This window comes from Megascapheus bottae, chromosome 12, assembly GCF_031878675.1.
Source record: "Megascapheus bottae isolate mThoBot1 chromosome 12, mThoBot2.hap1, whole genome shotgun sequence".
Taxonomy (NCBI): domain Eukaryota; kingdom Metazoa; phylum Chordata; class Mammalia; order Rodentia; family Geomyidae; genus Megascapheus; species Megascapheus bottae.
In genome coordinates, this window is record NC_143520.1 from 46,826,464 (window position 1) to 46,944,887 (window position 118,424).

General features: G+C 40.5%; 2 protein-coding genes, 1 long non-coding RNA gene and 2 pseudogenes across 5 annotated transcripts; 3 read left to right on the plus strand and 2 right to left on the minus strand.

The window, feature by feature from the left end:
• Window positions 1–620: 620 nt before the first annotated feature.
• LOC150056484 (uncharacterized) lies at window positions 621–56,480 on the minus strand. The gene is made up of 3 exons (XR_016537266.1): window positions 56,340–56,480; window positions 4,692–4,722; window positions 621–911 (listed from the first exon to the last, which is right to left on the minus strand). It is a non-coding gene; the product is annotated as an uncharacterized LOC150056484 (long non-coding RNA).
• LOC150056485 (protein arginine N-methyltransferase 7 pseudogene) lies at window positions 52,893–54,727 on the plus strand (annotated as a pseudogene).
• A 1-nt stretch (window position 56,481) lies between the features above and the next one.
• On the plus strand, window positions 56,482–71,952 carry Ddx18 (DEAD-box helicase 18). 2 transcript variants are annotated; one of them, XM_090342927.1, is made up of 14 exons: window positions 56,482–56,682; window positions 58,098–58,385; window positions 60,867–60,992; window positions 62,315–62,450; window positions 62,615–62,715; window positions 62,820–63,019; window positions 63,103–63,217; window positions 64,622–64,761; window positions 65,259–65,420; window positions 65,613–65,765; window positions 66,627–66,740; window positions 68,144–68,200; window positions 68,521–68,698; window positions 70,163–71,952. In XM_090342927.1, the coding sequence occupies exons 1-14, from the start codon at window positions 56,586–56,588 to the stop codon at window positions 70,303–70,305; spliced, it is 2,010 nt and encodes a 669-aa protein (XP_090199053.1). In that variant the 5' UTR covers window positions 56,482–56,585; the 3' UTR covers window positions 70,306–71,952. The 2 variants fall into 2 exon arrangements, with proteins under 2 accessions (XP_090199053.1, XP_090199054.1); XM_090342928.1 differs by having other exon boundaries at window positions 65,613–65,760; window positions 66,622–66,740.
• Window positions 71,953–94,016: 22,064 nt separating this feature from the next.
• LOC150056487 (5-hydroxytryptamine receptor 5B) lies at window positions 94,017–113,216 on the plus strand. 2 transcript variants are annotated; one of them, XM_090342459.1, is made up of 3 exons: window positions 94,017–94,781; window positions 100,717–100,725; window positions 112,117–113,216. In XM_090342459.1, the coding sequence occupies exons 1-3, from the start codon at window positions 94,017–94,019 to the stop codon at window positions 112,447–112,449; spliced, it is 1,107 nt and encodes a 368-aa protein (XP_090198585.1). In that variant the 3' UTR covers window positions 112,450–113,216. The 2 variants fall into 2 exon arrangements, with proteins under 2 accessions (XP_090198585.1, XP_090198586.1); XM_090342460.1 differs by lacking the exon at window positions 100,717–100,725.
• Window positions 109,497–110,074, minus strand: LOC150056488 (proteasome activator complex subunit 3 pseudogene; annotated as a pseudogene).
• Window positions 113,217–118,424: the final 5,208 nt, after the last annotated feature.

A 118,424-nucleotide genomic window follows, 5' to 3' on the forward strand; every position in this document is an offset into this window, starting at 1 on the left:
GCAAAAAGTAGGCTCTACAAATAAAGTGACCTAGGGTATGGTATCAAGGTGTTGGTTGGGGGGTATTGGGAATGTCTGCACGCTCTGTAGGGGCAATAGCAGCTGAGATGGAGTAAACAGAACCAAGATTGCACTTCCTTTGAGGTTAGCCTTCTGAAGCAATTCTTAAGCTGGATTCTTGAACCCCCTGGTTAAATTCATGACAAAAGTGGGTCTCACTTTTCAAAACCAGCTGGAAGAAAGCGTGTCTTTTTGGAAAGTAAAGTACTCAGTGGTGTTATTTGGAGGATAAATGGCTGGTACTGTAAGAATTGTTTTCTGGTCTTCCAAAGCTATGAGACATAACTCGTCAGCAGTAAAGATTGTTAATAGGAATTTGTCCATTGAAAACATATGTCCAGATAGTGGTCTGTGTGCTAGTATAATGGATAGCAGGCCCCAGAAGAAATAAGTCTCGTTCAGATAGAATCCTGCAGGAAACTTATCTTCACTCAAGGAACCAAAACCATCACTATAAAAAATCAGGCAACAACCACCTGAATGTAGCCAGATATAATACCTGGAGATCCTCATTGATAACTGGTATTAAAAGTCTAGAAAAGAATTTATTGAGTGGCTGGTCCAACACTATGGTGAAAACATATAATTTAGTATACACGTAAATATTTAATGGACCACAACAAAGAATGTGCTCTGAAACCATCTTCTTTCTTCCCAAGGAAACTAGCAAGAATATTGACACATAGGAGTCACTCTGTAATAACTTTCCCAATGTTTAACAAAACTCAATGTAGCCAAAGGAAAAGTTCTAGTGTTCACCATATTGTTCCAGGGCCTGGGGAACTTTTTGTGGTCCCAAGTTGACCAATCCATATTTTCATTGTCACAGCCAGCTTCTTGCTTTTGATTATCTGTGAGGAAACATGAGCCATTTTGAGAACTTGTTTAAACCTGTTCAAAATTACCAATACCTATGTCATATGCCTGCAAAATGTTTAGAAGCAAACTTCCCCTATTTGTTTCTTGATCGGAGGAGTGACTGCACAATATCACGGCTTTCTCTCTTTCTCTCTTCACTACATAATTGAATCTTTCCTCAAATATGTATTTTTGTCTGAATGTCAGCTTCCCTAAATGCTATGGTAGACTTAGGGGTTCTTTTCGTTTGGAATTCATCATAAAGCTGTCATTCCAGTGTGAAGAGCAGCAATCATTCTAATGCTGTGGTGCTAGACATCTTGCTTTTCTCCAAAAGAAAAAAAAATCTTGGCCTGGACTGAGTCATCACTTCATATTCAATAACTATGTGAGTTCAGAGCCAGCAAGTTGTCAGGCAGCTTTTACAAACCTACTTCTACCATGAGAACACTGTTAAAGGGGAATTAAATTAAATAAATAATAGTTAACATTTCCAATTTGGGTTTGAAAAATAAGAAAGTATTCAAAGGCAGGGCAATAAAGAAAACAGTACAAAATAACATACCAATAACTTCTTATAGTCCCTGTATATGGTAAGCAGAGGAAAGAATTAATAAGGTCAAAAATAAAAATTTTGCCAAGTGTGGTGGCTCACACCTGTAATCCTAACTACTCAGGAGGCTAGGATCTGAGGACTGCAGTTCAAAGCCAGCCTGGGCACTAAAGATGGAGAGACTCATCTCCAATTAACCACTGGAAAAGCTGAAGTGGTGCTGTGGCTCAAGGGGTAAGGCAGTAGCCTTGAATTGAAGAGCTCAAGGACAGCGCCCAGGCCCAGAGTTCAAGTCCCACCACTGACAAAATAAATTAAAAATTTTTTAATTTAAAATTTTACACAAAAAATATATGATATACAAAACGACTTAAGGAATTAAACTGAACTAGAACAAAATAAAGACAGGGGAAAATGTATAAACTTTTGGAATTGATAAGTTAGGTGGGAAATGTCCCTTATTCTGTCATTCAGCAATGAAAACTGATGATATTCAATTATTTGTACCACATCAAAATAATTTCACTTTAGAAAATGCTTAGAGTCTCAACGGAACATAGGCCCAATAGTCTCCCTCATTTGTCATAATCAGTAGGAACCTTGGGCTCTCGTGGCAGAGATTTACAACAGAACAAAATCTAGAGACATAAGGCCAAATAGTATGACACTAAATGTAAGGACCTCCAGGATAAGGAAACAAAAGCCAAATAATGAGTGATTGTTGTCCTTAATGTACTATGTTATCTCTCATCTCTTTTGCTATGCCTTGGTTATCTCATATTGTTACAATATTTCACCTTATTATTTGATATATTTTATATGTGCTTAATTGGTTATTTGAAAATGGATAGGGAAGGGGGAAAATCAAGATGAGCGGGGGGAGGGAAATGGAGACCATATCATGAGAAAGGGTATCAATGTTTGCGAAGTAATGCACATTCTATCTGCTGAATATAATGTAATCCTTCTATTAATTACAAAAAGGAAAAGAAAAGACAATACTTAGAGTTTAATCTGGCCACCTTTTCCTATAAATCTCTATAGTGATCAATGATGAACATCCAACAATCTCCAAATGGCTAGCACCTCACTCAAATCAACAGGGTGTTACTCAGATTTTATCTGAGTAGAAACTTTAAGAATGTAAAGCAGGCTTTTTGCATTCACACATAATCTTCTATACCAAACATGCAATATGGAGTGCTAGGACAGTAATGAGCTAAGGGCCTTCTATCAGCTTGACCAGAAACTAAATGATCCACTGATGTCAGGCCTCTTGTCTTCTATAGACCTAGGGTTCCTTCTGATAAAATGAGACAAATTCAACTAGATCAGGGGTTGGTAAACAATAGCCAACAATGAGTCCTCCATCTGCTCTATAAATAAAATTTTATTAGAACACAGCCATGAGGATTTATTTACATATTGTCTATAGCTGCTATCTAGCTGTAATACCACTGTTGAATAGTTTCAAGAATGGCCATCTGGCCTTCAAAGCCTGAAACATTTACCATCTGCCCCGGTGAGGAAATAAAAATGTTACTAATCCATGAACTAGGTGATATATATTTTTTCCTTCTAAGTATTAACTTATATGAGTCCAGTTAACCAAAAAGAATGAGCTTATAAATAATAAGGCAGGATTCCTGCTAAGTTGATAGCAGAAAACTTGACCCAATAAGTTTAAGTAGAATTTGCAAAAGGTTATTTGCTTCTATAAACCCAAAACTCTATAGATAAAATTAACTGAATTTTGGTTTTACAGAGCCCTTTTTGATAGCTTCATCCTAAAACTCTCAGAATTGTGCCCAACACATTTATCCAATCGTCCAGAAACAAGGACATACTAAATCCACTACCACAACGATGTTCATTGCAGCACTATTTACCATAGTGAAGATATAGAACCAACCCAGATGCCCCTCAGTTGATGATTAGATCAACAAGATGTGGTATTTATACACAATGGATTTCTATGCTGCCATCAGAAAAAACGTCATCGCCCCATTTGTAAGGGAATGGAAAGACTTTGAAAAAATCATACTAAGTGAAGTAAGCCAGACTCAAAGGAACATAGGCTCAATGGTTTCCCTCATTTGTCATAATTAGTGTAAACCTTGGACTCTCCTAGCAGAGGATTACAATAGGGCAAAACCTAGATACATAAGACCATATAGGATGAGGCTTAACAAAAGCACCTCCAGGATATAGAAACAAGAGAATTGGGCCCAACAGTTCATATTTCCATTGACATATGTCTAATCAAGATTATAAAAACAATACGCAGAGTCCCTTGTGTCCTCATCAACAAGGGTTTGGCCTCTGCCTAAATGAATCACCATGGCCATAAAGACAGAATGCACTGATTGACTTATGTGAAAGATCCTATTACCTAGATAGGATTTGTTTCTTCACAGTACTTGACTAAAAATGAGTATTGAGACACTGTTGTCACATTTGTGCTGAAAAGCTACATGCTTTTCCTATTGTAGCGCAATAATCTTTCAGGCCATGAGAAAGTTCCTTTGAAACAGCCAGAATTGCATATAATGTATAATGGATAGTCATTGCAAAAAAGGAGCAGGTGCTAGAGAAAGTAAGGAATATGGGAAGTTAAAATATCAGTAACCACACACTAAAATTTTAAATTCATGATGAGGGCCAATAGTAGGTCAATGAAATGACAAAACTTCTTTATTATCTTAATCATTTTAAGTTCAGCAGGGATTTGTGAGCAAGATTCATGAAGAAGATTTAAAATTTCATGGTGAATTTATCCCCATCACACATTTCTTCTGAAGAATACTTATTCCTGTTGCTCATTAATAAGTAGTCTTGTGACATGTGGAAAGCATGGATTCTAAGTAGGCTAGTAAGGAAGGCTCCCCAGAGGTGTAAGCAATATTTGGTTTGCTGATGAGGATTTTATGTCGGCTCTGTCTACTCCCAAGGGCAGCTCTGCTTGCCAGTCATGAAGTTAAATACTAACCCACAGGAAGGCTGTGGTCAAGTAGCCCCTCTGCTTCCTGACAATCCAGGGCCCAGAGCAATGGTTTTTAAATCATGCTTTACTGAACAAAAAGGTACCTCTCTCTATTAACTAACAGGAGTTTTGAAATCCACTCCAAAGGAAAAATGATTTGTAGTGAGAAACAGTGAAATCAGTAATTCCATTTTCATTTGTTTTCAATTAGAAGTCCTCTATAAAATTATAACCTACCTCTAGACTCCACTTTTCCACAGAATTCATTCTGTACAGAAGAAAGAGGAAAGAAAGGGATTCACATTCAGAATTTATCACTGGGCATAGGGAACTTTACATATGCAAGTAGTCTCTTTTGAATCTCATGAAAATCCTGAGATGAGTCTTATATCCACTTATCATAGATTTAGTCAACAATGGCCAAACTATTCTCAATTAAACAAATATGTGCTTAATTGGTATATCCTTTGGTCCATCCTCATCTGACTTCCAAGCTCTTTCTCTTTAGTATGCTGCCTCCCACTAGTTTCTTTTCCTATTGCAAATAAGAAAAAACAGTTTGGCTCTGCCTTCTTATGTTTTGATTTATTTCTTATTTTAAGGGTGATATACAGAGAGGTTACAGTTACATGAGTAAAGTAATGAATACATTTCTTTTTTTGTTTCATGCCAGATACTCTTTTTTTTCCTTTTTTCCATATATTTTTATTGTAATTAATAGAAGGGTTACATTATATTTGCCAGATAGAAGGTGCATTAATTCACATACATTGATACCCTTTCTCATGTCTTGGTCCCCATTTCCCTCCTCCCCACCCCCACTCCTCATCTTGTTTCCCCCCTTCCCTATCCAATTTCAAATAACCAAATACAAATGTATCAGATAATAAAGTGAGATACTGTAACAATATGAGATAACCAAGGGACAGCAAAAGAGATGAGAGATAACATAGTACATTAAGGACAACAATCACTCATTATATGGCTTTTGTTTCTATATCCTAGAGGTCCTTTCATTTAGTATCATACTATATAGCCTTATGTATCTAGGTTTTGCTCTATTGCAGATCTCTGCTAGTAGAGCCCAAGGTTTCTACTGATTATGACAAATGAGAGAAACCATTGAGCCTATGTTTCTTTGAGTCTGGCTTATTTCACTTAATCTGAGTTTTTCTAAGTCTTTCCATTTCCTAACAAATGGGGCAATGTCATTCTTTCTGACAGCAGCATAGAATTCCAATGTGTACAAATACCACATCTTGTTGATCCACTCAACTGAGGGACATCTGGGTTGGTTCCATATCTTTGCTATGGTAAATAGTACTGCAATGAATGCATTTCTTTTGGAACAGTGTTACTCCTTCCCTTGTTTTCTCCCATTTTCCCTCTTCCTCGACTCCCCTCCCCCCTCCAAGTTGTAAAGTTCATTTCCAATATAGCCTAGTGAGTATTGATTGCTGTTGCATTGGTTCACCCTTGTCCTATTCCCTTCCCCAAATCAGACAAACCTATATTCAAGACAAAGCATGCCAAAAATTAAAACCAGTGACCACAGGGAATAAACCAATGGGGGGGAAAGAGAAAAAAGAAATAACTGCAAATAGTATACAGACAGACAGACAGACAGACAGACACACACACACACACACACACACACACACACACACACACACCCCTCTTATTTCTATATCATGGAGTTCATTTCAGTTAGCACCATTTGTACATAGCTATTGAGCTACTGTGATCCTCTGCTAGAACTATTGTAGGCATATACTTTATTATGAATAAAGGAAATCATGTAACCTATGATTCTTCAGGTATGGCTTACTTCACTTAATATGACTTTTTTCGAAGTCTTTCCATTTCCTTATGAATGGGACAATATCATTCTTTCTGATGGAAGCACAGAACTTCATTGTGTACTTATTACACTTGTTCTTGATCCATTCACCTACTGAGGGGCATCTGGTCATCTTAAATAAACAGTTATAAAATTCAAATGGGGAGAATGATGGAAAGGATGACATTGATCAAGATTGTACTCATAAACTGACATGTTAAATTGAAACCCCTCTTGTACCACTCCTTAAAGATAATAAAAACAAAGAAATAAAATAATGCCAATGATAAATATAAAAATTAAATTAACTTTTTTATATATTTTATTGTGTTTAATAAAAGGGTTACATGATATTTGCCAGATAGCAGGTGCATTAATTCACATACATTGATACCCTTCCACATGTCTTGGTCCCCATTACCCTCCCTCCTACCCCCTCTCTTGGTTTTCCCCCCTTCCCTGTCCAATTTCAAGTAATCAAATACAAATGTATCCAATATATCAGATAACAAAGTGAGATATTGTGACAATATGGGATAACAAAGGAACAGCAAAAGAGATGAGAGATAACATAGCACCTTAAGGACAGCAATCATTCAAAAAATTAAATTAACTTTTTAATTAATTAAATTTCAAAAAAAAGAATGTTAGCCACCTGCCTGTGGAGAGACTAAAGGGACTCAAAATTTCCCCTAACTCTGGGAGAAGATTAAAACAGCCTACTTTTCTCAAACTAAAATACAAAATTAACCTGAACACTTTAAAAGACATGAGGAAAGTTTAGTTTTCTAGGTAAGTGTCAAAGGAGACTAGAAGGTCTCTAGCTCTGAACCTTTCTACCATCACTATGAGAAGGAATATCTTTTATTCCTTCCAAATAGAACAGAAAAACTCTGTAGAAAGGAAGTGAGGGTTTCATTTTAAGGACAGAACAAAACACTGAGAAAAGAATATTAATTGATTGGTGTTGTTTAAAAGCAGTACATAACTTGTATGGTCTTTCTGTTCTGATTTACACAATAACCTTTTTTCTCCTCCATAATAAAATTCGCAAACAACAAAGACATCTGTTTATTGGTCTCCTGTTGCCTATTTGCATTCATTAGGCATCTGGGTGGGGGTAGTGGAAACTTCTAATTGCCCTGTAACTAAAACCCCTCCACTGGCTGAACACCTGATTCTAGTTCCCCTGTTGTAGCCATAGGGGCCCCTTACTGAGCTGTAATTAAAACCAGTATCCTTGGGTGATGCTCAAGTATTAATGATAATACCCATTTCCAGAGAGAATCACCCCAGTAGCAAAGTGGATGCCAGAAAATCTGGAAAATACATCCTTGTGTCTTTTATCCATGGCCCTTGGGATGAGGCTATAAAGGACATATCCTTAGTGGCCTGAACCCTGAGACTCTGAATGTGAGGTTCTTAATCTGGTTCTTAATCTCCTAAAATTGTGTACTTGAACAGGGCCGGGGTGATTCTGTCTGGAAAGGGGGATTATCAAGAAGGAAAGCATTCTATTATAAATTGAAAGAGTAAAGATCTGGAACACAGGTACTCATCTACTGCTGCTGGGGTTTTTTCTCCTTTTGAAAGTTTTAAAACATTTACCCCAGCCTAAAGATATATGATATTTTTTCCAGTCTGGGCTTTTAGCTTAGGGCCTGACCACTGTCCTTAGGCTTTCTCAAGGCTAGAGCTCTACTACTTGAGCCACGGCACCACTTCTGACTTTTCTATGTATGTGGTAGTGAGGAATCAAACCCAGTTCTTCATGCATGCTAGGCAAGCACTCTACCACTAGGCCAAACTCCCAGCCCCAAGATATATGATTTTGATGACAGAAAATTCACTTGATGACAATGGTGTTGTGATGGTCCCTTACCAGACCTCAAAGTGCCGTAGCTGCTCAAAATTGAAGAATACATGGTTTCTTCATGTCAAACTAGAAGTGCTTAGGAACTACTAAAATTCAGCCCAAACAGGAGCTATGATCTAGAAGTCTCGATGGAACCTCTTACTGAAGTAAACAATGAAAACATGATACCGTTGAGAGATGACAATATTCAGAACTAAACAAGCCTAGGTCTCAATTTGGACTTTTAGTAGCCGACTAGCTTGAGACCTCTGGTCTCAACTCTACTACTCAGTTTTTCTAATAAAGATGAAAGTCATTGCACTTAATTTATAGTATCCATACTTAGTGTATCAATAAATAGCTTCTGTTTTCCCTTTTGGTTTTGTTGCTGTTTAGAGAGAACAGAAGATAAGACAAAATCCCACTAGTGAGAAACTAATTCTGGCAGAACTGTATCTTTGGAAGTAAGAACATACAGTCTCTTTACAAAGGAAAAAAATGTCCTGCTTAGTATCTGTCTTATTCAGCTACCCATTCTGCCCTCTGGACTCGAAATGTGTCATAGATAGCCCTGAAAGGTGTCAAGGTCTTTCCAAGTCTGCCCATGATGTAAATTCACTGATCACAGAAAAAAATGGTTAATAAACCAATTAAAGATTTTAGAATTCAAGAACATTTGGAAAGCCAGACTCTAATTGAATGCTCACCAATCAGAGACTATCTTGACAATTCTCTAAAGTCTTTCAAGCCCCTTAAAGCCCTGACAAAAAATTAAGTGCTAGTGGATGGTCTCCCACAGCTGAAAGGTATAAGTGCACAGCCAATGCCAATTCTGCCACAGACTTTCCTGTCATTGACAGGAAAACCTGGTAATTCACTGTAAGTCATGACTGCATCATCATCTATTTTGTTGGTTATCATGGGATAGGTTGAGAAGGGATATGCATGCTTGAGTGGGGTCAAGTCTGAAATAGGGAGAACATAAGGATCCTCCTGCAAAATGAAAGATCTGGATTACCCACTATACACCAGGTGTGGAATGTTGGCTTCTTGGGCTAAAAATGTGGAGGAAGATGAACAGGGGGAGGTATTTTTCAAGAAAACAAAAAAAATATTGAGGACAGACTTTACACAAGTCACATTCATTCCTAACAATGGAACTAGAAGCCTGATCTGGAAATATTGTGATTCCAAGTTAAATAACTCATTATGTTCTCAGGTATATAGCAAATATGGTTTTATAGCTGGAATTGGATTTGAGAAACATATTGCTCTGTTTTTATACCATATAACTGGGTTAGATACTAGTAACAGACTATGCAAGTCCTAGGAAAAGGATATAACTTGGTCTGACAAGGAAATTTGAAGATTTTATTTCTGCCCATCCTTTGGTTGCTGCTGAGATAATCAGAACCAAAGTTGGCAAGAGTTTTGTACAAGGCACGAAGTTCAGCCAAGACCCAGTGTATTCACATTTGTTTTCATAGCTACCCAAGAGGCTGAGATTTGAGGATCACTATTCACAGCCAGCCTAGGCAGAAAAACCCAGGAGACTCATCTCCAATTACCCAGTAAAAACTCAAAAATGAATATATGGCTTAAATAGTAGAGTGCCAGTCTTGAGCAAAAACCAGCCAAGTGAAAGCTCAAGAGCCAAAGTTCATACCCAAGTACTACTACTTCTCGCCCCTTCTTGACCAGAGAAAAGCCATCTTCAATTTCTCTCTCTCTCTCTCTGTGTGTGTCTCTCTCTCCCTCTCTCTTTCTGTGTTGCCAATCCAGGGGCTTGAACTCAGCCTGAGAGCTGTCCCTGAGCCTCTTTATATTCAAGGGGAGTACTCTACCACTTGGAGCCACAGCACCACCTCAGAATTTTTCTGTAGTTTATTATAGATAAGAGTCTTCTAGATTTTCTTGCCAATGCTGACTTCGAACCAGTTCTCAAATCTTAGACCCTAGATAGTTAGGATTACAAGCCTAAACCACCAACACCTACCTGTCATCCTCAATTTCTAGAAGAGAAGGCGGTCCAGCCAATGCTGCTTCCCATCCACAGCCACTCCTCTTTCCATCTCCTCCCTGATCATCCTCCTCCCCACACACGAGTTGCCCATCTTCATACAGTGATCCAAGAAAAATCCTAATCTTTCTAAGGGCAATTCATTTAGAACCATTTGTGAGTGTGGAAACCGCATCCCTTCTTAGGATATAACTCTACCCACTGTTAGCAGAGTTTCCATGTCTGTTAAAACAAGATGCTTGCTGCTATGTACCATTTTATAGAGTATTCACTGCAGATCTCCTTGACTTAAGATGGGGTCACAACCTAATACATTCTTTGCAGATTGAAAATACTGTAAGTCAAACATATCCCTGGTAGACTTATTCTGTAAGACAGTCTAGCTCAGCAGCAGAGTGCACACTATTTTGAAGTGGCTGACAGGGACTTAAGGCTTTTGCCATTGCCCCATATCATTACAAAGTATCATGCACATGTTAGTAGCATGAGGGAAAAAAATCAAAACTCAAAAGTTCAAGATTTGAAGTAGAATTTCTACTAAACGCATCTCATTTTAATACATTGTAAAGTGAAACACTAAGTTGAGTCATCGTGAGTCAGAAGCCACCTGTAGAAAGGTACTTTGCTATGAAGTATACCTTTGTGCATACAAAGCCTGCACAATGTGAAAGTCTAGCTTGCAACTGTGCACAGAGACTGAAAGCAGGGAGCAAACAACAAGGAACCAAGATGCAAACTAAAATGTGGTAGAAAATGTTGTGGATGCTAACTTCTCTAACTTTCTCCAGAAACACACTCATTGTACAAGGCTACCCCATGGGATCCATTTCCAGATTTGAATTATGCACCTCACAGTTTTCCATGAGATATATTTATGGAGAATTCAGACCATAAGGCTCCAGTGTGCCTATGAGAAATTACTGAAGCCTTCTTTCTCTTAATCGTTTAGAATATCTAGGATCTTAGGATGAGAAGGAAACAACCACATAGAAGTCACATGCAAATGCCAACTTTGCACTGAAGCCAAAGACAAGCTGCCTGCATGGCTCAAGGATAAAGAAAATACTAGAGGTATTGTAGTCCGACAATTGCTCCTAAAGTAGCATCAACACAGCTCTAAAGCCATGCAGTTGGCGTCATTTCCTGAGTGATCTTTGGCAGAGGGTTAAGGAACCCAGTTCTGTGGACTGGGATGATAAAAAAAAAAAAAAGAGATTATTTGAATGTTTGAAGGAGGGTAAGTTGCAAAGCCAACGTACATTCAAATGCACAGGCTTTTGCAGAGCGGGAGATGGGATGGAACACAGGAAAACTAGCAAGAAGAGAGGAGACAAAAGATACTTGCACTGTCACTGGACTGAGACCTATCAGGGAAATGTTCTGGTAAATATCTCATGGTGACAATCTGCCCTGATGAAATGGGGTTTTCATGATTTGAGCCATCATCTACACAGATCACACTCTACATAGCTCACCAGGGCCCTTTTACAACAAGAACAGCACACACTCTGTGTGTACTTCACTCCAAACCTCTCTGCCCCATTGTTCTACAATGTGCCAACCTTGTTGCTCAGCATACTCCTCCTGTTATCAGGCTTCACATGTTGCTTGCTTCTCAGTGCTGTAACATTGGTTGTACTGACCCTGATAATCTGTAACTCAGACTTTATTGCTTCCTCAGCTCAACTATCCTTTCTGGAACTCTTGTGGACTAGGTTATTCTCACAGCTGACCCACCCCAATCTGGAAGTGATGAGCAGGTAGCTCTGGGTGTATGGATTAATCCTTTTAACTGTCTAGTTCCAAGGACTTACTGCGAGATGCACATAAATATACATTATACATTCTTCTGCATGAGAATTTTAATATCTTTTATGCTAGCCCTGGGACATGAATTCAGGGTCTTGATATTGTCCCTGAGTATTTTTTGCTCAGGGCTAATGTTCTAACAGTTGAGCCACAACTCTACTTTTTTGTGGTTAATTGGGGAGAAGAGTCTTATACTTTCTTGCCTGGGTTGCCTTCACACCACAATCCTCAGATCTCAGCCTCCTAAGGCTGAGGTTACACTCATGAGCCACCAGTCACCAGCTGGGAAGTAATGTTTCAGTAGCGTTTAGAAGAAACAAAATATAAATCCCATACGGCAGCGCCCATAGAGACAGACGAAATGATTCTAATGGATGGAAATATTGCCAGGTCTCTATGTGGAACAAGCCAGACCTTCTCTACTTTCATGGATTATTTTTAAATAATATCAACAAGGAATATTTTGTTTTCTAGGAAAGGCATCATGTTACTAACCATCACTGCTTTTGTGTTTAGCGTTCTTATCTTCCCTGGTAGAATTAGGGGGAAAAATAAGGCAGTGGAAAAGAGCAATTACTTTGTTCACTAAGTGTTTTTTGTTGTTGTTTTTGTTTGGCCAGTCCTGGGGCTTGATCTCAGGGTTGTCTGAGCACTGTCCTTGAACACTATTGGCTTGAGGATAGCACTCTGCCACTTGAGCCACAGTGCCACTTCCAGCTTTTTCTGTGTATGTGGTACCTAGGACTAAACCTAGGACTTCATGCATGCTAGGTGAGCATGCTATCACTAGGCTATGCTCCTTGCCCCACTACATAATTTTTTCTTAAGGAATAAAGAAAAAAAGAAAAGGAAAAGGATAGGGGCTTAAAGTGGAGAGTAAATCAGTAAGCTACAGGACCACTTCAGCAGTCTATCTGATCCAAAGATGCATTCCCTTACTCACTGTCTCTACTAACTCTGATTTTATTTGTGAAAGAAGGAAGAGGAAGAGAAAGAGGAAGTAAGAAAAAGTTGTCAACTAGAGCTAAGTCCAAGTGACAGTAAAGCCCAGAAGCAAATGGACTATTTACAACTGGTTAATTGAGAAACACACAGATGGAGACCTAATTAGAAAACAAAAAAAATGGGCCTAGAATGAAAAAGACTGATCTACTTAAGGGAACAGTAAATAAAGGAGAGTGAGAGAAAAACAAAAGGAGAAAAAAATAAGAATAGAAAAGTAAGAAAAGGAAATGTTATCTTAAAAGAAGACCAAGTTAGCGTTCAATGTCCTTAAATCTATAACCTCAATCTCTTTAAATTCCTAATAATTTCTCATTTTTATTCCCAAATGGAATTATTGTGTAAAAGATGTAATTGCTAATAGAATTGCAAAAGTTTCTTTTTTGCCAGTCCTGTGCCTTGAACTCAGGAACTGAGCATTGTCCTTGGGCTTTCTCAAGGCTAGAGCTCTACCACTTGAGCCACAGCACCACTTCCAGCTTTTTCTCTATATATGGTGCCAAGGAATCGAACGTGGTCTTCCGTGCATGCTAGGAAGCACTCTACCACTAGGCCAAACTCCCAGCATGCAAAAGTTTCTTTTTAACGATGGAACAAAGGATGAAAAATACAGCAGTGACACTCACTAAATACTATGTTGAAAATGAACTATACAACTTGTGTATGAGGGAGTTGAGTGGAGAAAACTGGGAATGAGGAAAGAGGTGACACTTAAAAAACAAATGTAATATAATGAGTGATTGTTGGCCTTAATGTACTATGTCATCTCTCATCTCTATTGCTGTCCCTTGGTTATCTCATATGGTTACAGTATTTTACCTTGTTATTTGAAATATTGTATATATGTTTATTTGGTTATGTGAAATAGGATAGGGAACGGGGGTAAACAAGACGAGGGGTGGGGGTGGGGGGAAGGGGGCCAAGACATGAGAAAGGGTATCGATGTATATGAAATAATGCACCTTCTATCTGGTGAATATAATGTAACCCTTCTATTAATTACAATAAAATATATTAAAAAATGAAAAAAGTGGGCTGGGAGTTTGGCCTAGTGGTAGAGTGTTTGCCTAGCATGCACAAAGACCTAGGTTCAATTCCTTGGTACCCACATACATAGAAAAAAGCTGGAATTGGTGCCTGTAGCTCAAGTGGTAGAGCTCTAGCCTTGAGAATGTCCAAGGACAGTACCTAGGCCCTGAGCTCAAGCCAAGGACTGGAAAAAAAATGAAAAAAGTAAGAAAAGGAAATAGAAAAGGATGTAAATGAAGTAAGTTTTGTTAAGTATATAATTCCATTTGATGTTTATTTCCACATAAGGAGCTTGCTGGAGAATTCGTAGGCTACTGATTGTTCATAGCTGAACACAATTTTCTTTGAGTTAATACAAACTTCAGACTACTATAGAAGAGGTAGTATCAGGAGGCTGCCCCCACACACAAGCCAATCAAGTAACTCAGGCTTTCACAGACCAGTGGACTCCATGGAACACCTGTATCTTTGGAGCTGACACAGCATGACCATCATCAAGAACCTAAATGACAAATGATATGATGATTTGATGGTGGGGGGTTCACATGTGTACATTGTTGGTGGAAATGTAAACTAGTACAACCACTATGAAAATAAGGTTGGAAGTTCTACAAAAATAAAAGTAGAACTACCACATGATCCAGTGGTATTCATCCTTGGGCAAATATCCAAAGGAATGAAAATCAAGGTGAATCAGAGGCACTAATTCACAATAGCTAAGCCATGGGAATAGCCCAGATACCCTACAACTGATAGATGAAGAAAATGTGGTATGCACGTTCATGAACAATGAAGTATCCTTCAACCATAAAGAAAAATTAAATCATGCTATTTACGGGTGAATAGACAAAACTAGAGACCACATGTAAATCAAAGCAAGCCAGATTCAGAAATCAAGTGTCATGTGTTTTCTATCTTTCTTAATGTCTTCTCCTCCCTTTTCCTAAATTCTCCGACTTGTTAGTGTGATTGAGGAAAATAGTAATTTATTCCAACAGGTATTAGAAAGGATCAGTCACAATCAAAATCCTAATTTGTTTGATGTTGCTAGTTCCTTTGCAATGTGCATGAAAATGGAGTACTATCTAAAAACATCTGTTTGCACATGCGTAATCAACTTTATTTACTTGAGAGTAACTCAAATATTTACTCTCAATTTATATGAATAATAGAGAATAGTAGGGACTGACGTTACCCAACAATCTATGCGAGAATTATTGATTTGATCAACTATTCTGCATAGACAATTTTGCATCTTACTGCTCTACCCCTAGGAGGATAGGAGACCCACTTGTAGTCAAAGGTTCCAGCAACAGTATGAAAGAATGAGGGAAGAGAGAAGTTCCTTTAGCGAACAGGTCAGATTCTCCAGTCTCCCAGCCTTCAGCAGGACCATTTTCGGGTAGAACCAAGAATTCCAGAAGTACACACAGACACTTTTTTTGGGGGGTGTGGGAGAAGTGGGAGATGTGTGCATGGAGTTGAACTCGGGACCAAGACACTATCCTTAAGCTTTTGTGTTCAAGGCTAGTGCTCTACCATTTGAGTTACAGATGCACTTCCAAGTTTTTGGTGGTTAATTGGAGATAAAAGTCATGTAGACATTCTTGCCTGAGCTGGCTTCAAACAGCAGTTCTTACATCTCAGCCTCCTGACTAGCTAAGATCCCAGGCTGTGCCACCAGTGCCCAGCAAAGTTTTTATTTTTCACCAAGATGTGTCTGGAAAATCTGTCATATGAAACCTAATTTACATATTATTAGTTAGAAATAAGGGAAATAAGAAACTGGAGCCTTGACATTTTTTTTAACCAACAAGTACACAACAAAATCACTCTGTAGACAACAGAAAGTAAAGGCACTGAAAGGTCAATTTTCCATCATCCTAGAAATTTTGTGTATGTGTGTGTGTGTATGTGTGTACACCTATCCTTACTTGTTCCACATATAGTCTCCATGCACCAACAAATGGACCCACATCAGAGGCTCTGCTCCTCACCTAGGAAGCAATAGGACTCCCATTACAGAAGCCAAGATGGCTCCTCACCTGCTTTGCAGGCTTCTGTAGTCATCACCTCTATCTCGTCACAGCTGACTGTCAGGAAAAATCCTATTGATTCATAAATGTCCGCTGTCATACAAAAAAATAAACAGCTACAGGGGGAGAACCACCGGAGGAAAATTAAGCCTCAGAATGTTCCAGGAACTGAAAACACACCTCTTTGGGTTCATCGGAGACAAAAATCTGATGCCAATGAAGTTTTTTTCCTTTGTTTAAGGCTTTTACCAGGGAGATAATTAGCTATGCTGGAAGAATTCTGTATAAGTAGTTAGAGAGACATGAAGAGGGGATCCTTTCAACAGAAGTTTCAAGAAACTCCATCTGTGTATCCCTCCCTTGCCTCTACTCACGCCTGCCTCTAGTAACCATAACACTACTTCACCTTCTCTAAAGTCAACTTCCTTAGAGTCCGCTGGAGAGTAAGTAAAATTATGCAGTGTTTACTTTATTCCTGGCAATCTGTCTTCACATAACATGAATGTGTCAATCAAAAACATGATGTTGTTTGGTTTGTTGTTTTTTTTTAAGGTTCAATAAGAGACTCCAAGTGAGGATCTGACTGTAAAGAAGCCAGGCCAGTTCTGAAACTGGGACCAGAGAGTCCGCATCCCAAATACAAGGTCTAGACGAAAGTTGTCCTTTATTTCCTGAGCCAAGGACTTTTTGTAAAATTTGAATATAACTCTCATTACTGAACCCAGAATGATAAGTGACTCACCTAACAACATAGCGGTGAGGGAAGAGTTTGCTCTGGTTTTCCTCTGTGGTTCAGAACCACCTCTTGAGACAATTATTTCTACCTAGTTTCTCTTTCCTTTTTAAGATAATTTGGTAATCATTTGAGCTGACCTCCTTATAAAACACATGGAAGGGCCGGAAGTTTGGCCTAGTGGTAGAGTGCTTGCCTAGCATGCACAAAGACCCGGGTTTGATTCCTCGGTACCATATATATAGAAAAAAGCCAGAAGTGGGGCTGAGGCTGAAGTGGTAGAGCTGTAGCCTTGAGAAAATCCAAGGACAGTCCTCAGGCCCTGAGCTCAAGCCCAGGACTGGCAAAATAATAAATAAAATAAAAATAAACATCAGAATATTAAAAAAAAAACATGGAACAAAAAAGTCTCTCAACTTGTGTAGATGAGACCCAAGTCCACTGTACCATCATCTGTCGTGCTGTCTACTACAGAGATAGCCATTTCTACCCTCCAGCCTCTCTCTCCTTCCAGAATTTGTCTTTGCATTGCTATTCATATACATGTAGCAGAGCACTGTATAGTCCTGCTTAACAGGATAACCTTTCCATGCGTGGTGTCAGATTCTGTTGGGAAGTTCATTGTTTTCGCTCAACAACATATCCAAGAGATCTTTCTCTGAGAGTCCATCTGGTACTACAGATTCTTTTTTACCACAGTGGTGTGCTCAGTGAAATGGCTGTGTTGTAGACTTCTCTCTGTTGTCGTTAAGTTGTGACTGCTTTTTTGGAGGCATCAGTATCTCCATGACATGTAATGTTTACTCAGACACATTTATGGACCTAAGCTAAGACAAGCATTTGGGAATTATCTGAGAAAGCATCCAAGCAGAGATAGAAGGGGAGCCTATAACCCATTCCAAGGCCCTGGAATTTCTGTCTTAAGATGCCTCATCCTTCTTCCCTTGTGGCTACAAATCAAATTTGTTGCAAGCTGAGAAATTCTACTAAAGGAAAAAATGAGACATATTTCCAGTTAAAATGAAAGACTGCGAACCAAACCACATGTAAGCATGAAATCAAATCTTCCCTGATACAACCAAAGCAATTAGTCCCTGGAGATGGATTATCATGTACATTCAAAACTAACTGGACAGGTTGATATATGTAAAATGTGGGAAATTCAGTGCAAGCAAGGAGATTTGAAATGCAATCAACTGTGTTCATTTTATGTATTTATAATGTATGTATTATTTACATATTTATAATTTTCAAGAAAATACCATTTTCTTTATCTGATCCATAAAGGTGCACAGAGTCTTTAGCTGAGTGTTACCCAACCTATGCAGACAAATAGCATCTACTATGCGAGGCAAGTAATTATATTCATAATCTTTACCCATATAACTCATATTGGATTTAGAAGTTCCAAAGTATTATTGTTTTTGTTTTATCCTCCCTGCTTGCCACCTGCCATGTCTAGGGAGCTTCCACACACTGTACCCAGAGTGCCACCATGCAACACAATCCCTCTCCCCAATGCTAACGTCAGTACCAGCATAGCAGTGCAAACATATTCTATCGTAATGTCTTGTTTGCTATTAAAATTCACTATACGTGCACCCTTTGAGAAGAAATTTTGCATCAGTCCAAGGCTTACTTAGATCAATGATGCCAACAAAGACAAGGCTGAATTCTCTCTAATCTGCCAATTTCTGGAAAATGGCCAGACTCTTCAGACGATCGCATGGAAACTGCCACAGCTTTAAGACTTGTGCCATCCATAACAATGTCCAAAGAAAAATGCAAGAAGGAAAAAAAAAGATAAATGCAAGGGGAGGAGAGTAGGTATTCACTAAACAGGCCTATTCACAAGAGCCCATCTCTTATTTAGAGAGGTAAAATGTTTCCAAAGAGCATCGGCAAATCTTACCTTCTATATCGCTGGCCAGGGCACACCCACTGGCAAAGGCAAAAGTGATAACTTTGACAGTCAGCATCTGTGTCCTGTGGCAAGACACAATGGAGTAATCCCATTGAGCCATCCTGGAGCCAGGAGGGTGGGTGTGGGTAAGTCAGCTAGCACTACACACATTGACAGGCCAAGTGGATTCAGGAAAGAAAAACAAAAACTTAATACACATGGTATTACTACATCTCAAGTTCAATTTTTTTGCAGCTCTACAATGATGCAAAAATAACCAACACTCACTTTGATATTATGGCACTTTGTATTCTGAATTGAGATCTTTCTCCAGGTCAGCAAGACAAGCTTTCTCTGCAGACAGTGAGCAACAGTGAGTGGCAGCTCCCCGTCAGCCACAAGGGAAACACTGCCAATCTATAACGCACTGTGTTGCTAAGCTACAGCATTCAGTAGGCAAGATGTGTTCGACGCATTTCAACGAATGCTCTATTCAACTTGAGGTTGGATTTATTGAGGCAGACCCTTGTTGGAAGTCAGTGATTACATGTATTTGCTCTGCTGGTAACTTTGTGATATTAGTAAGGAATGTCCTTCTTGCTAATACCAAAATTCTTTACCTGCAAAACGAACAGATTGGACTAGACATTGCCTGCCAATGAGTGTTCCAACGCACCATTCCTCACATACATATACATCTCCTCAAATGAGAGCTACCCAAGAAGTCTTTGATCCTCTGCTTTAAAAGAAGGGAAAATTGAACAAGAACATTTTCTACTAGATATTCCTTGCTGATTGTCTTTCTTCTACTATTATTGACATTTAATAACAGCCATTCTGATGCAGTAATGAGGTCTCAAAACCATTCAGCCTGAAACTAAGTCTTCCCGACTATTATTCTAGTGAACAATTTTGAAAAACTCTCGTGTATTTGGGTTGCTAACCAGTGTTTTATTACTCAATTCAAAACAGAGACAATGGAAACAATGCTTTAACATCAGGACTTCTGGCAGTGCAAGAGCACACAAGTGAAATATTTACAGGACCGCATAAGAAGGCTGCTAGCCCCTGCTCTTTGAAGGTTATTGCTGCCAAGGAGGCTGGAGAACAAATTGTAAACTCCAAAACATCTAGGAAAAGCAAAAGGAACACCAATCCACCTGTGGAAAGAAAAATGAAAGCATGGAGGACTAAATCATTTGTCTTTTCTCTTGGAAGACTCAGCTCTAGGCACAGTGGCTACTATAGGTTGGTGCTAGAGGAGTAGGTCATGCGTGCATAAACGAATGAATGAATCAATTGCTTTGTCAGAAAGCTCCATCTAGATGTATACTGGAATGTCCACAGATCATTCATTCTACTTCCTTCTTGCCTCCTCCTTTGACAGTACTTCATCTTGGCAATTACCATTCATCCACCTATCTTCTTTTCTCTTTATGTCCCTCCAACAGCAACTTCTAAAATGCTCAGAGGTAGTAAAAAAAAATTCAATTCTCTGTCCTCTGTCCTCTTTCCACTCACTTCCCAGGCCAGGGGAAATGATAACCAGCCAAGAAAAGCCTCCCTCAACTCTCAGTGACTGTGTCAGCCTTACTCCAGCCACCTACTCTGTTAGAGCCTCTGGCTCTACACTTAATTGAAGATGTAAAATATACACACATTCAACATCTGCCTGGAAGTATAATATTAAACATACTGCTGCCTTCTAGCATTTATCAAAAACTTAGATTTAAAGGAGAGAGAAATGTTTCAGATGCATAAAGACTTATTTTTTCATCTGAATACCCTAATGCCCACTCCTGATTAGGATAGGCCAGTAGAAATTTTAGAATGAATACTTGCTTTTGAACTCTTCTTTCTCTACTGTGCTCCCATAGACAGTTTGCACTGACACAGGTGACATTATCTGTCTATATGAAAAGACACAATGGAACTCCAGGGGTCTAGGACAGGAAAGGTCAAAGTTATTATTCCTCTACACAGTGCACTCAATAAGGAGAGTCCCCAAATGAATGCTGTTCACACTTCAAAATAAATCACACATCTCCTTAAGGGACCCACCAATCAAAAATCCCTTTTCATTTAGTTTCTAGAATATGTACAGGGCAACTTGAGACTCATCTATTATAGAAGTATGAGACTGTATGTATACTCCGCATTTTTAGTCTGGCTCCTTTTTATACATCCATCCAGAATTTTTGCTTCTAGTTTCCATTCTACTTCTGTTTAGATTTTGAAATATTGGATGCATCCTTAGAAATCTTACAAAGCATTTATGCACATGGTAGAGGCATTCATTTGTGGGGGAAATATTATGAAAATCAGTCTTCACCAAATTTTAAAGGGCATTTTGGATGTTAACTGCTTCCTTAAAACGTTCACAAGTGGATTAGTTGGATTAGTTGCTTTTCCCCCCACTGGCATAGAATACCCAGTTTAAAAAAAAATAACTCCTAGCTACTCAGGAGGGTGAGATCTGAGGATCACTTTTCAAAGCCAGCCCAGGCACTAATGTCTGTGAGACTCTTTTCTCCAATTAACAACCAGAAAAGTGGAAGTGGTTCTGTGGTTCAAGGGGTAGAGCAGTAGCCTTGAGCTGAAGAGCTCAGGGACAGCACGCAGGCCCAGAGGTCAAGGCCCATGACCAACAAAAAAAAGTTCATTTTGCTTGAATTTGTTTTGTTTGTGGAAATAGTTTGGATTGTGTGATCTGCAGTATTTCCACCCAACATGGTGGAGAGGGTATAATGGATCCAATGAGCTCATATGACAGCCATATTTCAGAGAGTAAGTAAGGATACCTGTGCCCTGCAAACCATCCCCGTTTCCCCCTTTTCCTCCACCCAGGCACCTAATCTATGGGATATTGTTGCATACTATCAGAGCTGTCATGACTCCGTTTAATCTTTCCCAGAAACACTTGGCAGACACACTCCGAAGTACCTCATTCATTCCCAGTTAACCATCAAGATTCACATCACAGTGTCAAGCTCCAACAATATGTTCTGACAATTTCCCTTAGCAGTAACAACTAACAAATTCTTCCACTTGCAATGATAGTTCAAAGATCTACTGGCAAGGCTGTAGTCAGCAACAACACAGAAATACAACTGATTAGCAGAAAGGATGAAGAGACTACTGATGGATTATCAGTCCAGAAGTACAAGGATGGGGACGAAAGGTTAATTATGTATCTAATGCTTTTACCAAAGACGAGCCCACAAATAATAATGAGCAAGATATAAATACTTCAAAAGTTTGAATAGAGGAATTTTAGGGGCACAGAATGTGAGTTTTTCCCAAGACTAACTGCAAATAACTTCTTCAACAGCACTAAACAACCTGGCACCACTACTTTACTTGATTGGGTGATAGGATTGTCACCTGTATGACTAGGCAAATTTGACACTCTGAAAGAAGATAATGAAAAAAAAAAGAAGAGTTGATACTATATCAGCTGCTGTAAAGACAAATATAGCCTGTAAATGATTGTATGTACCAGTACAAGGGCTTGAATTCAGGGCCTGGGCACTGTCCCTGAGCTTTCTCACTAATTGGAGATAAGATTTTCAGGGACTTTCCTGCCCAGTCTGGCTTTGAACCTCTATCCTCAGATCTCAGCCTCCTAAGTAGCGATGAGTACTGCATGATCCATTTACACCTGGCTCTGTAAGATTTTTTTTAAAGCTAAAACTTCAAAAACCTCAAGGCTGATTATTGAGGACAGGGTCCAACCTGCAATAGATAAAATTCAATTCCTGTATTAAAGGTTGCTAAAATTGCATTCATACTACCAAAGATTCTCATAAGTTTTTATATTCTTATCAAAAATAAAGCCCAAGTCCTGAAAAATTCAAATGATGCCTTCTATTCTGACTTATTTCAACTCAAAATATGTATCTCCTTTATTCACAAATAATTGCAAACACTTCTGAATAGAAGCCAAAAGCCAGGCATTTGGAAATGAGTGATCTAACCTCCAAAAGCAAATAAAATTATTTCCTTTTGCATCCCTTCACTCCCAGCAATTATCTGACTGAATTTTAACCTGCCTCTGATCAGGGAACCATATCTATTTGCCCTAGTTGAACACTACAGTGATTCATATGTATGTATTTTTTTTCCAAGCCTATCTCTGAGTAGCACTTCTTAATTTCCTCGTGCAGATTTCTACTTATCAAATGTGCTGGCCGTGCATTTCAAATGACCCATGTTTTAGTGGTTACTGACCATTATGTCAATAAAGAGGGGAACATCTCCTTGTGTGTGACTCCATGATTTAATCATTATTAATGAGACATTATGCCTTTGTACATTTCTGACAGATGATTAAGTGCACTATAAATGTTTAACATCGGTCTCTGAGGTCTACAATGCCAAACGCCTACTCATGTTTCACACAATCAGAGAAGACAAATTAGATTATGGCAATATGGCAGCATTATTGATTTTTTGTAATATTTACAAACTACAGGTAAAATGTAATATGAAAAAAAGTGTGTGTGCTGACAGCAAGTCCATTTACTTGAAAGTTTTTCCTCAGTTCTCATCTGGAAGCAATTTATCTTGTAGGCAATAGTACTAAAAAAAATCCCTGAGTCAACCCAATTCCTCACTGTAATTTTTTCCAGCAGGATTCCAGGTAGAGCTTCATTCACAGCCCTAGGCTTATGGTTCATGTTTTTTGCCAGTCCTGGGATTGAGCTCAGGGCCTGAGCACTGTCCTTGGACTTTCTCAAGGCTAAAGCTCTACCACTTGAGCTTCAGCACCAGTTCCAGCTTTTTCTATGTATGTGGTACCAAGGAATCGAACCCTGGCCTTCGTGCATGCTACGCAAGCATGCTACCACTAGGCCAAACTCCTGGCCCTCGTGGTTCATTTTCATCCATCCTATGACATAAGAACTTTAGACCATAGATTTATTTGCCCGTAAGAACCTCCTGGAATTTTTTTAAAATAATTTTTTATTGTGATTAATAGAAGGGTTACATTAGATTCACCAGATAGAAGGTGCATTACTTCACAAACATTGATACCCTTTCTCATGACATGGTCCCCATTTCCCTCCCACCCTCCCCCCCGCTTATCTTGATTTCTCCCCTTCCCTATACAATTTCAAATAACCAATTAAGCACATTATAAAATATATCAGATAACAAGGAGAAATATTGTAACAATGTGAGATAACCAAGGGATGGCAAAAGAGATGAGAGATAACATAGTACATTAAACTATGTTGTCTCTCATCTCCTTTGCTATCCCTTGGTTATCTCATATTGATATAGTATCTCACTTTGTTATCTGATATATTGAATTTATTTGTATTTGGATATTTGAAATTTGATAGGGAAGGGGGGAAAACCGAGACGGGAGGGGGGTGTGGGGGGGGAGGGAAATGGGTACCAAGACATGTGAAAGGGTATCAATGTATGTGAATTAATGCACCTTCTATCTGGCAAATATCATGTAACCCTTTTACTAATTACAATGAAAAACAAAAAAGGAAAAAAAAACAAAAACATAGTCACACACACAAAAAAAAAACATAGTACATTAAGGACAACAATCACTCATTACATGGCTTTTGTTTCTTTATCCTGGAGGTCCTTACATTTAGTGTCATACTATTTGGCCTAATGTCTCTAGATTTTGTTCTATTGTAAATCTCTGCTAGGAGAGCCCAAGGTTTCTACTGATTATGACAAATGAGGGAGACTATTGGGCCTATGTTCCTTTGAGTCTGGCTTACTCCACTTAATATGATTTTTTTCTAAGTCTTTCCATTTCCTTACAAATGCCTCCCGGAATTTTTAAATACAGGTTACTAAGTCTCCTACTAGCCCAATTAATCTGGAATATCTGCAGGTAGAAGATACACAGACATCGGTAATTCATTTTTAACTAGTATACTATCTGCTATGCCAGATTTAAAACCTAGCACCAGAAGATGTTTATTAGAGAAATTATGCACAATGTATGTTATATTGCATCTGTAATAAAGTAACTAAGCGAAATGAACGCCAGAATATGGAAACAGAAGCTTGATTATTGTGCTGGTTGTTCTCAACCTACTGTGTGTGTGGTTATTTCGTTCTCTCTCTCTTTCTCTCTCTCTCTCTCTCTCTTTCTCTCTCTCTCTCTCTCTCTCTCTCTCTCTCTCTCTCTCTCTCTCTCTCTCTCTCTCTCTCTCTCTCTCTCTCTCTCTCTCTCTCTCTTTTTGTTTGGTTTGGTTTCTCTCCTTACGATTTATCTCATTTTGTCACTCTATCTGACTTTTGTTACCTGGCATATTACATACACATTTATTCATTTATTTGACATTGAAATAGGGAAGGGAGGGGAAAACAAGATGATTGGGAGGGTGTGGAGAAGGGAATTGGGAGAAAACATCAGAATGTGTATCAATGTTCAAGAAGTAATGTACCTGGTGAATGTAACTGTAACCCCTCTTTTCATCACCCCGACAATAAAATACAATTGAAAAAAAAACCTAGCACAAGAAATTATTTGACATGCCTCCCATCAAGAGATAGAGTGTAGGGCTCTGTGACAATTTGAAAACATTAATATAAAAGTGAAACTATAAACCAGGTGCTAATGGTTCATGCCTATAATTCTAGCTACTCAGGAGGCTGAGAACTGAGGATCACAGTTTGAAGCCAGCCAGGCAGAAAAGTCCCTGTGAGAATTCTATCTTTAATTAACTCCTCAAAACCCAAAGTGGAGCCAAAGTGGAGCTCAAAGAGGTAGAATGCTAACCTTGAGCAAAAAGCTTAGGAACAGACCCCTGGTCCTGAGTTCAAGCCCCGTCTGACAAAAAATATAAATAAATAAAAAGTAAGGCTGTAACTTTATTCAGGTCCAAATAGTAACAATGCACAACTTGTACTTTCTTGATTATTCTTGACTTCTCCCTCTTAAAACCCAGCTACCATATTGTAGGGAAGCCCAAGATATCTATAGGGAGAAATGTTTTCTGAGATTTTCTTGGCAAGGACTTGAGCCCCCTGCTTCACAGACTGGCTAAGCTCTGCATTCCGTTGGAAGATTATCCTGCCAGTCAAGTTGACCCAGCAGACATTAGACAGAACAGAAACATGGTGTTCCTGCCAACCTCTGCTGAGACTTCAGACTCATGGGCAAAATAAATAAGCAGCTGTTTTAAACCAGTGAATATTAATGATGGTTAGGTAATAAGTAGCTGGAACCCAGCTATTGTATTGTGAAATTTTTATTCTTTAGAAAGCTTAATTACAAGCAATCATAGGCTCACACCCACCCACCCCCACAACCTTCCACCTTCTCTTTGACACCAAATATGAAAGGTCCTTCCTTAATATGAGATAGCTCCTCCATGAAGATTTCCCAGTCTGTGTCAGTTGTCTGTAATTTTTCTCATCATTTCAGGTCTTGTTTATCAAGTGAATTAGCCCAATGGTTGCATAAAATTACAAATGTAAAATACTGATTACCAATTTGCATTTGGAAAACAGTCTGATGAATAGGTAATCACAACCCAATAAAGGGTATAAAAGTCTACATGAAATTAATAGAACTGAGACTCAGTGTAGAATAAATGCAATGATGGTGGAGAAATTTTGATGTCAAAGTAGAAGGAAGAGGATTGGATTCCATTGTGAAGGAGAACTCTGCCCACATTGGGCCTTAAAATGTGTATTAATGGGATCTAGGTGTTATAAAATCCTCTGATGAAGATGTCCTTTCTATGTTGCAGTTACTTCTCACTGAATCCTTGCATAGCTTTTCTTCTGAAACAGGGAGACCTGTCTGATGTCTCTTTGCCTTATTATGACAATAGACATAATGGATTAGACTCACACTTGTATGACCCCCCCGGAACCTTAATTATAGATAGACCACAGTATCTGTGGGTTCCACATTGTTGATTCGACAAACCATGGATCAAAAATACTCAAGAAAAAAAAAGTGAACTTGTCCTGAGCATGCACAAGCTATTTTCCTTATCATGAGTCCCTGACCATACAATATTACAAGCATTTTCATAGACTTCATGTTATAATTGATATTATAATTTAAAATATATGGGAGGGTTATGTAGATGCAGATTTTATTCCATTTTATCTAAAGGACTTGAACATCCACAGGTTTGGTATTCATAGGGATCCAGAAGCCACCCCTCAGAGGATATTGAAGGAGGACTGTACTTCCTTAAAGGCCCACCTTCCAGAAACATAGGGGATTCAACTTACGAATGTTTTTTTAGTTAGTTTGTTTTTGGCCAGTCCTGGGGCTTGAATTCCTTGGACTTTCCTCAAGGCTAGAGCTTTATCACTTGAGCCACAGCACCACTTCTAGCTTTTTCTATGTATGGAGTACCAAGGAATTGAATTCGGATCTTTGTACAAGCTAGGCAAGCACTCTACCACTAGGCCAAACTCCCAGCCTCAACTTACAAATCTTGAAAGGAAAAAATTAAGTCTGTAACAGAATGGGAAAGCTTAGGAACATGCAAACGTCCACATGGAACTAACCCTTCCTAGCTGCCCCTAGATGGTCAGATACCCCTTTACTATTACGGCCATCACAATGATAGTATTTGTTGATCAAATAACAAGTGCCTACAATCACTATGGAAAGCAGTGTGGCAGTGCCTCAAAAGGCTAAACATAGAACTCCCCTATGACCCAGCAATTCCACTACTTGGCATTTACCCAACCATCCAGAATCAAGGACATACTAAATCCACTAGCACAACAATGTTCATTGCAGCACTATTCACCATAGCAAAGATATGGAACCAACCTAGATGTCCCTCAGTTGATGAGTGGATCAACAAGTTGTGGTATTTGTACACAATGGAATTCTATGCTGCTGTCAGAAAGAATGACATCGCCCCATTTGTTAGGAAATGGAAAGACTTAGAAAAAATCATATTAAGTGAAGTAAGCCAGACTCAAAGGAACTTAAGCTCAATGGTTTCCCTCATTCGTCATAATCAGTAGAAACCTTGGGCTCTACTAACAGAGATTTGCAATAGAGCAAAATCTTGATACATAAGGACATATAATGTGAAGCTAATTGAAAGGACCTCCAGGTTAGTGAAACAAAAGCCATATAATGAATGATTGTTGTCCTTAATGTACTATGTTGTCTCTCATCTCCTTTGCTGTCCCTTGGTTATCTCATATTGGTATAGTATCTCACTTTGTTATCTGATATATTGAATTTATTTGTATTTGGATATTTGAAATTTGATAGGGAAGGGGGGAAAACCAAGACGGGTGGGGGGTGTGGGGGGGAGGGAAACGGGTATCAAGACATGTAAAAGGGTATCAATGTATGTGAATTAATGCACCTTCTATCTGGCAAATATCATGTAACCCTTTTACTAATTACAATTAAAAAAAAAGTTATGGTAGCCCACCTAAAAAAAAAAAAAAACAAGTGCCTGGTGGTTCAAACTCTTGGATTTGTTATATGAAATAGGCTACATTCTTTACATCTGAGAAAGGAGAACACAGGAGTGTTGTGTAGCCTATCTATGCAGCTGTCTCATAGCTAGTAAATACCAGAACAGAGTATTATGGAACACAAAAATCCTATGCTATGCTTAACAAAGCCATCTATTTCCTTCTTTATATTGAAGGTTTGTCATTGCTGTTGTTATGTTTTCTTAGATTTGTTGTTGATCGATTCTCAAAATCAGGTCCTTCATGATCCTCTTGCTTCAGCCTCCAGAGTGGCAGGATAGGATTATAGATGTGAACCGCCACACCCAGCTCTCTTTCTATCCTTACCTAAGAAGTTATTTGCTAAAAGTAGTCCAGGAAGATAAGATCTCCAGGGTGAGGAATTTGATCAAAAATCAAAGAAAGAGATTTGGGACAAATTGGCCCATCACAATTCTTATTACAGCTGAACTTAGCAGAAAATCCACAGTTGAGAAGAGGATTCAAAGAAAGCCAACTCAACCTTGAACAAGGAAAGAATCTTGATAAGAAGTGAGTTTAAGCACAGGAGATGCTAGTCAGTGGCTGGGTACAGTGAGGCAGAATACTTCCATGTTTATGGCTTTCTTGCTATGCAAATCATCAGGCTTCTTGGAGATCTCAGGCTTTGTGCTTATACACTCTAGTGTTACAAGCAGCAAAGTCCAGGAATTGTTCTAGGACCCAGGGAAGCCATAGTAGTGAGAAAAGTTTCAGACAACACTGGGATCCCAGTGCTTGGAAATCATCCAACTATGTACAGACTTCTGCTTTTACTTGGCACTCAATAACTCTGAAAAAAGCATCCAGACTACCCCTTCTCTCCGGAGTCCTCCTTCATGGTTTCCTCAAAGCAAAGCAAACAGGCATTGTTTTGTGACACCGCCTTTGTTGTTTGTGGGGGGGGGGGGGAGAATGCCATCTATTTCTTTCATGCCACATTCAAATTCCTGATTGTGCTCAGCTAACCAAACACAAAAGTAACTGGACCCTCCTTGCTTTTTGCTTCAATTTTTGTTTTTAAAAAAGCTGCATGCCTTTGAAGTGCAAAAAAAAATGTCTGACTAAACTGATTGGGAAACTTCAAGGACTCTGGCAGAATCGTTGGTCATGGGTTTTCCATTGCAGATGGCAGGTGCTGCTGTATTGATCGTAAATGACCCAGTAGATACTGGATTGTTCAGAAGGTTTATACATCATCTAGGGTTTAAACAGAGCTTAAACGATTTTAACATGCAGTGTTGTATCCCAAAGGAATAAAAGAAAAAGCAGGTATTATGTAATAGAAATAAAACACTCTTATTTGTCAAGAAGCATTTCCAGAGGACAGGAATGGAAGCTCCATTTTCTCCCTGGCCCATGTTATACACTAAGCTCCTCCATATCAATCATCTCCTCCAATCTGGCTTCCCCACTGCTAGCAACAACAGCACAAAAACTGTCTTCTTAATTATTTTAATATTTGAGACTGCTTTTTTTCTATACTTTCCAAAACATTCAGCTGTGTTGGAAACAGTTCAATGTGGCATATAAGTACAAGGAAATTGTAATAATTTGTCACAAATATTTTCCAAAAGAATATGAAACACTGGTATAATTACATAAGCTTTAGTTCAGGGTATTAATTTTCTATTACATAGTTATGGACTTGTCTTTGCATTTTTTTTCTTGATGGAATAAAAGAACAGTTTGTTTTTAAAACCCTCTAAGTTATATTTAAACATGAAATACATGTCCTGACAAACTTGCATTTTCAAGCTCCCAAGTATTATTTTTAAGAAGACAGTTTGCATCCACAGCAGCCTTGTGGTGTATGTCCTAGTTGATAAAGGATTTAATGGTCTGGGGATGTCAGGCAAAGTGCCAGCAGAAAAGTAGCACATGGCCTAAAAAGAGAAGAAATTAGAAAGAAGAGGCAATTAGGTGGGAGGTGGGCAAAAGGAATCCCTTTTTGCTTGATAACTCAGACAAAAAAAACTCTGGGATTCAGCTGGCCAAAAGAATACTAATAACTAAAATCCTCTTTTGTCCATGAAGAAGTCCATCCAGAAACAAGCTTTCTCCCACGACAGAGGACTCAGAAATAACCATGTAGTTGTATAGTCATAATCAGACTTCTTTAACTGAGTAATATTGCCAATGGGGATTGTAAGAAGATTTTGTGGGGGAGGATTGGTGCTTTCTTTGTTTTGTCAGTCATGGGGCTTGAATTCAGGGCCTGGGTGCTGTTCCTGAGCTCTTTTGCTCAAGGCTAGCACTCCAGCACTTTGAACCACAGCACCACTTCTGCTTTTCTGGTGTTTAATTGGAAATAAGAGTTTCATGAACTTTTCTGACTGGTTTGAAACTTGATCCTCAGATTTCAGCCTCCTGAGTAGTTATGGTTACAGGTGTTCATCACTGGTTCCTGGCTCAGACTTTTACTTTTCCAGTAAAGTTTAAATATATATATATATATATATGTTATATATATATATATATGTTATATAGGGCTGGAAGTTTGGCCTAGTGGAAAGAGTGCTTGCTTAGCATGCACAAGGACCCGGGTTTAATTCCTTGGTACCACATACATAGAAAAAGCCGACAATGAGGCTGTGGCTCAAGAGATAGAACATTAGCCTTGAGAAAGCCTAAGGACAGTGCTCAGGCCCCGAATTCAAGCCCCAGGACTGACAATAAATAAATGCATGTATGTATGTATGTATGTATGTATTGGTTATATTACAATAGAGAAGAGGGCACAATTTGAGTGGCATTGAACCCAGCTTTAACCTAGAAAAATGGACAGGTAACTGACTTAAGAATAGATCCCATCAAATTTAATAGATACAGGGAAGCTGTGCACAAACACAACACATCTAAGAACCAAATTTAACCCTAGACTACTACTTTAAGGCTTCTGTCCGATTCTAGGTTACAGAATGGTGGACGTAGAGGATTCCTTGGTGTGTGGAGTACTTCATTTTATGTATCATTTTATATACTTCAATTTATCTATCAACTTGATAGGAAAAACCACAGAGGAAGATTTGGTTAAACATTATACTTGGATGGAACAAAGCCATCTCTGAATGAGGTTGATATCTGCGTCAGTATTCTATATGCTGCGTAAAACAGACTGCCTTCCACAATGTCTCATTTAATGTGCTGAAGTCCTGAATAGAACCAGAAGGATAAGTAAGAAAATTCTGTTTCTCTGTCTACTTGTTTTGAAACTCAAACATAAGTCTACTATAGTCTTCAAACTGACTTGAACTAGAATTTATACTTCACTCCTCTTACATCATCAGCTTGCCAACTGCACATCTTGGAACTTTAGCAGTCTCTCTCTGCATGCAAGCCAATTCTTAATACCATTGTAAATTGAAAGGCATATTAAAATACATTTAATTATGGGTCAGGAGTTTGGCCTAGTGGTTGAGTGCGTGCCTAGTATGCACGAAAACATGCGTTCGATTCCTCAGTACCATATACATAGAAAAAAAAAGCCAGAAGTGGCGCTGAGGCTCAAGTGGCAGAGCTCTAGACTAGAGAAAGTCCAAGGACAGTGCTCAGGCCCTGAGCTCAAGCCCAGGACCAGCAAAAAAAAAAAATACATTTAATTCCCCTAGCCAACAGAGCATTCTAGCTTAGCCTTACCTAATTATACTTAATTAGCTGGTCAAAATCACATAAAACATGGCCTATTTTGTATTACAGTGCTAAATATCTGTAGTGTAATGTTCTTTGCTGAAAACAAAATGTAGTAATGCTTTCAGGTGGGTGTTAGTATGTCTTAGTTAAAACATTGTAAGTTGAATTACTATAAATTAGGGATTGTCTGTATGTACAGACAGGAGTTATATTTTCTCTGTTCCTTTCAAAGTTCCAGAAAGTATAGGGTAAGTCACATAGGGAGTCACTCATTGGACCAGGCTGAATGCTCTATACATGTTACTTTACTTAATCCTCACAAAGTTGATTAAAGTCAAATAGCTAGAACTATAAATGGAAGAGTCAGGAAGAAACCAACACTGCCTTCCAGCAGAACAGATGATCACCCAAGGAACTAAAGTTTCATGTGAGAGGTTTGGGTTTGTTGCTTTGCCCTGTGGGGGTTGAACCCAGTACCTTGAATATGCATACCAAAGATTGAATTACTGAGCCCAATCCGCATCGAGGCAACTTTATCCTTGCCTTGCCAGCTATACATCCACAGTATCATTTAACATCTACTGGCCTGAGAAAAGATAGAAGAGAAGGTAGTGGAGCTTAAGCTTCTTCATTGACTTTAATTAAGCTCACTAGAGAAGGAGATCACAAGGGATTCTTCAGAACTTTCTCAGCTTTATTTATATTATTTTTAATTCCAATGTGACATTAAAAAAATATTTTTCCTCTAATCTATTTTACTAGGACAGGACATTGTCTATTAAGAAACAGTGCCATCTACTGATACATTCTCACTCTCCTTGTGATAAAACAGAAAGAAAATAATCATTGCGTGTGGTTGTTTATGCCTTAATTATGAATGCTCTCCCAGATACAATCCTCCTTCCAAATACCTGTTCTGAGCTTAAAACCATATACATTATGTTCTTTTACAGCCTCAAATGACAAATAGGTTTAGAATTAGACTCAAGCTTCCAAATATGGATCATGAAAAATAAAACTTACAAATTAGGACTTAAAGAGGTAAGACCATGTGAGTGGGAAGCCCTTAGATGTAGAACCAAGAGGCCATGTTGCTTCCTACAGCAGTGACAGCACCTGCTCCCCAGACCCCACTGTGGGGCTTTGTCCCCGGAGTATGCAAAAAGATGGATGGGAGAAACTAAACACATAAAAACAAATTAATGCAGCCTTGGATGCTTGAAACATAATGATCTACAGAAAATAACAATTTGACAGCAAATGGAATTTCCATAGAAAAGAAATAAAAACTGACCCTTCCTTCACAGGCCCCGAGGAATTGCTGATATGGATGTGGAAGGGAATGCCACGAAGCCTCTAGATCAGTGGTCTTCAAGTGTGGCTGCTAGTCAACAGCGTTTGCGTCACTTAGGGCTTGGTGGCAATGAGGAATCCCTCAGCTTCTGCTGTCTCTATATCTGCTGTGAATCAGCATTTCCCATGAGAAAGCTGTCTTGACAAGCTACCTGAGCAATTCTGATGGATGCATACACTTGATAACCACTATTTTAGAAGGTAGTTTAAGGGAATATGTTTTATTATCCAATGAAGAAAAGTCTTCTTAAAATATACCTACTGTAGCTGGGTGCTGGTGGCTCATGGCTGTAATCCTAGTAAGGAGGCCGAGACCTGAGGACCGTGCTTCACAGCCAGCCTGGGCAGGAAAGTCCATAAGATTTTTTCTCCCCAATTAATCACCAAAAAGCCAGAAGTGGAATTATAGCTTCAAGAGGTGGAGAACTAGCCTTAAGCAAAAAAGCTGAGATTTGCATACCAAAGCCCAAGTACCTACACAAAAACAAACAAATAAAAATAACACAACTACAATATAAGAAAAAAATGGCTAAATATAAAGGTGAAACTTTAGTTCATTGAATGAGACCATGAAAGGAACGAAAAAGATAAACCAGAAGAAATTTTCATCATGTAATTTACAAAGACTTATATCTAGACTACATAAAGACTCGTATATCAAAAAGAAAATTAGCCCCAAAGCAAAATAGACAATGTCATCACTTAGATTGGAAATGTCCCCCAAAGACTGTGTTAAAGATTGACTACCAGTCCAAGGCACATTGAGAGATTATAAGGTGTGGTCTAGTGGAAGGAAATTGGAAATCTGTCCTCTCCATATCTTTCTCTTTGCTTCCTGGCTATCATGTGCTTCCCAGGTGAAAGGGTATCAATGTATGTAAATTAATGCACCTTCTATCTGGCAAATATCATGTATCCCTTTTATTAATTACATTAAAAATATCAAAAAAAGAAGTTCAAAGATAATGCCCAGGCCCTGAGTTCAAGACTCAGGACTGGCAAAAGCTAAAAATAAAAAAACAAAGTAAAATTATTATGTATAAAATATCTATCTGCCATTTGAAATTTGATAGGGAAGGGGGGAAAACCAAGAAGGGTGGGGAGTTTGGTGGGGGGGAGGGAAATGGGTACCAAGACATATGAAAGGGTATCAATGTATGTGAATTAATGCACCTTCTATCTGGCAAATATCATGTAACCCTTTTACTAATTACAATAAAAAAATAAAGCTAAAAAAAATATCTATCTGCCACAAATCTTCTGAATAATCTTGGGCAACACTTACAATTTCCTTAAGTTCTACCTATTTAATTATAATGCTCTACTGTTTAACACAGAAGTGGAAAGCACAATGCTTTGGCACATAAAGAAGTATTTACTAAAAAAAAAAAAAAAAAAAAGATGATACTAAGTGATACCGGTCACCAACTGGAAAGGGTAACTGGATAGAGTAACCTTAGAAATCAGAGAAATTAAAATCACAGTGTAATATAATTGTAGAACCACAAGAATATCAAAAGCTTGAAAGGTTGGCAACATTTAAGCACTGATGAGATTGTAGAATGTATATTAGCAATCATTCCCCAAAAGGGTCACATGTTAAATTATTTTGGACCATGCTGTCAAGAACCAAAGCCAAAAGTATTGTGGACATTAATGCTTATGAGACAAGAGATAACTCTTGGCTTTCCCTGACACATGTGTCTGAGAAGGGCCACCTTGGGCAGTGAGCAAACTTTTCCCTTGTAAAAGTGAGCTGGCATAAGGAGAGAGGACACATAAAAAAAGGGGAAGCAGACACCATAGTTTGTTTCCCTCTCTGGTTCAAGAACACTCTGATCTCAGTGTGTCCTTCTGTTTTAAGGAGACTAGCTATCTCAATATGAGCAGCTAACATGACATAGATGCCCTACCTCAGTGCCCCCAGTGTCTGCCACCAACAGAGTACTCCAGGGGGTGATGTGCTTATTCCTCCTGAATAGTGAGGCATGATTGCCATGAGAGAAGTGATGGTGAAGGTGAATGGCCTGACTGGTCTCGGTGGCTTGGAGTCTGGGCACAACTATGGCACATTTACACATCACAGACTGATCCAGAGTTTGCTGAGTACTGATGTAAAGCAAAGGGAACTCTTACACACTATACATAACTACATGTGATATAATATGCTACTTGAGAGACTTAGTATAAATACTGACACAAGGCATATTGAGCAATTCTACTCTTAAGTATGTACCCAAGAGAAATGCATGCACATGTGAGCACAGAAACAAGTACAAGAATGCACAGATGAGATAGCTCATAAAAGCCAAAGTGTGAAAATAACCACAGTATTAAAATGGAAAAAAATAACTGCTGATATAGTCACATAATGAAATCATTTGCAGCAATGAAAATCTGATAATGTTGAGTAAAACGAAAAATAGATATCTGACTCCTACCAATAAATATATATCTAGTTGATGAAATCATTTTTAAAAGCAAGGAATACCATAGAAGCCAGAGTTGAAGTAAATAGATAGCCATGATGACTGGAAGGAGAGATTAGAATGATTCTAAAATGTTGACAGCATCTTATGGATGGTCCTGAATGGCTGTAACACTGGGTTTGTTTGGGAATCAATCAGAGACTGATAAATCACATCCATGGCTCAAAATTCAAATACCACCTATTTTTGTAGATAGTTTTATTGAAACACAGGTGTGTGTTACTTTCTACATGTTCTATGTCTACTTTTATATTAGCAATAGCAGATGTAAGAATATGGTGATAAGAGGAAGAACTGTTTATGCACTGTTGACAAGAATGTAAATTAATGCAGCTACTATGAAAATTAGTTTATGGGAAAAAATCACTTTGGAAATCACTTAAAATAGGACTACCACAGAATCTGGCTGGGTCACTCTTAGATATAGACTCAAGAGAATCAAAGTCAGCATACAATAATTATGCATTCACAATTATGTTTATAGCAGAATTATTCACAATAGCCAAGAATAGAATAAGCCTGGATGCTCATCAATGATAAGTGTGTACACTGATGCATTATTCAGCCAAACAGAAGGACAAAATCATATTATTTGCAGGAAAATAGATGGCCTGGAGATGATCAAGTTAAGCAAAATAAGGCAAGTGTCACATGTTTTCTCTCATGTGTAAAATCAAGATTTTAAAAACAAAAGACATGAGGGCATAAAAAAGACTCTTGTAGAAAAAGAAAGCATCAGAGGAAGTAGATAAGAGAGGGTAATGAGAACACATAAAACTGTGCTATGTGAATATGTGAAAATGTCACAATGCAAGTAATATAGGCTAATAAAAATGGTGCAGAAAATAGCAGAGTTAAACCATTATGACAAAGATCCTATGTCCCAGGAAACCTAATCTATTTGATATTTGTCCTTTATTAAAAAAAAAACATTGCCAACACCCATTATAAATCACCCACAATAAATAAATGTATTTCTACTTTGCATGCTTTTCTGAATGTATGTCACATTTTACAATCCTGACAATGCATATAAAAACATTGAAATTTCACGTTCAGCTCTGCCTCACATGTGGCAATAGATGTTCAGTGCATAAAATTCAAACAACAAAGTCAATTGCTTTTAAGACAATACATAAATTTTACTTTAATTAAATATACTGATTACATAAACAAAATAAACTGTGCTTGCCTTGAGAACTGATTTTACTTCAAGATCCACATCTGCAGGGGAATGATAATCAGCTTTCACTCCAAATACTTCGATGGTATATTTTTAAGATGTTTAAAAGATTGCAGGATGACACTTGAAGGTACTTGGGACAAGTGCCTTGTCAACTGTTGGCACATCTCTATTTGAGTTGCTCTTAGAAGATGGAACCAGAGTCGCCATAAACACAATAAAATTCAACAAAAGAGTCACATTCAACCATGCCCTGCTGATTCATTAATGTGGAGAAGGGAACTTCCCAGAAAACTTCTCTTTCCTTGCATTGAACAACTACCCATTAAAAAAATAAGGGCCGGGAATTTGGCCTAGTGCTTAAAGTGCTTGCCTAGCATGCATGAAGACCCGGGTTCGATTCCTCGGTACCACATACATAGAAAAAAGCCAGAAGTGGTGCTGAGGCTCAAGTGGTAGAGCTCTAGCCTTGAGAAAGTCCAAGGACAGTGCTCAGGCCCTGAGCTCAAGCCCAGAACTTGCAAAAAAAAAAAATAGTTACTTAGAGTCTACATGCCAAAATTCTTCATTTTCACCATTTTAATATATTTTTCAGCCATTTTATCCTTTCCTGTCCTCTAGACTATGGCAAAAATAATCTTTTCTTTATGACTGAGTCTCATTGTAAAACCATAAAGAAGACTAAATTGTTGCTTTGCAAATACATGTTAAACCAGAAGCCCTCTGATAAAATTCTAACAAACAGTATGGAAACAAAGATGAGCTGCAGGCCTGGTGTGACCAGCAGATCATTGAAACCACTGATGCCATAGAGTGAACTGGCAAGGAAGGCCTTGGAGAGAGAGAAGGCTGCTGACTGACACAGTCATCCTACATTATAAATGGAGACTGCCTTGGTCATTAAAAGTGAAATATGCTGCATAGTGTCCTTGTCATTATGAGCCACCACTTCCTCTGTTGTTGGTCTACTTCCTGTGCCTGTGCTTTCTTCCGCCCACCTGTCTGACACTTGTGGCTGACTTCTGGAAAACCAAGTTGCTAGGCTTCCTGGAGGGTGATAAAGTCCAGAATCCGGAGGCTAACAGGGTTTGGAGGCTCTGCTTCACTCAAGGGTGCAGATTTTACTTTCTAAACCTTGAATCATCTTTCTGATCGTCACATCTACTTTTCTGTCTAATTTCCAGATTGCCAAATGTTTACAGAAATCCCCTGGTATCAAGATGAAAACAGAGCAAGACTCCATTTTTCAAGAGAGAGAATTTTTTTAGACTCTCTCAATATAAGAACTGTCTTCACCCTTCACTTTCAAATGCAAATACTTCTATTGACTTTTGTACTTTTACATTTACTTATATAAAATACATACTCAACACATTGTTGAAGTAAACAGTTTACCCTCTCTACCACCTTCCCCCATACATACACTTGAAAATCCTTGCTCTTCATTAAACCAAACAATCTCTGAATTCACCAAGTAGAAAATGTTCTCTACAGAAATAAGCCATTAAATTCAAAGATAATATGCTCCACCCCATTAATGTCAGCCATCTTAGCAAATTTACTTCATTGGCTGACATTATAAGAACATTAGATAAAGGAATATATTAAACGCATTTCTAAGACAGATTTAAGGCATGCATATGCACACATAAGAGCGAGCAAACCACAAAGACACATAAATCAGTTAAATTCAGTGACTAGTTTCAAGAACAAAGTCAATTCAATAACTAATTCTGTTGAGGTATGACTCCAGGGACCTTAAGATAGATATCTTAAAATTAGACTTCACAAGTTTATTTCACATCACAAAAACATTTTATCTATAAATTATGAAACAAGTATGGTGTCACCTGCCTATAATTCCAGCTACTTTGGAGTTAGAGGCAGGGGAATCATTAGTTTGAAGTTGGCAAAATCATTAGTTTAAAGTCAGCTTCTAGGCAATGTTCGGAATTTCATTAGGAAGATTCTATCTCAAAAATAAAAAAAATCTGGAGCTGGGTGCTGTTGGCTCAAGAGTGTAATCCCAGCTACTCTGGAGACTGAGACCTGAAGACCATGGTTCAAAGCCAGCCAGGCCAGGAAGTCCTCATAAGTCTCTAATCTCCAATTAACCACTAGAAAATAGGAAATGTCACTGTAGCTCAAGGAGTAGAGCTCTAGCCTTGAGCTTAAGAGATCAGGGACAGCTCAGGCCCAGATTTCAAGTCCCATGACCAACAAAATAAAATAAAACAAAAATAAAACTTGAGCATTGGTATCTTAATTCTGTAATCCTAGCTCAGAATCTCTGGAGGCTGAGATCTAAGGATTAACTTTCAAAGCCAGCTGGTGCAGAAAAAAGTCCTTGAGACTCTTATCTTCAAGTAACCACCAGAAAATCAGAAGTGGTACTATGGTTCAAAATGGTAGACCGCTAGGCTTGAACATAAAAAGCTCAGGGACAGCACCCAGACCCTGAGTTCAAACCCCATATATGACAATAAATAAATAAACAAATAAATAGAACTAAACGTTTAAAAATAAAAACAAAGGAAGTGGGGCTGTGGTGGTTCAGGCAGTAGAGTATTTGCCTAGTATTCCTAAGGCCCTGCAGAAAACATCATGCACAAAGAAAGGAAAAGGATGACAGGGAAGGGAGGGTGGGGAGAAGGGAGGGAAGAAAACTAGGAGGACTTGGGATCACATTTTTTTCAGTGTAACATGTACACTTATATGTACAATACATCTTGGTCAGAATCCCACCTTCCATCGTTCTCCCCCTCCCACACTTCTCATCAGATTTCCTAATTCCATTTTCACATATGTGTGCTAAGTTCTGTGACTTCATTCGCCCACATTTCTCTTTCCTTTTTTCTACCTCTTCCTCTTAGTCCCAATTCCCACAGTCTCAACATGTTCCTGCTTCCTGACATTTATTTTCCTAAACTGCTAATTGTTCAGTGGTTATACCACAGAACATTACTCCTGCATGTACCTTAGTCGGTTTGGAGATCACATTTTCAGTGGAACTGAATGTAGCTGCTGACTCAATAGGTTTCTGATGCTTGAGTTGCTCCTAACCAAGGTTTATGCTGTTGGACCTTGAAAACAGGGTCAGAGGACTTGTTGGATTCATGATTTAGTAAGTCCTTACTGGAAATATTTTCAGTTTGCCTTTGATTCAAAATAGTAAAAATCTTTCTTTGTTTATTATGTTTAAAATACACTGAGAGCAGGGTGCCAATGGCTCAAACTTGTAATCCTACCTACTCAGGAGGCTGAGATCTGAACACGACAGGACAGCCCAGGCACTAAAGTCCCATGAGACTCTTATGGCAATTAATCACCAGAAAACCAGAAGTGGTGCTCTGGTTCAGGTGGTAGAACACTAGCCTTGATTGGAAGATCTCGGGACAGAACTCAGACCCAGAGTTCAAGACCCACGGCCAACAAATAAATAAATAAATAAATAAATAAATAAATAAATAAAAGAAAATACACTTTGATGACTCACTGCTAGATTCCAAGATTATTTAAGACCTTACCCAGAGAGAGCCAACAAATAAATCCTTCCTAATATGTGAGTAGTAATCATACTTTATGTGTAAAGCTAAATCTACAGAAGTCAATCCAAATATAAGCAAATAAATAGATACTTTATAAATACATAAAACTTTACTTTTAAATGATGTCAATTTCTCCCTGCCAGTTTCATTGTGATAGTTACATATATACATATAATATACTTCGATCAAATTCACAGAACACTGAAAAATATTTTCCTAAAAACTTAAATGACTTGTCCAGATTAATAAAAATGTAGTGATAGCCTGAATATTTATGCTTCCTCAACACTTATGTGTTGAAAGGTAATCTCCAAAATGATGGCATTGAGAAATGACATTTTGAAGGATGATTGCATCACAAGGATGAAATTAGTGCCCTCAATTCTACCCTGTGAGGACACGGCATAAAAGAGCATTCATCTATCACGTCATCTATCCCACAAGACACTAAATCCCTCAGTAATTCCAACTTGGTCTTCCCTGCCTCTAGAAGAGTGTGGCATAAATTATTGATAATAGACTAAGATAAATATGTATTTCTACAAATCATATTCTCTTTAAGCAATGAACAGTTGCCTTATAGGTACTTCAATTAAATAACTTGAAAAGTAACATAAGAGTTGAAGAAAATCTGACAGTCTTTGCATTGCTATGACAAAATACCTAACCAAAACAACTTAAAAGAGGAGCGAATTACTTTGGCTCACAGATGCAATCTGGAGTCCTTGGCTTTACTGATGCTTCTCCTAGAGAGACAGAGTATCTGGTGGTTGGAGTATATGGAAGAGGCTGCTCACCTCATGAAGCCAGGGAGCAAAGATAGGGAGAAGGCCCAACTCTGGGGCTTTGTCCTTTTGTCTCTCTTATTACAGGCCCCCTGGCTATTGGTGATGTCATCCAACGCCAGAGCACGTCTTCCCTCATCAGCTAATCCTCTCTGGGAGCATCTTCAAAGACTCAATCAGGTGTGTACTTTACTAATTTCCTTAGGTATTTATCAATCCAATCAAGCAGACAATCAAGATTAGACCACAAGCTGCACAATGGCTCATGTCTGTAATCCTAGCTACTCAGGAGGCTGAGCTCTGAGGACCAAGGTTCAAAGCCAGCCCAGGCACAAAAGAACCTGAGACCCTTATCTCCAATTAATCTCTAGAAAACAGGAAGTGGGGCTTGGCTCAAGGGTAGGGTGGTAGCCTTGAGCTGAAGAGCTCAGGGACAGTGCCCAGGCCAAGTTCAGGCCCCATGACCCACCAAAAAAAAAAAAAAAAAAAAGATTAGACCAAAAATCCAGCCATACTGGTATACTCCTAGCAACTTGGAAGCAGAAGTAGGAAGAACTCTCTTGAATTTGAAGCCAGTCTAGCTAAAATCGTCCTAAGGACTTGTCTCATAAACTATAGTATAGTAACCTGTCAGAATTAGCTGTCCAATTTTCTTGTTGTTGTTGTTGTTGTTGACCTGAGTGTGGTGCTTTCCTTGTGAACAGGACTACTTGTGTGTGGTGTGCTCCTTTAAAACCTCGGCCCCATAGAAGCTCAGGGTTGCTCTCTATCAGCCCAAAGGTGGAAAGTAGCCACTGAGCTACTATTAAACTGACTCCTAGCTCCATTCACTGAGTGCTGGTGACTCTATTGCTGGGGGATTCAGGGACTCCAAAATGACTGGGATTGAGATATAAAAGCAAAAAGGAGTATATAAAAGCAAAAGGACTGAAGGGGTGACTCAAGTAAGAGAATACTTGCTTAGCATGCTCAAGGCACCAAACCCCTCCTGATCCAAAAAAAAATCACAGAAAAATTCAAATTCATCCTAGAACAATATAAATAGCAACCCACAATAGACTAGAACCAACCTCACAAACTCCAACTCAGTAACAAATTTAAAAAGCAAACTTAAGTCTTTTCTTGTATGCCTTTAAAATTAAGAATGAACGAACCTGATTTTTAATAGTAAATATTAAATTTATATCAAACTTCAGCCCACCATAGTAAGAGGCCATGGAATAAAAGCTTATAAACTCAGATCATGCTATTCCCACAGCTGATGCTATATTCTGGGTGGAAGTGTCCCTGGGAGCAAAACAGACTTTTAATAGGGACAGGCCCTCTCTTTTATTTGTACTAAGGATGTTTTATTAGCGATGCTCACTGACACTGAAAGAGACTACTGTTCTTGAATTAAGACCGAAAAGAAAGGGGAAAAAAAAGAGAAAAGAGAAAGAAAAGGCTTTTAGGGCCCCCTGGTGGTGATTATTAGATCTTGGAAGGAAGATCAAAATGAGCATCAAATCAGTTCATATAGCCAGGGCCCATGTTGTCTCCTTTACTCGATGTTTGACACTTTCCATTTACATAGTTCATCTCTTTCGAGCACAATTGACTCAATCTCTCTTGATTTAGTCTCCTCCAAAAGAAAAAAAATATTTCCTTTTTAAAAAAAATTTATTTTATTGTTGGGGTAATATACAAAAGGGTTACAGTTACATTCTCCAGGTAGTGGGCATATTACTTCTTAAACATTGTCACCCCTTCCCATGATTTTCTCTCACTTTCCCTCTCCCCAACCCCTCCCACTCATCTTGTTCTTCCCTTACTTTCCCATTTTCAAATACACAATAAACATATGCACAATATACCAGGTACCAAAGTCAGATGCAGTAACAATATGAGATAAACTATAAAGGGGAAATAAGAGAAAAGAAATAGTTTCACATAATACATTCAGAACAATGATCAGAAAGATAAACCTCCATTCCATTTGCTGAATTTAAATTAATAAAGAACATTTAGTATCTTAGCACAAGTTACCTTCTGTTCCTAATTTCTCAGCTGAAATAAATTTTTTAAGCTAAAGCCTGCAGGAAAGTCTCTCTCATAGTAGAACATTTTTTCCAGCATGTATGAAGCCCTAAATTCAATTTGCCACTACCACTCTTAAAAAGAGGAAAGGCCTCTTGCTATTTCTCTTTCAAGGTTTTCCTTTCTTGCTTTGTCTGCTTTAAGTAAATAGTCCAGCTCTGTGGCTCACACCTGTAATGCTAGCTACTCAGGAGGCTGAGATCTATGGTTTGTGGTTCAAAATTAACCAAGACAGAAAAGTCTGTGAGCCAGCCAAGGAAAGGAAAGTCTGAGAAACTTTGATTTCCAATTAATGACCAAAAGCCAGAAGTGGAACTGTGGTATAAGTGGTAGAGTGCTAGTTTTGAGCATAAAAGCTCAGGGACAGTGCCTAAGCCCCTGAATTCAAGCCCCAAGATCAGCATGAATGGATGAATGAATGATGCACACACATACATATGTGTGTATATATATATATTTTGCTGGGGTCACGTCTATAATCCTGTAATCCTAGCTAGTGAAGAGGCTGAGATCTGAAGACTTGCTATTTGAAGCCAGGCAGGAAAGTGTCTACTATTTTACTTCCAATTAGCTGCCAAATAAAGCCAGAAGTAGAGCTATGGCTCAAGTAGTATAGTGCTAGTCTTAATCACAAAAGTTCAAGGAGATCAGTAGATGAGTCGATCAAGAAGATGTGGTATTTATACACAATGGAATTCTATGCTGCCATCAGAACGAATGAGATCTACCCCTTTTTAAGGAAATGGAAAGACCTTGAAAAAATAATATTAAGTGAAGTAAGCCAGACCCAAAGTAACATAGGATCAGTGGTTTCCCTCATGTGTAATAATGAATAAAAACCTAGGACTCTCCTAGCAGAGGATTACAATAGCTCAAAACTTACATAGTAAGGCCATATAGGATGAGGCTAAATGAAAAGATCTCCAGGATAAGGAAATAGGAGCTTTATCTCAAGTGATTGTTGTTCTTAATGTACTATGTTACTTCTCTTCTGTTTCCCTTTGGTTAATCTAATATTGCTACAGTATCTGACTTTGTTACCTGGTATATTGTATATATGTTTATTTGTTTATTTGAAATAGGAAAGGGGATGGGAGAAAACAAGATGATTGGGAGGGGTGAGGGAGGGAAATGGGGATAGAAACATGAGAAGAGCATTTGTCATAATTAGTATAAACCTTGGACTCTCTTAGCAGAGGATTACAATAGCTCAAAACCTAGATACATAAGGCCATATAGGATGAGGCTAAATGAAAGGACCTCCAGGATATGGAAACAAGAGCCATATAATATGTGATTGTTGTTCTTAACGTACTATGTTATTTCTCATCTCTTTTTTTATCCCTTGATTATTCTCATGTTGTTACAGTATCTTACTATGTTATCTGGTATATTGCATATATGTTTATTTGTTTGTTTGAAATAGGAAAGGAAAGGGGGAAACAAGATGAGGGGGGAGAAAAATGGGGACAAAAACATGAGAAGGGGTATCAATGTTTATGAAAGAATGTACCTTCTATCTGTAACTCTTCTATTAATTACAATAAAAATTAAACCTAAAAAAACATGAGAAGAAGTATCAGTGTATGAGAAGTAGTGCACCTACTACTTAGTGAATATAACTGTAACACCTCTGTACATTACAATAAAAATTAAATAAAAAGCAAACAACATTGGGGAAAAAAGTTCAGGGGGAGCACTCAGACTCTGAATTCAAGCCCCAGGCCAACACAAAATGAACAAATGAACAAATAATAGAAATTTTCTTAAAGTAACAATGAATATAATTTGACCAAAGTCAAAGATACAGATCTTATACAACACTGTTTTCAGTGTTTCACAGTGCAAACCAAAACTTGGCAGAGATCATTTTTTTTATTTTTTCTGAGCATTAACAAATAATTCCTATTGATGTGAATCTTTTAAATGCTAACATGGTGTTCAAAGTGGTAGATTTATCAGAATAAAAAAGTGTATTGCTGATTTTCACAAGGAATTATGACCTGAAACAGAGATACTTATTGGCTGTATTGTTGTTGAAATTCTCTACCATTCCAAGTAAGGTGGGCCTAACAAACAACCCACTAAATCTACCTGGAAGATAGCTGACCCAGTTATTAGAATCTTTGTGTACTAAAGAATCTGTCCACAGGTGCCCGACCCTATTCTGAGGATTGCAATCCATGAGGGGAAATGGAAAGTGTTTTAAAAAGAAGGAAGTCAGCCTACCTCCAGAGTCTCTGATGTCAGTGTCTTGGCGTGAGGCCAGGACATTGGACTCACGGTACTTTGGAGAAGCTTCCCCAGACATTTCAAGGCTAGGACCAAGGACAGCCCAAGTTAAGCATCACTGCCCAGAAGACGCACTTCATCTCAGCAAGACTTGCTGTTCCTATGACTTCTGATCTCCGCTTTTGTTATTTCACCCATTTGTGATCACATGCAAGAGTGTATTATAACATAATGCAAGAAACATACCATCATGAACTTTGTCCTACCCTAAAAGGTAGGACATTTTAGATCAGGGAAATAGGACCTATTACAATTTTTGAAATTTCATTGTTCAGAAAAATTAGAAAAGCTGAACAGCACGCAAAACTTCTGAGTCATAAAGTTACCAAGTTACAACTTTATTTTTATGTTGCCCAACCATAAGATATCAAAATCGATCGGGGAAGAAGACTCCTTGGCAGTGTCATCCCACACACTGTATGTCTTCAAACATTCTTTATAGTTGGCTCTGTGGAACACATTCTCTCCTTTTCCCAGGGTCCTCTCTGGCTACCTCTCACTAATGGCTCACCAGCAGTGCTCACAGTGTAAGGAGCATCAAAATCAAGAGGTCTCTAAAAATAAAAATGAGTACTAGTTCTTCCACAGAGTCTGTAAGGGATAGTTTATTTGCCACATTTCCTATGCCACCTATCTTTTTTTGTTCATTTTTTTTGCATTAGTTATTTTTCAACTCATGGTTGAAAACTCATGGTTTTCCAGGCATAGCCTGGATCAAGATCCTCCTATGCAAAGCTTCACACAAGCTGGGATCTAGCTTATTAATTGAAATGGAGTTTCATTACTTCCCATCCCTCACCCCAAGTCTGGTTTTTTTTTGTTTTTTTTTTTTTTTTTTGCCAGTCCTGGGCTTGAACTCAGGGCCTGAGCACCGTCCTTGGACTTTCTCAAGGCTAGAGCTCTACCACTTGAGCCTCAGCACCACTTCTGGCTTTTTTCTATGTATGTGGTACCAAGGAATCGAACCCGGGTCTTCATGCATGCTAGGCAAGCACTTTAACCACTAGGCCAAACTCCCGGCCCCCCAAGTCTGGTTTTGAACTGTTATCTCTCAGATCTCTACTTTCACATGTTGCTGAGATTACAAGAGTGATACGCCATCATGGTTGACCCTACTATTATCTTTTTAATAGCATGTTCTTTGCCTCATCTTAATCAGCTTCCAAAATAACTACTTACTTCTTTTTTTCTGAAACTATTATCTGAATGACCTTTTAGTACTTAAGTTTCTGAGACGATCTATAATCAAGAACTATGAGTCATGTGAACTTTTAAAGGATATATTTATCCCTTTCTGAGTCCCGTTAAAAATAGTATGATTTAATACATGATTTTAGTCTGAAAAATCTAGATTCTAGAGTGCTGTACTTGAGCAATTATGGGTGGATTTTTCTCACAGTTGTTAGGAGCAAACTGAACTGGAAACTTTAAAGCCAGAGCCATAATCACTTAGCAAACTTCACATTTCTGGGTGATTTCTGAGCTGAAAGTTACTTCATTAACTGAAAAGAGTGACCTAAATCTGACGGTTTAGCCCATATTTCTTTTTTTGATGTGTGAATCAGTCCCTTACCATGACTTCTTAATATATTTTTATAGCTGATTTTGTATAAAGAATTGAAAACCCTTTTACTAAAGAAAGGGTTCACATACCTCTTGAGAATCTTCACTTTAAAAAAAGAGCTTATTACAGAAAAATCTCCTCACCATATGGAAAATTAGGGTTTTAAAGATCATAAACATGTCTTTCTATAAGTTATGAGCTACAAGCAATGTAAGAGTTTGATTAATCAGATGATTATTTGGTTAACCTTAGTACCCTTGACAGTAAGAAAGAAGGATATGCCATGCTAATGTTACCTCAAGAAGAAAAACATGGCACTTGCTTCTCAACTTGAGCACTTTGTGAGACTTTCTAAATAGATGGTACAGACTGTGTAGAAGTAAAAAGCAAGTCCTTGGTACTTTGTGACTTAAATTCAATGCCTCCAGGAAACTAAAGATACTTCATGATTTCCTTGCCTTTTGGAGAATTCTAAGCCAAGAGATCTGAACTATACTGTGTGACTTGCATGCCTGTATCAGAGGGTATGCTTATAGCCAAAGATTAAAGTATGCTTATTCATTTATTTATTTTCTTTTGAGTACCAACCATGTGCCCAGCACCACAGCATGTACTAGAAAGACAAATGTATTAAGATACATTCCTTGCAGAAGCAGAAACTCAGAGTTCCAAGAGCATACATTTATTGAGCTCTCTGGGCACTTTACACATGGATATGGTTTTCTTTACAACTATAAATTAGGAAAACTGAGGAAGACTTCAATGACAATTGACATTCATTAAGCTTTTTCTGTTGGGCAACATGATTCTGAGCCACATATGTATCTACTCAGTTTGTTCTATCTATGACCCTATGAAACAATTACTAATGTCATCCTCATTTTATGCATAAGGAAAGGGAAGCAAGAGTTAAGTAACTGGCCCCAATTGTGTACAGCCTGGTACAGGTGTTTGCAAGAGACAGGTGTTTGCAAGAGACAGGTGTTTGCAAGAGACTGCATAGGCATTCTTCTTTCATAATCATAGACTTGATTTCCCCAAGATAATGAGTTTAAAGCACTCCAACATAGGTAATTGAGCATGCTTTGTACTAACACAACCATATTCACAGTTCGTGCCTTTCCTTGTCAATATCTATACCCTTGCTGGAAGTGTTTAACTTGTCAATTCATATAGATATTTGCAAAACTAAGCATATGGTAAGGATCCAAGAAACATTAGGTTGTTGGCATTGGATTAAGATTAGGTGGAGCAGAAAAGTGAAATATAACCATAAACGTTGAAAAATAACTATGCATACTGTTCTAGTGACTCTTGCTCCATTTCAATGCCTTAAGTAAGAGTAACTTAGAAGAATATGAACCATCATACAGGATAAAGAGCTGACAAAGCATAGCTAGCATGTTGTCGTTGACCTTTACAATCATACACCTGCATGGCAAGGAGACACAATGAGGTACCAGAGGGGACAGGGGTGTCAATTGGAAGATGCAGGAGAAAAAAGATTACTAATTCTCATCCCCACCTGGTGGGGGCGACGGGCCTGGAGGGCTGGAACGGGGCTGGGTGGACCCTCGTACCTGGCTGAGTTTCCCTGGCCCTCCCGGTGGGCCGGGGGTTGGACCAGGTTTGGAGGTCTGGGGACTTGTGCCTTGTCCTCTGCCATTTGAGTTCCGTGCAGGAGTGGCGTACTGTGCACCTCCCCCCCCCACCCCACCCCCCGTCCCTGTCACCACTCTGGGCTCTCCCATGCATTCAAACTGAGATACCTGCTCTTCCTAGAGACAGGGAGACGCTAGGGAAGGAGAACCTGGAGTCTGGGCCAGGTCTTTGGGGATTAAGTTTTTCATTCACTAAGGAAGGGATTGGAAGCACAAAGGCGGGGCGTGGGCCTTGGGGATCAGTGGTTAATGGGAAGGTGAAGTTCAATGATGCTCTTGATTTTAATCTCCATGTTATTCAACACTTGGTTCTTAAATCAAGAAGCCTGGGACACAGTAGACAGATAATTCTGTCTTTAGTTTACCCTTCAGCTCCTTAAGAAGGAGCAGAGGTGGAGAAAACTAATGACCCATACTAACTGCTTCCATACCATTCTGACATTCTGAAACAGGCATCACCTAAATTGCTTTTGTGTATGTGTGTACATGCACATGCATTCCAGTACTGGGGCTTAAACTCCAGTCCTTCATATTCTTGCCTGAGTTTGGGGTTCAAGGCTGGGGCTCATTTCTAGCTTCTTGATTGGTATCACACCTTTCATCATTCTCCCCATCCCTGAACCTTGCCTGTCCCTCTCGGGACTATATTTAAAGCTTTCTAAGAACTGAGAAGCAAAGAGTAGCAAATCCACAAAAAAATTCAGGTCCACAAGAAGAAAAAGAACCCGGGATTGTGTCAAGCTGCTTATTCTTTATTTGGAAATTAAAAAAAAACAAAGCTTTGAAAAGCCAACTCAGCAAAAAAAAAAAAAAGATTACTAATGCCCATGGAAATTTCTCTGATTTTTTTGTGATAAGACATTATTGGTGCCTCCACAAGTCCATGTCTCCAGTCAAGAAACTGAATAGGAACGGTGATTTTTTTTATAGTGAGAAAATAACCTTTCCACTACTAGAATATGTAGTTTGCATAAGAAGATAAGCTATTTTAACCAACAAAGAAAGCAAACTTGTCTTCCCATGGAAAAATCAAGAAAGGAAATTATTTGTACAGACCTCTAACTATTTAGCACTGCTTCCAGTCCTGCTCACTGCTGGTGATTTTGTTGTTGTTGTCGTAGCTGATTGTGGGGCTTGAATTCACAGCCTGGGTGCTGTCCCTAAGGTTTTTTTTTTTTTTTCCTCAAAGCTAGCACTGTACCACTTTGAGCTACATCTCCACTTCCACTGCTGAGGGAGTTAATTGGAAATAAGTCTCATAGACTTGCCAGCCCAGGCTAACTTTGCACTAGCCTTAGATCACAGCCTCCTGAGTAGCTAGGATTACAGGCAAGAGCCTGTAATAGCTACTCCCACTCCCATGGTATTCTTTGAGATAGAATCTCACTTCCTGCACAGGCATGTGCCTGGGTACAATCCACATATGCCGAGCTTTCCGATAACCAGGCTTATAGTCACACATGAGTATATCCAGCTATTTGTGAAAGGAGGTCTCACAAGCTTCTCACCAGGCCTGAAACTGAGATCACAACAATCCCAGTCTTTCAAGAAGCTAGGATTATAGACATGAATCTCTAGTGCCTAGCACACAATGACTTGTGTTTTCAACTTCTCCCTTCTTACTACAAACCCCCAAAAAACAAGCATAAAAAAAGGAAAAAAAATTTCTCAACTGTCTCAACTGCTCTAGATGGAAGCAGGAAATTTTAATTAAATATACTAGGGACTGATCAGTAGACCAGAAGCTTTAATAGCTAAAGATGACAAGAATTATGAGCTGATGTACATTCAGCCTAATTAACTTTCCCTTCATGGTAGTCAGGGTACTGGGTCCCTTTTTTTTAGTGGATTATTTTCCTTATCTAAAGCCATGTATGTGACACCTACCGATTACCTACCCATCCCCATTTTTTTGTAAACATGTAAGGTGATATAAGGGAATCTCTAAAATCAGCAAATCTAGTGATAATGAAAAAGCCACCATAGAAAACAAATCTTTATTGCCTACCCTCCTCAATTCCCAGCCTCTACTTTGAGAAATATATACTAGATACTTCAAAATTCCTTCTAGCTATGACACTGTGAATCCTTCTAACAGTCATTCTGACTTCCCTAAACAAGATCGTATCCCAAGAGCTTCTATTTGGAAGACAAATCAGACATTCCATCCAACAGGATTATCTCTCACATAAACCAATGAAATCTTCCAAAATTTGGAACAAGATGTTCCCTGCTGTAGTTTGGAGATTCAAAGGAGCTACTCATAAATTTTGTATATTTTGTATCGTGCACAATTGGGCAAGTGAAGATATTCTTTGGGGGCTTTGCCAAATTTCAGTTTGAATCTATAACATGCTCCACAGTCTTAGGCACTAAATGCTTGGTTCCCTTATTATGAGATAGGAGAAACGTCAAGTGGGGCCTTATGTAAGGGTGTTATACCATCTGGAATATGACCTTGAAGAGAAAGAAGACATAGGAACCCTGTGTCTGCCTCTCCCCCACTTTGTTCCCAGCCACTGAGAGGTGAAGAGAATTCTTCTACCATGCATCCCACATCACGATACCCTGCCTTGCCACAGGCCCAAAAGCAACAGATCAACCAACCATGGACTGAAACCAAAATAAACATTTCCTGCTTTCGATCTTTTTATGTTTTTATTATCATTAACTGGTTGAACAAAAGATTTAACATTCAGACCGGGAGCATGGCCTAGTGGTAGAGGGCTTTCCTAGCTTGCATGAAGCCCTGGGTTCAATTCCCTGTTACCACATAAGTAAGGAAATGTCACTGTGACACGAGTGAAAAAGCACTAGTCTTGAGGAAGCCCAAAAGACAGTGGCCATGCCCTGGGTTCAAGCCCCAGGACTGGCACACACACAAAAAAAGATTTAACGTCCGACATGTCAGTTTGTAAATACATTTTGACCAATGTCACCCTTTCGCCTTTTCCCCCATGCCTCCCAACCAACTCTTCCTTTCGATGTTCCTAATTTCACAGGATATACATTGAACATAATTTCATTCTCCCTCACTTCCTCTCTTATCTACCTCACTTCCTTGTAACACTCTCACATATCAGATACCAGCTTCTCAGTATTCATTTTGATGAACTGCAAAATTTTTTTTGTGGGTCATGGAGCTTGAACTCAGCCTGGGCACTGTCCCTGAGCTCTTCAGCTCAAGGCTAGCACCCTACCCCTGCGTTGAGATATTGTCCCTGAGCTCATCAACTCAAAGCTACTATCCTACCCTTGAGCCACTTCCCATTTTCTGCAGGTTAATTAGAGATAAGAGTCTCAGATCTTTTTGTGCCTGGGCTGGCTTTGAACCTTGATCTTCAGATCTCAGCCTCCTGATTAGCTAGGATTACAGGCATGAGCCACCACACTTGGCAGACTGTGAATATTTTTAAGGAAGTACACCATTTGAATTCTGCATACACATACTTTAGTTAATATGTTTGTGTACAATTATATACAACCCCATATATGTTTCCTTGTACATTTATCAAATTAGATTTAACTTCCACATGTAAGAGAAAAAGTGTCCTTTTTCTGTATGGATCTGACTTATGGCACTTAACTTTTTCCAGATTTGTTTGTTTCTTTGCAAAGAATTGTAACATCATTCTTCCTAACGGATAAGTAAAACTGTGTATAGATACCACACATTCTTTATCAATTCACTCACTGAACGGTAGCTAGGCTGCCTCCATACCTTGGCTATGGTGAATAGTACAGCCTTCTGAAAACTTTTCATAGCCCATGGAAAGCCAACACTTCTGTCTTATTAAAATATGTTACAAACCCAGATGGAACTATTTACTGAGTTCCAACTATGTGGTAGGTAGAATTCTGGAACCCAAGGACACTATCTATGCCATGCAGAGTTAAAAAAAAAAAAAAGAATATAACTCCCCTTCCGTGTTCTGCTTCAGCAGCTGGATGCCTGCCCCCACCCCCATGCTGACCTGGGCAAGATGGCCGCAGAGGTGAATAAAGTGGTTCCAGTGGTGAATCTCTGACAATTTAAATTCATCCATTTTTTGGATGAACTGCCAGGGCTGCTTTTCCTTGGACGCTGATTGGTACCACCAAAGTCTGTTTGGGAAGGGAGAAATAATCAACTATGGGGTGTGTGGAGAGGCTAGAAGATGAGCACTATGCCAGGTCATAGGTCATCCTATGCTGACATGCCACATGGAAAAGACAGAAATATATTGTATTACTAGGATATTAGGGTTACTGTGAGCTGAGTGATGGGCAGAGCATGGAAGACCTTGGTTCTTGAGTGATACTGGCACAAGAGTCTTGTCAATACTGGCTGTCACTGCAAGTGCGGTCTTGTGGCAACTTCTATGCTATTGAAGTTTTCAAGCCTATGGCTGATGCTGCTGTGAAGCTTGTAGAGGAAAATGGCCTCACTGATAAGATGAAGGTTATCAACAAACACTCCTCTGAGGTGACTGTTGTGCCAGATGGTGACATTCCGTACTGTGCCACTGTCCTGATCACACAGCTGTTTGACGCTGAACTGACTGGAGTTCAGGAGCACCTCCGACCTTTGATCATGCACACAGACATCTTGTCCAGGAGAACTGTGAAGCTGTGCCTCACAGAGCTAAGGTCTATGACCAACTGGTAAAGTCCAGAAGGACACTGTCATGGAATAAGCTGTCCATATTCAGAACAGTCTCATGGAGTCTCGGGTCCTCACCCTCTGCCCCTCAGAACTGGAGAGGTGTCCTGGTGCACTCTCTGTCTACTCAACATTCAACTGAGCCAAGTGTCACCCTCTGACTTCAGTCTCCCCGGTGATGTGCTGCTACCTATGTTCAGTGTGGATTTCAGCAAGCAACTCAGTCGCTTGTCAGACTGCCACAGCAGGTAGCATGAACCTTTAGCATCTGGTGGAGCTCAAGTCGTTCTCTCTCGGTGGGGCATGGAACTGGATCCTGAGGTGTGTGTAAGTGCACCATGCCCCTCTTCTGATCACAGTCAGATCTGGAGGAACTACTGGATGCAGCATGTGTATTTCCTGCCACAAGAAGAACAACCCATTGTACAGCCTCGCTGTTACCATGATGACTACTGTGTATGATACAGCCCTGAAGAGAATGGGAAAGTGCAGCGAAGGCACCGTGCATGCGACTGCCAGGCTCAGCTGCTATGGAATCTGCCTGCATTTGGAGAGATTAAAGATTGGGGCCGAGCTGATCAGTATGCTCAGGCTTTGAGGACTGAGCTAACCCCAGACAGAGTCTGCCTCTGTGTCAGTGACGGAAGTCTACTCTCCACACTGGCCCGTCACCTTGGGACAGAGCAAGTCTTTCCCATGGAGGGTTCAGCAGCTTCTATAAACAAATGAAAAAGATCTTTGAAGATAATTATTTGTAGGATGTGATTAGTTTCATTGAGAAATGGCCTGAGTTAGTAACTTCTGCAGACTGGGAGGGTAAGAGAGTCTCTCTCCTCTTGAGCCTTCTTCCCTACCAACCTGCCGCCATGGCACGCTTTGTACTCCCTGTATGTCCACACTGCTACGAACAAGCTTCTGGGGCCTCGGCCTACCTCACTGCACATCATGATTGTGGGGGTTCAAGGACCTGTGGTGAATCCAGAGCCTTTGCGGTGCCCGTGAAAGTGTTGTTGTGCACATCATGGATGACTTGATGAAGCACACCTGGATTTCTGGGCAAGCAAGAAGACAGAACCACACCCAGAGTGGGAGTGCCCCACGCACTGTGAGAGTACCCCTGCGGCAGCCTCTCTGGGCCCCATCAGATCTTGACTTTCAATTTGTAAAAGCCTGTTTCCCAGCAGTGTGTGCATACTGAGGGTTTCACAGAGCTGAGGAAACCTGGTAAGAGCAACAGGGCCATTCTATGAATGGAATAGCATCTGCCACTGGACAGCACAGTCAGCACTGGACTGCTGAGGCTGGTAAAAAGACAAGGAGACTCTTTCTGGAACCCTCATTGCAAATAGGCCGTTTACTTGCTTGGCACCACACTGAATCCTGGAGTACCTACTCAGCCAAGCTGTGGAGAAGTCACAAAGGAGTTCAGGCTCACTTACAACCCTGGTCTGATACCCTAACCCCCTAATTGAATGAAGGTTATGGCTGTGAAAAAAAAGGGAGGAAGAACAATATAGAAATCATCATGTTTTAGCTATAAGGATGGTCCAAGCAGCAAGCGGTAAGAAAACTACTTAAGGGAGAATTCATTAAAGCTAAATCTTAATGGACAATGCTGAGGAGGCTTACAGATGAGACAGATCAAATGAAAGGAATGGAGGAAAGGGTATACAAACAATGGAAACCACTTGGGAGCATGAAACAGGAATCCTAAAATCCCATCACATTTTTTTCCTGAGTGACCAAAACATCTCCTAACTGGTCTCAATTTTCTCCTTTGCCAAGTCCACTTAAACACTGGTTATAAATCAGTCCTCCAGGAGCATAATTTGATCGCCTTACTGTCTTCAAGAATCTACATTGTCTCACTTTTCCTCTTTTTCTCTTTCTTCTTTCCCTCTGCTCCCGCACACCTCCATCTTGTGTTGGCCAGCAGTTCGCTCTCCCACAATAAATTAATTTCCATCTGAAAAAAAAATCTACATTTGCCAATTGAAATTGCCACACAGTATCTAAATGGCAGCCTCTTATTGACGGGCCTTAGGATCTATTCCCACAATTACTTATCTTTACTAGAACTCTTCTCAAAAACTGATGATGGATCTATTCTCTTGCTATCAGGAAGAGAATAGATTTATTCTATTCCCCAGCCAAATGCGATTCATTCTTAGGATCCAGTCCATGTGCTATCTTTCTTGTTCTTTCCTTAACTGTTCCAGCTGCCAGAATTGCTGGGAAGTTGGCAAAACAGATTTGGAATTTGATATACCTCATATATGAACGTTAGCCTCATTTAATCCTGCTCTCTTGTCTCTGAGAACCATATCTTCCTTAACTCTAGAAGGATATGTGGAGTGATATGTAATTCCTCTCAAACTGAGTGCCTTATTTCTTTCTGGAAGTTTTTCCTCTTTACTAACATACTTTAATCTCCTTTCTTTCCTCTTCTTGTATTCTATACAGCACCTTGAACGCTAGAAAATTCAAGAGTATCCTCGTTGTGTTTATCAATTGTCCACTTGAAACTCGTGTTGAAATTTTATTCCCAATGTAAGAGTATCTGGAGATGGTGGGACCCTAAAGAGGCGATTGGACCATGAAGGGGGCTTAATATCTTTCTTAAGAGGGTGCGATTTCACCCTCAAGGGAAGAGGCTCAAAACCTCTTTAGTTAACAATGAGGGCGGACTGTTATAAAGTAATGTCATCTCTCCAGTTTCTTCTTTTCAGCATCTACCCTTTTGTCCTTTCATACCCACCCTATTATAACACTGTACAGCTATTATAGCCATGAAACTGTCCAGCCTTCAGAGGCATAAGACAAATGAAACTAATTTTTATGAATTTACAATTCCTGAGTATTTCTTAACTACGTAAAACAAACCAAGACCATTCTCCACGTTTCCTTCTGCCTTAACTCTCATATTCAATTGGTCCCTCAAGGACGGTCATTCATTCTGACCGGGTGAACTTGTGTAGCGACGGACCTCCAAGTCTCCAGGGGGCGCTGCGAGGGTGAGGCTCGAGCCGGCAGCGTCTCGTCGCTAAGGATACCCACGGCGCACGCGCCCGGAAGCATTTCCTCTCCACCGGCCGGAAGGCTCCGGAGATGTGTTTCCGGTTGGCCTAGCTGCGCACGTGTGGTCCTGGTCGGCTCCTGACGCTGAGCGGCGGTGCCAAGGGGCCGCCCGGGCGCGTTTGTGGCAGCATGTCGTACCTGCAGATGAAACTTCTGCGGAAGAAGATCGAGAAGAGAAATCGCAAGTTGCGACAGCGAAACCTAAAGCTGCAGGAAAAGCTTCCAGGTGAGCCGGGCTGAGGAGGCCCCACGCGGGCCGCCAGCCGGGCTGTGCGCCGACCCGCCGGCCACTGGAGTGAGACCGGGCATGCAGCGCGCCGAGGCTGCCGGCCCGGCCCGGCCCGGGGCAGCCCTCGCCGGGTTCTCTCCCATTCCCCTTCAGCCACGTGCTACTTCAGTTCTGCTCGTTTACTTTTCCATCTCTCCATGGTTCTTATACTTTCCTCCCAAATGCGTACGCATTAGTCGTGTGGAGGTGCGTTTTTCGACCCATCTCATCACCGGATGCTTGTGAGGTTGAGTGAAGTTTAACCTTTAAATACGGGCATTCTTTCACTAAAGGTCCTTGACTTCGGTCACAGAATAACAATTTTTGGACAAGTCACTACGGTAAAGAAAACTTGGCAGAGCTTTATGTAGGAAGTAAGCCAGCAGGCAAGCGGGGAAACACTTTAGCAGAGTGTGGGTGCTCTCACAGGGAGATAGAGACACCCAGCTCTTGGGGCTGTTGAGGTATGTAACATGGTAAAGGCAGATCTGGCCTCAGAGTTATGTAAGGATAGGAGCCATGTCTTTTAAGTCTGAATGTGTGCTTGTTGTTCCCAACCTCAAGATGTCAAATTCCTTAAGACTTCTCTGCCGTCCTGCACAGTGACTTAAAAGAGTTTCATGTGTTTGTCACCCTTACCTCGTTAATTTTCTGTGACCCAGAGATTTTTGAAAAGGCTGCCCCTAATGGGAAATGCTGATGGTTTTCAACAGATAGCAATGAATTGAAAGTACGTTTGTGGGCTTGAGAGAGATATTCAAGTTTGCATACATTGATAGTTCGTACAAAGTAGTTGGTATTGGTGTAGATGGAAATAACAATTTGAACAAGAAATAATAAAATTTAATTTTTCTATCCTTTTTTGTGGGGGGTGGGGCCGTCCTGGGCATGGACTCAGGGCCTGAGCACAGTCCTTGGGTTCTTTTTCTCAGGGCTAGAGTTCTATCACTTGAGACTCAGCACCATTTCTGGCCTTTTTTCTATCTATGTGGTACCAAGGAATTGAACCCTGGTCTTAGTGCATGCTAGGCAAGCACTCTACCATTAGGCCAAACTCCCAGCCCCTCTATCCTTTTTTATAAGCAAACAAAGCATGAAACTTTTCTTGCATGTATATAGATGTTGAGACCAATAGATGATTTCATTAACCATTTTCAATTCATGCAGCCTAGGGGAATTAGAGTTGAATGAGAGAGAAGTGGCAGCTTATGTAAAAGAAGTGCTTTGTAACTGCTATGGTGAGACCCCATCTCTTAAGTATCTGACTTCATTGAAGTTTTCCAGTCCCAGACTCTCTGTAATTTTTCGTGTCAGATTCCAGTGCCCCCCAGTCTTCGTTACAGTGTATACATACATGTTTCTGTTTTAAATAGGGGCATCAGATGAGAGCCTGTCCGAAACTCAGAATGAAAATGTGCCTGAACAAACATTGAAAGTTGGAAAAGTTAAAAAAGTTAAGCATTCTGTGAAGGTGGGTTTGTCAGAAGTACAAAATGGAGACATATCAGAAGACATAGTGGAAAATGTAAAAGTAGCTGAAAAACACCCCCAGGAATCTACCACTTCAACCACAGAAGAACTCAAAACACAGTCTCCTAATACAGAATCAAAAAAGAAAAAGAGGAAGAAAAAGATGAAAATGGTGAATGGTTCGGAGCCTGGTACGTACCTTATTTTCTTTTAGCTTCAGCTATTCATTCACAGTTTTAATTCAGCTTTCCCTCTTATTACTGTCATGTGAACATGACAGGTAAGAGCTTTCCCTGTATACTCACAGTACGCCAGAGACTTGCCTGATAGCTAAAAGAAATATTTTGCTGCTGGTGAAAGGGAATTAGTTTTTGTTTTTTTTTTTTTTTTTTCAAAATATTGAGCAGTAGATCATGTTTTTATATTCCTTAAAGAATTTAATACCTAACAGATAGATAAAACTATAGCTGAGAATTTGGCCTCGTGGTAGAGTGCTTGCCTAGAATGCATAAAGACCTGGGTTGGATTCCTGGTTACCACATACATAGAGACAGAAGTGGTGCTGTGGCTCAAGCAGTAGAGCTCGGCTAACTGGACTTTTTTTTTTCTTTTTTTTGATAAATGGGATGTACTGTGGCATTCTATTTTATTTTAACAGTTTTGGTGAATAGTAGTGGGATCTCCCTAGCCTGTTTTGTGTCAGTGAATTTCACTTAATAATTAATTGACCACTTTTGCTCATCTATTTTTTTCTTCTATAATTCTACTGTTTAAAAGCAGACTTCCTTGCAAAGTACCTAAAATAGCATGTAGTTCAAATATTTGGCTTGCATGTACAAGCACAGCTATTCAAAAGCTGTGATCTGAAGATCGTGGTTGGAAGCCAGCCTAGGCAGGAAAACCCATGAGACTCATCTCTAGTTAACCGCCGGAAAGCCAAAAGTGAAGTGGTAGAGTCACAGCTTCGTGCAAAAAAATCTAAGAGACAGTGCCCAGCCCTTGAGTTCACACTCTAGTACCAGTAAAAAAATAACTGTAATAGATGTAAGAAGATTTTGAATAAGCAGAACATTAACTTGTACTGGAGCAGAGTAGTCATAACAAGGAAAGAAGAGGAAGATTATTGAATTTAACAAACTCCAGTAATGGAATTGACTTTTTAATTGAGCTATAGAAGTAGAAGCCTCAAGGTAGAATAGAACAGGAATCAGCAAACTATTTGGCCTTCTACCTGTTTTGTTTTGATTTTAATTTAGATTATGTCAGGGCCTATTAGGTTATGTTTTAATTGCAACAGAAATCACTTGAGGACAGCAAAGCCTCTAATATTCATGATTAATTCTTTATAGAAAGTTTACGTGCCCAAGTTAGAAGATCTAGTTGATACATTCTACTTGAAGTAAAGCATTCATTTAGAAAAAAGCTTTTGGCTTTTCTCAGAAATGTGTGGCTGTTTATGCTGCCTGAAAACTCAATTGTAACTTATAAGAACATCCTTAAATAAAATTTAACATGCCGTGGTAAATCATGAAGCTTAAGAATTAGTTTTGATGTGATTATAATATAATCTTCTAAAAGTAATCGCTCCAAGAGCCTTGTTCTGAGTATGCCCAATGAAGTCACTATCATCACTCACAAAATCTATCTAAAAACATAAGGAAAACAGAAGTCATGATCCAGGGAGACCAGTTGTTGATGATACCCGTGGCTTTTGAATATGCCAGTCTTAAAATCACCCATTTTAGAGCAATATGGGGGGTGTAGGTGGAACAGTAGTTTGGTACCTATGATGAATGCATGTGTGAAAACTAGGGAAGTCTACCTTTCCTCCCTCTCCACCTAAAACCTAGCAACAGTCCAGCTTCTATCACCCAGCTAAGGAATTATGCCCTGGCTTTTAGTCTCTTTGGGAACATAAAGAGACTGACTTTTCTGTTCATCTTTAAAACAAAAGTAGATCTTATAGAAAGTTAATGGCACATGACATGACTTATAAAAGGCCTTTTTAAATAGAATCTTGTAAGTGCCCCTTTTCCCCTATGCTTTTTATAGTCTTCATTATTCAGTGGAACTTACAAGGTTTTTTTGTTTTGTTTTTGTTTTGGCCAGTCCTGGGGTTTGAACTGGGCCCTCCTTTGGCTTTCTCATGGCTAGCACTTTACCACTTAAGCCACAGCACCACTTCTGACTTTTTCTGTGTATATAGTACTAAGGAATCGAACCCAGGGCTTCAAGCATGCTAGGCAAACACTCTACCACAGGGCCACATTCCTGGCCCCTTCAAAAAGATTCTTAAAGAATATTTAAGGGCCAGGAGCATGGTCTAGTAGTAGATTGCTTGCCTAGCATACAGGAAGCTTTGGGTTCAATTCCTGCTGGAAGTAGTGCTGTTGCTCAAGTGATGGGATGCTAGCCTTGGAAAGGCCCCAAGAACAGTGCCCAGGCCCTGAGTTCAAGCCCTGGAGCTAGCGGTGGGAGCTTTGGAAAATATATCTCTAGAGCCAGGAATTTGTACAACATACATAGAAAACCTGAAGTGCTGTGGCTCCAATGGTAGAGTTCTAGCCTTGAGAAAATGCAAGGACAGTACTCAGAGCCTGAGTTCAGTCCCCATGACTGGAGAGAGAGAGAGTTTTTAAGAAAAACTTGCCCTTTTTTTTTTTAAACCAAAGATACTAAAAAGGCAAAGATTGAAGAAGATACCAAGGCTCCTCCTAAAGAAACAGAAGATGAAGCTGAAAAGCCAAACAATAAGGAAGGTGACAAGGAATTGCCCCGCCTGCCTATGGGACTAACAGGTAACTTCTAGGGAGATTTCTGGAGTTGCCTTCTTGGTAATGTCATCACTATCTTCTGCTTTATCTTACTTGGTTCTTTTGTTTCATTGCTTATTTTTCTTTTCTACGCTTTTTCTTTTCTAACACTTTAGTACTTTGATATTTTCGTAGCTTCTACTACCTTTTGTTTCTTTAGTTTATCCTTTTATAAAGAGTTTACAGCTTAATTCACAGTTCCAAAAGGTATACAGTGGTGTATGTGTTATCATAAGGTTAATTTTGGCTTCGGGTAGAATGACTAGGTTCAAGTTTGCCCAGAATTTTCCAAGTATCAGCACTAAAGGTCTTAACCCTAAAATTTACCCCTCCTTAGTATGCCAAGAAGATTGGTTTCTTATCCCTAGGAACATTCTTCTCAAAAAGGACAATCTGAAGTTGCAGTTCAGTCTTCCAGTGCTAGAATGAATCCTGAGTTCATTCTTTAGTACTATTTAAAAAAAAAAATTCAGCCAGAATGTCATTCCTAACTTTCAACTTGCTGTCTTAATAAACTTCCCATTTCCAGTAGAAAATCAAAGTTCAAAGTAGCAGCACAGCCCGAGGCTCACATCTGTAGTCCTAGCTACTTATGAAGCTGAGAACTGAGGATCATTGTTCAAAGCAGGCTCTGACACAAAAGGACTAGAGATTCTTATCTCCAATTAACCTCTAGAAAACAGGAAGTGGGATGTAGTCCAAAGGTAGAATGGTAGCCTTGAGCTGAATAGCACTCAGGCCAAGTTCAGAGTTCAAGCCCCATGACCCACAAAAAAAAAAAAGTAAGCTGGGCACAGTGGCGCAGGCCTGTAATCCTGGCTACTCAGGCTGCTGAGATCTGAGGATCAAAGTTCAAAGCCAGCCCAGGCAAGACAAACCAGAGACTCTTATCTGCAGTTAATCACTAGAAAAGGGGAGGTGGGACTGAGGATCTAGTATTTAGGGCAGTAGCCTTGAGCTGAAGAGCTCAGGGACACCACCCAGGCCCAGGGGTAGGGCAGTAGCCTTGAGCCACCAGCTCTTGGTGGGGGTAGATTTTCAGTGTAAGAAGCCCTTCTACACTTAGCAAAAAGGCCAGGAAACAAGATGAGGGACGGGTGGGGGAAGGGAAATGGGGACCAAGACCTGAGAAAGGGAATCAATGTTTGTGAAGTAATACACCTTCTATCTGGTGAATATAATACAACCTTTCTATTAATTACAATAAAAATATATAGGGGGAAAAAAGCAAAACTAGTTTTGGCAGCTATTAACAGCATTAACTCTAAGAAAATAAGTTTGCTAATGATAAACTGTCTTATTCATAGGTGCCTTTGAGGATACTTCATTTGATTCTCTAAGTCTTCTTGTCAATGAAAATACCTTGAAGGCAATAAAAGAAATGGGTTTTGTACACATGACTGAGATTCAACATAAAAGTATTAAACCACTTCTAGAGGGCAGGTATGATTATTGACCGTAATGTTTAGAAATTAGTATCTTTTCTTTGGAGTAAGAAATTGTAAAGAAAATACCAAAATTGTTTTATTGATTTAACATTGTGTTAACATTTGGTGTTCAGTAAATACTTATGAATGTCTTCCTCTTTTCCCCTTTTGAATGTTTAGGGATCTTTTAGCAGCTGCAAAAACAGGAAGTGGCAAAACCCTGGCATTTCTAATTCCAGCTATTGAGCTCATTGTTAAGTTAAAGTTCATGCCCAGGAATGGTAAGCTTTTGATCTATTCCCACCATTATTTCACTAGACGTTTGTTATAGCTTGTAGGGCCTCCTGGTGACAACCATGTACCTTCTGTCATTTTGGCTTTTTAGGAACAGGAGTCCTAATTCTCTCGCCCACTCGAGAACTGGCCATGCAGACTTTTGGAGTTCTTAAAGAGCTAATGACTCACCATGTTCACACCTATGGGTTGATCATGGGTGGCAGTAACAGATCTGCTGAAGCACAAAAACTGTGCAATGGGATCAACATCATTGTGGCCACACCAGGCCGTCTCCTAGACCATATGCAGGTACAACTCTTACATGGTGCCACTCCTGCTATTGTGGCATATGAAACATAACTTGACAGCTGACTCCTCTTTTCTTTTGTTAGAATACTCCAGGATTTATGTATAAAAATCTACAGTGTCTGGTTATTGATGAGGCCGATCGTATCTTGGATGTTGGATTTGAAGAAGAATTGAAACAGATTATTAAACTTTTGCCAGGTAAGTAGATACAACTATATGTAGCTTGAGAAATTCTTACAGGAAAATAAGTATATTTACTACCTTTTTTTTTTTTTTTTTGCCAGTCCTGGGCTTGAGCTCAGGGCCTGAGCACTGTCCTTGGACTTTCTCAAGGTTAGAGCTCTACCGCTTGAGCCTCAGCACCACTTCCGGCTTTTTTTCTATGTATGTGGTACCGAGGAATCGAACCTGGGTCTTCATGCATGCTAGGCAAGCACTTTAACCACTAGGCCAAACTCCCGGCCCTACTACCAAAATTTTAGGAAGTTGAGCCAGTCATGCTTAGAGGTAATTTAGAATACATTCATCAGATTTATACTGATTTTATAGTTTAGCCATGGATGATAATGCCAGTTAAACAGTATTAAAATGTCTCATTCCCTCCTTTGTTATACTACCTACTGTTACCTTATTGAACATCTTTGAGATGATCATAGTCTTCTCTTCAGTGTTGTATTTGGCTGGCACATCTCCTGGTTATGGTCTTAATGTCATCATTCATAGTAGAGACATGATTGTGTTCATCGTGCTTTATGTTACTATATTCTGTCGACATACATAATTGACCTAATAAGTTGTACATATATAAAATCTTTAAGTTTTAATGCTTTAATGTTCCTTGAAACCATCACGCAACAATATCATGAACATGTCCTTCCCCCTCAGATGTTTCTGCCTCTTCCTCAATGCCATCCTATTTTTTTAAATAGAATGTAGCAGTTCATCCTTTCATCTGTGGATATCTATTCATATGAGAATTTCTGTTGGTACAGTTTGCAACAGTGTTATTTGTCTACAATTTATAAGGGATAGATACATTTTTTGATTAATAATTATCCAGAAGTGGAGGGAAGGGAGAGCTAGTGAAGTTTGTTGTGGTAGTTTGTTTGGGGGTGGGGGATACTGTTCCTGGGGTTTGAATTCAGGGCCTGGGCATGGTTCCTGAGCTTTTTACTCAAGGCTGGTGCTCTATCACGTGATGAACCATGGCTCTACTTCCAGCTTTTGGTGGTTTAATTGGAGGAACTTTGCTGCCCAAGCTGGCATCAAACCTGATCCTCAGATCTCAGCTTCCTGAGTAGCTAGTATTACAGTTGTGAGCCTGCAGTACCTGCCTGGCTAGCTGTGGTAAAGTGTGCTACCAACTATTTGAGTTTTCTTCTTGGGTAAGATTTGGAAATTTGTCTTTGAATGAATTTGCCCTTCAGTGTTCAGTCATCAAACTTACAGATCTATGAAGTTTAACAATATGTTCTTTTTACCCATTTTAATACTTACAGAATCCATAGTGACAGCTCTACTCTTCCTCATATTTTTATTTGGAGTTTTTGTGAATGTGAAACAGTTATGGAGATTTGAGATATTTATGTGTGTCTGTTTCAGTACGCAGACAGACCATGCTCTTTTCTGCCACACAAACTCGAAAAGTTGAAGATTTGGCAAGGATTTCTCTGAAAAAGGAGCCATTGTATGTTGGTGTTGATGATGATAAAGCCAATGCTACAGTGGATGGTCTTGAGCAGGTACTCTCTTATAAATAAAAAAAAAACTTAGAACTGCAAAGATCTTCCCTTGTAATAGTTTAGAAATTATCCATAGAGCTAACACATTAATGAACTTTTAATCAAAGGCAGCAAAAATGAATATTGAGTCCCTTAACTCTTTGTACCATAAACTGAATAGAATAATCAGATCAACTCTTTACTCTTAATACTGCTTGTTACACTAGAAGCATGTTAACACTGACAGTTTTAAGTACAGTTTTAAAAAGTGTTTCTAATCTCTGTAAGGTGCAAGGTATCATAGCTGTGAAAGGTAGGGAGGAGGTGGCAGGTCCAAAGGAGGTTGATGAAAATGAGAGTTACATGTTGGATCTTTGATGAATTCGTTCCTTGTAATTGCATGTTGGTTTAGATTTTAAATGTCATGAGCAAAGTCTTACATTATATCTATGTTAACTACAAGTTGTGTGAATTTATTAAGTTCACTTGAATAATATACTCACTTGGCTCATTTCTAGGGCTATGTTGTTTGTCCATCTGAAAAGAGATTCCTTCTGCTCTTTACATTCCTGAAAAAGAACAGAAAGAAGAAAGTAATGGTTTTCTTTTCATCTTGTAAATCCGTGAAATATCACTATGAGTTGCTGAACTACATTGATTTGCCTGTCTTGGCCATTCATGTAAGTGGTTGCTAGCAGCTTATTAATGTGAGATTGGAAGCATTGCTCTTCTTAAGACTAGTTTTGAGTAGTTTGAACACTGTTGGGAGCCCCTATCTTTATTGTAGTGTTCAACATTTTGGGTGTACTTAGACTTTCTAGAAACAACTCCAAGTTCCAGCTTTAATGGATTTTGTTTCATTTTTAATCTAGGGAAGGCAGAAGCAAAACAAACGTACAACCACATTCTTCCAGTTCTGCAATGCAGATTCAGGAATATTGTTGTGTACAGATGTGGCAGCACGAGGGCTGGACATTCCTGAAGTTGATTGGATTGTTCAATATGATCCTCCAGATGACCCTAAGGTAATTAACATACAGGGAAGTGGGGCATCTTTAGAAGGGCTGTACATGGAATGTGTTTACTGTCCATAGTCTCTGAGAGACTCCTATCTAGGAAGTTTACCCTTGCTGAGCAGCCCTACCACACTTCCCTGGGATTAATAAGTGATTTGGGCTTTGCTGGGCTGAGGGTATGCAGGGAAGATTGACAGGTATCAGAATGTTTTTAAGTGGGTGTTTTAGATCTTTGGAATGGTATATCTAGAGCAGCAGATGCCTGAGAGAATTAATATTTATTTAAGGAATTATATAAAGATTCTGTAGTGTTTGAGTGGAACAAACTTTATTAAGAAATATTTCACAGACAGAACAGTGGGTTATAATGAATAGTTGGTTAGGTCTAAAGCGTATTTTCTTAAACCATTTTTTTTCTTTTTTTTTTTTTTACTTTATTTTTTTTATTGTAATTAGTAAAAGGGTTACATGATATTTGCCAGATAGAAGGTGCATTAATTCACATACATTGATACCCTTTCACATGTCTTGGTACCCATTTCCCTCCCCCCCCCCAACCCCCCTCTTAAACCATTTTTGAAGATGAAATACACTTAATTTATTAGGCCATGGTGTTAATGTAAACACGGCATAACAGCCTCTTCATGGCCTTATCTTTAACCAAGTATTCATGAATAGTGTTTGCAGAGGGTGTGGGTATGTTGGCCTGACTTCATATGGACATAGTGAAAGTTCCAGTCTGTGGGAGGCATGCCTTCTCAGTACAGGACTACTGACATACCTCTTTCTGTCATCCAAAAAACAGCAATGATGCTAACAGGCTCATGTGAGATCCATGCCTAAACCCAGGTTTTTTTTTCTCCACTAAAGGAATACATTCATCGTGTAGGTAGAACAGCCAGAGGCCTAAACGGAAGAGGACATGCTTTGCTTATTTTGCGCCCAGAAGAATTAGGCTTCCTTCGTTACTTGAGGCAATCCAAGGTAAATACATTTGTTTAGAAAATATTAAATTAGAACATGATTGTTCTTGTAGAAATTGGCAGAGAGATCTTAAGTCTGGGAAATGCTGTGAAAAAAATGAAGTTTTATATGCTTTTGGCCAGGGAATATGAGCAGAATCAGCTGCCACATAGTTTAGCTCCCATTTCTGTCTCATTTGTATTTCCTGTGTCCCAGTCTCTTTTCTCCTGTTCCTACAGCCTTGTGTAAACTCTGATCCTTTAGGCTCTCTTTTCCTATTCCTCCATGCCTCCCGTAGTCTTATCTGCTTCTCTTCATTCTGGTATCTGTCGTTCTTACATAAAGCAATGGGAATCTGCATTCACATTTACTACTTTCTTCATTTTTTGTTGCTTCATTTTTTTCTTAACTATATTTCTCCATTAATTCTCCTACCACTGTCTCTTGGGGCAGCTGCTCCTGCCTTCCCCTAGTCTGCCTTGTAGGGAAAGTAGTTATCTTTTTTGCAGGTCCTCCCACTCATTCCCTGAGTAATCTGTCTGGGTTTGACCTTTCTGTCCTCTCATTACAGAATCCATCAAAATAGGCCTCTTAATTGCTAGTCTTTGTGAACTGGTGGCAAAATTTCTTTGCCTTGACACTTGGTCCTTGCCAGCCTCCTTAGCACTCTTGCAGAATATTTCTTCTATCCTGCCTCTTGTTGCCATTCCCAAAGTTTCCCTGCACCCTCTGCACATTTGCTATGGAAGCAACTTTCCTGGTTTTCCAGAGCACTGCTCTCTTCTGGGAGACCCCTCTGATCTCCAACCCTTCACTGCCCCATAGCCAAGGACTCCTGGAATTTGTTGCTACTTTGTTATACCTTCATCAAGAATGAACATCTTATTTCCTCTCTTACCTTCCAGGACCTAGCATAAGTCTTGTATATTTCCAGTTACTTAATATGATACATGATAGCAAGTACTTGCTGGAGCTTGTAGGGGCCTGGGTGTCTCAGGCCCCAGTCAGGGAAGGATGGTGTTGGAAGAGCTGGTGGGCTTCACTAAATGTTCCATATTGCTTCAGCACTCCATATAATCATAGATACCTTAGGGAAAAGGCCTCTGCCAACTTGTTGTCCCTGTTCAGTTTTTCCCCTAGTCTTCCAGGAAGAAAAAAGGCAAGTCCCTACCCGGATTCATGTGTATCCAGCAAGTTTGGAACTTCCTATGACATTGGGAAGCTAAGAGAAAACAGATACTGGTGCCTATCCTGGGGCCCCATGCCTGTGCTCCAGACATGAGTGAGCTATAGTGAAACTACTGCTACCTGGAACCATCCCTTCTCTCACTATTTATAGGATACGGGGCACTTTTATCCATCTCCAGATCTGAGTGTTGGTCATTCTGCTTTACTCGTCTTTAAATACTTGTGTTGTCTTCTAGGTTCCACTAAACGAATTTGACTTTTCCTGGTCGAAAATTTCTGACATTCAGTCTCAGGTATGCTGCTCTTTTTTGGTTACATTTCTGGTAAGAGATAACTTTGTCTCAACACTGTCTTCACTGAGTCTGAATCTTTTCTTTCACAAGGTGGGAACTAGACTGTGAAATACTTAAGGTTCTTTGCTGTGTGATTACTAGGTTGCTTTGTTTTTCTTTTCTTCATCCATGCTTTATATAAATAACTTTGACCTTGGTCTTATTGCTGTGTCAGTTCACAAACTGCCTGGAACAAGTGTAAACAAATGTCTATTGTAGGATTACTTTATTCTGATATTTTATATTTGTTTTATTAAAGTCAATGTCTCTTTCTGTTCCAGCTTGAAAAACTGATTGAAAAGAATTACTTCCTTCATAAGTCAGCCCAGGAAGCATACAAGTCATACATTCGAGCATATGACTCCCATTCTCTGAAACAGATCTTTGATGTTAATAACTTAAATTTGCCTCAGGTTGCTCTGTCATTTGGTTTCAAGGTGCCTCCTTTTGTTGATCTGAGTATCCTTTTGGTTATAATTAAGTCATGCTGGAACTAAGCAAAGTTTTCATGGGGGCATTTTGAGTTTACCAGTGGGTTTGAGTGCTTTGGCTGTCAGTCAGGGGCTCCAATGTTCATCCTGCTGAATGTCTGCCTGTACTAGTTTAGCACATAGGAATACGAGAGGGTGAAAGGAAGTTAATTATTATTACAGGAGTAAGGCAACTTTGGCTTAAAAGCCTCAAAAGGGCAAAGTAGTCCGACCCAGTGAAAGGTAGGGATTGTTGTACATTGCAGACAGAAAGACAGATGAGGAAGTGGCACTGTGGCTTAAGGGGTAGGGTGGTAGGCTTGAGCTGAAGAGCTCAGGGATAGTGCCTAGGCCCAGAGTTTAAGCACCATGGCCAACCAAAAAAAAAAAAAAAAAAAGACTAAGAGATAAAGGATAAAGTTGCAGAACTTGTTGTTGTACATAGTATTTAAAGGAAATCATTAAAGCTGTTCAAAGAGTGTTAAGCCCCTTACAGCCAGTGGAGGGTTGAATCCAAGGAAAAGGCAAGTTTCACAAAAGAAAATGTAAGTTTTATGTTTTGCTCAAGGTAAAAGGCAAGAATACCTCCAGTTGAAATTGTTGCAGTTTATGTGTGCCTATTATCAGCAGAAGAAACAAGTATATCAGATCTTTGTTTAAGTGGTTACACAAGTGAATTTAAATCAACCAGTCATCTTATGGGTGAAATGCACCTTGAGTTAAGATGTTTTTATTGCTATAGTGATAAATTAAGGGAGCAGGGAGACCACATCTGGGGTTACCATCCCCTTTTCCCATTTTTTGAGCCTGTGCTAGGGCTTGAACTCCGAGCCTAGGCACTGTCCCTGAGCTTTCACTCAATGCTAGCTGTCTACCTCTTGAATCACAGCTACATTTCCAGCTTTTTTTTTTTTTTTTTTTTGGTAATTTAGTGGAGGTAAGAGTCTCATATACTTTCCTGCACTGTCTGGCATTGAACTGCGATCCTATCTCAGCCTCCTGAGTAGCTAGGATTACAGACATGAGCCACCAGGGCTTCCCTATTTTAGATGTTGAGTATTGATTGCTGTGAGTACATGTTGAATTGTGTGACAGGAAGACTGGGTCCTTTGCTGCTTAAACATTTCTCATCCAAGTCTGAACAGGAGCAAAAGTCAATGTGGCAGCACTGGGAGTACTTAGAAATGTGGTTGTATTGATCTTCTAGCTCTTTGCTTATACTCCTCTTGAATTTTGCTGTGTGAGATAGATGGTTGCCATGACTGTTGCACCAGGACTTAAGTCTCACCTCATATTAGGCCACTCCTGATGTGCAGAATTGTTGCATAGCCTCTTGCCTCCATGCTGTCAGGGTTTGGGGCAGGCGTGGCCAGGATGCAGTGCAGTTCATGCTGGGTTTCACTGTTGCTGTTTATCCTCTCTGCTGCCTGATTTCCTTAATATTTACCTGCAGACGTGAACAGCAATGAAGGCAAACTTAAGAAGAGAGGAGGTGGCGGTGGATTCGGCTACCAGAAGACCAAGAAAGTCGAGAAGTCTAAAATCTTTAAGCACATTAGCAGGAAGTCTTCAGACAAGAGGCAGTTCTCTCACTGAAGAGTTTCCTTTCACCATCACTAATGGCCCCAAAATGATTCTATTCCATTTTCTTACAAGAGGATTTTTATAGCCTTTAGAATGTTCTTGATCTTCACTTTGATGCTACCATGTTTTGATTTTACATATCCCCTATGCATGTGCATACACAACATGCAAATCATGTCATTGTTTTAATACAACTATTTTTGTAATTTTCTGGTGTGTGAAAAATTAATGGCATGAGTAGCTATGTAAATTTGCTATTTTAGAAAATGGCTCACACTGTAATCCCACCTATTTGGGGAGGCAGAGATTAGGAAGATCAGTTTGATGCCAGCCAGGGCAAAAGACTCCATATCACTTCACCAAGAGTGATGGTACATACTTGTGGTCATAACTAAACAAGAACTGTGACTAGGAAGTTGGGGTCTGAGGCTTACCCCAGACAAATACCAGACCAAACAAAGGTATATAGGGTGTGGCTTGAATGATAAAGTATCTGCATAGCAAACAAAGCTCTTTTCAAACCCCAGTATAGCCAAAAAAGAAAAGGTTCATATATAAAACAGCTGGTAAGGGTTTATTTCTTGAGACAGTCTGTATACAGGCCTGTCTGTGCTCTAGCCTAAAAGAGCAGAGGGCTTAGGGAAGTACCTTTCCCTAAGATGTCCCTTGAGTTGATGGCATCACTATTCCTAACTTAAAAACAATGAAATGAACATGGTAAATTACACAGGATGGTAGCATTCACACACAGTAAGACCAAATACTCTTAGGGAAATAAAACAAAAATGTAATACCTGTTTGCCTCTGATAATATAAAATACTGAAACGAAGTAAAAAATAATGAACTATTTTTTTACTTTTTAAAAATTCTAAGTTACGTGTTGTTACTACATTAATAAAGTCCCTCTGATAGTCAATGCAGAAGGAACAGAATTGAGATTGGGCTTCAGTTTTGAGCTGTGAAAGTATATTCTGTTCTCCATTTGGTAACTTAGAGATCTTTTTAGATACATATTTATATAGAGAGAACAGTAAGGGATATTTATTTTCATTTAGATTGATTGCAAGATACTGTTTTGTGAGGAAAAAATTATGAAATAAATCTGAAATGACGCTTTTGCAGTGGCTGGCAAATGGTCAGAACAAAGGTAGTTGGTGATTTGGTGGGGCAAGCATACTTGATTTTTATGTTGTCTGGTATAAAACCTATAATAATTCAAAAGTAGATTGGCTGGCAGCATTTTGCTGTTGTGTCTTAATATTTATAGACTCCCACTGAGTATAATTACATTGACTATCGAATGTAGAGGAAATAGTTGGATGGAAGGAATTATGGGAAAGAGAATGAACTGGGTTTAACCACCTAGACTTGGGTTTCAAACCTTGACTGCTGAGTACTTCTGGCATTAATGACTACTCAGTACCATTTGTGTCAAATTGTGTTTTAGAAAATATGGGAGGAATAATGACTGGACAGTAGTACTACTACTAGTATGTGACATTTCAGGTGTTTGTATGCACTTGTGTAAGTTTTTGTTTTAACCCAAAGTGAAATCATTCTCTGACACTTAGAACTAGTTTGTTTTCATGTTCAGGTCCTGTCCCAGTCGCCTCACCCCATCCCCACCACCATTAAATTCCCAGTAACCTTGTATTTCATCTGTGACTGCTGTGTTCCATCTTTGCTTGGTTTACAGGATTTGGGTCCTTGCTTTCATGCCAGGCTTGCTCTGCTCTCAACTGACCTCGGTCAACTGATTTGTATAATCAGTTAGTGAAAAAATTTGTCCTCTATTACCTTGGCTTCAGCCTTGCCAGTTCTGCTGGGGTGCAGATGTCAGACTGGAATTGTCCAAGGCATCAGCTTCTGCAAAGTCAGAACACAGCTTCTGTTGGCAGCTTTGGGCAGTTTACAAGTGGGAGCCGGGCACTGATGGCTCATACCTATAATCTTAGCTACTCAAGCTGAGATCTGAGGATCACAATTGAAGGCCAGCCTGGGCAGAAAAGTCCCTGTGAAACTTATCTCCAAACGGTATGCAGAAAAGGCTGGGGCCCAGAAGTGTGTCCTAGTGCTTACCTAGCATGCACAAAGCCCTGGGTTCAGTTTCTCAGTACCACATACACCAAAAAAGCCAGAAGTGGTTCTGTGGCTCAAGTGGTAGAGCACCAATCTTGAGAAAGCCTAAGGACAGTCCCCAGGCTCTGAGTTCAAGCCCCAGAACTGGCAGTAAAAAGCCGGAAATGGCACTGTAAATTAAGTTGTAAAATCTTAGTCTTGAGCACAGGTTCTGCATTCAGGCACTGGGACTAAGAAAAAGTGGAAGCAAAGTAGCTTCATTTAAAATCAGTTTAGTGTAAATTCTGGGTAAGGTTCTTTTTTTTTTCTTTTTGCCAGTCCTGAAGCTTGAACTCAGGGCCTGAGCACTGTCCTTGGGCTCTCTTAAGGCTGGTGCTCTACCACTTGTACCGCAGCACCACTTCCAGCTTTTTCTATGTATGTGGAACCAAGGTCTTAGTGTATGCTAGGCAAGCACTCTACCATTAGGCCAAGGCCAAACTCCTGGCCCCAGGTTATCGAATTTTTTATCGGTACCATTTACCAACTAACCTGGGCTATTTTCATGGATGAAATGAAAATACAGTGGCCTGTTACATAAGGTCACATTCAAATAGGCAAGGTGTTCAGGGCAGTTGGCTGTCAAGTGCATCAGTGACAATCTGGGATTTGAACATCAGACTAGATTTGCAAAGTAGTCTAATTTGTAAATCCCCCAGGGAATTTTCCAATGGATTGGTGTCCTTTTCAAGACTAGACAGTAATCCCAGTGGTCTGCAGTTAAAAGAACCTGTAGGTGGGCACCAGCGGTTCATACCAATAATCCTAACTGCTTCAGAGGCCAAGATATAGAATATGATTTAAAGCCAACTGCATAAATTCCCAGAGCCTCCATTTAAAAAAAAAAAAAAAAACCATCTGTTGAGTGTCAGCAACTATCCCTGATACACAAATGTAGCCAAGTTTCCCACTGCAAGTACCAAGTACTATCCTTCTTAGACTGGTTAAATCTAGAGGATGTTGTCAAACAATTACAGCATGGGTTCCAGGGGACCCTGGTTTGCTTGTGCTTTCTTAGGGAGATGGTAGGCCTTTGGTAGTGTGAGGAATCTCCCAGTGATTCTGGGATACAGCCTCCACTAAACTTCCAGCTTTGATCTCGCTAAGTGAAATGCTCAGCCAGGAGATGGTATTAGTATAGTCATCTACAAACTAAAAAGGCCCTGATGAGACAGTGTGCCCTGGCCTTGTGCAACACTGAAGAGACAACTATGCTTTTGCTTGAATATCTTGTATGGGAAGAAGCACCACAAGCAGTCTTGGCACCTCCCTGAGCCAAGCTTAAGGGTCGCTCAGTGATGTTCCAAGGTCGTCATTTGATGATGAGATGAACCCTATTTCCCTTGACCACATGTCCTTGTCAAGCCATATTCCCCTCTGAGTCTGTGTCCACACTGAGAATTCTGTGAGAGAAGAGTGGACTTACGGTTTTAATGAGATGCTTCCACTATGACATTCAGGCCAACCCCATACCATATGGCCCTGTCCTTTATTCACTGTCATTTTTACCAATTTTACAAGCAAGACTCTGCAGCCATTCAATGTGTTTACAGTTCATTTCTAGCCACTTAGTGTCTTTTTTCTTATACCAACAACCCAATGATCAACTTAGAAGATTTTGTTTTCTTTCCCTGCTTCTTTAGATAAAATACCCAGGTTACTTGCATCCCTGCTCTCTGCCATAGCCTTTTTTGCTCATAAGCTCAAAGAAAGTGATTGGATTCCAATAAAGCAAAAATGTCCCGAAGGTCAGGGGTGGGGATGGAAATAAGGCAAGCTCTCTGCTTCTAGACAGTCACTTAAAGCTGGAGAAGTTTAAAGGCAGGAAGAAAATGGTGCTCCTCAGACTTGGCAAGGAGTGGCAAGGAGAGACTGGGCAGGGCTGAGGGCTCTCTGACCTCAAGGGCCAGCAGTGGTAGGCTCACAGGCAAGCCTGGTAGAATGCACACTGAGGCTTCCTTTTTCCCTTCCTGTTTCTTCAGTAGTAAAAGGAAAGAAAAAAAGAGAAAAGAGGCATGGTATAAGCAAGGATTATATCATGAGCACTTAGAAACAATTTAGTGATATTGCTACCAAGAATGGAGGGCAGGGGAATGAAGCAAGGGGCTAGAGAACATGCTCAAGGTGCCGAGCTGGCAAGTGTGAGGTCTCATGTTCAATCCCTAACATTACCAAAGAAATAAAAGGGAAGTAGGGACATGACTGTTTAGACTTCCTACTCAGCCAAGTGTCAGTAGCACATGCTTTCAGCCAAGAAACCACTCCAAGGCATCCCCAGCAGGGGGCCTCTGAGCTCTGTCTGAGCCCAGCAGTTTGGAGGGGCCAGTTGGTGTTTTTGTGTTTCTGTAAAGACAACACAGCAGTAAGGCTGGTTTTCTTGTGCTTAAAGAGGATAGAAAGGACAGATAAAGGATACACATTAACCAAGCTCCCTTGTACTCAGAGCCCACCCTTGAGAAGATATTGAGAAAGGAGCCCAGCCCCAAGTGGGCAGGCTCAGAGGTAAGCCCTTCTGTAGTGTCACTTCTCCAAGCACCTGAACACCGGAGGTCCTCATCCAGACCACCGGGAGGAAGAAGAAATCTGAGTCCATGAGCCCTAGTAAGTGGCTCCTTCTGGATTCCAGGGCTATTCTGCTCCACCCATAAGCCAGGGCACTCTAACTCCAAGGCCACCTGAGGTGGCTTTTATCTTCCCTTTCTCCTGTATAATGTTTCTTGTGTCCAAGCACTTAAGCAGCAAGTGCTTTAAAAACCTAAGCCTGAATTCAGTGCTAGTAAACAGAGCAAAGACCACGAGGCATGGCTTTTGCCCTACTGCTCTGGTAAAGATAAGTCAGTCAGACTCCATAGCAGCAGTGACGTTGGTCCTTGTAACATAATTGACCCTGGGGTATATGGATGATGCATGCTCCATCCTATAAGCTCACTTTGGAGGAGGGATCTGAGGCAAGTCCAGAGAAAATAAAGAGAAAATAACCATCTCTAAGGACTGAGCTCTCAAGAACAGTTTTGAGAAAGTATGAGCAAGTCCAGTCCTGAAGGATGAATACTGAAACTAACACCAAAGTCTCATGGGGGAGGGAGAAAAGGGATACAAGGACAAGATGTCCAGACTAAATTTGGCCTGAGTGAAACAGGAGGAATAGTTAGTTGGAAAGTCTGAAAACTAGACTCGTGCTGGGTACTGATGGCTCATACCTGTAATCCTAGCTACTCAAGAGGCTGAGAGTGAAAATCACAATTCAAAGACTACCCAGGCAAAAAGCTGGAAGTGGAGCTGTTCCTCAAGTGGTAGAGCACTGGCCTTGAGAGAAAGAAGCTCAGGGGCAGTGCCCAGGCCCGGAGTTCAAGCCCCAGGACCAACACAAATGAAAACTAGAATTAAAAACTGGGTTCAAATCTGCCTGAGTTCTGGCACTGTTACTGACAAGCAAAGACCTTCCCTGAGCCTCATAGTTGCCATTGTAACAGAACCATCATGTTCCACATGGGCTGTGATAGCATTGTGTGAACAGCTAGACACGTCAGAATGTTAGTTATCCAGAGATGAGCATACACTTGAGGAGGCAGGGAAAGGTAGCAGTTGGGAAACATGATGAAAATAAACCAGGTAAAGGAGAAAATGGAGCTTAGGTTGTAGTGGAGAGAAAGGCGATATGGTGTGTGCTGGGAATCACGCTAGTTAGGTTTAAAGTGGCGAGCCACCAGGGTGAGACTTTGTGTAGAAAGCAGGGGCATGGAGAAGGAAAAAAGGAACAGATGGGAAGGACAGGGGAGCCTTGCTACACTCCAGGCTTGGCCAGTGATGCGGTGGTGGAGCTGAGATAGGACCAAGATGACAAGAAGGTGTGATGGCTGCAAATAAGGCTAAAGAAAAAGAAGGTCCTCTGCAAATGCAGTCTGATGTGTGGCATATATTTACCTGCCTGCTGCTTAGCTCACTTGCCCTGTATAACCAAAAAAAAAAAAAAAAACCCACTATCTTACAGGATTATTCTGAGAATGAAATTAACCAAACAAATATAAGGCAGCTTTTACTTAACAAGGATTAAAGCAACCTTGTTCCCTTTATCTCCTGCCCTGAAAATGATGTCTTGTTTTTTTTTAATTATTATTTCATGTGACTGGGCTAAACCACCAAAGCTGTCTAGTTTCTGACTTCTCTAAGTCAGCTTTCCTTTTGATTTCCATGAGCCTTTTCAATTTTTTCCCCTGAGTTAGATAATCATGTTCTGTTACATGCCACCAGGACAATTTAGTTGATGAATTCAGATCAAGTACAGAGAGCTTCATGTCCCTCTACATGTGACAAGACCAGCTTCTGGTTAGCATGGGCATACTTGAGAGCTGTTGGGGGGGCTCTATAGGTAGAATATCGGTCCCCAATAATAGTACATCCTAATTCTCAGAAAACCATGAGTAAATCATGAATAATATATATAGTACATACATACTATAAATATATGTGTAGATGTGATTTAACTGATAAGCTAGAGATGGAAAGGTTTTCTTGAACCATCCATATGCCGCCCACATAAATTTACAAGAGTCCTTATGAAGCTGGAGGGTCAGAATGAGCAAATCTATGACAACGGAAGCAGATCGGCAAAGAAATTTGAAGTTATTGCTCAGCTGCCTTGAAAAATGGAGAAAGAGGCCATGAGCCAAGGAATGCAGATCGTAGAAGCTGGAGCACGAAAGGAAACATTGCCCCCTAGAACCCCCCAGAAGGAGCTTAGTTTTATTGATACTTTGATTTTAGCTCAGGGACACTCAGTTTGGGTTTCTGACTATTGTGTGATAATAAATTTGCTATGTTCTATTTCACTGAGCTTTTGGAAATTTGTTACAGCAGTAATAAGAAACTAGTATAATACCTTTCCCCCATTTCTAGCTGAGGAATCATATGTAACGTCTTTAAAGGACTCATTTGTAATCATTTGTCAGGATTCTTGTCAATTATTTGCAAGAGAGAAGCACAATTGTGGGTATCTTTGCCAATCTCTTGGGGGAGAGAAGCTGTAAAGCCAGGACTTCTGCATTCATCTTTGGGACAGAGTTTCCTAGTCGTGCAAACTTAAAATTCAAGCATTGAAGAATTTCCACAGAACTTGAAAGTTTGGGGTTTTTTTTATTTTTTGAAAGTTTTTTTTTTAAACATAAAACATATATGAAACAAATCAGACATCTGGTACCAGCATTACAGACCGTGTTGTACACCCCAGTGTAGCTAGAATTTGAATTTGCCAACATTCTCTGCTTTAAGAATGTCCTCTGAGGGCTGGTAGCATGGCCTAGTGGTAGCATGCTCGCATAGCATTCACAAAGTCCTGGGTTCAATCCACATACACAGAAAAAGCCAGAAGTTGTGCTGTGGCTCAAGTGGCAGAGCCTTGAATAAAAAGTGTCCAAGGACGGACAATCCCAGGCCCTGATTTCAAGCCCCAGGACTGGTTCAAGCCCCAGGACTGACAAAAAAAAAAAGACTGTCCTCTGATAAATCTAGCTCTTCAAGCGCTTTCTTGCTTTCTATCTACATTAGCAAAACAAAGAGGAGATAATTCCAGCTGATGAAACCTTTTCTCAATTATTCATTAAAAATAGACAGAACACAGCAGTGTACCTACATTTGTGTATCTTTCTTAATTCATTTAAGTGTCTTTCAGTGATGATAAGCAGTAAGAATAAAGAGGGGTTTAGTTCAACTTCTTTTTCTTCAACTCCATGTAACTCCTTTACATGTCAGAATGAGTTACCATGGTAATATTTTCTGAGCAATAAATGTACTGAATTGCACTATTGAAGATGCCCAGGAGAAAAAAATACTAATAACCTGAGAACGTCTAATCATTTTATAGGACCCCAGGGCTACTAAAACAGAAGGATAGATATATTGCTCTGGGTGATCAGAATTTGCTACACCCAATCCCAGCTCACATAAAACAGTGTGGAAAGCAATACACCATCCCTTAATTCCTTTGTCTCCCCATCTCCAAGCCACTATCCAAGCTGCTCAAGTGGCAAGTGATACATGTAGATGAAGGATAAATATCTGAAATGCATATCAAAAGGATTCAGGGATGATGGAAGCAGCCAGGCTGATATCATGTTTAACTATGTCTTAATAGTGGCATGACACTAGACAGCAGCAAAAGCGTAGTTGGCATATGCCTGTAGTCCCAGCTACTCAAGAGGCTGAAATGGGAGTAATGTGAGTTCAAGGCCAGCCTGGACAACATCATAAGGTACCATCTTAGAGAAAAACAAAAGCTAAAATGTTATGAATGAAAGCTCTATTTACTGAAAATAGATATACCATTCTCCAACATTTGTTACTGTCATTTTCTAAATCTACTATAAAGCAATATAATAGTAAAATTAAAATCCTATGGACATTTACAACAAAAATATGTGGTAAGGGGGCCAGGAGTTTGGCCTAGTGGTAGAGTGCTTGCCTAGCATGCACGCAGACCCGGGTTCAATTCCTCAGTACCATATATATAGACAAAAGCTGGAAGTGGTGCTGAGGCTCAAGTGGTAGAGCTCTAGCCTTGAGAAAATCCAAGAACAGTGCTCAGGCGCTGAGCTCAAGTCCAGGACTAGCACACATACACACACACACACACACACACACACACACACACACACACACAAAATATGTGGTAAGCTGAAGGTGCAAATTTGGGTAGGACAAATAATAAGTGGTCACCAGCCCTGCTTGATGTGGGCAATGTACACAATAAAGCCCTGGGAAGACAGCAGCAGCTGGTGTGCCTAAAAACAGGGGACCCCAAGAGTAATTCCCCAGGTGACCACCCGTGAGACCTGTAGCTGAACTGTGGTTTCCCATGCCGAGTGACAGAGAGCCAGGAGCCAATCATAAAATCAACATTTTGAAGGGAGAATAACTTGGATTGGTTTTTTGAGCTGTGATTCATATACTACATATTTTACCCATTTATGGAATATAATTTAACGACTGTCACAGTCACAGAGTTGTATAATCATTATCACAATATTAGGTCATTTTTCACTTATAAGCAAAACTCCCAACCCCTGACACCCATTTGCAGTCACTGTTGTTTCTTGCCAGCTGCCAGTCATTGGCAACCACTAATCTTCTCCCTGCCTTTATAATTGTGCTTGTTCTTGACATTTCATTTAAATAGAATCATAAAATATATCACCTTTTATATTTGGCTTCTTTCATAATGCTCCAATGGTTCATTTATAGACATATATGTATACATATATATCAGTATTTCTTTTTCATAGCTGAGTAATATACCATAATTTGGCTTGCTCTTTTTGGTGTTTTTGTTCATCTGCTGATGGATATTGGTTTCTTTCTATCCTTTTTTTAAAAAAAAATTATAAAGATGATGTACAGAGGTGTTACAGTTACTTAACATTTTTTACATTTCTTTTTGAACAGTGTTACCCCTCCCTCATTTTCTTCCTGACTTCCCACCCCTCCAAAATGTAAAGTCTATTTCCAACACAGTCTCTAGTGAGTTTCACTGTGGCATTGGCTCACCCTTTGTCCAGCCATTTTTGTGATTGTCCTTCTCTTCCCCAAATCAGATAAAGTTAGGTACAAGACTAAGGGTACGGAAATCAGAAACTGTGGTAATAGGGAATGAATTAAAGGAAAGGGGAGAAAAAATTGCAAACAGTGCACTGAAAAATCCTCATTTCCATTTCTTAGAGATCATTTCCATAAGCACCATTTTATATGGTTATATACATTGCTTCTATCTTTGGTTATTCTGAATAAAGCTTTTGTGCACAGTTATGTCCAAATTTTGTTTGGAAATCTGTTTCAAATTTTTTGAATATATGATTAAAAGTAAAAAATTTGGATCATGATAATGCTTTATTTCATTTATTTAAAAGCAGCCAAACAGTTTTCCACTGTAGCTGCATCATTTTACATTATAATTTATTATCTGAAAATCCTAGTTTGTTCCTATCCTTGACAACATTTGTCCTTTTAATTTTTTTATAGTACTGGAATCCTTGTTAGAATAGAGTGGCATCATTTTGTGGGTTTAATTTGCATTTCCCTAATTACTAATAACATTTAACATGTATTTGTATTCTTGTTAGTTTTTTACATATCTTCATTAGAGAAATAACTATTACCAGGCATCAATGGCTCACACCTGTAATCCTAGCTACTCAGGAGGCCGAGATCTGAGGATGTAGTTCAAAGCCAGCCCAGGCACTAAAGTCCATAAGACTCTTATCTCCAATTAACCACCAGACAACCAGAAGTGGTGCTGTGGCTCAAGTGGTAGAACACTAGCCTTGAGCTGAACAGTACAGGGTAAGTGCGCAGGCCCAGAGTTCAAGCTGCACAACCAATGAGAGAGAGAGAGAGAGAGAGAGAGAGAGAGAGAGAGAGAGAGAGAGAGAGAGAGAGAGAGAGAGAGAGAGAGAGAAAGAGAGAGAGAGAGAGAGAGAGATAAGGGAGGGCAGGGGGGAACTTTCTATTCAATTTGGCCTTTAAAAAGTTTTGTTATTGTTGAGCAGAAAGGGAACTTTACATATTTGGGATACTACACTCATCAGGTATATGATTTTTAAATAGTTTTGCCACTTTGTGGGTTCTCTTTTCATTTTCTTTCTTTTTTTTAAGCTTTTACATCAACTTTACTCTCGGAGCTACCTTGCATGAATGAATAAACCCCTAACATTGTCAACTATTGTAGGAATTATATTCCTTCTTGCCTGTACCAAAAACTCATACTCCATCACTTCTGCTTGCACCTGACTCTTTTCACTTTCTTTCTGTTTGTTTGCCAGTCCTGCTGCTTGAACTAAAGGCCTGGGTACTGTCCTGGAACTTTCTCAAGGCTAGCGCTCTACAACTTGAGCCACAACCCCACTTCTGGCTTGTGTTTATATGGTACCAAGGAATCAAACCCAGGATTCTGTGTGTGCTATGTAAGCATTCTAACACTAGGCCACACTCCCAGCCCCTCTTTTCATTTTGTTACTGGTGTCTTTTGATACACAAAACTTTTCATTTGGATCATATCCAGTTTGTCCAGTGTGTGTGTGTGTGTGTGTGTGTGTGTGTGTGTGTGTGTGTGTGTGTGTGTTTGTGCATGCAGATTCTGGGGCTTGATCTCAGGGCCTGGACACTGAGCTTTTGTGTTCATGGCTAGCACCCTACCGCCTGAGTCATAGCTCCAGTTGCAGCTTTTATGTGTGTGTGTGGGGGGGTGCTTAATTGACAATAAGAATCTCACAGCCTTTCTTTCTTGGGCTGGCTTTGAAAAGTGATATTCTGATTTCAGCCTCCTGAGTAATTAGGATTACAGGTGAGAGTCACTGTCACCTGGCCTTTGTCTTATTTAAGAAATCATGTTCAAAGCCAAGATCATAAATCCCTTCCTGTAGGTTATCTTCTAATGTTTAGTCTTGGATAGTTCTTGAATTATTTACGATGAGCTAGGAATTCAACTTCATTCTTCTCCATGTGGGTGGCCAGTTGTTCCACGACCATTTAATGAAGAAGATGAGATGCCCTCCCCCTTCCTCTCCTCCACCCCTCCATTTACCAGTACCTCTGTCTCCAATTCCCATCAGTCACTTACAGACAGCAGTGGGGAATGTAACTACACTGTAGCCACCATGTTGTAAAACAAGTCACCATACTACTTTATAGCAAAGTTATACGCAATTTTTGCTAAGGTAAGTACAACAGGCGTGGTTTTACAACTACTACCATCAAGTATGACATTCATGTCACACAGCCACCACAGTTATTTAATGTCACCTATACCCAGCTAAGAATCATCTTGTCCCTCTTCTTCTCAGTATGTCTAATGCCCCTCACCACTGATAGGTCTCCTTCCAAATACACCTAACCTAGCTTATTCAAACCACATATCTAGCCCTGCTTTGCCCATATAAAGCTCAGTGCTTCATAACCATGGCTATTCATTCTCATGTCACTTAGGCCATTCCTTCTATCTACTGTGCCCTACGTTTTCCTCTTCCTTCCCATTTCCTACCCATGGACACGCCCAATGTCTTCTCTATCACCTCCTGGAAGCCTCCTCTGATTTCTTTCATGTGATTTTTATTTTTCTGTGAATATGTTTTTTTGGATGGCAAATGATGACACTTCATTCGCCACTATCTTGTACTGTTTGAAACCTGTTCTGTGCACTTCAAATTGTGTCTCCTGAATCCATCTCATCGTGGGTGTTCCCAGTCAAATTCCCAGAGTATAGCTACTGAGGATAAGATTAGAATGAAGTGTGTTCATCACTCCATCAAGAGGGAGACAAGCAGAAAGGAGGCCATAGGAGTTGCATGTGGAGAAGCTAAGCATTGACTTTGATCTTTGCCTCTTGCTGCTGGCCTTCTTTCTGCACTCACTCAGAGTTGTTGAATCAAGCCGTGAGTCATCACATCACTGCTAAGTAAGCATATGGAGGTTCTGACAGAAAAGTGGAAACCCTACAAAGAGAACTTGGAATGTCTTCTCTACTCCCTGGAGTTCAAAAAGTAAACTTTCATATAGGAAAAGAATAGAGCACTCAAATAGTATTGTTCAAGGCAAAACTTATCCAAACACTACTTTCTATAAAACCCAGGAAAAAAAAATTCAGACTTGAGAAGAGAAAAAGAATCTGCCTGGAATGTGTTGGAAGTTGAGAGGCAGAGGTGTGGTAATGATTCTCTCCTCCCTCCACAAGACAGCAAATTCCAGAAAAGGGCAGGCTCAGGACAACAGGGCAGAGGGGCCAAACAGCTGGGGTGACCAATGTGACAGGAAAGTAGTATGCCCTGCATCCCCATAGAGCCACTCAGGACATGAGAGAGCTGGAACCTCCAAAGCCTTTCTCTACAGCTCTCAAAGCGGAATTCATTGGAGAAGCTCTCTGGGAAGGGATGAAAGGCTACGGAAATCAGTGCAGCCTCTGCCCCAGAGATCCTGGGACTTGCAATGTTGGGGCTTTCATCTTGAAGTCAGAAGCAAAGAATAAACCCATGCCTCTTTCAATGATGTTATGCTTTTTCTTAAAATTTTATAGCCTCAGCTCACTAACAAGCAACACAATACCATTGGAGAGTCCTTCCTTCCTTCTTTCCTCCCCTCCTTCCTTTTTATTTTTATTGTTTTTGTCCTGGTCCTGGGGCTTGATTCAGGATCTGAGCACTGTCCCTAAGCTTTTATGTTCAACAATAGTGCTCTACCTCTTGAACCACATTTCAGCTTCTGGCTTTTGTGCTGGTTAATTGAAGAAGAGAGTCTCACAGATTTTCTTACTCCCCAAGGCTGGCTTTGAGCTGTGATCTTGAGTGCTTAGTCTCTTGAGTAGCTTTTGGATTTTTGTTATTTAATTGTAGATAAGAGTCTCAGGGCTGGCTCTAAAACTCCATCCTCAGATCAATACTCAGATCCCAAGTAGCTAGTCATTGTCATGAGACACCAGCTCCCTGTGTCTTTCCCTTTTATTTTTTCCCTCCTAGCTACAGAGGGAAAGATTTTTTTTAATTTAATTTAATTTATTTTTTTTTGCCAGCCCTGGGCTTGAGCTCAGGGCCTGAGCACTATCCTTGGACTTTCTCAAGGCTAGAGCTCTACCACTTGAGCCTCAGCACCATTTCTGGCTTTTTTCTATGTATGTGGTACTGAGGAATCGAACCCGGGTCTTCGTGCATGCTAGGCAAGCACTAGGCCAAACTCCTGGCCCCGGGAAAGATTTTTTTTTAAGATTTTATTAACACTGATTTTTACATCATATTTCAAATGTCATGTTTAACAAACAAGTAGTGAAGAAGGGATTCTCTATATACAATCACTGGCACATAGATTTTAGAACATAATTAAAATCAAGCTGAGGGTTTTTTATGTTATAGATACATATCAATCTATATAATAAAACATTATGTCTATAGAGTATATATCCCATCATAGATTTTTTTTCAAGGAGGGAATCTCTATATACAATCTCTGGGACTTAGTTTTTAGAACTTAATCAAAATTAGGCTAAGGGTTTGTATGTCATAGAAACATATTAATTTATGAAATTAAACATTATGTCTATAGAGTCATAGGTTTTTATGTCTATATAGTTGTGTTTATATTTCCATTACCATGTCCATAGCTTTGGGTATGCAGTTATTGAGTCCTCGCTCTTACTCTTTGGATTTAATAGCCACATATTAAAGATACCATGCACCTTCCCATCATAGATTTTTATGTCTATGTACTTATGTTTATATCTCCAAGACCATGTCTATAACCTTGGGTATCCAAATATTGAGTCCTCGCTCTTGTACTATTTGGCTCTAATATCCACATATCAAGGATACCAGGCACCTTTTGCTCCTTTGATCTTGACTTATCTCACTCAACATGATTCCCTCTAGTTTCACCCACTTCCCAGTGAATGTCACCATTTTATCTTGTCTGTTGGCTATGTAGAATTCCATTTTTTTGTATCCATTCATCTGTAGTGGGGCATCTGGGTTGTTTCCATTGCTTGGCTATTGTGCAGAGATGTGTCCTTATCATATTCTGGGTTGTGATGCCAGAGTTAAAGATTTTTTTTTTTGCCAGTCCTGGGCTTGAGCTCAGGGCCTGAGCACTGTCCTTGGACTTTCTCAAGGCTAGAGCTCTACCACTTGAGCCTCAGCACCACTTCCGGCTTTTTCTATATATGTGGTACCAAGGAATCGAACCCGGGTCTTTGTGCATGCTAGGCAAGCACTTTAACCACTAGGCCAAACTCCTGGCCCCAGAGTTAAAGATTTTTATCATCCCTTTTCCAGTTACATATATACTGGATTCTATTTGATATTATCCATGCCTCTATTACTTTCTATTATTTCCTTCCTCCCATTCTCTGTTCACTGGGTGTGTGCAGAGCTTGAACTCAGGGCTTTGATACTGCCCCTTAGCTTTTCATTTTCTTTTCTTTTCTTTTTCTCAAGGCTAGCGTTCTATCACTTGATCCACAGCTCCACTTTTGGCTTTTTGGTGGTTAGTTGTATATAAGAGTTTCAGGGACTTTCTTGTCTAGGCTGGCTTTGAACCAGAATTCTCAGATCTCCGCCTCGTGAATAGCTAGAATTATTGGCATGAACACTGATGCCAGGATTCTTGTTCCATTCTCTCATGCAAACTACATGCTTATATGGAACATATTCAAGAGCACTCACCTTGAAAGGTTATATCTTGATTGCTCTTTATATGCAGTTTATACATCTCTCTGTGTGTCTCTGTCTCTGTCCCTCTCTCTTTGCATGTGTGGTGTGTGTGTGTGTGTGTGTGTGTGTGTGTGTGTGTGTGTGTGTGTGTTGGTATAGGATTTGAACTCAGGGTCTGAGTGCTATCATTTAGGTCTTTTGTTCAAGGCTGGTATTTTATCTCTTGAGCCACAGCTCCACTTCTGGTTTTAGTGGCTACTTGAAGGTAAGATTTTCTTCCTGGGCTGACTTGGAGCTATGATCCTCCTCAGAGCTCAACCTCCTGAGTAGCTATGATTACAGATGGGAATGGTGTCCAGCCCATTCTATAAATCTGTACATGAAATTTATCAAGTATTTCTATCATGCTCTGTTTTTCTAATGTATACTACCTTCAATGATGCCATTTCTCATGCAGTTTGCCATTTCCAAATCATGAGTCATGGAACTTCATGCCGCTATTTTCACTTTTCTCTTTTATTTCTCTGGAGTTAAAAAAAAAATTGCATCTATTGGTCTTTCTGAGGCTGGTGTTGCTCTTAGAAGACCTGGGACTAAATTCCCTCATCCTTGCTCCCAGAGAAAAGCAACTCCAGACAAGATGTGGGATGTAAATTAGCCTCACGGAATGTGAATTACTCTCAGACTTCATTCCAGCTCTCCTTGGCAAAGTTGCCTTCTTTGAGCTGCTTTTACAATGCAGAAAAGGCCATCTGAGACACAGGCGGTGTGTCTCAGCCTGTTCTCCTCACGCCCTCTCACTTCCTGAGTTATATTGCTTCTGTCTCCCCTGTTGATGGGGCAACAGGACCTGTGGTACCAGAGAACAAGGACAATGGAACATCAGACTCTGCAGAGCCCCCAACTGTTATGAAGCACCCTGGGATATATGGCCTTTTGTTCCAGGTCCTGGCAGCAAGTACGTGGTCTTTGCTATTGATGACTCTGGAAGATAGCCAGTTTTGGCCAAGTGTCCTTCACTAGAAGTCTCAAACCCATGTTTACAAGCTGAGGTTAGCAAACAGAAAAACTACCTTAGATCATATTTAGGGAAGCATTAGGGGAGGTGGAGGGGAAGAGGCTCATCTGCTAATTAAAACTCTGAGCTGTGATAAGAAGAACAATTACTCTAAAGCAATATCTCTCCTTACATTCCTGCAAACAAATTAGCTTCTACACCCACACAGTAGGAAAGACAAACACCAATTATTCTGGAATATTTCCTTGGACACATTTTTTTCTTCCCATCTGCATCTGATCAGTTAACATTACTTTGATAGCGGGTTGGAGGTTAGCCCATTGCTTACTTGGAAAAATGATTTTTTACTTAACTTTTATTCTGAAACCCAAATCTACAACACAGCAGTAAGGAAGCTGAGACCAAGCAAGCCCAGAAGAGATTTCCTCCAAGGCAAAACTTCTGTATAGTTGAATTCTAGTAACTGTGTTTATCACATAGGAGAGGAAGGTGCTTTTGAATTGTTAGATTTCAGTAGAAAATAAAATCCAAGAAATTATGGATAAAATAGCTACAGAAGGGCAGATGGTGCTGTGGCATGTGTTAATGTATAGAGGATTTAAAAAAATCCAGCTTTATCTTCAACTTTAGATTATAATGGGGTGCTTGGCTGAGACAAGACCACAGCATACTTTTTTTCTTGCTTGTTTCCAAATTTTTGTGCTTATGTAATCATGTGCGAAGCTGCTATAAACAGTCCTGTACAGGTTTTTTGTGTGGATGTACATTTCTTTCCTTTTGTCTTCACAGATTTTGGAAACCTTGATGAAGACAAGCAGTGGGTGGTGAGGAGATGTAGCTGTTATAAACTTGCAGACAGCTCTTTTGACACTCTGGAGGTAAAAGTCCAATTTATACTTTTCATGGAAGGCAGTTCCTTTGAGCTTTTTGGCTAGGCCAAGAGAAAGCCTCAATGCTGTGTTTCATGCCTGTAATCCTATTTAGGAAGCTGAGATCTGAGGATCATGCTTAAAGCCAGCCCAGGCAGAAAAGACCCTGAGTCTCTTATCTCCAATAAACTACCAAAACAGTTGGAAGTAGAACTCTGGCTCAAGTGATAGAGTGCTAGGCTTCAACATAACAGCTCAGGGACAGCACCCACGCCCGGACTTCCCTCCCACCCCCCAAAAAAATCTCAATGGACAGTAGCATGGTTCTGATGTTCTCCTTGGGGAAACTTCCTGGTAGGGAGGCAGCCAAGGTCATATGAGTTGCTGTGTGGGGTCATGGCACAGGATGGGGTGTGGAACTTGGGGTATGAAGCCAGCCTGGGCTGGGGCTGGGGCTGGGGCTGGGCTGGTGGTAGGAGACTGGCAGTCTGTGGTGGAAGAGGGGGACATGAAGGGGGAGGAGTGTGCTAGCTCCAAAATCCTGATGAGAAGCCTTAATGAAGAGCTGCCTGGGGAGGATGGAGGGACTGTGGCTGGGGTGGAGGGGAGGCCTGAGCTGGGGCTGGTCATGATCTAGCCTGGAAAAAGATAAAGAGGGCAGGCAGGAACAGAAAGAAGAATCAGCCAGAGTCCACTCAAAACATCCATTCCTGGGAAAGAAAGAGGAAGCAGAGGTGGAGGCACCAGAGCGAGGGACAGGCACTGGGCAGACACACTTATGAGCATGCCTGCACGCACATGAGCGCACACACATGCATACACACATTCACACACTTGAACTTGTGTGTGCTTTGTCCCTCCCTCTCTCTCTCTCTCCCCTGCACAGCATGGAGGCAAAATCCAGTAAGACTGAAAGAAGGACAGGAAGGAAAGTGTGAGGAGACACGGCCTCAGAGGAGATGGTTACTAAACGTTGGTCACATGAATGAGCACAAAAGGATGTCCAGAAGAGAAAGTGACAGCCACTGTGTGTCCCATGTAGACTGTGAAGAAGAAAATGGTGATGAAGAGTGTGGTGGGAGGGGGAGTCTGAGGTTTTCCCATGCAGATTGGTGCATTTATGGTAGACAAGTTGCCTCTCCATCATATAAATGACAGGAAAGGCTGAGAGAGGGCAAGAGAGGACCTAGGAGACAACAGGCACACTATAGATGATGGACAGGAAGAACCGCTCTGAGCAATATCAGAAAACAAACCTAGTGGGGCTAGGAGCTTGGCCTAGTTGTAGAGTGCTTGCCTAGCATGCATGAAGACCCAGGTTCAATTCCTGGGTGCCACATACAAAGAAAAGCTGAAAGTTGTGCTGTGGCTCAAGCAGTAGAGAATAGTCCAAGGACAGTGCTCAGGCTCTGAGGTCAAGCCTCAGGACTGACAAACAGACTGGTCAAAGGGCTTTTATGGTTATACACTTAATAAAAACAGTCCATCTTCAAAAAGAAGTCCATCTTCTTCTATACAGAGGCGCGTTGGGCCAGGGCTCATAGCTTGAGAACAGAACATGGGCTAGATCTTGGCTCTGCTCATACTCTACACTCAGTTCTTCTTTGCAGGGGACATTCTGCACAACCAAATGAGAAGGCAGTGTCTGTCTGCTCAGGAAGCACCCAGGATGGATGCAGAGTGGTTTCAGGAGGCTAGACTACAGAAGGCCAGGCCTCATGGAGGATAGTAGACTTCGGGCGAGCATACTGTAAACTATAGGCTTGAATGAAGGAGATTCATGCAAGATGCTGGAGCCAGGGTCTGAAGGATCAAGAGTGGATGGGGGTCTCAATGTGGCCCCTTGCAATCTACAAATGAGAATGGTGCCTGCACAGGTGGCTAGTAAGTTTGAGTGAAAGTATGTGGAAGAAACTATTTAGTTATGTCAAATATTGAGAAATTAAAGCTATGTAAACCCACAAGTCTTTAAAGTAGATCAGAAGAGAACAGTTTGAGGTTTAAACTCAGAATTTGAAAGAATAATGATGCTACCAACACAACCATTTCTTTGAAGTACTATTTACCAGAGCTAAGATATGAAACCAAACCAGGTGCCCCTCAGTAGATGAATGGATCAAGAAAATGTGGTATATATACACAATAGAATTCTAGACTTCCATCAGAAAGAATGGCATTGCCTCATTTGTAAGGAAATGGGAAGACTTGGAAAAAATCATATTAAATGAAGTAAACCAGATTCAAAGGAACATAGGTTGCATGGTCTCCCTCACTTGTAGTAATTAGTATATGTCTAGGGTAGTTCTAGCAGAGGATCACAATAGCTCAATATCTATGTACATATGATCATATAAAATGATGCTAATAGAAACGAACACCAAGATATGGAAACCAAAGGAGCTTTTGTTTTTTCTTAATGTACTGTGCAATGTTATTTCTCTTTTGTTTTGTTTTGTTTCCCTTTGGTTTATCCTCAGTGTCACTGTTTTTGATTTTGATACCCTGTATTTTGTGTCTGTGTTCATATGATTTGGGGAAGGGAAGTGAAATAACAAAATGGAGAGTGAAAGGACAAACTGTGAGCCAATGCAACAGTGATACTCACAAGACACTGTTGGAAATGAACTTTACAACTTGTGGGAGAGGAGAGTCGGGGGGAAGAGAAAGTGAGAGAAAAACAAGGGAGGGGGTAACAATGTTAGAAAAGAAATGTATACATTACTTATGTAACTGTAACCTGGAATACAGTTGTTGGTTATTATTATTATTATTATTATTATTATTATTATTATTATTTTGTTGGTCATGGAGCTTGAACTCAGGGCCTCGGCACTGTTCCTAAGCCTTTCTGTGCTCAAGGCTGGTGCTCTACCACTTGGAGCCACAGCCTCATTTCTGATTTTTGAGTGGTTAATTGATGCTAAGAGTTTCACAGGGACTTTTTTGCCTGGGCTGGCTTTGAAGTATGATTCTCAGATCTTAGCCTCCTGAACTGCTAGGATTACAGGTGTAAGCCATGGGCACCCAACTTAATATATATATATGTAGGTATATATATGTATGTATATATATATGATATGTGTGTGAACTATATGATAAATTACCATAAGGGGATGATCATTATTATTGAACACTTAATAAGCCCTGCTATACTGGCTTTAATTTTAGTTCTATAATATTCACATGGCAAGTAAAATTATCTCGTGTGCGTGTGTGTGTGTGTGTGTGTGTGTGTGTGTGTGTGTATGTGTGTGATTATGGGAGATAAGAATGTCACGAACTTTTCACTGGCTTCAAATGGTGATTCTCAGATCTCAGCCTTCTGAATTGCTAGAATTACAGGTATAGCCACCACCTCCCAGCTTCCGACATTTTTTAAAAGTGCATAATGAAATCAGTCTAAAACTGCACTGCTTCTGTTTGCAGGAGTAGAATAGAAAAAAAAAGAACATAACTGGCCACATGTGTGCCCAGTAGAACCAGTGGGCCCACTCTGACAGAAGACTACAGAAAGGCTATGTAGGCTGCAGCGAGTGGAGTGGCTGGCTGGCTTCCCTTATTCTTTCAGTGACCCTACTCATGGAGCATGGGCAAGATTATCTTGAAGTAGGACTCTCCAGCAATGACCTTCCTCTTCCTTCCATATCTGCACCCAAGCCTGCACTTTTCATTTTTTTGCCATTCCTGGGGCTTGAACTCAGCATCTGGGCACTGTCCTTGGGCTTTTTCAAGACTAGCACTCTACCATTTGAGCCACAGCACCACTTCTAGCTTTTCCTATGTATGTGGTACCAAGGAATTGAACCAGAGCTTTGTGCATATGAGGCAAGCAGTCTATCACTAGTCCACACTCCCAGGCCCGAAGCCCACACTTTCTACACTCTACATACCAGTCACAACAGCCCTCAGCTTACGCAATCAGCACACACACAAGACATAAACACCGATTTGCAAAGGAGTCAAATTAAAACCACTTGGATTTTGTAAGAGTTTTAAGCCTGATGATATGGTTAGAAATGGTATACTGGGGAAAATGGTGGCCATGAAAGCCTTCTTGGAGGAGAAGCTACTGACATTTTCCTAAGGTGTTGAGAAAACTGGAGGATGAAGGGAGGGCTAAATCTCAAGGCTCACTGGCTAAGCTGCAGTGAGCATGAACAGTGGGGATGGAAGTAGGAAATCACACACTCAAGAGTGTAAGTATTCAGGGAGCATGGTTTGATGTTGATCTTGGAGCAGCTGGATTTTAGAAGATTTTTTTAAAAAATTAACACAACAAAAAGAATTCTTGAAAACAAAGGGGAGCCAAGTTCTGGTGTCTCATGGCTGTGATCCTAGATATTCAGGAAGCTGAAATTTGAGGACTGACATTTGAAGCTAGCCTGAGCAGACAAATGCCAGAGATGTTTTATCTGCAATTAACCAACAAAAATCCAGAAATAGAGCTGTGGCTCAAATGCTAGAGCACCGGCCTTGAGTAAAAAAGCAAAGGCATAGTGCCTGGGCTGGGAGTTCAGTCACCAGTAGCAGCATGACAATTAATCACACACACACACACACACACACACACACACACTCACACACACGCACGCAGAAAAAGATTGGAAAAAGAAATAAGGAACAAAAGAGAAGAAATTAAAGATTAGACTTTGAAATACTTTCACAACCATACCCTATTTTTGAACAATCCTGAAAATAAGAGCAAAGATATTAAAATATATAACTGTTCATAGCATACCAGTTAAATGCACAGTGTGCTTTTATTCTCTGCTCTTGCTCCTCTCTATTTAGATTTTTCATGCCTAAAACTAATTTTTTTATTTGGCCAATTTCTCTTGACATTTTCATGTTACTATATATTCTCTTCATAGTTGCACATTTTATTTATAGTGTTTATCACTTGTAGACTTTGGGCGACTCAATCTGAGACAGTTTTCTCAGCTTCAAAAATGGAGATAATTGCAGGGCACTGGTGTTTTTTGACTGATTTGATTATGCAGTTAAAAAAATAAAGTTTAAAGCTGGTGTTAGTGACTTATGCCTGTAATCCTAACAACACAGAAGGCTGAGATCTGACGATTGTTGTTCAAAGCCAGCCTGGGCAGGAAAGTCCATGACACTCTTATCTCCAGTTAATCACACACACACACACACACACACACACACACACACACACTGACACTCTTATCTCCAGTTAATCACACACACACACACACACACACACACACACACACACACGGCCCCAAGAGGAGCTGTGGCTCAAATAGTAGAACATTAGTGCTGAACAACAAAAAAAGCAAACAGGTCAGGGACAGCACTGGAGGCTCTGAGTTCAAGCCTCAGTCAGGATCGGTAGAAAAATAAAAAAAAAATGTCCTTTGTTTTTGTTTGTTGTTTTTGTTTTGGCAGAGGAGGAAAGGACTCTCACCTAAGTCTTTTCTCTCTTTGCTGGAGGGTCTATAAAAATAACGAGTGGACCAAAACAGTCATAACATTCAGTCCATAACTCAAGGGAATGGAATTCCCACTCAAGGGTGGAATTGGGAGAGATGGAGGAGAATGACAGAAGAGGGAACACTGAGCAGAATGCATTGCATTCCAAACTGATATGTTCAATTGAAACTCCTTTGTACAACTACTTCATGATAATTAAAAAATAAACACACACACAAAAAAACAGTTCTTGAAAAGCATATACACCAATAACTACAACCTCAGATTCGAGCATGCCAAAGGCCCTGAATTTTATACCCCCTACAGGCAGAAACAGCACCCATGCCCCCGACTCTCCTGCTCGAACTGGGAAGACTTGTCCTCCGGTGTTGGGGGGATGAACGTGTTGGGGGTGAGACTGGAGCGGGCGCAGACCTTGGATCTCTTTTGCCCAGAGAATCCGGGAGTGAACTTGGCGCGCCAGGAAGAGCGCTTGGGACAGAAGTGCAGAGAACAGGGCCGGGGATGGAGCCCGGTGGAAGAGTTTGCCATTTACAGACTCCAACACCTGGGTCTGCAACTTTGGGGTTCAGGGACACCCGAGATGCCCGGAAACCACAGGCACACTCTCTGTCCGGGACGCGGTGGGGCCGGACATCCTCAGTTAATGCGGGGGACTGGCCAGCCGGCCATGGCGACCCGCGGAGGTGTCGGTTACGAAACTCCCCCAGGATTTCCAGAGCGTGCGATTGGATTCCCTACGCCCGTCCGCCCGCGGAGGCGGCCAGACCCGCGGGGAAGGCGCCGCGGGCCCGGCTGCCGGCGGTGCGTTCTCGGAGCCCCCCTCCCCGGCCCCCTCCCAGACCCGCGGCGGGGGTGGGGCGACTCTGCAAGCCCCGCCCCTGTGCGGGGACCCGGGGCGCGCACCGGAGGGGTCTCCCCACCTCTCCTCCATTGGAAAGCAGGTTTCCCGCGGGATGCGCCCAAAGGAGACTGCAGCCCCACCGAGGAAGCAGGGCAGAGCGACCTAACGCAAACCCCGTTCAGAGCTCCCCGGAGCACACGGTGTCCACCCGCGGCGTCCGCGATCGGAGCCCGCGCGCGCCATGGAAGCCGCTAACCTCTCCGCTGCCACCGCTATTGCGCTGGGAACCGAGACGTACAACGGTAGTAGCAGCGGCGGGGTGGTGGGGTCGACCCCGGGCGACGCCGTCCTGCCGGGCCGGGCGCCCCCGTTCTCCGTCTTCACCGTGCTGGTGGTGACGCTGCTGGCGCTGCTGATCGCCGCCACGTTCCTGTGGAATCTGCTGGTGCTGGTCACCATCCTGCGGGTCCGCACCTTCCACCGCGTGCCGCACAACCTGGTGGCCTCGACGGCCATCTCGGACGTGCTTGTGGCAGCCGTGGTGATGCCTCTGAGTCTGGTGAGCGAGCTGTCGGCTGGGAGGCGTTGGCATCTGGGCCGGAGCCTGTGCCACGTGTGGATCTCCCTCGACGTGCTGTGCTGCACCGCCAGCATCTGGAACGTGGCGGCCATCGCCCTGGACCGCTACTGGACCATCACGCGCCACCTGCAGTACACGCTGCGCGCGCGGCGCCGCGCCTCGGCGCTCATGATCGCGCTCACCTGGGCGCTGGCGGCGCTCATCGCCCTGGCCCCGCTGCTCTTCGGCTGGGGCGAGGCGTACGACGCGGGGCTCCAGCGGTGCCAGGTGAGCCAGGAGCCCTCCTACGCCGTCTTCTCCACCTGCGGCGCCTTCTACCTGCCGCTCGGCGTCGTGTTGTTTGTCTACTGGAAGATCTACAAGGCGGCCAAATTGCGCTTCGGGCGCCGCCGCCGCTCTGTGCTTCCGCTGCCTGCCGCGGTGCAGGTGAGCAGGGGTTCAGATATGTTACTGGGGGGCCGGGGTGGGGGGAGAGGGACGGAAGCGCGATCGGGGACGCAGGGGAAGGAGGAAGTTTGGGGGCGGGAGGAGAAAGTTTGGGGAGGGGGACCGTGGGCGGCAGCTCGCAAGGGTCGCTTGCCAACGCAGCCCCCGGAAAAATCTGCCACCTGCTTTTCCGAAGAGCAAGTGGGGTGGCCTGTCCATTGCGCGCCTGCTGTGCCAGCGAAGGCCTTGCCACCTGCTCGGTGGAATTGGTGTCATCACCCACACCCGAGGGCTGAACCCCAGTCGGGGATTGTTTGCAGGTGCAGCTCCGTCTCTCTCCACAGTGATGGAGTCACATCCAATCCGCAGCAGACTCTGTGCCTTCCCTGCCTGTCGGAAGCTGTGTTCAAATCAGGGCCTGGGACCACCAACTTCTTGGTTCTGTCTAGACTGGATCTTACAGGACTGTGATTGACTGGAGTTAGACTTGGTGTAGATGAGGAAATTCCTCTGGCTTTTTTTAGGTTATTCCTGGACAAACTGGATCCTATCCTATCCTCTGCAGTCTAGTGATACCTCGCAATCAACTCCACCTGCCACTTCCCTGAGAAAAGGAAAACAATGAAAAATTTTAAAATCCAAGTGTCACTAGGTGCCTGTGGCTTACTCTTGTAATCTTAGCCACTCAACAGGCTGGGATCTGAGGACCATGGTTCCAAGCCAGCCAGCAAGAAAGCCCAGGAGACCCTTATCTTCAGTTAGCTACCGAAAAAAAAAAAAAGCCAAAATGAAGCCAGAATGGTTCAAGTGGTAGAGTGCTAGCCTCCAATACAAAGCTCAGGACAGTGCCCAGGCTGGCCCTAAGTTCAAACCCTAGGACACCCTCCCCCCCCCCCCACAATCCTTTGGTTATCACTTTCCTTTGGTTATCTCAGTGGTGAGGATGTCTTCTAGTGATTTTGGAGAGAAGCAACAAAATGGATTTCAATCCCAGCTTGGCACCCATGGCGAAGATTCCACGAGCTGAGGAATGGAAGGCACCTAACATTATCTGATTCATGCTGTTCAAAGAAAGTGGCTAGAGAAAAATTCACTGGGTATTCATTGGCAGCATATGAGGGATAGAAGATTCCACTGGACATGTAATGAATTGAGGAGTTGCATTCTGTAAGGCCTCTGATACTGTGTGGAGCTTTCTACCTTTGGCCAGTTTCTAAGATATGCCCAGCTACCACTTACTCTAGAGATCCAAACTGTTCTTTTTGTGAGTCAGGTATTCCAGGCAGTAACTTCACGGTCTCGAGCATTGAAGGGTTTATTTCACACTCTCCAGTTTATGCAATACATGGACTGGGCAAGGGGTGCAGAAGAGAAAGGTTTAGCTACTGTTACTTTTGATTGCAGAAAATTAACCCAGGTACTTAGGCTACCAGAAAGCACATGCACTTTAAAAAGGAGGCTCTTTTTTTAAAAAAAAATTAAATAGTAGAGGAATTTTTAGCATAAAGTAGGAATGTCAAGACTATAATTAGAGATGGGAAGGAGAGCTCTATTCAAAATTAATGATGCTCTTTTAAAGGTCCCTCAGAAATGCCTGGGGTGATTATAGCCTTTCTGTCTGATTGCCAAAGTAAGGCTGACTTTTAATAATGACATCAAACTAGCAGGCACTTATAGAAATCAGAGGGAAGTAGACACTGGAAAGGTTTGCCAAACTGATCTTTCTGGTTATTTTGGGCATATTTCATCCAGGAATCTGAACAAGGTGGGTGATATAAAGAAGTGGTAAATGGGTGGAGAGATGGCTTATGATAAGAAGGAAGGACTTTTGGGCAAGAATAAAAGATGGTGTTTAAATACTCCTGGCATGTTACCTGGGGCCCGCTCTTCTCACTCTGGGCCTTAACTCTCTTAGCTTACTTACTCATTGTTGATACTCTACCACTTCAACCACACATCCAGCTTGGCATTTTTTCTAGTTAATTAGAGCTGGATTGTGGAAGACTTTTCTGCCGGGGCTGTCTTTGAACCTCTACCCTCCATAGCTCAGCTTCCTGAATAACTAGGATTACAGATATGAGCCACCAGTGCCTAAGGGCCTCAACTTACGTAATACATAGAATTTTTCTGTCATGGCTAAGAGCCTTGAGTCACGGGAAGCAGAGACTTAACAAAATACGGCATCTCATTTTTTTGGTTGTCATCAAGGCCTCATTCAATATCCTGTGAAAAGTTTATAGTCAGCATTTGCAAATCTGCCGGTTATATGACACCAAAAAACCCCCAACAACAACAGATATTTAAAATAATGTGCCAAGAAATTTATTCCTGTACTTTCCCTCACCACACCAAAGGAAATAATGTTAAATTGGATTTAGGTGCTGTGAAGTGTCGTATTACTTTGTGAAAATGGAAGAGGCCTCTTTATGAAATCGTGCATCTCCACCATCCTTTTTTTTTTTCTTCTGCAGAATTCTATGGCTAGGTCCTAATTTGAAAATAGTTTCAAAAGGGAGTCTGTCATAGTTCTTGAACTGTTAATTTGACCTTTGGAAAATGAAAATTTTGAAAGTATGAAATATAAAAAGGTACAGAGAGTCAATTTTGTCTTCCAGGGACTGTGTTTGATGTTTTATAAGTTATTATATGCCACAATAACGGGCTATGCCCCCACTCCCATCTCAAAGAAACTAATTTCACTCTCATACTAAGTTCAGTGTGGGTCTGGTAGCCCTCCTGCACAACTCTCTTGCAGATGGCAAGACATGGATTTGATTATTGTTGTTTTTTAAACTATGGTATCTAGTATATGTGACCTCCAAAACTGATGGGGAAAGAGAGATGTGTGGATATACACTAGCTTGTAACCATCTTCTCCTGGGGTGGATATAACATATAGCTATCAGGTGGAGAAACTGATCTGTACCAGACCTGAAGTATTTTTCTTAGTTCATGCTGTCATCAGGCATTTGACTTCTGAGTCCCGTTCCTCTGTACCAGGAAGGACATCTCACGTGCAGAGCAATGAAGCAGTATAGCCCTGTCAAGCTGGATTCCAGGGAACAGGATCTCCAAACTACTCACACACATTAAACCTTTCCAGGAGAGCTTAATGTAAGCAGAGTCCAGACATACTGTCACATCTCTCAGTGAATCAATTGAATCCCTGGTCTGGTGACCTTACTCCTTCCTTCTTTTTCCTTCCCTCCCTCTCTCCCTTCCTTCCTCTTTTTTTTTCTGTGTACTAGGGCTTGAACTCAGAGCCTGAGCTCTTTCATTCAGGTTGGTATTCTACCACTTGAGCCACAGCTCCATTTCTGGCTTTCTTGGTGCTTAGCTGGAAATAAAAGTCTTGCAGACTTTCTTGACTAGGTTGCTGTCACTAGTATTGCAGGTATGAGCCTGGCACCTGGCCCTTCTTTTCATTTTTAATTAATTAATGTTTAATTTTTCTATTCAATTTAATTTTTGAATTAACATACATTAGAAATATAAGGATTGCATTGTGATGATTCTGTACATGTGTACAATATACTTTGAACAAATCCACCCACTCCATTTTTATATTCTCAATTCTTCTCTTTCTGACCCCTTTTTCAAATAGGGTTTGAGGGGCTAAATATGATGTCTTCAAATATGCTAGTATGTATGTGTGTGTGTGTATGTAACTTGATTCTCTTTAGCCCACAACATCTTTTCCTTTCCTATCTCCCCAAGACTTCTTCATTTTACATTTACACCCTGTATTGTTATTAACCATCATTCTCATTTTAACTCTGTATTCCACAAATGATCAAGAACATACAGTGTTCGGCTTTTTGAGCTTGATTTACCTCACATAACATAATGATCTCCAATTTAAATATATTTTTAAAAAACTATCTTTTCTCTAATGTGTACACCTTTGTTAAAAATCAATTGGCTATAGATGTCTAGGGTTACTTCTATGCCTCTGTTTTGTTCCATTGATGTGTATATTGGAAATCAGGTAACAATACTGCTACCTGCTGTTGTTTTGCTCAAGACTGCTTTGGCTATTTGGGAGTTCTGGTTGCATATGAATTTTAGAATTGTTTCTGTTCCCCTAGTTTTGTGAAGAATCCCATTGATATTTTGAAAGGGATTTCAATAATTCCATAAATCACTATGGACCTTTCAACACCGATTCATGAACACAAGATGTCTTTTTACATTTGTGTGTCCTCTACTCAACATTGTGGTAATACTGGTGAAAGTCTCTTAAGCCATCTATACTGGGGCTAAACTAGATTGTCCAGTGTCCCACAGTTGCAAGGACCTACCTATACAGTCCCAAGAAGAGGGGAGATGTGCCTCACTCAGATCCATGCTGAGGCTGGAATAGAAAGAAGTCAAAACTCAAGGCTGTCCCACCACTCTACAGTTTGTCTGGAAGGTCCATATATGAACTCCAGCTTTCTCACGTCACCTTTTGTTTCTACCAGGAGCTGTGCCTCACCACAGAGGGCCTGACACTGGGTGCCAAGATGGGCCCTGTGTTCACTTCCACACTGTGCTCCACAGAAACTTGAGTCTCACTCCCCACTCTGCTGCTGCCTGAGATTGGAGGAGGGCTGGTGGGGACATTCAGCTTCTGTCCTGATGCAGTTCCAGCAGCCCAGCCATCCCTTCCCAGTAATGTTCTTCCTTGCTCCACTGCTTCACAATGCTTGTGCTTGCTTTTTCTTCCATTTGTTTTTCTCTCATTAGGTTGCTGCTGGAGGGTAAAGGAGGGGGAAAGGGAAAAAATGTAGACAGCTGTGATGCTGGACTGTGTTTACACATTTGATTTGCAGTAAGCTTCTCCTTAAATCTATATGCTTCCCAGAGAAGGTTGAGCCTTTCACTGCAAAAGTGCAAACATAAACTCTAAACTTGATTTTTTTTTGGTAGATCACATAATTTCTTGCAAATTACATCATTTTTTCTTTTTGACTTGGCTCCATCCCTGAGCTTTTTGCCCAAGGCTAACATTCTACCACTTGAATTATAGCTCTACTTCAGGCTTAAAAAATTCAATTGTTATTATAAAAGTGACGTACGAATGGGTTAGAGTTACGTAAGGCAAAGAGTACCTTTGTTTGTGGAAAAGGTCATCCTTTCCTTTGCTACCAGCCAGTTTGTTCCTTCATCCCATCCACAAGTTGATGTTGTATAGTTCATTTTCAACATAGTCTACTGAGTACCACTGCTGCATTTTTTCCAGTTCTGAGACTTGAATTCACTGTTCCTGAGCTTTTTGCTCAAGGCTAACACTCTACCACTTGAGCCACAGCACCACTTCAGGCTTTTTCTGAGTGCTTTGTTGGAAATAAAAGAATCTCACTGATTTTTCTGCCTGGTCTGGCTTCAAACCCATTATCCTCAGATTTTCTCCTCATGAGTAGCTAGGATTACAGACATTAGCCACTGGTGCCAAGCATCATTGCTGCATTTGTTCAACGGCTCTACTTCCAACTTACTTGATGACTAATTGGAGATAAGAAACTCATGGGCTTTCTTGCCTAGGCTGGCTTTGACCTCAAATTCTCAGATCTGAGTTGCTAGGATCACTGGCATGAGCTAATGGTGCCCAGCTGCAAATGAAATCTTTGACCTTTCTGTCAAGTAAGCCACATAACTCAATTTGCTTACCTTTCCCAAATCCTTCCCTGGAGAGTGCTGCTCACTTGACCTGGCCTTCCTGTGTGGTTTACCTCCAGGCTGGAGCCAGGACTCCGAGAATGGAGTGGTCCTCATTCTTGCACATGGTTGAATAAGGGACATATCAGAACAGCAAGACAGGATGATGAATGTATAAATCATGAAACCTTTCCACCCTCCTGGCACCTTCTCCCTGTACTGAGTGAGCATCGCTGATTTGGAGGTCAGAGAACTGAAGGGAAGAGATGTGATATCAATTGAGAAGCTTCCACAGGCAGGGCATGTAAACAGGAGATTCACTGGGGATCAGATGATAGTAAACCTGAAACACAAATGAAGCCTAACTTCAAGAAGGCATTGATTGCATTTTCCTTTCTCATTTTCCTATCCCAGTGGATACTTGCCATGCCTGAGCAATTGAACCCCCAACAACCAAAACCATGTCTTCCAGACATTAAAATGATAGCTGCCCCTTAAGCAAAAGTGCATTCTGTTGTATGTCTTTCTTGACTGAAGAAGCGGGTGATTTGCATCAAGCCCAACAGTGTGTTTATAAGGAATATTTTTTTATTTGCTTGGTTTCTTTTGCACAAGAGAAGAAGCTGAGAAACTTTCCTGTTATAGGTTGTCAGACAAGCTAGACAGTTGGTTTACTTGGAGGTGGTATTTTGGTTACTTATCTCTTGTAAGCAAGTTGGAGAAATCACACTTGGGGAACTTGGATGTCACAGAGAAAATGAAGCCCAGCTATTCTAAGCTCTAACTTGAGCACTCTGTTTAGAAATGGGGCATAGCAGTTAGAATCTAACTTCACGTTAACTCCACCAGGGGGGAGCTCTCAGTCCTCTTTCTTACCATAGATGTCATGGTGTTGATAACACTGGGATGAGTGTGGTCCCCAGATATCAGCCTTATGAATTCTGGTCATACTGAATATGTGACCAAAGGGGAGGAATGTGTTTTAGAGAAGGGAAGAAGGGGGGTACTAACTACATCACACTGTAGTCTCACTGTAATCCTCAGAATGAACCTGTGCCATAGAAAAGGTTTGTCTTTGTTATAGGTGCAGAAATGGGACTCAAAGTGGATTCATTACTAATGGCTAATGCTCTGAGCCTTGTTTCCTCATTTATTTCTACACGGTTGCTGTCATAACTAGGGTCCTAGACAAATGTTCAGAACTGTGGAGGACTTCTGACTTTACCCTATTTGCTGGTCAGGCCATCTCAGATCACTTTGTGGGCAGAAAACCCTGGAGGTCAAAGGAGGCAGTTAGCAGCAGTGTATTTGCACTAGCCCCCTTCCCACCAATGCTGTTTGGCAGGGATCCAAATCTGCATCATAGCCCAGAAAACCTCAGACCAGGGCACCCAGCCTTGTCTAGAATTGGACAATAAACAAACCTTCCCTCCCCTCTTACAATTTTAGTTAAATTATTATGAGTTACAGCCCTTGTTGTGTTCCTATAACAGAATATCTGAGATATGGTAATTTATAATCAATGGAAATGTACTGAGACCACCATTCTGGACGATAAAAATAATTACCCTGTTTGTCTCAATAGTAATATCTATAGTCTGTCCTAGCTACAAATTTTGTGAGTGCTAGATCTGGGTCTGTACACTTGGTGATTTCTATGCCAATCCTTTCTGAAAATAGAACAGGTGAATTAACATGGCAGTGTTCTCAACACCAAATATACATCCACAATTTCTTTCCCTGTCACCTGTGCTGGTTGGAGAAGGGGCTTTCAATGCTTTCATGGAGAGGCAGGTTTAGAGAGGCAGAGAGGTTTGCTAGTTCTGAAGCCTCAGTCTGATACTGAGGCTCCTGCTCTTATTATTTAGCATTGTAGGGATCTTTATTCTCTTCCCTGAATAATTTTTATACCTTACCTTAATCTGTGAAATACATATGCATATATATATACATATTTGTCCTTAACATACATTCTACACACACACACATGTGGACATTTATGGATGTATCTGTCCATATGTATATATGGTGCTATGGTGGTACATACATACTTGATTCTGAGGCTTGAACTTGCTAAAGAGGTGTTCTACTGCTAGAGCCATGCCTCCAGCTCTTTAGCCTTTTTAGATATGGTCTCACACTTTTGCCCATGGCTGATATTTAATGTTATTCTTCTACTTCTATCTCCCATAGAGATGGGACTATAGGGAGCCTTCTGGTCCTGGGGCTTGGACTCAGCTACTGTCTCCTGAACTTGTTTGCTCAAGGCTCATAGTCTACCACTTGAGCCACAGCTCCACTTCTGGCTTTAACTGGAGATAGGTTTTCTGGATTTCTTGCCTAGACCATAATCCTCAGATCCTGGCCTTCTAGCTGGGATTTCCTAGCTAGGATTACAGCATTACAGAAAATTCTCAAAGATGTTCTATACATTGAAAATCAACACAAACATGTTACTGACAGAAAAACAGCACCTAAAAATCGTATCAGTTAATTACTGTAAAAACCAATAAGCCACAGGCCCTAATGAAACCTGGCTCACTATTTTTTTATTAAAAGATTTTATTAAGAGACATTGGAACTCATAGGCATAGGCAAAAGATTCTTGAACAGTATCCCAGGGTCTCAACAGATTGGAGAGAGACTCAATAAATGGGACTCCCTAAAAATAAAAAGTTTCTGCACAGATAAAAGCATAGCCACAAAAATAAAGAGACAGACAACCAACTGGGAAAAGATACTTACCAATAATACATCTGACAAATGCTTAATATCCAGTATCTACAGGGAACTCAAGAAACTAATCCCCCCCAAACCCAACAAACCAATCACTAAATGGACAAAGGAACTAAAGAGAGACTTATCAAAAGAAGAGATTAAAATGGCAGAAAAAGCATATGAGAAAATGTTCATCATCCATGGTCATAAAGGAAATGCAAATAAAAACAACCCTAAGAAATCACCTTACCCCAACAAGAATGGCCAAGATTTTGAACTCAAACAATGACAGATGCTGGCGGGGTTGTGGAGAAACAGGAACCCTACTGCACTGCTGGTGGGATTGTAAACTAGTTCAGCCACTCTGGAAAGCAGTGTGGAGGTTTCTTAAAGAACTGAAAATTGACCTTCCCTGCAATCCTGCCATACCACTTCTGGGCATCTATCCTGAACATCATAACCCAAGATATGATAAAGACATCTGTTAATAAATACTTTAATTAAAAAAAAAACTCAATATGGACATGGTAATGGAAATATAAACATAACTATATAAACATAAAAACCTATCACTGTATAGACATGTTTTATTTCATAAATTAATGTTTCTATGACATACAAACCCTTAGCCTAATTTTGATTAAATTCTAAAAACTAAGCCCCAGTGATTGTATATAGAGATTCCCTTCTTGAACATTTGTTTGTTAAACTTATTATTTGAAATATTATGTAAAAAGCAGTGTTAATAAATTCTTTAATAAAAAAATTAAAAATAAAAAAGCTCAAAAGGGAAATTGAAAAAAAAGATTTTATTAAGGGCTGGGAATTTGGCCTATTGGTACCACATACATAGCAAAAAGCCAGAAGTGGTGCTGAGGCTCAAGTGGTAGAGCTCTAGCCTTGAGAAAGTTCAAGGACAGTGCTCAGGCTCTGAGCTCAAGCCCAGGACTGGCAAAAAAAGAGATTTTATTAATACTGAGTTTTTACATCATATTTCAAGTGTCATGTTTAACAAACAAATATTCAAGAAGAGAATCTCTACATGCAATCACTGGCACATAAATTTAAGAACATAATTAAAATTAAGCTGAGACTTTGTATGTCGTAGAAACACATTGATCTATATAACATTATGTCCATAGAGCATATGTCCCATCATAGATTTTTATGTCTATGTAGTTATATTTATATCTCCAAGATTGTATCAATGACCTTGAGTACCGAAATATTGAGTCATTGCCCTTGTACTGTTTGGATCTAATATCCACATATCATGGAGGCCATGTGCCTTTTGTTTCTTTGGTCTTGACTTATCTCACTCAGCATGATTTTCTCTAGCTTCAACCACTTCCCAGAAAATGCCATTATTTTATCTTGTTTGTTGGCTATGTAGAATTCCATTGTGTATATGTACCACATTTTCGGGCATCTTGTTGTTTCCATGGCTTAGCTACTGTGAATAGTGCAGAGATGAACATGGCTGAGCAGGTGTCCTTATCATATCCTGGGTTATGATGCTCAAGGTAGATGCCCAGGAGTGGTATGGCTGGATTGTAGGGAAAGTCTAGTTTTAGTTTTTTTTTGAGAAACCTCCAAACTGCCTTCCAGAGTGGCTGTACTAGTTTACATTCCCACCAGTGGTGCAGTAGGGTTCCTTTTTCTCCGCATCCTTTCCAGCATTTGTCATTGTCTGAGTTTAGAATATTGGCCATTCTGATTGGGGAAAGATGGTATCTTAGGGTTGTTTTTATCTGCATTTCCTTTATGACCATGGATGATATGCATTTTCTCATGTTTCTTTCACTTAATATTTTTTGATTAATATAGTTGAAGTCTTTCCTTTTCCCCTTCCTCTTCTCCCTTCTCCCTTCCCTTTCTCTTTCCCCTTCCCCTTCTCCTTTCTCTTTCCCTCCCCCTCTCCCTCTCCCTTTCCCTTTCCTTTTCTCTTTCCCTTTTCTTTTCCCTTTCCCTTCCTCTTCCCTTTCTCCTTCCCTTCCTTTCCTTGGTTAAGCATGCTGAGACCTTGTACATACTAAATAAGCATTCAAACCCTGAAGTATGTTCTTAATCCCAGAAATGTTTTTTTTAATGAAACAAGAAATACTGGACAAGATTAGGCCAGCCTTATGTTACTTTAATCATTATTGGTTTTTTATTTAAACTAGTAATGTTTTTAAAGAAGTTTGAATTCCACAGCAAAAAAAATGGTCAGAAAGTCATATTACCATACCCATACAACCTCCCTTTACCAACATCTCACACTGCAATAATACATTTGTTAAAATTGATCAATCTACACTGAAAATCAGTAACACTTAAAGTCCACAGTTTCTATTAGGATTCAATGTCTGTATTGAATTTTGTGAGTTAGGCAATTTTATAATACCATGAATCCACCATTGTGGTATCATACAGTGTAATTCAACTGCCCTAAAAATTGTCTCTGCTCTGCTCAATTGTCTCATCCTCTGGCAATCATACTTTTTTTTCTTGTCTCTGTAATACTATATAATTGGAATCATGCAATGTTACTGACATTTTTGTACTAACTTTAGACCCAGAAACCCTGTTATAATCTATTATTAGTTCCCAGGGTTTCCTTATTCTTGATTCTTTCAGAGTTTGCCATCTGTGAAGTTGTATTTCCTCCTTCCTAATCTATGTAATTTTTTCATGTCCTTCTCTTTGTCTTATTATAGTAAAGATTTGGTACAATGCTGAAAATCCCTAGCAAGGATATCTTTGTATTGCTCCTGATCTTAATGAATTTTCCCCCTTTCTTATTAAATACTGTGTTGTTTATAGAATTAGTTTATGTATATACTCTATCTAAAGTTGAGGAAGTTCCCATCTATTCTTATTTTATTGAGAGATTTTGTTTTTATCAAAAATGGTGTTGGATTTTGTGAAATGTTCTTTCTCCACTCATTCTTTTAGTCATGTGGAGTTTCCTCAGCTGGTTATTGTGATGGATTCCATTAACAGACTCTGGAATGTTGAACCAGCCTTGCATTACTGGAATATATCTGAGTCTTCCATACTTGGGATAGAGTTGGTATATAATACTTTTTTGTATGTTGTTGAATTCTATATGCCATATCTGCTGGAGATCTTTAAATCTGAGTCTATATTTGTTTTTTTGGTTTGCTTTTAATAGAGAGGGCAATTCTAGCTTCATAGAATGTATTTTAATGTACTACCTTTTCCTCCATTTTCTGGAAGAGATTATGGAGACGATAACATTTCTTCCTTAAATATTGGGAACATTCGCCTTCCATCTGGGTCTAGTACTTCTGTTTTGAAAAGTTCTTCTTCTTCTGCTTCTTTTTTTTTTTGCTAGTCCTGGGGTCTGAATTCAGGGCCTGAGCACTGTCCTTGGGCTTTCCTCAAGGCTAGCATTCTACCACTTAAGCCACAGCACCATTTCCAGTTTTTTCTTTGTATGTGGTATTGAGGAATTGAACCTGTGTCTTCGTGCATGCTAGGCAAACACTAGGCCTCTAGGCCAAACTCCCAGCCCCCAAAAGTTATTCTTAGTTCTTAATTCTTAATTCTTAACCACCTTTTTCAGATGGTCCCCTATTGTGTGGTTTTTAGTTTGTATCTGGCCTTCATGGTATTATTTCATTTACATCAGCATATTTGGGGACATAATTGTTCACATTATCCACTCATTGTCTATTAAATGTTCATGAGATCTATATGATATTCTTTTCCATTTTGTATGTTAATTTTTATCTTTCCCCCTTACCACAAATCCCCTTTTTTATTGCCTATTATAGGTCTTAAACTCAGGGCTTGGGCTCTATCCCTAAGCCTCTTTGTGCTCAGGGCTTGTGCCCTACCACTTGAGCCATAGTGCTGCTTCTGGCTTTTTCTGTTTATATGATACTAGGAATCAAACCTAGAGCTTCATGAATGCTTGGCAAGCAAATTCCACTAAGCCAAATTCCCAGCCCTCCAAGCAGCCCTTTTAGAAAGATTTTTTTTCAAAGAAAAAGATTTGGCTTTATTGATTTTTCTTTGTTGATTTTCTATTTTCAAACATCAATTCCCACCCTACCCCCTTTTATTTTGTTAAACTCAGGGCTGGGCACTGTTCCTGAGCTATTTTGCTGAATGCCACAGCACTACTCACTCCCCCTCCTTTTTTTGATGGTTAATTGGAGGTAAGAATTTCAGGAGGACATTTCAGATTGAACTGTGATCCTCAGGTCTCAGCCTGAGAAGCTAGGAATTATAGGTGTGAACCATCCACGCCCAGACAATTTCCCTTAAAAAGGTTTTTTTTTGCCAGTCTAGGGCCTGATGAGCACTGTCTTTGAGCTTCTTTATGCTCAAGACTAGCACTTCACCACTTGAATCACAGTGAGACTTCTGGCTTTTTCTGTTTATGTGGTGCTGAGGAAACTAACCCAGAGCATGAAGCATGCTAGGCAAGTACTGTAGCACTAAGCCACATTTCCAGCCCCCAATTTCCCTTTTATGTCTTTTACTATGTATTTAATTTGTTTCCTTTTCCATTTACTTTCCTGATGGTGGAAAATTTTTAACGGTTTTTAGATTTGTTTCTTTCCTGATATATGAACTTGCTATAAAACTTCTTTCATGCCTTGTTTTTGTTGCAGGAAATATAGTTTAATTATTTTTTTTAGTTGAAGCTATTTATTATTTTTTGTAGGAGGAGGGGAAGGGCTTTAGTTGGGAGGATCTGCCCAACTAAAATGCTATTGGGTTGTTACTGAGCATATTCATGGGAAGGGAAGGGAAAAAACTGATTCCTCCTGGGGGAAATATGATCAGAGGTTGGAAGACAGAAATGGGGAAAGAGTAAAAGTCAGAAGTAAACATGACTCACTGGCCAGTTGACCATAGATATCAACTCTCGCAAGGGGAGAAGAAAAAAGCTGAAGGGTTAACACAAAAGTTGTAACAATAAGTGATATCTCTTGAAGTTTTGAGAAGTAAATCTTCTAAAGTTAGGACTGCTCATCATATTGACACACATATACACATGCATATACACATGCATGTGTGCATCTGTGTATGTGCTTGCACACATATAGACACACTAATTACTGCTTTCCTTGGAGGCACAGTACTATAAAAGAGAGAAGTATTTCCCAAAGGGAAAGCCCAACAGGAGCGGCAGCATCTGGACCTCAGTTGCAAACACCTCATCCCTATGTACACCTGCTGTGAAAGAAAGAAAGCAGGAGTCAGAGGACCAGCTTTTTGCATAACACCAAAAAGAACTTGAGTATCAGAGGAAAAGGTCTACCCCATTCCTCTGTTTCTCAGATCTTGGTTCTCCTTCAACTTACCCTGGATACCAAATGGCTATATTACCAGGAGAAAGGACAGGCCTAGGACTTTTCCCCAGGTGAATGAAAACTAAGACACCTGAAAGTTGTCTTTGTGACAGAGAAGGGAGTGTTGGTGAGGGAAGAGGGTACATTATTAGGTAGTGGAGTAGGAAAATGTATATTCAGAATGTACACAGAATGAACTAGGGGAACACAGCTGAAGGCCTTACATGTTCCTTATCAGATTATGTTCACAGTAGGAGGAATATAGATGAGAAACCCTAAGTCATCATCAGGAAATATGGGGCAGGGAGGACTACCCAATGACCCACAGAGAAGCAAGAGACAGCAAGATGTCTCTCCTATCCCAAGCGCCCCAGCTGCTAAAAAAAAATCTTTCCCTATTATCAATCTTAACTACTAAACGGCCAATAATCAAAAGGAAGAAAACATAAAGCCTAAGACACAGGAGGAGAGAAGGGGAGAGAAAAAACTCAACTATTCTTTTTTTTTTTTTTACTTTTTATGACAATTAGCTTTATTGCAGTTATTCTTTTTCATATATTTTTTATTGTAATTAATAGAAGGGTTACATGATATTTGCCAGATAGATGGTGCATTAATTCCCATACATTGATACCCTTTCACATGTCTTGGTCCCCATTTCCCTCCCCCCCACCCCCACTCCTCATCTTGTTTTCCCCCGTTCCTTATCCAATTTCAAATAACCAAATACAAATATATCCAATATATCAGGTAACAAAGTGAGATACTGTTGTGCCAATAACCTGCCTACACAAACCTGGAATTCTCTAGAAATCAGGGCAGGCTGGCTATGGGGCATAAGGGAAGAAACAGAGAGTTCCTAAGGCCTGAAAAAAGAGGTAATATGTCATAGAACTAGATGTGAGTTTCATTAGACTCTAAAAACAGAGAGGTGTGATTACCATTTCCAGCCAGTTTCCTCCTCACAATAGTCATATAACAAACGCAAGGCAGGGTCATTCAGGAGCCAGACTCAGAGTCCCCTGGCCCTGGCCCTGGCTTTGTTTCAGTACAGTGTCTCTGCATTACTGCTCTGGGGCCATTTGATCTCAATATTTGCCAGGATCATGTCATGTAGAGTTATATACTGATTCCTCAGCTCTGGTATGATGAGCTGAAGGCTGATGTATTCCTCTTCATCAATCTCTGTCACTGTGCGATGATAATCCTCCACTTGGGGACATTTAGCTATTTTAGGAACCAATTTGGCTCTTGGACTATAGTATCTAGAAATCTGGTCCAGATTAGATGCAGCCTCACTCTCAACAGTTCTTAGCTCTGCAACTGTTTCTTACTGAATAGAAACTCCAAAGTTGTTCCCATCTTCTATCCTGGGAGTGAAGAGCTGAACCCACATTTTGAGCGTTACATTTCTGGATCAGCAGCTGGATCTCAGGTCTTTCTTTCTCAATAATGTACACCAGCTGTTAGTTGCTTTTTAGCATCCCACTGGGCATCACAAACACCTTGGTTTCTTGGAAGGCTTCTTTACATTCACCCATCCTTCGTTTCTCATAACTGGGACCATGCAAGCCATCATGACTATTGGTGAGAAGAATCCGGGTCAGGGTTGGGGAGATTCATGTCTGAGTGGATCTGAGTTAGTCATGGATGTTTAAAATTGGTTTCTTTAAAAAACTATCAAGTTCTATCGGGTGTGGTGGCTCACGCCTGTAATCCTAGCTACTCAGGAGGCTGAGGTCTGAGGATAGAGGTTCAAAGCCAGCCCTTATCTCCAATTAACCTCTAGAAAAGTGGAAGTGGGGCTGTGGCTCAAGGGATAGGGCGGTAGCCTTGAGCTGAAGGTCTCAGGAACAGTGCCCAGACCCAGAGTTCAAGACCCATGAAGACAAATCAACAACAACACCCCCCCTCAAAAAAAAGACCCCCAAATTAACAAGTTCTAACAAGTTCCTTGGGAAAAAATTTGACACCAAGTCTTCTGCCTCCTTGTGATTCATTCTCTAAAAGAGTTGGCCTTGAGCTTGATTTCCCCTTCAGCAAGGAGGCCATGGCTGTCCATAGCTGTATCCATTCCACTGGAGACCAGAGGCGCTGTGGACTCTGGGGAGTGGCTAGAGGGACCTGAGGATCTCGGGACCTAGCCGTCCTTGCTGGCTCTCTCACTGCTTGCTCCATCCTTCCCTCCATGACACGTCTGCCCACCCGCCTGTCTGCCTGCTGCCTCTATTTATTATTATTATTATTATTATTATTATTATTATAATAAAGGTGATGTGCAGAGGGGTTACAGTTACATAACTCAGGTAAAGAGTACAAGTACATTTCTTTTCATCTGTCCATTTCTAGTAGAGAGATGTTGAAGACTCCAAATACAAGGCTGGGTTCATCTATTTAGTTTAAGCCTTGTGTACTTTGATGATGTTAAGGATTGCTGTCTTCTTGGAGTATTGGCCCTGCAGTTATTAAGTAATGTTCTTCTGCATTCCTAATAACTTTCCTTTGAATTTTGAAACCACTATCCTCACTTACTCATTTTATGACCGAAGTCTATTATGTACATCCTTTTCTATTCCTTTACTTTTTTTTTTTTGCCAGTCCTGGGCTTGAGCTCAGGGCCTGAGCACTGTCCTTGGACTTTCTCAAGGCTAGAGCTCTACCACTTGAGCCTCAGCACCACTTCCGGCTTTTTTCTATGCATGTGGTACGGAGGAATCGAACCCGGGTTTTCATGCATGCTAGGCAAGCACTTTAACCACTAGGCCAAATTCCCGGCCCCTATTCCTTTACTTTTAAATCTATGTGTCTTTATATTTGAAGTATGCTTTTTGTAGACAACATATAGTTTGATCTTATTTATTGTACCACGGTGACAATCTATTTAGGTGGTAATTAATGACACAGATGTATTTTAAAAATATTTTATTTTTTGTTCCATTAGTCTTATACTCTTTCTGCATTTAATAATTCCAATAATTTTTTTCTCTCCTCTCATCAAATCAAGCATAAATCTTTGCACTCTACCATTAGGCCAAACTCCCAGCCCTGGAATCTGTATTCTTATGAACTTCACTAATGCTTAGGAGTCCACTCAAGTGGGGTAGGAATGCTAGAGGGTGTTGGTGGTGAGTATTTCCGCTTCCTTGGGTAGATTAGGCTTTGGTAAATTAACTTCCAAGGAAGGTGGGTGGGCCTTGTTACCAAAGATCAAAATGATCTGAAATATTTGAAAATGGATCTTCCATTCCCACCACTTGCAAAAAGCACAAAGTGAATTCCCCAGTGTTTACTACAAGAACTAAATAGAACTCCTGATGTTAATAAACTTACGAGTGTGAGCCTCACTCTCCACCCTGCTTACTGGCAGGGTCCTCAAAGAGTTTTAACTCTTGACTTCTCTACTGTTGGCCTCAAGCAGTTTGTCAACTACTCTTTAAGTTTTCCTATCCATCGCTCCCATTCTGGTAAGCTGTGATGACTATATTCACCTGTCTTTCCTTTCTTTGGAACAGCATTTAGACTTGTGATTTCACTTGTCCAAGAATTGTTGCTGCGCTCAGGTCTTGAGTTCAAGCACTACAATTGACACACACACATACATAAAAAGAATTATGGATTTTTCTTTTAGTCTTTTGTTCCTTGTTTTCCCCATTTTCTTTTTTCAGGTGAAGGAGGAACCTAAGACTGAGATGGTGTTCACAGCACGTTGCCGAGCAAGCGTGACATTCCAGACAAATGGAGAGTCATGGAGAGAGCAGAAGGAGAAGCGAGCAGCCATGATGGTGGGGATTTTGATTGGTGTGTTTGTGTTGTGCTGGATCCCCTTCTTCCTCACAGAGCTCATCAGCCCTCTCTGTGCCTGCAGTGTCCCCCCAATCTGGAAAAGCATATTTTTATGGCTTGGGTATTCCAATTCTTTCTTCAACCCCCTGATTTACACAGCATTTAATAAGAACTACAACAATGCCTTCAAGAGTCTCTTTACCAAGCAGAGATAAAAGGAGCTGGAGAAACACATGAACAGTTCTATTTCCTTTCACCAATGATGCAGAAGCCGTCCCGTCACAGTTGAACACAAATATTTTGAGCATCAGACCATTGGGCCTGGATTGTAGAAGAAGCGATGTTAAAGACTTTCACAAAGACAGCAAATGCATGACAAGTCTGCAGTTTTGCCTTCTACCTAAGTGCTTACCTATGTACAAGGTAGACATTACTAAATGATTATGGAGTACTCACTCAGTGAGCAGAAATTCTGCCTCTGAAACTTTTCAGAACACCAACTTAGGCAGTTACTGCCAATTGATGCAAGCGTAAAAGCTGAGTTGCCTTCCCTTTGTCTAATACCACATTCCTCCATGAGTGTCTTCCAGGCTCATCAGGAGTCTGTCACCTTGTGAAAGATCCAACTAGACTCAACTTAACTTTCTCAGCATCTTACAATATCCCCAACAAGATTGTGCACCTCAATTTGTAAGACGAGGATAATTCAGTGCAACCTATACTACTGAATCTGATTCTTAAAGAGGAGGTCTGGTGATATAGTAGCAATGATTTATTTTTAAATTAGTGGGAGAGTCCACTGGATACTAAGCTTGCTCTTTAGACTGGTTAAACTAGAATTCATGGACAGTCATATAAACAACACCACTCCTTTTTTGCCAGTCCTGGGGCTTGAACTCAGGGCCTACACCACTGTCCTTGGACACTGTTTGCTCAAGGCTAGTGCTCTACCACTTGAGCCACAGTGCCACTTCTGGCTTTTTCTGAGTATGTGGTACCAAAGCATTGAGCCCAGTGCTTCATGCGTGCTAGGTGAGTACTCTACCACTAGGCTACGCTCCTGGCCCCAAGCAGCAGCACTTCTTAAAGCTTATCAAGATTCCAAGTTTAGCCAGAGGTGAGAACCCCTGGTGAGGTCTTCTCTTTCTCTCTGGTGTGTGTGTGTGTGTGTGTGAGAGAGAGAGAGAGAGAGAGAGAGAGAGAGAGAGAGAGAGAGAGAGAGAGGGGGGGGGGGGGGGGGGAGGGGGAGAGAGAGAAACGAGCGCAAGTGTCCTGGGATAGAACACAGGACCTGGGCCTGAGTCCTGTCCCTGAGCTGTTTGTCCGTTTTTCCTTCCTTCCTTCCTTCCTTCCTTCCTTCCTTCCTTCCTTCCTTCCTTCCTTCCTTCCTTCCTTTCCCCTCAAGGCCAGCATTCTACCACTTGAACCACAGCTCTACTTCAGGCTTTTCTGGTAGTTAATTGGAGATAAGAGTCTCAAGGTTTTTCCTGACCTGGCTGGCTTGGAGCCACGATCCTCAGCTTTCAACCTTCCGAATAGCTAGAATAATAGGTCTAAGCTACTGTTGCTGGGCTTCTCTCTGCTGCTTTACCACAGGGATAGCAACTATGACTGAAATGTCTAAATTCAGGCATTTTTTTCTAGGCTCTGAATCATTTTCTTCATCACTCACATAAAGAAATGGGGATGATGCTTGCTGTAGGAGTCAAGAACACCACCAACAAAAACTATTTAACTACTGAGCATGGTTTGCACCTACAACAAGCTTCTATCTCTTGCTACATGCCTGTGGCTCCTGTGGGGTTTCAGTATTTTGACTCTTCCGAGCTTTCAACTTCAGGTTGATTAGAGCCAGCAAAGACTGGTCTTTTCAAAAGTGAAGAAGAGAAGTAAGCCAACCATATACACATTTTTAGAAGGCTGGTGTAGTCTGCTTAACAACACATAGGCAAGTAAAGTCTAAAGCTGAAAGATGGCAGTTACACTGGAGGCCTCTCCTATGGGAAAAATGAATAGATGAGTCAGCACTCAGGATTTTAAGGGACAATATAAACAAAGCAAAGTTTGGTTTCAGCTGAACTTTCACCTGGACTATTATAACAGCCATTTAACAGGGCTCCCTGCTTTTGCCACTTACAGTCTGCACTAAACAACCTCACTTTGCTCTCCTTGAACCTTCCTCACCCAGGTCTCTGTGTGTGATAAATATCTTCCTTAGCTTCTGAGTATAAGACCTTATAGTCCAAACCAGACACCCTCCATCCTTCTTCCTAGCTTTACTCATCCTGTTGAAGCATATCATATAAGAACATGGTTCACACTCTTCATGCCTTCAGGGAAGCTGGCTCAATCTTTTACTCTGCAAATTAAGTATGCCAGTATGTCTTAAGGTCTAAGAATGGCTGAAGTTGCTCAAATTTTCTCCTTTACTCCACAACTTCAGAAAACAGGAAAAGGAGTCACAAACTTTAGTTTTGCATCTCTGTCATTGGTAGGAATAGCTTTACTGGAGGCCTCACCACCTTACAGGGCTAGACACCTGTCTGTAAGTTAAGTCTTGGTAAGGAGAAATGGGATTGATGGCACTGCTTTAGAACTCTCATGACTTTTTTCTTGGAACTGAACAAAACCGATTACTGAATGAGAAAAATAGGATTTCTCTGCCTACTGGTAGATTTTCTAAAGAAGGGCATAGTAGCCTGTGATCCACAGGTTCCATCTCTGTCTTTTGTTTGCAACCAGGTAACACTGTGATTGTCACAAAAGCAGGCTGTGGCGGCACAGCCTCAGTCTACTGTCAGGGCCCAGCTTCCAAGTTTACTTCCCTCTCTCTCTTGGTAGTCAACATACACATGTAATAGCAGAAACAGATGGAAAGGTTTCACCTCTCCAAAGTTCTTCAACCAAGAGGCCTGGCCCACTGTCCTCAAGACCCACACAATAGAATCTAGCTGCCTCTGACTCAAGGCTTTCTCTTCTCTGTGAAAACAGACTTAAGAAATCAGAAGCTTTTTCCATTTTTTTTTTAAAAAACTAAAGCCAATTAAAAATTTAAAAAAACTTTTATTTTGGAATAGATAATTTATACATATGTACAAAATTCAAAAGATACAAAAGGTATACAGTAAAGTCACTCCCACCCCTTTTCCGGGGGCAGCCAAGGCGGCCAGCTGCTGTGTAACCTCCCAGAGATCCTAGGCATATAGGCAAGTAGACATGTCACTGACAAATGTGTGAGCATATGTATACACAGATAGACACACACCTGTACACACCCACTGCTCCATTTTCTCCTTCCAAATACTGCTATACAATACTCAGTGCCCCCCTTCATCCTCTACCCTTAACCATGTGGCCTGGAGATTATTCCATAGCCGTACACACTGAGAAACTCAGGCCACAATTTATTTCACTGCTGGTGGGAGTTTCCAACTTTTTGCTATTACAAACAATGCTTCAGTAAAAATCCTTGTGAATAGGAACAGTTGTTAGACATTGTATTGCTGATTGTGCACTTACATTTGTGAAATATATTGTCCAATAGCCTCCAATGGACTATTGGTTTCATGATTCTGCCAGTGCTGTATTGACTGCTTCCTGCAGGCTGTCGCATTATCCCACTTCTTGGTTTTGTGGCTGAGACATGTCTACCAGTCAAGTTACCTTCAGATTCATGAAGCATTTGGTGTCCAAACATATTAACAATCTTATCTGACAATAGTATTTTCCCTTTCTCTGTTTCCCTACAATATAGAGAAGAAAACATTTGTATAATGTAATTCCTTCAAAACATCTGAAAACTCTTGACGTCTTCTTCCATCTTAACCTTCAAGGTTAGAGAATAAGAAACACACTGAGCAAGAGTTGCAAGAGATGCTGAATAGAACTGCTAGTTGAAACTAAGCATAAATTAGAGGAAAGATTAAATAAAAAAGTGGTTACTACAGAGATACAAAGCTGCAATATGGAGAAGGCAATTTATCCAAGTAGTATTTCCTGATCATCCACCTTGAGCAAGACTGGGGGTGGGGGTGGGGAAGGGGACCATGGTGTGATAGGCAAAGTTCCTTGTTTTCCCTACTCTTACCCATTCTCAAGAGGAGTGTAGTCAAAAGACCTTGTGCAAAGGACTAAGAGACATTCAGGCAACGTGTGCCATCAAGACAACTTGGCTCCCTACTAACACGCAGGGAACAGGCAGTGAGTGAACAGGGCAACGTGAAATGGGTTTATGCATGTATTAGGCTATTAAGAAAAGTCATCATCAAAGATCTCAGAGGGGACTGAGCTCCAGGCACAGGAAATGTCTGTATAGGATGAGACTGTCTTCATCTGGGAAATTGACAAGCTGATTAGGATGTAGAGTATTACTTGTGTTGTCAAGCAAGCTGCAGACTAGTTACCAACTTTCCTCTAATGATCTCATACCATATAATTATTGCAATGAGACTATTATAAAATTAATCCTTCAACATTATTTTCAGCCTACCTCCAACTATTAAAAGAAGGTTTGCTCTCCGTATAAAAGACCAAGAAGGCATGGCAGATTCTAAGATGTATCAAAGCACTTCTCAGGCCATGCCCAACCTCAGGAACAACAGTGGCAGCCATGCCTAGGGAGCTTCATTGTACTGCTCAGTGTTCAGGTGTGCTTTTGCCAGGGCCCAACTCTGGCTATGAGTAAGTCATGAAGAACATCTTAAAGTGTTTTCCTGCATAGCATCCTTCAAACCAATTACCAGCAATCAGAAGGGACTCAGGCTTGGTCAAAGTAAGTGGGAGAAGTTATTGTCTCATCCAGAGTAAGTGGTAAAAGTTATTGCTAGAATGCCTGGTTTCCTCTTAAAGTGAACATCAGTCAGTCACCTGTAAAGCAGGGGAGATAGGACAGAATATGAAGCCACAGAAATCCAGGTGGACCAGGCTGCTGAGCAGGTAACTGACACACCGTCTGCTTTGTTACTACAGACATGGTTGTCAAGTTGACAACTCCGAGGATACAGGAATGGTCCCTCGTGAGGTAGAAAAAGAAATTCTTGAGACCTTTCCATTCTCTGCTTGAGGCCTGAGGAGGGCCTGAAGGCTACAGTGTTGTTGGGCTGCTGACAGGCAGATGGGGAAAGACTTCTGACCTTCACCCATGTGCCGGTCTTCTGATTCTACTGCCAGACTTAGTGAACCTGGTGGCAGAAACCCACTGTCCTCAAATACAAGTTAGAAACCCGAATCCTGTTTAAGCCAGAAGGTCTAACTAACAAAAGCTTATTATTCTTGAAAACTTGTAATCTGCCTAAAACATTTTCTCCTATGTATCTTGACAACTGTTCCTTAACACATCACACCTCCCTCTAGTGGTGATGGCCTAGCTGTCCCCCAGCACTGAACAGAGGCCCAGTGACTCCCAGACACTTGATGAGCATCAAGTCTTACCTTGCTCATAGCTGCTCTAATTCTGTTCTAAACCAGAACATCCCATGTAACCCATGAATGGCACATGGGAAGAAGGGAAGTAACTAACCTAGAAGCTGGAGAAGAGTCTATTAGCAGCTAGCTGTTACCAAGCTCTCTGGTTAGAATGGCTTGCTTCTGGTTGAAAACTTACTTTCCTTCAAGTACATACTTAAAAAGGTTATTTAGAGGGCCGGGAGTTTGGCCTAGTGGTTAAAGTGCTTGCCTCGCATGCATGAAGACCCGGGTTCGATTCCTCGGTACCACATACATAGAAAAAAGCCAGAAGTGGTGCTGAGACTCAAGTGGTAGAGCTCTAGCCTTGAGAAAGCCCAAGGACAGTGCTCAGGCCCTGAGCTCAAGCCCAGGACTGGCAAAAAAAAAAAAAAAAGATTATTTAGAATGCATTTTCACATCTTAAAACTCTGGAAAAACATGTAAGTTATCTCAGAAGAACATGAATGCTGCAAGTTCTGGCACTGTGTCCCAGTTTCTTCTGAAATGGCTAGGATACCTAGCAGCTCCACAGCCTGTGAGGCTTGACTGCACAGCCCACCACTGTCCTAATTACTCATGAAGGTGCCGCCCACACTGCAGACTGTTTGCAGTAAACATGGACCTTTCAAAACTGGCCTCTGCAGTATAATTCAAATTATATTCAAGTAACACAGGCTAAATTATTATCTGAATTAGGTCACATGGATTACAAAACAAAATGTCGTCTAATATCTCTGTGTGAAAA

Bases quoted from the DNA above. Each gene is read 5' to 3' on its own strand.
- Ddx18 (XM_090342927.1), top strand. From the start codon at position 56,586: ATGTCGTACCTGCAGATGAAACTTCTGCGGAAGAAGATCGAGAAGAGA. The intron at 62,716-62,819 runs GTAAGCTTTTGA...TTGGCTTTTTAG, and splicing joins AAAGTTCATGCCCAGGAATG to GAACAGGAGTCCTAATTCTC. The intron at 65,421-65,612 runs GTAAGTGGTTGC...TTTTTAATCTAG, and splicing joins TGCCTGTCTTGGCCATTCAT to GGAAGGCAGAAGCAAAACAA.
- LOC150056487 (XM_090342459.1), top strand. From the start codon at position 94,017: ATGGAAGCCGCTAACCTCTCCGCTGCCACCGCTATTGCGCTGGGAACC.